At 41.5% G+C, this 144,179-nt stretch overlaps 1 protein-coding gene across 12 annotated transcripts; it reads right to left on the minus strand.

Annotated features, from left to right (window-relative positions):
- Positions 1-53,718: 53,718 nt before the first annotated feature.
- On the minus strand, positions 53,719-107,412 carry ephb3b (eph receptor B3b). Of its 12 annotated transcripts, none has more exons than XM_086115097.1 (16): positions 106,710-107,412; positions 79,973-80,037; positions 75,407-76,079; positions 72,548-72,703; positions 71,313-71,648; positions 68,644-68,768; positions 67,880-68,042; positions 67,561-67,669; positions 66,087-66,139; positions 65,502-65,636; positions 62,904-63,151; positions 62,362-62,577; positions 61,243-61,392; positions 60,769-60,968; positions 57,498-57,653; positions 53,719-55,259 (listed from the first exon to the last, which is right to left on the minus strand). In XM_086115097.1, exons 1-16 carry the CDS (start codon positions 106,771-106,773, stop codon positions 55,151-55,153), a joined length of 2,958 nt encoding a protein of 985 aa, XP_085971223.1. In that variant the 5' UTR covers positions 106,774-107,412; the 3' UTR covers positions 53,719-55,150. The 12 variants fall into 12 exon arrangements, with proteins under 12 accessions (XP_085971223.1, XP_085971212.1, XP_085971220.1 ...); XM_086115086.1 differs by having other exon boundaries at positions 61,243-61,428; positions 65,397-65,636; XM_086115094.1 differs by having other exon boundaries at positions 65,502-65,624; positions 68,632-68,768.
- Positions 107,413-144,179: the final 36,767 nt, after the last annotated feature.

Genomic DNA, 144,179 nt, shown 5'->3' on the forward strand with positions numbered 1-144,179 from the left:
GCGTGCGCATGTGAAGAACTTGACGGGCCCAGCCATTATCATGAGCTCAACACCATCAAACACCTTTGGGATAAACCAGAAAAAGCTCGGGAGCCAGGGTCCCCACCAGGTCCTGTAGCAGTGACCTCTGACCTCACAAATGTTCTTCAGGAAGAATAGATGAAAACACCCAACAGCCGCACTCCAAAATCTCACATCATAAAATGTCAACTCCTTTCATTCCCTGTAGATGTATTGGTAGAAAGAAAAATATGGACGGCCAGACTTTGAGGAAGAGGGTGATGCATTTTGTATCATTCTCTTCTTCATAGTCTTAAAGTTAAATAATAGCAAGCGTTTACTTTCTGAAACCAATATGACCATATGAATTACCAAATATTGTACAGTTAGACCAGAGAAATTCCGCAATGACTAGTCAACTTCATTGCAACACATGAACGTTTAAAGGAAGTGCTTTGGACTTTTTTCGTTATTAGTAAACCTTTAGTGTGTGAGGGTTCATGGAAGGGAAGGAGAGAGGATAAGAAAATGATGCAGTGAGTTGGGGAAATAATTTAACTTTGGCTGTCTCTGTGTGTCAGGGGGAAGGTGAGGATTCAGGGGCCACCTCAGGACCTCTTCTAGAGTGTAGGTGGAAGGGGGGAAGCTTAAGGTTAGAGGGTAAGATAAGATAACACTGACAACGGAGGGTGGGGTCATTTAATTGTGTTTATCTGGAAGTTTGGGGCTGTTGTGAGAGAATGTGTGTGTGTGTGTGTGTGTGTGTTCTCCTCCACTACCGCCTTGGTGATCCGTCTCCCTTGTGTCAAACCAAGTTGAGATGACTCCCAGGCCATGTTGACCCACAGAGTTGCTTCCCCACAGCATGTGCAAAAATAGACACACACACACACACACACACACACACGCGCACACACACACACACACACACACACACACAGGACGTTTAGTGGCGTTTGTTTGCATCCTGTCTCCTTCTTCTTCAATACCCCATGTCAGAAGGAAAGACGGACGAGATTCACCCCCTAACTAAACTCCGAATCACCCCTTTGTGCATTTTTAACTCCACAGATCCAGCAATTTCCTCCCACCCATCAATTCATTGTGGCACTATGAGATTGCTGATGGCAATGACAGACTAAAAAGCAGTCCCTGGTCCAGCTAACAGCATAAACAGCCATCTTATGGACAGAATGGTTGATTACCACTTCAATCATCCCCGTCATGTGGATGGTCACATGTGGACAGCTCGTCTCATCGTTAACCCCTGAAAGTAACCATTTTCCAGACTGGGGGTGGCCAGGTAGTATGGACTCCTCTAATTCAGCTCATACATTACCAGCAAGCTGTTAGGAGGTCACTGCCTTGAGGCAACGATGAATGATAACAGTGCTTATTGCCTCAGTTAAGTGTTTCTGTCATATCACGTATCTAGTATTGTTTTTGAGATTGTTGCTTTTAGGTGGCTGACTTCCCGAAAGCAACTGTGACATTTCATAAGTCTAACTGAATTCAAATGCCACAACAAAAATGGAGACAGAGGGCTATATATAAGTATAGACTACTAGACAAATAGCAAATTGCACTAAATGACATAAGTTTGGAAAACATCACGAGGTGCTGAAAATAGTTTCTTGAAAGTCTGCGCAAAGCAAGCCAACAAAGGCAAGACCGTGCAGGCAAACATGCTGTACCTTGGGCATTCACATAGTCCAGCAATGATGTGTCTGAGACAGGGAGGAGATGAGCAATTAGCTTATAGTTGGAAATAAAACCGCTGATTGATGGCAATCACGCATACCAGTAATGTATGAGACGGCATGATTTAAAGAACTTTAGGCAACGTCTCAAAACTTGTTCTCAATGTACATCTTCTTGGTCAGCTACTGTACTTCCATCCATCCATCCATTTTCTGAAACGCTTTATCCTCATAACAGTTGCGGGCGTGCTGGAGCCTATCCCAGCTGTCCTCTGGCAGTTGGCAGGGTACACCCTGAACTGCTTGCCAGCCAATCGCAGGGCACACATAGACAAACAAACATCCACGCTCACAATCACACCTAGGGACAATTTAGATGTTCCATTAACCTGCCATATATGATTTCAGAACTGTGACGCCGAGGTGCGGACCAGTCCACCACCGCGCCACCGCTATATTTACCTAAATATAATAAAATATTTATTCCCCAAAAAATAATGAAGTACCACAATAATGCACTGATTGTTTAGGTAATATATATATATATATATATATATATATATATATATATATCCATCCATTTTCCGAACCGCTTAATCCTCACTAGGGTCGCGGGGGGTGCCGGAGCCTATCCCAGCCATCTTCGGGCAGTAGGCGGGGGACACCCTGAATCAGTTGCCAGCCAATCGCAGGGCACACAGAGACGAACAACCATCCACGCCCACACTCACACCTAGGGACAATTTAGAGCGCCCAATCAGCCTGCCATACATGTTTTTGGAATGTGGGAAGAAACCGGAGCACCCGGAGAAAACCCACGCAGGCCCGGGGATAACATGCAAACTCCACACAGGGAGGCCGGAGCTGGAATCGAACCCGGTACCTCTGCACTGTGAAGCCGACGTGCTCACCACTGGACTACCGGGCCGCCCTATATATATATATATATATATATATATATATATATATATATATATATATAGGGCGGCCCGGTATATATATATATATATATATATATATATATATCTCCATCCATCCATTTTCCGAACCGCTTGATCCTCACTAGGGTCGCGGGGGGTGCTGGAGCCTATCCCAGCTGTCTTCGGGCAGTAGGCGGGGGACACCCTGAATCGGTTGCCAGCCAATCGCAGGGCACACAGAGACAAACAACCATCCACGCACACATTCACACCTAGGGACAATTCAGAGCGTTCAATCAGCCTGCCATGCATGTTTTTGGAATGTGGGAGGAAACCGGAGTACCCGGAGAAAACCCACGCAGGCCCGGGGAGAACATGCAAACTCCACACAGGGAGGCCGGAGCTGGAATTGAACCCGGTACCTCTGCACTGTGAAGTCGACGTGCTAACCACTGGACTACCGGGCCGCCCTATATATATATATATATATATATATATATATATATAGGTAATATTTAGTTTTCTATGCACATACACCATACTGTCTATTTCACACTTATTATTATGAACCCAGATCTACGGATCACCCAAATTCTATGACCAGACAGAAAGAGAATTTGAATCTTTATTGTCATTCCATCTGGAAGGGAAAATGTAGATGCCATAGCCTTCGAATTTATGTGATTGCTTCTCCCTCCGAAAGGCCCAGTAAAAGTGTGATTACCACGCAGGAGGTTAAATTAATTATTTCACTTTGTGTTTGAATTCACCCATGTAATGTGAAGCTTAAGTTGATATGATTCACTGAGTTCCATACAGGCGTAAAGTGATGACTCGGCAAGTTCGGAGCAACCACCTGAGCTATGTTGGCAGTCTTTTAGAGGAAGGGAACTTAACTGGAAGTTGCAGAGCTGTTCTAACTTGTCAGGGGTTCCGGGCAGACACAGGGAGAAGAGACCTACCCGCTTTCACTCAGTTGGTGTGAGAATTATGATTATTTTAGGCGAAGACTTAAAGGCTTTCATTTGCAGTAAGAAAATACAGCTGAGGAAAGCTTAGTCAATCACATTTGATCTCTTTTTATGCATTTCAATGCTCGAGTGCAGTGGCCCCCAACCTTGTTTGTGTCACGGACAAGTACATCATGATCAAGGACCGGCAACCTTTTTTTCATCACATTTAAATTGTGCGTTTGAAAGCACTGGTACTGACAACCAAGATAATTATATAGTAATTCAACATTTTATTCGCATTCATTCCTTTCAAACAGTGTTATCCTAATGCACAACAAATGTAGAACAAAATAACACAGTGAACTCCTAAGACATGCAACAATTAGGAATAATAAATACCCCGTATAATGTAAACATATCATTTCTTTAAGTTACGATCCTACCTACGGGGTTAGCATCATTGCAACTTGTAAATGGGACACGATTGATTGCTGTTTTCATCTGGTGGCTGCTGGCGAGTTATTAGCGACTAAACTGCTAATGTTTGCGTGGGTAGGCTTTGCAAACTTTGCTCGTATTTATTCAGGCTTCGCACTTAATCACTTGAGTGCAGTTGTTCAAATGATTCAACAGGCTTCTTGTATTGTCTTGTTTTTGATGACAAACCACGCACAACATATTCTCTTGTCAAAATAGCTTCATCTTCGCAAGTCATGGCTGCCCATCAGCTGCGCGTTTCGATGTACGTTTTGGTCAATTTGCTACTGTCACTTTCTGTTTCCTGCTTCTTCTTTCATTCATTGGCGGATTCTGTTTATTTCAAATTTCCAACCAAGGTTAAATTTCCCACGGCACGTCTGATGGAGTAAATTTGCTCACAGCTCAAAGGTTTGTATCTGTGCGGCTCGGTTCCAAAGGGGCCGAGGCTCAGTACCGGTCCGCAGACCGATGGTTGAGGACTGATGTTTGAGTGTGCTCGGAAAAAAATCAAGGTGTGACCCCACAGATGAAACACTGTTCACATGAAGTCTTGAATACTGCATTCTCTGTTTTATAGTTATACTATTAAGCACACAATTAGTTCAAAGTTCTTTAATGAGATTAGGGGGGTGTTGGTGAAGAAAATCAATGGCAAAATGGGATGGTATCTGCAGAGTAAATTTAAGTAAGGAGAGTCAGCCCTCATGGGAATAACTCTCAGCATTGGAATAACAGAGTCTGGACAGTGTTTTTTAACTTGTTCCAAGATGCAGACAGCAGCAACATGCTCTCTGCTTCTCAGTGGAGTGTGGCTGCAGGATGAATTTCTCATTTAAAAAAAAACAACAACAAAAAAAACACTCCATGAACTGATTTCAGCTATAGTTTATTCCGGTTGGCAGTGATCAGAAAAGTACTACATGCTAGTTAATTTGTACTAAATTATTGTATTAAATCTGGGTGTTTTTGTTGTATTGGATACGGGCTAGTCACTATGTAAGTCACGTTGACGTTTTGTTTGTGGACCAGTGAACAGAAATGTCACAAAATAAATTCCAATGCATTTAAATGAAACTCAAATGCGAGGCCACTTTAATTATCTTCTTTGAACTTGATTCAACACTTATGCAAGCTCTTTCTTGAAGCTAAAGGACAAGAGGTTCAGTGCCTTAACCTAGTTTGGTTTGTCATGACTTGCATTGCTTCCCCTCCATGTATTCTGTTTCACTTTTTTGTTTTGCTTCTTCTGCCTTTCTTTATTCAAAAGCAAATTGCTCAGCATGTTTCTTTGAAAATGACCCTCTCCATTGGTCAAGATTATCCACAATAAGCCCGTGAGATCCAACAGAAAGAGGCCTCAACAGTATTTCCATCACCAGACGGTATGTCGTCATCTCACTCATGCACTTGAAAAACAGCAATGGACACTTTGTGATGTGTGCTTTGAAGTGTCACAACCATAGCTATCTTAAATAACACAAGTTGGAGCCTGGATTTGAAGAGAGAATTGAAGCGACGTGCAGAGTGGCCAACATCTTGAAGTAAGGTCCTGTCTCTCAATTTTCTTCATTTCTGTTGAGACTTTCAACATGAGCACACTTTGAGAGTCATGTTTGTCAAAGTTCTCATTCATGGATTATTGTGGTTTATATACAGTATTAGGGGTGTCAATTTAACATGTTAATAATGAGTTTACTTCAAGTCCCTTTAACGCAACATTTTTTTTTTGAACTGCCAATTAATGCTTATTTGGAAAGCCCTGTACTTGGGGATGCGGACGTTGTATCGGTCTGTCGTGGTAAAGAAGGAGCTGAGCCAAAGGGCGAAGCTCTCAATTTACCGGTCGATCTACGTTCCAACCCTCATCTATGGTCACGAGCTATGGGTCGTGACCGAAAGAATGAGATCCCGGATACAAGCGGCCGAAATGAGTTTTCTCCGCAGGGTGTCCGGGCTCTCCCTTAGAGATAATGTGAGAAGCTCAGTCATCCGGGAGAGGCTCAGAGTCAAGCCACTTCTCCTCTACATCGAGAGGAGCCAGATGAGGTGGCTTGGGCATCTGATTCGGATGCCTCCTGAATGCCTCCCTGGCGAGGTGTTCCAGGCACGTCCCACCGGGAGGAGACCCCGAGGAAGACCCAGGACACGCTGGAGAGACTATGTCACCCAGCTGGCCTGGTAACGCCTCGGGATCCCCCGGGGAGAGCTGGAAGAAGTAGCTAGGGAGAGGGAAGTCTGGGATTCCCTGCTAAAGCTATTGCCCCCGCGACCCGGCCCCGGATAAGCGGTAGAAGATGGATGGATGTACTTGGGGAATTCTGACGCAGCAGACACATCCATGTAAGAATGAATAAAAGTGGGTGCAACAGTAAATTTTGTCATTCATCATTCACCAGGAGCCGGGCCACCCGTCCGTCATCATGAATGTATCATTATTTCAGGCCGACCCGCCATAGTTATTTTGACTGTGCTTCTGCCATCGCTAAGTTACAGTTCATCACCACTATTTTAATATGGTGCTTGTGCAAAGAGCTTTACAAAGCCTGACATTCACTTTTTTGCAAAATTAATTGTTGAGCTGTGAAGCACAGTGGGAGTAGTCACCACTGTTCAATACACTGGTGGCAGCCTGCTACTGTTTCAACTCTTCAAATGCCCCAAAAAATATACTTTTAAGTTTAAAATGAGTTACTTTAACCAGGAACCTGCTCCGCATCGTAACCAAGGGCAATCTAAGTCTGTTAAAATTAACTCTTCCACACGGATGGGCATCAGTGGCATCCTAAAGCTGAGGAGACATTCCCTCATGGACAAATGACTTTCATTTTTTGCCACCCATGATGGAGTGTGTGTGTGTGTGTGCGCGTGTGTGACAGAGAGAGAGAGAGAGAGAGAGAGAGAGAGAGAGAGAGAGAGAGAGAGAGAGAGAGAGAGAGAGAGAGAGAGAGAGAGAGAGAGAGAGAGAGACTAACGAGAGAGGTTTCATATCATACCCTGCCAAGATGGGCTTCGCTGACCATACTGATGACCACTTTATTTAAAGCTCATTAGTTGGCTTACTACTCACATTCACGCACACCCACTCACGTGTTAACAGCTTGATGAACCCGCTTGCCACCACACGACAATTGTGCACTCCTCCACATTGCTATGGCATACACATTGAGTTGACAGGCTCACCGGACTGACAATATCCACCTCTGCCAATGAGAATGCACATCAATCCGATGTTTCGGTCGGAGCGGACACGAACTGAGCGTTTCTGGTGGCAAGTTTCCATACACGTCACGGTTGTGTGCCAGGCGGCATGGATGGAGGGTTTAAAAGAAAATTTTGGCTACTTCGCTCTCAGCATACCCCAGGATAAGCTGGACAAAGTTGCTGCCCCCACGATACGACCTTGGATAAGGGGAAGACAATGATGACGATGATGAAAATAAATGAACGTATGCAATGTTTAATTATTCATGTAAACTGTCTGAGCTTCCGAGTTCCATATACAGTAAATATTCTCTAGTACGGACTCGTGTTTGCGCTGTCCAATTTGTCCTGATAACAGAAATTCCTCATTTGGGAAATGAGCATGGTACATGTCCTTTATGAACCTGCAAGTATGTTGACAAAATGCATGTGTAACAACACAATCAATAAAATACAAAAATATACTGTCCAAAAACTGTTTATATAACAAAAACTGCAATACAGGTGTATCCCAAAAAAATCACAACAGTAAAATACATACAGTATTTTAATGTTTATTTTTTTGTCTTGGGAAAAAAAATTGTATTTTGGATTGTTTTGTTGGATGCATTCTTTGGTTTATGACAATGTTTGCCTGCGTGTCATACAGTTTTCTTGCTAGTTGCAAGTAACTGTCCCGTTGATCACTGATGTCTGGTCATTCTTGTGCATACTGAAGGATTTTTGTTGCCATTTGCATTGCTTCCTTGCTGGATGGTGGCTTGTCATCAGGAGTTGAATCGATGCCTTGTTTTTTTTTTAAGTTTCGTTAATTTGCGTCTTTCCGACTCCAAGTGTCTGCTGGATCTTTTTAACTTTGTGTCCAGCCTCGCTCAAACGGATGCATTTCACTCGCCCCGCTCCAGTCGTTAACAGTTCTTCTACGTTTCGATGCGATGATCTAGACGACGTAAGTGAATAAAGTTAAAATCTTTCGCAATTACAGTAAAACGCACGCCAATAAAAAGTCGCTTACACGTCTTCGTTTCGAATCTGATGAATGAAAACGGCGAAGCGAACACGTTTCTTCGGTCGTGTCGAGTGGGTGCTGCTTTTAAGATAGTGCCGCGTTCTCCAGGACGTAAGTGAATAAAGTTAAAATCATTCACAATTACAGTAAAACGCACTGCAATAAAAACTCACTTACCAGTCGTCGTTTAGAATCTGATGATCGAAAAACGCGAAGTGAAAACTTGTTTCAGCGTCAGTCTTTTTCGTCGCATCGGGTGGGCGTTACGTGTATTTAAGCTCCCGCGGCATTACACCTCCATCCGGGTTACGGGTAGTGGAATTTCCGATTACGCAACTTCCGGTAACACGTAATATCGTAGTCAAAATGTTAATGCATAGGTTTTTATTCCGGGTCAAGGATATTCCTTTCCATAGAATTCCGGGGATGGGAATATTTACTGTATATATTTTTAAATGTGTCAAGAAAAACACTGTTTTGGTGGGTATGACAATTAAAGACGGTCAGCCTTATTCCATTGTTGAGGATGAAAGATTTTTATACTTTATTAAAATCCTTGGTCCAAATTATATTGTTTCACCAAGAAAAGCTGTGAGGGCGATAGTAGAGGCAAGGTTCAGCATGACAAGGGAAAAGGCTTAAGAGGAAAGTCGAGCTGTGTTCAGGAGTAAGCCTTCCTGCCGATATGTAGACATCGATAAATATGGATGCCTATCTTGCTCGAACATATGTCACTATGTCAAACCAAACATGCATCTGGCTACGGTGCTTTTAAGCATCCAATATTTCCCACAAATATATTCATCAGTTAACATTGCAGAAACAACCACCAATTTAATGGCGAAGTGGGAGTTAACTGAGGAGGTTACATGCATGGTCACAAATGGGGCTCATCATACAGTGGCAAGAATTAACCAGCTCAAAATTTGACATGTTACTGCTTTGCGCACATGCTGATTCTGGTGATTAAGAAGTCCATTGTACAAGCATCAGACTTGAAAATGATGCGCACCGCGGCTTGTAAAATTGTAGGCCACTTAAAGTCCAGCACCAGAGCACGAGAAAAAATGTGTGCCACACAAGCTAATATGAGAAAACCTCAGATGAAGCTCATCCAGTAGATGAATGCACAGTGGGACAGTACATTTGCCATGTTCCAATGACTCTACCTGCAGAGACAACCACCTGGGGGGGGGGTTCACTCAGTGTGGAGATCAAGGAACTCTATGACAAAGAATCCAACATCAACGAGTGCCTTTAGATCTTGAGGCTTTTTAACAAAGCAACAACAAAGCTATCTGAGGAGAAAAAAGTTTCGCGCTCCATAGCAATGCCTATGGCAAAAATGCTTTAACATTTTATCACCAGTCAGTTCCGAGCCTCGGATCGCAGTATTACTCGCAAAAACACCCCTGTCAGTGGTAACAATACTGGATCCACGGTTCAAAACTGTTTGATTTTGCTGCCAAGCAAAATGCTCAAATTGAAGTGGAAAAGCAAGAGATGGTGTTCGCATCCTAAGTGATGCCACAACACAAGTCGTCTCTCCACCCGTTGAATATTCCGTGGCAAGGCAAGATGGCGATGATGATGATCACTAAATATAGCCTCTGGACTCCACTTTATCACCATGTGGATATTGCAAATTATGTTGGCAGTGCCACTGCAAGTGCAACAGTGGGAATCAGGAAGTACATATCTGCAGATATACTGTGTATTGCTGACTGGCCGGGAAACAAGTTGGCAGTATTCACTCCCACAGTGGCACAAAATCCCCTTTCTACTGGCACCCGTCTATGAAAATACCAAAAGAAAGAAAACTCCACCCATCTGCACAGTTAGACAGCACGTTGCGCTGGATGCAAAAAAACATCAAAATATGTCACTCCGAGGGGCCTCAGTCTCTGCTATTAATGGCCTTCCTCAAAGTAACTTGAATCACTTTGAGTCCAGAGAAAGCCATGGCTTTGCTCAACCACTTTATTGTAACTCCTCATTCACCTTTTATTTCGCTACTAATGATCATACTTGAAATGCACACAAACACATAAAACGATGCTGCACAGCACCAATCGCTGATGCAACTGCAGGGTTTATAATTAATAAATAAATAAATACATATTTTTTTAAAAAGCATGATTAAAACCCTCATAGTCCACCGTTTACAAAGAATGCAATATTTATTTGAAGTGTCATAGCTATCCATACATGCATGTATGGATAGCACAGATCCCGCTGAACATTTTGAGTGTTTGAAAAAAAAAAAAGAATGTTTGTATAACACAACATACATCATTTACAAAATTGTAAAACGCGTAGGTTCGGTATCAGCTTTTTTCGAAGGGCATAAGGGTAATTGTCACGCAAACAAGTAGCCAAATGGTTGTTTTAATCAGTTTTGAGTCAATAAAAAACTCCTGTCAATGGCTTCTGAAACGTGCACTTTGGTCCAATCGATTTCGCAAAGTCCATCCTTCCATTTTCTAATCCGCTTATCCTCACGAGGGTCATGGGCGTGCTGGAGCCTATCCCTGCTGTCTTCGGGTAGTAGGCGGGGGGACACTCTGAATTGGTTGCCAGCCAATCGCAGGGCACACAGAGACGAACAACCATTCACGGCCATCCACAATTTAGAGTGTTCAATCAGCCTGCCATGCATGTTGTTGGAATGTGGTAGGAAACCGGAGTACCCTGAGAAAACCCACGCAGGCACAGGGAGAACATGCAAACGCCACACAGGAAGGCCGGAGCCAGAATTGAACCCTGCACATGTGTACTGTGAGGCGGACATGCTCAAACTGAAAGTGTACAACACGAAAAAATGTCATTACATTTCGATTTTAATCTGACCCGAATTCTTTTTATGTATTTATTTTTGCTAGCAAGTGGACAGTCTGTTTCTCAACTTTCTGTCAGAACTCACTTGTGCCCCCCCCCCCCCCCCCCCTGGTACTCCCTGCTTGTCATGAAATGAGCATCGCTTCAATTTGTGCCATCCTCTCGTCAAGGAATAGTGTTGGAGAACGACTAGAAGGCATTGTGTGACTGCAGGACAATTGCAAGAAAAACATTACTCGGACTTATAGAACCATGGAGTTTAATTGACTGGCAAATGGAGATAATAAAGTGCAGTACTTGCTGAAATTACCTGAGAAGTGTGACCTTACTCATTTTCCCATCTCCACTTAGTTGCATATTTCATCAAATATCCATTATTGTCCAAGGTCTTAAACTCACTGAAGGATTGGACATTAGCTGGTTGCACGCTTTACTGAAGCTGTAGCAAATATCCCAACTGGGGTTGATGTGAGAATCGATGCTCCCTCCTCACACTCTATATTCATCCCCACAAAGGCTGAAACTCATTGATCACTGTGCTCACCCTCATCCCTGCATCAGTCTCTCTGAGCAAGAGGACAAAAATATGTATTTTCCCCGCAAATGGATCAGAGCTATTACTCTGCATGTTGACAACCAATCAATTCTGCAAGTGATTTCTGCGCCGCTTGAAGGAGGCGCTCGATAAAAAGAGCCAAACAAATCTTACATAGGATTTGGCCACCAAAGTGGTCCTTGAGTTAGAATACCTCCATTTACTGCATCTTTGCACCACTGTACCCGCAGAAAATGTGAAAATGTCACATCAACATATGATACAAATGAGAGTGCATTACAATATAGTTTAATGATGCCCACTCAGTGAAAGTATGAAACCTCCCACAAAGCTACAGTATGCGGTAAAACCCCAGAAAGTCTACTTTTTATTCGCCATTCTCCTTGAACTGACTGTTTTTCAAAGAAATAACCATCTGGCTCCCCAAAAGCCCTCAAACTCATCATTTGATGTCCCACTTTTATTTTTTAAGACTGTGAAGCTGCAAGTTAATGAACTATAGCTTCTCTGATCTTCTCGCGTTTACAGTCTTGCCTCACATTGTCCCTTATGGCTCTGACCATATCCGCAGAACCCTTTCTCACATTACCAGCATGCCTTAATGGTCTGCAACATGTCAAGAAGGCCTATCCGTCTCCTCGCCCACTCATCTGACAGCCTTGACAGTGTCTCCCCCTTCCTGCTCCGGAATGTGATCGATAGCTCCTCAGTCCCCCACACTACTGTCTACAGGTGAATATCATTAGCAGATAACAAATGACCCATCAAACCAGGCAGTTCTCTCTTCTCTATATAAATGGTAAAACCAACATTTCAACACACGTAGAAACAATCATATAGGGATACAGTTAATAAGTTATTGCTGTGATGGTTTAACTCCTAAACAGCATCAAATAACCCACAAGTCTGCCTACACTTCACTGTTAGGAGCTCTGTCTGCTCAACACTAAATAAATGTAACATATCCTTTCAAGTTCAAGAATTTATGTACATTTTGCAACTTAATCGTTCACCGTAATGAGGACAGGAAACCAGAGGGACGTGGAGAAACCAGTATATGAGCAAACCTTATGTGCCGCCATAGAATGTCTTGGAACGGAAGCAATGTTTTTATGGAAGTAAACCTCAAATCATGCCTGGGTCATATACAGTTGGAATTTGTTGACAGAAGCAATTTATTTCCTACATTTGTATAAGAAGTGTGGTGAAACTTCTTAAGTTAAACGTTACTATGCATTTCTCAAATTATGACAGTCATTGTCCTCTCTCTCTCTCTGAGTACATGTAAATTGACTTTAGATCTTATAAAAACATAACACAATTCTCATACAAGTTGACTGTAGCTAGTTTTAGTTTTCTCCCACATTTACAGACGAAAACCAGGATGGCCCTTCATGTTTAGAATCAAGGACTGACTGACAAAGGTAGCGCAACACCTTCACCTGATTTATACATCCATCCATTTTCTGTAGAAAATACTTGACTTTCTCGCGGTGATAGAAACCCAAGTGACAGTACTGGATATCTTCCAATTCTGTAAATGTCAAGTGTCAGACTGTAATTGACCGGTAACATATATGAGACTGCCACCTTAGCAATAAGCAATTGAACCCTGATGTGTGGAATGTTAGTTTTTATCTTTCTTTCATGCAGGGTTCTGTCACAGCCTTAAAACAACAAGGAAACAGTAGCCTACCTGACTTTTCTTTTTGCATTAACTTTAAGTCGACCAAGTTTCAAAAAAAAAAACTGCTCAATTTAAATGATGCTTATTATTTTTGCAAGGTAAAATACTAATATTAATGTTATTTATCACGAAGACGGTGATTTTTGTTTGATTAATGACCAGTCTTACCTGAAAAAGACAATCACGGCCTATCTGAAAATAATGTTAGGTAACGTACTTAGGCTTAAGCGCGACATGATATCAAGTTTTTGCGTGCGAGAGTCATGCACATTTTTCAAAGTGAAACTGCAGTAATTAAGTCAACCATGACGGTAAGTAGTTTTGAAAAACACACCGTGACCATAAATATAAAACATCCTGAAGAATATTTGGTCAATGTGTTTTTTTTGTGCAGCATGGGGTCCTATTTTTCATGCCGCGCAGCAAACTGGGTCTTAGCCCACCTTTCAGTACCATTCTAAACAGAAGAACCCCTGTCATTTTATACGAGCTTCCCGCAACCTACCCAAAATGGATCAGCGGCTTACTTTTTGGTCCCGACCCGCCAGGTGTGAATCGCAGCTTTAGAGTTTGTAAGTCACAATACCTGATTCATATCTAGTCAGCGAGGGCAATTTATTTATTTTTTGGTCAAGAAAAATGAGACTGACATGTTCACTTCTGCTACCACTGCTGTATCTGAGGCTTTAACTATCAAGCAAAATAATATTTTGACTGGCTCAAAGCAGAGGCTTAAATTCCATTCCAAGAAGATATTATCAACCAAAAAGGAGACAGAAAGAAAGTCAACTCAACCTTGAGAGTGGATCCTATCACACTGTTGTGTTTTCTAAATCCAGTTGTGAGCGAGTTAAGGCAAACACCTGAGAACCAGCACCCTTTTTCAGAAAGCGCACGTAGGTCTTTTGCTAGATTTGGGGGGGGGGGGGGGGGTTCAGCGATAACAACCTATTTATCTCTATGAAAGGCAAAGACAGACAGCCAGCCGCCTTACCACCCGTGGGCATATACATACTTGTTTGGCCTCTCAAATGTAGAAACAGATTGTCAAAGGGGTACGATCCCATAAATCAACTATTAGCAAGCAGACTGGTTTTGAAGAAACAGGTGTGCAACGTCCTTTGTAAATCACATCCACCCATCCATTTTCAATACTACTTATCCTGTTCAAGGTCACGGGGTGCTGAACCCCGCTGGCTGACTTCGGGTGATTTGCGTCACGACAACCTGATTTGATCACCATTTCATCGCAGGGCACATACAGACGTGAGAAATGAAACTGCGTTGCCTGCACCAGTCAGACAAATGTCCTACACTGGGGATAGGCGACTCCGGTCCTCGAGAGCTGCTTTCCTGATTGTTTTAGTGTGTCTGTTTAAGTGTCGGTTGACCACTGGTGGATTGGTTAGTGCAGTGGTTAGCGCATTGACCTCACAGTGCAGAGGTACTGAGTTTGCATGTTCTCCTCGTGCCTGTGTGGGTTTTCTCCGGGTACTCCGGTTTCCTCCCACATTCCCATGTGAGTGTGAGCGTAGATGTTTGTTTGTCTCTGTGTGCCCTGCGTTTGGCTGGCAACCGGTTCAAGGTGTCTCCCGCCTACTGCCCGAAGATAGCTGGGATAGGCTCCAGCACACCCTGCGATCCTTGTAAGGATTAAGTGGATCAGAAAATGGGTGGATGGATGGTTTCCCACCTCCAACACACCTGATTCAAATGGTCAGCTCATCAGCTAGCTCTGTAGAAACCTGATAGCAATCCTGGTCATTTGAATCAGGTGTTTTGGACGAGAGAAACCGAGTTACCTACTCCTGCACTCCATCATCACTGACTCCCTTGAAAATTGACTCTGTATTTGTGAAACACGAATATTCCAATAGACATTAAAACAAATCTATCATGCAGAATACAAGAAAAAATAACATGATTTTTATAACCATATAACTGTCAAGTGATTTCAGTGAGACTAAATACAGTACCTGTTTGGAATATTGCAGTCTGCCTTCCTACTTCATTATATGGAAAGAGAATAACCCCGACTCTTCCAAATGATGCATAATGCATAAGCATATTTCTCTAGGGTGGTAGACAGTTTGTTTCTGTGCTCTGAGTCTAAAACCCCAATCTGCATCGCAGTAGTTTCTCCTTTCATCTTGAATAATTGACCCTTGTTTGGATCCAGACACATCACACTAGCCCATCCCCGTCTGTTTAATTTAAAACGCAAATCGACACCTCAGAATGAACACAGTATGGCTTTGACTCCCTAACATATCGGACGGCGATGAGTTCAGCGCTATCTGGTGTTATCTCTAGCTGTGGGACACTCCCCGGGCCTTCTGATTCCAGCTATGAGGGTGATACATCAGACAGGCAGGGAGGAAAGGGAGGAATAATGATGTGAGGTTATAGGCTGGAGCAATGTTGGAGCTATCTGTCCGGTTCAGGCCCCGAACCGCTCTGTTTGACTTGGCCAGCTGACGAGAACATCACTATCATAAAGAATTTTTCAACGTGAAATACGGCTGGCTTTTTTTACTACCATTCTCGCTCTTTATGACAAACTGCCATTTGATCTTGCAGAAAACATACTGTTTTGCAGCAATATTGCCAATGGAATGGAATGAATACCATAAACCAGAAGAAAAGATACAGTATGAGTTACAGTTTACCTTTTCTGTAGCAAGCTGTTGTAAAATTAGTTTGTGACGCATATCTGCAAAATATTGTGTCTTTATTGTCTTTTTTTTGTCATAGGGAAAAACATTTATTTAAATAAGTTCTTTAGTGTTAGTAATGCACTTTCCGTTTACTGTTCCGATACTGTTCTCCTATTGGATGGGGATGCGCATTTAAGGTTGCATCTGATTGGTCAAAGTTAGCAATGTAATTGCACATAAATTTAGGGCACATCTTTTGCATTCTTCACTGCATGTGCCTATATTACAATGACAATATTTTTTTCAACATATCCTGCTATGTATGAGTAGAAAATAAAACATCCATCCATTATCCATCCATCCATTTTTCCATCCGCTTGGGGGTGTGCTGGAGCCTATCCCAGCTGTCTTCGGGCAGTAATAATAATAATAATAATACATTTTATTTATAAGCGCCTTTCAAGACACCCAAGGACACTTTACAATAACAAAAAACACAAAACAATACGGGTTGAGCAGCGGCAGCCAAAACGCGCCAGCGTTCACTCAACCCGGAAGTCAGAAAGGACAGTAGGCGGGGGACACCCTGAACCGGTTGCCAGCCAAATGCAGGGCACCATCCATTATCCAAGCGGCTTAAATAAAAAGACCCTAGTGTCACAAACTGACAAAGAAAAAAAATAAGTCACTTCAGTCTTGAGTTTTCTTCCTCATAATTGTTTTCGTCTCCATCCTGTGTTCCCAACACAAACAATTAAGGAACTCGGTCAACTTTGTACTCTTTGAACTCTCTACTCATGCAGCTTTTTGGGTGTTTTTTTTTCTGTGTTGATATGAGCTCTCCGACCAGCACATATATTAGACAGAAACCTTTCCCTGCAAGCTTAACACATTGTTACCTTTATCGTGTATTGTCACTGTCACTGTCAAATCCGAACTGTTAGTCAGGGGCAGACTGACCAGTCAACATCACACACCTCTCGGTCCAGTGACTTCAACCAGTGGTGAAACACAGATGAACGAGCGACATGTCATTCCATCCCCTTTCAGCAGCAAAACGCTGGCATTTACAATTGCAACTGAGTGGACCTGCTCTGCATACTTGTCCTGACTGCCGCTGCTTACCTTCTCTTTCGGATTCTCCCCGCCCCACCAGTGTCCACGTCACACACACCGATAACGGCGCACTCCCCTTCTCTGAAAAAAAAAAAACCTTCAGTAAAAATAAACACATGGCATTTGGTCCCATGAGAACCAATTAAAGACAGACATTTTCATGAATTAAAAACCCTCCCGGATCCCCGGACAGGATAAAAAAGGGGACATGTCTGGGCAAAAGAGGACGTTTGGTCGCACACACACACACACACACACACACACACACACACACACACACACACACACACACACACACACACACACACACACACACACACACACACAAATATTCATTGCTATCTTTTAGCAAAAGGTGAACAGCACGTCAACGGCTTTATTTACTGTTTTGTGTGTCATGGAGGTTACAAAAGTGAGTTGGATCTAATCCATGACCCCAATGATAGCACACTCCAGGCCACATGAACATCTCCACATATCATTCGTTTGTGTCAGGGCAAGAAGCCTATTGATTCTGAATGCAAACCTTGATTGAGGGATTTGGGGGTCCTGTCACCAGAAATCATTCCCTCATTTCAATGATAGGTGTGCATCAATATATGACTTTTTGTAGTAGCATACAATTGGAGCATGGCTGTGTTATTATGATATGTGCTGTATGCAGTGATGGGATTAACACCGTAAAACTAAAAAAAAACTACATTAATGTATACATACTGAAAACAGTAACTGTTTATTTAATTCAGTCTAGATATGTGAAGAACTACATCAACAAAACATTGCATACAATATTGGTACACACACATTAATAAGCCTCTGACAAATATGCCCAATTCAACATGACTGAAAAGGCAATCATGAGCAGGACATGTCACTTTGCGGCCTGCCTTTGCAAAGTGGACGGATGGTGGGAATTTATTGCGGAGTAAACAAAGAGGTTCGTGAATATTTGCTAAGACTGCAAATTCGAACCACCGCTGTGGTTCGCCAAAGACAAGGGAAGGTTTCCCCGTTTGGCTAAGTTGTGTGGCTGTTAATGCGCCACGTAAGTAGAACATATAATCGTAATGTTGCGCTGAAAGACTGTGACCTCATGAAATAATTAAACCAAAAAAACCCCAAAAAACTTTCCATGTCTGACAGTCGCCAAAGTTCATGAACACGTTTCAACCCTAACCTCTTCTTTCTTCTTATGTTTCCGAAGTAATTGTTATACATACACATCCCACATGTGGGGATTATTTATTTATTTTTTGGTCTGTGACATTATGTGCTGCGGTGCCTGGTGATTACATGCTACATTTTTTTGGTCATTGTGTCACTTTTCATGTGGTACCTTATCAGGCTGAATTCTGGATGTCTGGGGACAGCGAGCAACGTCAGTTTTTAAATGTGTCCATAACATCTAATAATACTTGCTTTGTTTGTAATATCCGTCAAACGTTTCTTCTGCCATCATGGTTCATACCAGGATTAGAACTGTGAAGATGGCAACAATCACAAGGCATCAAGATACAAACCCAATCCACCAGGATGAATTCCACTGGTTTAACCATGAGAAAAGACTCATTACCAATAATTTAATACACTATTTCAGAGGAGATACCTCCATCCAACTGTGTGTATAAACAGAGCCTGGTTGTGCCTGTATGTCTTAACAGCAGAGAATGAGAGATAACTGCTGCAGTCGTCTGAATGTGTGGAATTGGTTTGCAAAAGGGCAATTAAATTGAGAATGCTTACACAGGAAATATGCTTGGCATAAAGCAACAGACGAACACATTTTAAAACATTTTCATTTTTTTTAACAGCATATTTTACACCTACTCATTTCAAAGTACATGAAGAAGTGGCTTCTGGGAGATTTCCTCCTGATCTTAAATATCCATAAACATCTCAGTTAGACTCGTTTTTCCTCATGGAACATTTATGTCCGTATTAAATTTGTGGGAAGCAAACTTGACGTTGATCTAAATGTGTCAGTGAAAGATAAAATCCCCTGGTTTTTCACACTCACTGCGAGTATAATTTCTGGAGGTATTCCCACAGCCCCGAAGTGCATTACCACTGTTTTCAAACAGCTCAACTTGCTGTAATTATGCCCCCCGTAAGCACTGGGGAAATTAAAGTAAAGCTTCATTCTCCATCACCACTGTATAGCATATAGTTTCAAAAGACCAGGTGATTTTCTAGATGCAATGGGCTAATTGATGTCGAACAAAATCCATTTCAAATGGTTGCTCGGCCGTGTATTCGTTCAGATTGCAATTTTACCCAGGTGAAACTACCGGTAAGCGCAAAATGTATCGGTTTCATGAGCCGCATTTGAGCAACTGTACAACTTGTGTATGCAAAATCGTTCATATTTTGAGAAGTCTTTAGGTAAATACTAAGTACCAAAAACAACTTACACAAGAAACTGCTGTGGATCACCTGTGTGAAAAGAATAATTGACTCATCATTTACTTTCTTGAACAAAAAAAACCCCAACAACAACAACACAAAAGCCAATGCAAAAACTCTGAGGGAAATTAGGTGACTAATTTCCATGACATTTTAGGTCAACTATTGAAATTTTACATTAAAGTGTAGTCACGATTCTCACCTTGCTTGCAACACTAACTTTTGTGTTTTGTTGCGTTTCCCTGAAATTGTTTTTGTATCATCTCTTGGAAAGAATGTGAATTTGATGCTTCTGCTTAACCCAGGTACATTTGATGGCATTGTCCTTTTTGGGTCTTTTTTTTAAATTGATGAATTATTTTCTTGATTTGCTAATTGTGATTAGCTGATACTAAGTGCACTCCTTCCCAAATTGAGGAGCTTGGCAAATTTGGCAAATGCCAGAAACCTCAAAAAAAACATTACCATTGTAAACTCCCAGTTCAGAAGAGGCACTCTTGTCAGTCTTGTTCCCATTGTTCTCATAAAGAGGAAAAGTGACAACAACAGAACAGGAGAAGACGAGGGCAGTAAGAACGAGACAGTGAGTATTTTACGTCGTCTCTTGTACCGCCTTGAGCGATACCTCTCCCTTGAGAGGTTCCCACTGACAACTTGACATCGAAAGAGGCTGAACATGGCGGGGTGGGTGGGTGGTGGGGGAGTAAGAAAGGTAATCACCTGCTACAGGCATGAGAGGTATGGAGATGAGCGTGGACTACTCCCATATCACTCAGTCACTCGAGAATGAAATGACTAACACCAGCTGCATACAGAGTGACCCTCGTAAGAGAATGCATCAATGATCATACGCATTCTCATCTATGACGATCAAAAGCATAGTCACATCAACACTAAAGGGACATTAACCTCAATCTTAATAACTATTAAGCAATTCATAGATTCATTTATCAATTAATGGTTCATGCCACCTGGACTCATCATACCAAGACGACTAAGCTTATTCTGTTTAGGGAAGGCTGTTTTTTGTTGTTTTTTTTTTTTTAAATCTGAGCATTACTTTTCTTTCGTGCACAAAGCAAGCTGCATGTGACTTCCAAAACCTCGGGAAGGATCCAGTGATGTTGATGTACAGACTGAGGTCGGGAAATGTACAGTACTCGGAATGCAAAAAAAATCCATAATGTAAATAGAAACAGGGTAAGACTGCACAAGACAATGCATTTTTATTCATCTATTTTTTTGAATACATCACGAGCAATTTGAAAATAGACTGCGGCTGCCTGACTGATGTATTTTTTTCAAGGGGGAGTCCTTCAAAGGTTGCGATCCTGTGATTGTGAGTGAGTGACATGACAAAAGCACATCTGTCTGTCACAACGACAGACTATTCCTGTCCATCAAAGTGTTTAGATTGTTCTGTGGCTCAAAGGCATAGCACTGCAGTTACTTCAACATCACTTCAACATCTTATCTACAGTATATTATACTAATTACAAGCACATCTTGACTCAGTTTGGTTGTAAACTGTGAGACCATTTTACGAAACATCGGTTGCTTCAAGTTTGACTGACAATGTAAGATATTGCCCATTCTCCCTGTCATACAATAGCACCGTGGAACTGTTCTCTTCATACTAGTGTGTCTTTTCTTTTCTTGCAACCCTGCAACACAGTATGGCGGGAGCGTTGGTGAAGCCGTATTGGGTCCTGAACATTGCTATACAACAAACAAGCACTTGCTATCAACTCAAATGTGTCAAAACTTCCACTCGACAAATGCAACTTTAATAACAACACACAAAGCAATGTGGGCTTGAAACAAATCAGAGAACTAATTGAACACACCATGCAGGAGAAAAAGAAAAACAAAGTGAAATAGTCTTATAAAATTGATAATTGGTGTGGACCATCAACGAGATGCGAATCACCAATGTGACTTCCTCGTAGCTCTGCCTGATGCTACGGCGGGAAGCAGGTGCCATACTGTGCACTGTTGCGCCACGAACCAGTGATAAGTGAAATCCGTGAAGTAGTGAACATTATTTTTTTACAGTTATTATACAATACTTAACTATATATACAATGAAATCAAAGACCAAAATCTGTTTTCAGCCCCAATTACAAAAAAAACAACAACAAATGTTTTCAACAAATAACTATAATAGTTTTTGGAAATACTGTACTGTCGGTGCCGCCGACGTGTGGCGCCGCTGATGCGTTCTGATTTCAAGGGTTAAAAGCATTAAAAAACACTGCACTAAAAAAATCCGTGAAACAGCGAAGCCGCGGAAAGTGAACCGCATTAGAGCGAGGGATCAGTGTGTGTGTGTATATATATATATATATATATCTACAGTATATATATTTAAAAATCAATGGAGCCAAAATAACTGCTGTACAAGGAGCAATAAATGTGAATTGTTTCTTACAGTGGCCCTTATATTACTCAATGTATTGAAAGACACAAGGGCATGCAAGAGTACCCACCTAACTGGAAACTAGTGCAGACAAATAACTAAGAGATCCCCAAAGTCCTGCCAGATGAGGAGAATGAGTCGGCTAGGAGAGGATTAAGAGCTGAAGAGGGAAGTCAGCAACAAACTGCCAAGCAAGTATTTGACAGCGTTCTGAGCATCCGCCGGGCTTGCACAAAACCTGTGTGTGTGTGTGCGTGAGAGAGAGAGAGAGAGAGAGAGAAAGAGAGCATTCTGGAGGTGCTCATCACAAAATACACTTTGGCTAATCTGCTTCCAGCCTTCTCCATTGCACTCATTTATGGTATCTGGCTTTTGGGGTCACACTGATTCAGGAAAGTGACAGCTCGATGGAAATCGATCACTATGCTGGCTCTTGCAAAATAGAATCACTGTCAAGCAATGAGGCCTGTCAGTGACAGATGTTTGAAAGCACTGATCACAACCAATAACCTGATGAATAGAGTATAGGTTCACTTTCATTTGACACCGAGTGCACAGTTTTATTTATGTTGCATATTTTTGTTGATGTGAATTTCTTTGTTTTTGTTTTTCATTGTGACTTATCACACATTAAAAAAAGTGCTCATGTACTGCCACCCCGAGTTGAATCACACCAGTTTTGTAAGCCTCACTACGGTTGCTGCATGTTAAACTTGTATTGTTTAAATGGGTTACAAAGGTTGGCACACTCATGCAAACACACACGCGTGTGTACATATAACCGCAATTTGTTAAACTATGCTGTTGGCCATAAGCGTCTCTAACTACAGTGTGCAATACCATCCAATTTTGTCGCTTTTTGTGCCACTTTGGCAGGAAAAATGTGAACAATTAACAGTGCAATTCCCAATGGCTAGATTTATTACGCTTGTGTTGTTGCAGGGTACTTTTCCATATTTCAGATTAAGATTCTTGTTTAATAAAAAACACTCAGGGAAAGAATGGTTTATGATTAAAATATGGTTGGGAACTCAACTAACTTTAAGCTGTTCAATACACTGTGGCATCAAAGTAAGATGCAGGCTAGTTGTAGAAATGGGCCTAGTTAATAACTGCCGTATGTTACAGTTATGATTGGTAGCCACTGACGGAACAAAGGCGCTCAGTTCTTAAATGGGGGAGGAGTGATTTATGTTGGATGCCCAGGTGCATCCGTACTCGCTTTGCCCCAAAAAATCTGGAAAACTGAAATGGTGAAAAACAATTTAACGCGACGTAACACGGCAAGTGAGTTCTACATAGTTCTGAGTCTTTACATGTGTTTTAAGCAGTCATCTTCAGATGTGTATAATGTATGAGAAACACATCTTTGAATTAACTTTAAAGGGTCTCGAACAAATTATCTTGACATGGGTTCCAAATGAATAGCATGAAGGTAGGGTGCAGTCTTATGCCCGAGGTCGGCTGGGATAGGTTCCAGCAACTCCCTCCGACGGTGTTGAAAATGGATGGATGGATAGCCATTTGATATAATTACTTGTAATTAGAGCTGTCAGTTTAGTGTGTTTTTATTACCATTAATTTCAATGAATTTTAACGGGGTTAAATTTTTTCTCGCGAGATTAACGCGGCACACGTCACAGCGGATGTTACGTTGCTCTATAAATAAACCAAAAACAAAACAACAAGTGCGCTGCATAGGTCCACACACATTTGTTTTGCCAGCCACGGCAGCGCGAGACACCGAAAACGGATACTTAAAGAGTTTATGAATGGAAAGTTTACTTTTAAAAAGTTGCCAGATTGCTCCACTGACAAGACCAAAGTTACCTGGATCATACAGGATGTATGCCACTGACGCGATTGTTACTTGTGTGGAAGGTTACAGTGTTCCGTGTCCATATAAATAGAGCGGGTGGAGCTTCTCTGTGTTCGTCTGACAGTGACGGTGCGCTGAGGCGGTGACATGACAACGAAAGTTCAGCGGTGCAGTGGTAGCGACTTAGCGAAAATAAAATGTCTCCAGTGTTGTCATCGAACCAAGTGTAGTCATCCGAAATGATGTCTACACAAAACCGTAGAGAGACTTCCGCGCAAGAAGGACCAACAGAATCAACATAGCCTGACTGTTGTGTTCAAAGCAAACTTGAGAAAAACGAAGTATGTAACCATGGCTTAAATCCACTATAGGCTGAGTACTAGTTTACCTTAGATGTGCACTTTATAATGTTATATTGCTCTGTTTTGATTCCATAAAAAGAGCTGTTAAAGCAGCTGTTGTGTGACAAAATATTTTTTCACTGTTGTTGATGGACAGTAATATTGTGTGAGAGATTATGTGTGAATAACTGCTCCAAGTGAAAAATGTTCATGTAAAATTGAAAATCGAAATTGTTACTTCAGTAAATGTTTGCATTTTGCACATAGAAAACTCATTCATGATTCCATGTTGATGAGAGCTTTAAAATGGGGAAAAAAGGACAAAAAAATATAAAAGGAAATTCAGAAACGATTAAAATGCGTGAGTAATCACGATTAATTTTTAGTGAATTTGAGTTAATTATGACAGTTGCATTTTTAATTAGATTAAATATTTTAATCGTTTGACAGCTCTACTTGTAATATGTTTTTTTTTTTTGTTTTTTTTTTACTGATCCCGAAATCCATCTCAATTCATCAGAGTCTGTCCGGTGAGCCACATACATTCTTTTATCAACGGCCCACTTCAAAGTTTAATCTGTTCCAAGTGAGAAGAGTAGATTTGCTCACCATTGATTCTCCATGCCACAGTTTGCACATCAATGATTATTTAATGATATGCTCTTTGGTCATGTTCAGGATTGCAGTGGTCTGATATTTCACCCATTTTACTCTATCTATCTCATTCATTTTGGCCCAGAAATAACATTTGCATGACTTCAGAGTGAAAGACAGTGTATTGGCAAACACGAGAAACAAGAATTACCTCTTCTACATAGAGACCTAATCCAGGATCTATGTTTAGCCTGCCAGGTATCACCACTGACCTTCAATTAAATGAAAGTTTCAGAAACAAACGAGTCATCGCACATGTGTAGGTGTTTGTTTGTACCTCCAAAGTATTAAAGGCAACATCACTTGTACTAGTTTGTAAATCAAAGGTTTTGTGACATTTTGCACCTTAACAAGGTTGTGCCAGTGGGGAAATTATTATTAGGGAAATCCTATTTTTGCACTGCCATTCAAAACAATTCGGCCAATAATAATTCTGTCAAGACTGTGTGTTTGTTGTGGTGGAATACGGGCGAAAAAGCAGCCCAACCCCGCCCCCCCCCCAAAACAATCAAAAGTCCCCCCCAAAAAAGCAAAAATAAATCTCTGTTCACACTGTAGGGTATGATACCCAATTCAGATTTTCAAAAAGAATCTTTTTCTGTCGTCGTTCACAAGGGAAAACAAAAAATATGACTTCTAACGTAAATGGAATGCATCTGTGAAAGTACACGCATGCACACAAAGCAGATACATGTCAAAAAGTCTGACTTGACCTGAGACGTGAACATAGCCCAAGTGAACAAATACTCACCACCACTTACAACCCATGTGACGCATGGCAATGATCAGAGACTTAACTTACATGGAAACTAGGCACAAAATACAAACAGACTGATGAGAAAATGGGTCACACTTGGATAAGACGCGAGTGGAGGGAGAGGGTCCAATAGGCTCTTTCATCAATTTCATTTATATTGAAACATGTACCATTACAGTGAAACGATTCAATTCGTCCCGGGATATGGATTAAAGGCTGTATCGCAAAGCCCTTGATGAGAGGCTGCATCATGGTCTCGTCAAACCTAGCAGATACCTTCAAATCTTCTCTGGGACCTCCAAGCTTTATCTGCACTCCACAACAGTACAGTGTTGCCCCTTACGCCATGTCGCTTGAGAGATACCTCCACCCAAGCGATGTTGAGAAACTTCTCTTGTTAAAGGAGCTTTAGCTTCGAAAAGATAAAGTTATGGCTGCCCATCAGCTGACTTCATCTTAAAATCTTAGTCTGTTTATTTCTTAAACTTGAATGCCAAAAAAGATAATGAAAAGCCGTATTTGGATTGGTTGCTGTCACACACATTTCCTGATCTGATCAGGTAAATACGCTCACAGCTGGTCACCATAAGATCACAATTTTCAATCATATAATAACCAAGCCCCATTTCAATTGCCCCTTTCAAGGTAATAGCAAGGATTTGAGGATTGTGGGGAGCTGATGTACATGATTAATAAATAAATAAATAAATTAAAAAGTGGGTGCTCTTGACTTTCTCTCTGAACGGCCCGGTAGCAGGTGGCCTACGGATCAGTTCCGGGCCGCAGATCGGCTATTGGGGACCACTGAGATAGAGGATCTTTCAGCAACTCAGGGATGTCTGTGAAACAGCTTCCCTTCAAACTTGACACATTCAAGTGTCCTCATCAGGCTCATGTTTCCCCACAGCCGGAAAAACCTGCTGTTACCTCTGGGTCAGGCCTTCGAGGAGATTACATTTCTGTGTCATGCATTTGCTTGTTCACACCTGCCTTCTCTGACTGTGTCTCTTTGGGTCATTCCACTCTCATGTCCGTCTGCTTGTGAAAGAGTTTCTGTCTTCATATACCTTCACCTCATTTCTGCTCTCCTGCGCATCCTTCACTTTTTTTCTGTACTTCTCGCTCTGCCCTGCCTTGTCATTGTTACCATGGTTACCGGCAACGTCTCAAGCTTTAGGGTGTTAATGGGACTGATGTAAAACACGGCACCCTGTGATATGTGTTCCATTCATCTCCCATCCCTCTTGTTCACCTCTTAACTCCTTATCTTTTTTTTAAGGCTTCATTTAAATGCTGATGGAGGAAAGTCATTTGAGCCATTGCCAGACTCACTCTATTTGTCCATCGATTGTTTTCCATCAAGTAAAGAAACACAGGCATTTGGCAGACCTAATTCAAAGATAGCCTTCCCTTATGTTGGCAAGAATTTTTAAATAAAGGCATGTGGTTTTCGTTACCTTCCGTCAGTTGTTCAGAAAGTTGTGCAAAGTAGTACAAAGCTTGAAGCTGTGATTTTCTTTTTCAGCCTGTGACTATTATGATGAAAGATGCATCTGAAAATGTTTTGCCCTTAAAAGGGCAACATTCTGCTCGTTCGATTGATCAAAGAGTATTTAGCACTGTTATTTGCATGACAATGATGCATCCGACATCCGTTACACGTACACTGATTCAGATCAATGCATGTATATCCACAACATTACAATTAAGGTCAATATGAAGGATTGTTATTATGTTGAGATCACATTGGGGAGGACTTTTGCCAACCTTGACTCTGATCCACTGTGTTCCACTTTTTAGATAACAGGATGATGAGAATAATAGCACGGTGCATTTCTTAGATACTTGCAGTGATTCCTCAGCGGGTTAAATGATAAGCACCTCCCAATTCAGCAAGGGGCAGGAGACTGACACAAAAAGTTGCAGCAGTTAAAAGTGATTATTGAGATCGTCACTGGCAAGATTAGTTCTAGGGCTAATTCACAGCCCATATTCCTTGATACATTCAAAAGATTTGAGAAGTTTCCTCTCTCAGTGTATGTAGTTTGAGTATGCATATTTCATATCCCCGTAGGTTCATTTTAACTGTACTTGTGACTTGACGTGACAGAGACTCAAGAGGACACTCAAGAGGTGAAATAAATGTCTGAGTGTGCCTTGTTTTTTTTTTTAAAAAGCAATTTGTATTGCGCATCTGGTTAAACTCCTGTGATTGGACGTAAAACATGAAGGTTCACATACTGCATCTGATGCTCTCTTTGGACAAATGCTCTGCAACCGACGATTGCCCTTTGCCACTTAAGTCATCGACAATATTTATGGAGTCCAAGTATACAACAGAGGAGATCCAGAGGAACTCAGACAGGGGCTCATAAAATGTATTGGAGACAGACGAATAACATAGCGGCAACAAGAAAGAAGGGAAAGATATCTTGGTCTGTGATAAAGATCAAAGACTGATAGCCAGAGAGTGAGGAAAGAAAAAAAAGGAGCAGAAAAACACACTGACGGTGTTTGTGTCTGTGAAGCCACAGGAGTGAATCCTGAGAATAGAAAGGGCAGTGATCAAAAGCGGCATGACGTGAAAGCGAAGGTGATTCAAGGAGAAACGGGGAAGTGTGTCCAAGCTACAAGACTGTGCACGTAGCATCTTTAACAGTTGGTGTACAGTATTATCTTTACAGGAGGGATTTTCTTTCTTGTCCCTTCCTGCTATGGGTAGATGGATGTATACACATTCCCAAGTCTACCTTTCATTAGAGCTTCACATCTGCCATGCACAGGGAGCTCCACTCCTGTAAAAGCAGTAACACAGTGCCCGACAGCTTTGGTAACCTGACCAAAGACAAAGATAGCTATAAAAAAAATTATCTATAAATAAATAAATAATCCGACTGATGTTCCAGATGCTGTTGCTCTTTCCTGTACGACCCAATTTAGAGAGTTTCCCTCACTAATGAGCAAGTACACGTCGAGGCCAAAACAAGAAAACAGCAGGAAGGTTTAAATGCACACAAGAAGCAAAGGAGGTGATTTGCATAATGCTCCGATGATTACCCGTCTCCCAGCCTGCCTCCACGTTGACATACTGGTCTTGTGGGTAAGTTGAGAAGTAAGGAATAAAAGAAAGAACCCCCCCCCCTTTTTTTTTCAAAACACCCCCCAACAATGTTTGGATTTCCTGTGTTACAAGCAAAGGATAATGAGATAATAATCTGCAAATTCGACATCAGCGGCAAAGATCAGGGAGATCCCATTTCCCCTGTCTGCTTTCTGTTTTACCATCTTCTTATTATTCAAGGCCATGTCACAAGGTCAGAGCGTTCCCTGCATTTTTCTGCCACTATCAATAAAACCGTTAATATGAATACTTTAATGTGGAAGACATTTGAGGAGAAGAGTACAACCTCTAAGGTGAAACTCATTGCTTGGTGGGATGCTTGTCTAACTTACATTTGTTCAGATTTAGAATGAACTTGTATGTACCGTATTTCCCGCACTATAAGGCGCTTTGGAGTATAAGGAGAATATTCAATGAATGGCCTATTTTAAAACTGTTTTCATATATCGGGTGCACCACATTATAAAGCGCATAGAATAGAAGCCACAATAGTGGCTGCAGTTGCGTTGTACATTCACTAGATGGAACTGCGCTAAAGGGAATATACAGTACAATACAGCTTTATTTATATAGAGCTTTCACAACTGCTGCCGCTGTAACAAAGCGCTTGACAGAACATTTTAAATACTACATCCAAGAAATCAGAATAGTGATCCATGTATAAGGTTCATCGGATTATAAAGAGCACTGTCGGCTTTAGAGAAAGTTGCATTCTTTTAGGTGTGTCTTATAGTGTGGAAAATATGGTCATGAAAATGACAAACTGCTGCCAAAATAACCCCATTCACTAATTATGTGAAACATACTTTTCTCATTGACAACTGCCACCCTTACCAAATGCCTTGATTGTTATAAATGTTCCTTACAGTGTCACACAACGTATCCAATATGTTACAACTGTTTTTATTTTATTGTATTCTTATTTTCAATTGTATTTTGGTTTCTTTGTACATAGCATAGCAAGACAGGTAGGGGAAAGTATTACAAAGGTAATACATCGTTTACAGTAGCTTAATATCATTCCAGCACACAGTGAGTAGAGTGTGATCATATCATTGTAGCCCAAAAGCGAAAATTGTGCTTGCAGGCCATTCATTCTGGTAAAGAGCAATCTTTTTTTTTAATGATATTTTCATTAAAAAACGCATTAAAAGATTCAGTGAGTTTACAGCCAACTTACCTCATCTGGTAGACAACCCTTGATAGATAACAGCGAAGGATGAAGTCTGTTGCTCTTGACAGCTCAAAAGCATTGTGCGACCTCCAAAATGAACAGACACATTTTTAAAGTCTTACCTTGCAGACGGAGCTTTCTTAGATTTTGAAGAACCCTTTGGAAAACCACCCTTTTTACTGCAGTTGTTGTTCTTACTGTATGTTGTTGTCACACCTGTACTTTACTTTTCTGGTCTGAATCAGTTGATTGGTATTTAAACTTTGTCCAATTAGGCACTCTTTAGTTTATTGTTACACAGTACAAAAACACATCAAAACAAGCCTTGGATCACCACTCATGTTATTGGCTAAAATGACATCAACAGAAAACAGCTGTAATAAACACACCATGGAGAATAGAGATTGTCTGACCAATCCAACAGGCAGCAATTGACTAGAACAGTGAATTGTTCTTTAAGTGGATGTTGCCCGAGCACTTATCCTTCACACGGTGAAAAGAAATGCTCCAAAGATCTGTTTGGTAACTTTAGACTTTTTGTCTGTTTTCATGCAAAGGAACAGGAAATGTCACTCGTGCCGATTTGTCCATCTGCCAACTGGATTGAACTAAAGGGTGCTCAGGTGAATCTCTGAAAATGTATTATTAGTGCTGGTCCAAAACCTAATTCATGATATTTGTGTTGTGTTCTTTTCCCCCTTGCATGCTACACTACCCCAATTACAAGCAGTTGCCTTGAGTGTGTTACATTGTACAGTGCTTTTACCCCAAGAAACATGTTTTGTAATCGAAGTTTGAAAGAACGGATGAGATTCAAGGCTGCAGGTTGTCCACTGCCGCCAAGGCTTTCCTCTCCAGAAAATGTTTTCTACAGCCATCAGGTAAAACCTCTCTAAATGATGATGATGTGCATGATATAAACATTCACATTTAAATGACGGCATCTATGAACAATGCTAAATCACCCAAAGGACCAGTGAAATGCAGCATTTGGGCCATGTTGGTTGCATCAAACATACACTACTTCTGGTTTTGTCTTTAATGGTGTCATTGTAATAGTGCATCGACAGATACGCACAGATTTCTTTCATGTGCAAATAGACAACACAAAATATTGATGTTTTCATAATTAACGGGATTCATCGTTATGCATGTGAATGCAAATCTATTTCACAATAAAAATAACGTTGGTGATTTGTCAGAACAGGTCTCTTCCCAGTCGTTGGAAAGAAAATATTCACAAGTACTCTGTGTTAGATATGGGCGTTTGCACCATTATCCCTGCCATTCAGTTGGTCTCAATTGCCTGCTCTCACGGTATTCGCTGTGTCTGTCTCGCTCTGTCAACATCTCAGCTTGTGAGGTCTCCGGTTACGATGCCTAGGCGCTATTTCAACTTGGCTGTGCGCCACACTTCCAGCCAAGTGTGCTTTTTTTTCTTTTCTTTTTTTTCTTTTTTTTTTACAGCAGACATTTTGGCTATTCGTGGGCATAAAACACACAGGTGTAAATAATAATACTAATGATGGGCCCCAAGTCCATTAAGCGGCGCTGCAAAGCGTGTCAATCATTGAACACACGCACGAGCAATGCCTGAAAACTGGCCACCTGTATGGAGTCGAGCCACCATTACAGTACATCGTTCCAGATGTACTGTAGGTTTCTTCATTTGACATGCCAAAATGTCTACAGTCAGATGGTGCAGGAGTTGACCACCTGCAATCCACCCAGTTTATATTACTTTAATAGAGTCTATTGGCACAAGCAGTGGGTGAGCAGTTGCAATACAGCTCGGAATATTGAGTGGATCATGGAGGCCAAATCATTTTTCACAAATGACCAGTTATGACAAAATTGCCCAAAACATATTTAACATACCGTAACCTACATGCTGTCAACAACTGAGATATCTTGTGAGTGCTTATAGTCGTACAATTATTTCATGTAATGATCAATAATCAACAGCATCAACCAAACAGTTCGAAACTGGAAGCTCAATGAAACCGTAACTTCAGAAAAGCCTACCGGTAATTCCATTTCGTACCATAGCCGTCATATTACACAAAGCAGGATTGCGGTATTTCCATAATCATTCATAAACTGTAGGCAGGCTTTGCTCTGTCCCTTTTGATTCAATAAATAAAAATATGTGTGCTGCTTTTACTGAATATTATTAGCAACATCTCAAGACGAAGTTATGTCACACACAAACATACATAAAACAGAAAACCACCCCGAAAGAAACGTGTGCAATAGTGATCTTATGTCAAAAGTTTGCAAAAAATATAACAAAAGCGGACAGACTCAGTGCTGCACGGATAAAAGTGGTACAGTAAAACTGATCCAGCAGAGGCTTGCGAAACAATGGCAAAAGGTGATGGTGGTCATACTATTCAATAGTTCCAAAGGTGTATAAGGAGTTATTGGACCATCGAGTGATTTTAATATGCACAGGGAAGGAGAAGGAAAAGATGCTATCCAGGGTTGTTGATCGTGGTAAAATGGAGTTAATGTTGCACTCTGACTTCATGTCTTTCCCAGCAAACTGAACAGGTCCCACTATGACCATTGAGTGTAAAACCATGTGATGTCCTGGATATTGTGTAGGATGAAGCATCTAGTTTAAACTGAACCTAAAGGCGTAAAATCATTTATGCTTTTTTATACACATTCATCCTTTACCACAAACGTGCTTTAGCTCTCTGTCTCGCTGCTATGAAAGCTCTATTAACTGCACTGCTGTGTCCAAGTTAGAGTAAATCCAATGCAAGCTACATGACTGTCAGATACTGTATGTAAACCACTACACTACCAATGCCTTGCTTAGTTTCATTCATCCGCCCATTTTCTATTCCGCTTGCCCTCATTAGGGTCACGGGTGAGCGAGCCGGTGTTAGGCGTCAAGATGGGTACACTTGGATTACATTTGCAACATAGGAAAATGTATATTTTTCTATTTATAGCAAAATAGTTTGTATTATTTGCACATTTTAATCGGCCAGACCTTCTTTTGAAACGTGTTCTCTGTACTGTCTGAAATGCTTTTTCTTTAGAATGTAGTTCAACTCCATCTGCAGACATTTGGAAAATAACATTGTGAAGCCTTAAATCACTGTGCATACAACAAATAAAGGAAGTCTGTCAGATTTTATTGAAAGTGAACACATGTATGAGCTGCATTCCATTGTGTAAACTTGCAATGTGCACACACACCAGAGAATTTGGCTGTTTGATTGATTACCCAGTTGCCTTTCAGCACCTTTACACTACCACATCTATCGCTTGCTACTCTGCTCGCCGCCCACGGTTTACACATGTGCACACAAGCCATTCTTGAGGGTGACAGAGGCCCAGCTAGCGGCATATTAGCCACTTGTGGGCAAGCTAAGCGCTCTGTCAATACCCAGAGGATCTATTATGTTTCCACCTAATCTTCACAATCTCCCGTAGATACGTCACCATCACTCTCAGATGGAATTCCTGAAGCCCTGCTGTGAGAAGATAAGTACAGCAAAATCTTTACAAATGTTCCACTTTGTGCATAGATTCATCAAGTGTCACTGCATATTCCATTCCAAACACGGTGAGGAGCCTTGCCTTTTCAAAACGTATTCATTTGTTTTTACAGGATTCTGCTTCTTTGACTGGACATCACGTATAACCCCAACCCTAGCCCTAAATTAAATTTGTGTTAAATCAGGCAGGCCCGAGATTTGGCAGTCAAAACAGGCTTGCACAAGCAAATTGCTCCAAAAATATCAGTGTGCAATTAAGTTTATTCACACACACACACACTACTTTCCCAATTGACAGACGGGTATATTGTACATATAAAATATAAAGAAATAAACTTACCATCTGGTAGGGTACTTCCCCTCCCCTTTATGTAGTTGTCAATGAATCATTTATTAGATTTAATGACAAAGGCATTTCTCAGAGCGTCACATTTGCCAGACCGTCAATAAGATGGAGAAAAAATAATAATAATCATGATTTTGAGATGTAGATTACTACGGTAGTATGCTGTCATGCGAGATACACGTGGATAGCTTTCCTCCAGGCAAACTTTTTAAAGATATGATTTAATGTTGTTGCAGCTGTAATAACCCATTCAGAAGACGTCGCTGTTTCCACGAAGGCCTCTAATTGTGGTTGTTCAGCAGTTTCCTGTTCGTAACTCAGTCGAAGGTCAAAAGTGTGCCCTTGACCCCTTACCTTGTCTTTTGCTTAAGGATGTGGGCTGGAGAGGGTGTGGAGGTAGTGTAACAATAAATAATACATTTGACTGAATATGAAGCTTGTTTAGTCATGCCTCCAAAACTGAATCAGATCTGTTGGGCAAGGACAGAAGTATAATAACTCAATTGGCTTCTTCTGAAGGACATCAAAACACATTCCTTTGGTTTAAACATCTGTTAAAGTGACTGGTCAGAGGCGGAGTGGGGAGTCTGTTTTTATTGGAACAAGGACCTTTCTGTGGAAGTGGATCTGAGCTGCATCTCCACCCCGAATGCAGTTTCTCATACCCAAACGTTAGCACTGTAATAGCGCAGCTGCACTTCAAATAGCACTCAAAAGGTGGTGGTGGGGAACAACAAGCAATTAGCATTTTGAAAGTACCACTCCGACTGTTGGAGTGCTAATAAACAATTCTATGATCCATTAATCTCGCTCTCGTTTGCACACGGCCGCCATCACAAAGTGCCGCTTGAATCTCTGTGGCGCCATCCGAAGTTCTAATGAGACAATGGTATTAATCAGGCAAAAGCAGGTGTGAATTCCCCAGAAGAGAATCTGTTAAGTAATAGCCAATTAGGTGACAGCATGAAATATTTTATTACCTCTCAGTGCCATGGATAGGCATATCTATAAAATGTGTTGTGCATGCAGAGGGCAAAACAAGAAGAAATGGCTGCTGCATATATTTTAGAACATTTGAAGACCCCGCTAAGCTTCCTAAATAATTTAATTCAGAAGCATCATGTCCTTCATCCAGTAATGATCTTACTCAATGCCCAACAGTAGGGCCTTTTTCATTTGTCATAAAATATAGATTTTATCCACAGAATACCTTTTATGTGACAAATCCACATAGTTTTATAATGCATTAGGGTTTATGATTCCAGTGACAGATATTGGATGTCCCAGATCGTTAATTAATAGAAAACCAAACACCAGACCCATAGTCATAATACCAGTAAATGCAAGTGGGTTTTTTTTTGTTTTTTTTAAGATGCAACAGATGACTTTCAGCTCAAAAATTCAGAAAGGCACAAATCAAACATCAATGAGTTCTGACTGCACAAATGCTCGTCTGAATTAAAAATCACAGGCGATGTTGGAGAAACATTTTTTCCTTCATACTCCAACTGGAGGAATGGTCAGGTGTCTATTGCATTTGCTCGTATAGGAATGTAAATCTTAGATCAGGCATGTCCAGCTCCGGTCCTGGAGGGCCACTGTCCTGCCTGTTTTCCATCTCTCCGGGCTGCAACACACCTGATTCAGATGATCAGCTCATCAGCCAGCTCTGAGGCAGCATTAGAACGATCCTGATTATTTGAATCAGGTGTGTTGCTCCTGGGAAAGCTGGAAAACAGGCCCTTGAGGACCGACTTTGGACACCCCTATCTTAGATCATCACCAATTCCCTTATATCTTACCTAACACCGCATCTCCTGGTAAATGGCATAGTCAGGGGTGTAGTGGGCGTGGTACGTGGGGGTACGCCGTCCACCCACTATTCCCGACGCCACATTCAATTTTTATTTCGGTTTTAGTCCTAATGAGAGTTATGCTTAATAACGTTGGCCTGTGATTATTTTGGAGAAGTAAAACATTAAATTTAACGTTAGTTCAATTGGTGTTGTAGCCTATGATTGATGTTCTGTATGTATATATAGAACATCCCAGAATCGCGTACACCCACTTAAAAAATCCCCACTACACCACTGGGCATAGTCACAATTAGACCACTTAAGCAGAGGTGACCACTGAGGTGCCAGAGAAGATAACATGGTGACATGACACGAGTACAAGCAACATAATGAAACACAAACACCTTGGTGCATTGTCGCTAAATCTTACACTTTACATACTCAGCCAGCTTTGACCTTTATGATGTAACCCACGGTCAAATGGCAGATGGTAAGATGGAGCAAAGATGACTTTATGGTGATTATTGAAGCGGATGAAAATCTGCAGTTGAATGGTGATCACACCTTTTTTGAAACAGTAATATCTGTAGCCTACTGTCCAGAATTGTTTAAGTTAGTTTGAAAAGAATTGTTACATGAAACATGTTTATGCACTTTTCTGCGAAAAGTAAATTTAAATTACATTGGTACTAGGCATGGGTCAGTTTTGTATTATGATACAGAATATGATAACCGTGAGCTGAAAATATGTTAAGGCCATAATCAAATATACACATTAGTTTGTATTTGTCAAAGAGTGCTGGGTGGTGTTTTCGTAAATGGCATATTGGTTCTCGACCAAGCTGCAGTACCCTTACTGACTGCTTGCACCAACAGTGGGAGTGAGAAGGGTCATGTCACTTTGCACTCAAAACAAAACAAAACAAAACCAAAAGTGATCTTTTGATGAAGGGTCCTAACGGAGTCCTAACCTTGACATTTTAAATTCACAGTCTACAGTACCTTGAAACAGTTTTATGCGTATTTGGTACAACCCAGGATGTTTTTTTTCTTAGGAAACAAAATTGTGTCTACTCAAAGCAAAGTCTGATTGTTTTTGTGGGAACAACTGACATTAAGGTCATTATTACCATTAAAAATGTCCACTTTTTAAAAAATATTAAATAACAATATTACATTTTGGTTAAATATATTTAGGAAAAATGTTACAAGCTTCCAAGGATAAAATCTCACATTTAACATTTAGAAGCATATAGCTTATTTATATTAAGATGGTGACTGTCCTTCCAAGTTTTTAAAATAAGTGGTCATGAAGTCCTTTGAACACCTTGTTTTGTTTTCTTGAAAAAGAAATAACATGAAATATTGCAAATGAAATATGTAACAATTCACATTATTTTTAACCTTTTCAGTTTGGCCCTACATCTTTTTTATATGTTCATGAGCAAGTGTCTGAAAACAGATGACAAAAATGGTACCATTAAACATGAGTCTTTATAAAATTTCTTGACACGGTAATAGTACAACTCCAATGGATTCATTTCCATCCTCTACCATGACATTCATATTAGAAAGCCATTGACACAGAGAGCTGTTACACGTCATGTAAAATTGGCTGTTATGGAAAATGTATTGCTAGTTCACGCTTGATGTTGAAAATCCATTCAAAAATTGTTTTACACCAATATCTTAAAACTATGTTTGTGGTGTACTGAATAATTCATCAAGCTAGCATGCTAGCTACTTGACCATATTAATGTACAGTTTGGTTCCTCATCATATACCCCATGCAAAATCAAAACAGCATTAGTTTCCCCATGTGAATGGAATACATTGCCCTCTTTGTTCTCTTCCCTCCCCTCTCCTAGCACAGAGAACTGCAAAAATACATGAATTAGATCCCAGGGTTGGCCATGTGTCTCCTCCAACTGGCGTTCAGTGATATGCAAAATTCCTGATCTTCTCAACAAAAAGAGCAAACAAAGAACACGTCAGACTGTGTGTCCCTGAATCGGGACTAGTTATGCTGGGGGGGCGGGGGGTTATTGGTGTCATGGGGAGGTGATGCAAAATCGGTGTGTGTTGGCTGGCAACTCTACGAGGGCTGCACACAAAGTACAAATGTTTCTAAGCGTGGGTACTTATGTATGTCTGGATGTTTCGATACGCTGTATTCAATTCCATCAGATGTCACCCTGCCACAACATGTCACACAAGCACCCCCCCCCCACCCCCATAAATTTCACAAAGCTTAAGCATGGATGGGGAGGAGGGCGTCTGGTGTTACTGTGGTGCCCTAAGCCAGTTAATGATCGCAGGCACCAGAAGCCCCACAGATGGCTAATCTAACTATTGTCTTCCTTTCCTTGTCCCTCCAAGCAAACTCCATCCCATCACCCCCCTATGTAGCATGCTACTTTTTACCCCTATTCCGACCAATGCTAATCTTGTTTAGCAACATTCTAAGATCTCTGAACGGCTTATCCCCATCCCTCCATTCAAACACCCCCACTCCCTACCCCCTAAATCCAGCTCCTTTTTTTTTTTTCTCCAAATGATAGAACAACATGGCTGTTGGTGAAGGCAGTTATCTTCAGTGGTGTCAAATGAGAGATTGGCCCTGATGGCGTGGGTGGAAGGGCACCATCGGGAGGACCAAGGAATGTTCAGAGTTTCTTTCAAGGCAAGTTCATGCCCTTGCCTAATTAGCAATTATACTTCATAGTTTTTGCATTCACTAATATGTGTGGGATGATAGATGTGGTGCTGACATGCTCAGACTCCTGATGCCGCCCTCCCACTGGCCGGGTCAGCCTTGCTCTCTTCTCATATCATCTGTCACTCTGCATCCACCATGTCAAATCGAGCTACTGTCTTACTCGCTGATACTGCAAGAATGTCTTCCCTTTTTGTCTGGAGGAAGGTGTCTGTGTTTGACAGGTGCATTGTGGCATGTCAGTGTACAATGCACTTTTTTATTGTATTTTTTATAAAATATGTTTTTCGTCTTTGCGGTCAATATTTCAGAAATGTTTTCAGAGATTTGTGTAATGGAAAAACTTTGATTTTCTTTTTCTTTCTGGTATATTTTGTGTGGTTTGAGAGTGTGAGCCTGTTTGCTCATTGATGACTTTGTTCTGGGAAAATGCGGTCCCAAAAATGTGGGAACTATCCTATTTGGAACCTCTACCATTCCTCCAACCTCAAAGTGTTCCAATTGAATGTAAACCTCACTAAGCACATGGTGGGGCATTAGAAAACCATTCTAGTTGATTTTGCTAATAACACATACATGTGGAAAAGCTTTCCTCATTTTTATTGAACACTTTAAAATTTAGTTCAAGCAGGGATCATGATACCAATTTCCATGTAGAGGGGATGGTGAAAACTGCTAATTTAGTGTATCTTAATCAATGAATAAAGATATATATATATATATATATATATATATCATGCAATAATATCCATCTATTTTCGACACATTGTCAACACAGGGTCATGGTTGAGCTGCAGCCTTCTGCCGATGACTTTGGGCGAGAGTTCATTTACACCCTGAACGGGTCGTCAGCAAATCAAAGGACACATCAACCATTCACATTTATACCTCTGGTCAATTTTGTGCATTCAATCAGCCTAACATCTATGTTTTTGAAATGTGGGAGGCAGATGATGAATGAGGGAAACCTTTTCTGCTGTGATTCCAGGGATACATCAATTTAGCCAAGTTGTGTGAGTCTTATTTCCAACTTTTAATGGTGCTCTACTGCACTGTCCCCAATCATTTTAACTTCCCACTTTTATGAAACACAGAATGACTTCAATCCCCTATCTCTTTTTCCTTGTTTCACTTCATAATTGTTCGCCTTGTTGAGGAATTACTTTTTTTGATCCGCTAAACCAACTTTACAGTTCGAGCTTATTGCATCACCAGTTCCAACTATCCACTCATTTTCAACACCACTCATCCTGTTACAGGGTCGTGGCATGCAAGAGATTATTCCATCTGATTTCTGGTGAAAGGTGGGATTACACCTTGAGCTGTTTGCCAGTCAATCGCAGGGCATGTATACTGTACATTAGAGAGAGACAGCCTATCAGACCCACCCTCACATTGTCACTTAGTGAGAAATGAACTCACGCTGCATGCAGCAAAGTCAGGCAAAGGTACCGCTACGCACCTGTCACCAGTTCCTTCAGCATGTTTTTCGTGGGAACAGACTATCTTTTTAAAATGCCACTCATCTCAGACTTCAACACTGAAAATGTGGGTGGAGCCTATAAACATCACATCAATGCTCACATGCAAAATCGAGACTGCTACATGGAACATTGTATAGATAGCCTCAGGCTGGCCGTGTGTGTTGAGTGTTCACAATGCCTTCACTGCTCATCTTTTTACTTTTGTTACCATGCATATCAAAGCATTTTCAGTTCCTTTTCTCAGTTTGCTAATAGGACACGTTGCCATTTATACAAATTTGAATAAGTGGATAAGTAGCACAAAGGCCCCCACAGAATAGGGAATGACTTGAAACGCTTTCATCGGCTACTGAAAAGGACATTGTTACTGTCCGACCTCCCCACTGATTTCCACTGGCGCGGGTGGGGGTGGGGAGGATTACAGGAGACGAAAGAATCCACTTAACATTTTGTTTTGTATTTCTATCTTTTCTTCTCCTATTTGCTTGATGTCGGATGTATGAAAAGGAGGAATTATTGGCAAATGGGATTTGTGCCTGTGTGTTGCACCCAGGTATTGGCACGCCTTGACATCAAAGACTGGAGCAGCGCTTTGAAGTTTAGCGTGACGAGCAACACCTGTGCCGTTCTCTACCCCCCCCCCCCTCCAAAAAAACGTTTGTCACACTTAACACTTGACACCTGTGCCTCATCCAAGCTTGCAATCTGGGATTTGTGTTTGTCACAATATTCCTCTATCCATTTTCTATACAGTTTATCCGGTTCAGGGTCACAGAGGGCTGGAGCCTCTCCCAGCTGACTTTCGGCAAAAGGTGGATTACATCCTCAAATGGTCAACGGACAATCACAAGGCACATGGAGAGAGACAAGTATTCAAACACACACTATTGCAAAGTGGCAACTGGATCCACGCTGCCTGCAAATATGTCAGGCGAGTAGACCAATATACCATCAGCAACTCGGTCACAAAATGTCTAAGTATGGAACCGAAACTGCACAACATTTGCACATGATTCTTAATTAGCTCATGTAGATTTGGTGATCTATCAACATTGTTTAAATAGGATCAGATATCTCAACCTGTGCGTTGCCGACCTATATGCCTCAATAATGAGGTTTCTTAAGCCGTGTCAGAAAGGTTTAATGTAATTTTAGTTCCTGTGTCAATCAGAATCTGAATCAGAACACACAAGGGATTTGTCTCCGGTCGTATAGGCAACACTCGTATTGCAATAGCTACGATAAACAAAAACATGACATATAAGAGACTTTCCGTAACGTGAGGGTACCATTGTGCAGTAGTACCAGGATCACTATCAGGCTTCTCAGAGCTTGCTGATGAGCCGATCATTTGAACCAGGTGTGTCGGAAAAGAGATACATATAAAACTGGATAGGGGCTCTTGAGGATGGGACTTGGGCACAAACAACCCAAATAATTTGTGGTGCTTCCATCTACCGCCTATCATTTATTTGTAATTTTAGGACGAAGACAGACTATTTACATTTAAAGTCAAGCTGCTATTACCTGAAACCTCCAAGAGAGCATGGTGGGCAGCAGCATCAAAAGCTCAAACCTGGAATGCGTTTCCCAGGCTAAATGGGAAAGCCCCAATACAAAGAGAAGGTCTGTTCTCCCATTGATGAGCCAGCACAAATGGCCAGCCTCCGCTCTGAATCATTCTCCCAGGAAATGTCCTTCACCACTGGCTTTTTTTTTAAATTCTGTAAATCTCCTTCTTCCCAGACTCCACGCACTGTAAATGGCATGCTGGGTCAGAGTAATTGAAATCATTAAACGTGTTTTATTCCACTTTGGGGCAAAGTAAGCTTCAATTGCAATGAGGCGAGTATGGATTATGCTTCAATGTTTGTGCAAAGCGAGTGACAAAAAAACTGAGTTCCATGCTGGACTTAGTTTCAAAGATGGAATTGATCATTATCCGCTCATAGGAAAACCATTGATTTATCACTTAAATATACTCTTATACTGAACCCAGACACCTTGAAAGACACATTGATAACCCAAGTACATACTGTATGTGCTGCCTACATTTTGCTTTCTTTGCAATACTGTTGCTGATTTTGTGTACGCCTATTTGTTTGTATTGACATGATGTGGGAAATGAAACTGAGCTGTCATTTGTAGCTATTTAAAGGTTAAGTGTGAAATAAACTTGGCCAATCATCTTTTGAGCAATACTTAAGGCTAAAACTATTTCAAGCATACTTTGTTAGTTTTTTTTTTGGGGGGTGGGGGGGTTGTTGTTTTTTAATGCGACCCACCCAGATTCATAGTTAGACCTACAGCAACGCATTTAACAACGAAAATGCTGTTGTTCTGCAATTTACAGAATGCTGAGTCGCCACGCAGCAATTGTAATGCATTGTTGATTGACCTGTTAACTCAAAGGTCTCAAACTCAGGTCCTGGAGGGCCGCTGTCCTGCATGTTTTCCAAGTCTCCCTGTTGCAACACACCTGATTCAAATGAAAAGGTTCAATGTCAGGCTTCCGCAGAGCTTGCTGATGATCTGATCATTTGAATCAGGTGTGTTGCAACAGGAAGACTTGGAAAACATGCAGGACAGCAGCCCTACAGGACCTGAGTTTGAGATCCCTTAAGTGTTCTATATGCACTGTTCACATTCAGGCAAACAGATGTTTGAGTGGCAAATAATAAAGAATAGGATACATAAAAAATTGGAACGATACAGTTTCATTCTCACAAAGCATTGTCGATGAGCATTCTTTGTTACAAGCACTAAGAAGGCCTCTCTTTTCTCAACCGGATTTGCAAAAAAGGTAGCTGTCATAATAACTCTGGCTGTTTATGAAATCATTCGATTCAAAGTATTACACATGTGTAGATGGATGTAATCCTGTATGGAAACATTAAAACTATACGAGTGCACGGATGGAATCCTCTGTAATGGTTTGCAGCTAACAATGCTGCCGATATAATGTGCAGAGTTGCCGACAACGGAACAGAACTACCTTAGCAATGACAATGTAGGACACAACGCTGTCAGTGCTAGTGGAAATACATGGACCAAGTCGATAATCCGATCGTGCGTAATTTACTGCACGGCACAACCTCAAATTGCAAACAATAATGCTAGTCTAATAGCAGCCGATGTAGCCAACTGTTCTCCCAATCCCGATCGGTATCATCTCCACTTCATGTCTGGCCGTTCGGGCACAATAATTTCTCGCATCCTGAGCATCTGGCTCGTACATGTATGGTCCAACATACATCTTGCCAACAACCTCCTCTTCCTCCAAGTCTTCAAACACATCCCCAAAGATAAGCTTGAAACATCGCTTTCCGAATTGATTTCTGACTGGCTTTTTACACTTTCGCCACTATTGTCTTAAAGTGACGTCACGCTTCCATATTTGACACTCATCAGGATCTCATTTCGGGAAAATTATTTCTTTGTCAAATGTTTGAGAAAAAAAATCATGCTTTAATTGATGTATTTTGTTTGATTACGCGTGCCATAAAAATATTTCGTTTGACATTTTTTTTTAAAATTACTTCAGACTTGACTTAATTATACCGATCTTATCAAAAATAATCATTTTATATAATCACATCTCACACATAGACCAGAATATTGGTACACATACTTTGATTTTTAGCCACCCCACTTAACTGCACTGGACAATCATTATGTGTTCTTCTCATTTACTGTACATGCATTATGTTATTGAATAATGAGACAATGGCACTGCAACTTTCCTGACTTTGTATCTTATTTATGAATAAACTGTCATCCATAACACCTGAATTTCATGAACAACACCTGGTAATTTGAACGTTGATGTTGAGTCTTGTTTGTAAAACCATGACTTGCTCATTCTGTGATATTGAACTTGTTTATTAGCTGTGAATTCATAAATGATTGGCCTGATAAACACAAGTCATCAATCCTGATCACTGTAACAAAACAAATAGATCCGATATTTGAATAAAAAGATCACTTCAATGGTTTTGCAGAGAGGCCCTGGGTATTGTTTGATTCCCGGTAAGAGGCAGAAGGACATGGTCCCATGCACCGCCAGTAAATTGCCCCAGAACAGGCTCCATATAAACACGCTCCCCCTTTAGCACAGGATGACAATTCCAGGCAATTATTAAATACCTCAACTCTACCAGATTGTTTAGCATGTTAAACTGAGGTGAACACATACTTGCTGACGCATTGACTGAAAGCAAACATATGATGGATCATTTCCAGGGAACATTGTCCTCGCGATTGTTGAATGGTGTTGTGTTCTACAGTTTGTGACAAGATAATGTAAGTGCATGCTCGGCACTTTAAACAAAGCAGATGATTCCTCTTATGCATTCATTGAGGGAGGGTGATGGATTGCGTACTGACATGCATGCACTGGAATATTGCTCATAAATTGCTGGTCGCTGATTTGTTGTCTTTCTGTAAATCTAGACGACGCTATTCAAAATGACACCAATGACTCATAAATGTTAGTGATTCCTGATACAATGGAATAATAAAACAAACTGTCCCCTGATATCATTTTACTTTGATTAAATTCTTCAGATTGATGTTAGATGGTCTTGATGCCAAATTCTTTGTCAGCAATACTCTCACCCCAACAACTTTGGAATCTCACACAAATTGAGCTGAGCTTACACTCAAGTCTCTGGTGAACATAAATCATATTTAAATATGCTCAAAGAGACATTTAATCTTTTACAAGGTTAAATGTTTTATGTGTCTAATAGACAAATCCTATTAGATTGAAATTATTTTCTTACAAAGAAATCTGAGTACCCTTTCTTGCTAATGGCAATTATCTGACTAAGCTCTCTCCAAGAGGTGTGTGAACCCATTTTACAGCTTGATTGAAAGCTATTCATCACAGTCAAAATTCTCCTCGCTTTGTTGCCACATCTCAGCCACTGTGGGGAAAAGCGTTAAAGTCTATTTTGAATGTAACTTTTGTGTTTGCGGGATACGATTTCCCTACCACAAATGATTTTATAATCCTTTTTTGCATTATTTGTTAGTTTGTTTTGTTTTTTTACACTTTATCGGGCACAAATGGGTAGCAAGAGAACACAGTGGTGATTTGCAGAGATGGACGCGTCAGTAAATTTTGCCGGTCCGTCATTCACCAGCAGCTGGGCCACCCGTCTGTCATCGTCATTATTTCAAGCCGAACAAAGCTGTCATTGTCAGTCCATCGCTGCGTCATCGTTATTTCAACCACACTTCTGTCATCGCTAAATTACAGTTTCTCACTGCTACTTTAGGACCTTAAGTAAATTTTGTCGGTCCGCCAGGCAGTCAGTGTCACTCCGTCAGTTTTTCGAAGTTCACCGTCATCCGTCAGTCACCAGCAAGCCAGGAGTCCATCAGAGATGGACTGACGGACCTTCCGTCAGTAATGACGGAATGCCCACCTCTAGTGATTTGATCTTGGATACTTTTCCTGGGTCATCATGCATAACAGAGTAGTTCACAGTAGTTGAGGAACCGAGGTTGACCATTTGAAACCTCCTTTCAATACCAGAATAGGTTGAAGTTCAAATGGTTGGAACATGGAGGCCCTTGAGCAAGGTAGTCCTGGGCCAACCGCTTGTTGCATGTCCATTACAATGTGTTGTTTGTTATGATACATCACTGATGACTGATCAGTGTTTTCCGGCTCTAAACTGTTTCCTGCAAAACTGGAAAATGTAAATGAAATGTGGCTTTACAGCTTTGACAATGAAATCTGCGCTGCGCTGCTGACTGTCTTTGACACCAAAAGTCGCGCAGTTGAGTGTGCGGCAAATACATTATGATTTCAAAGAAATGTTCATTATTGGTTATGATAACAAACGCGGATAAGCATGTTGTTTATTTTCCCCTTAATAACACGTACTCTTGATTTATTCAGGCATGTGCAGGCATGGGATGAGCAGAGACACTTTGTCTGGAGGAACTCGATCAAGGGCATATAAATGACCCAACCAGAACCTATCTTGCTGAACATGACTTCTCTTTGACCCTCAGAGCAGAGATGGGAAGTTGATGGAGATAGATTAAGAAATTGTGATTGGATGAAGGAGGGGGCATAGTGCCCCAAGCATGAAACAACAAAAGATGAGTCTTGGAAGAAATTAGCACTTCTTCAAGTGATCATTTGTGACTTTTTCATGTATGAGCTATACCAAAGGGATATCATCATCATCACAACTTGTCTTCACTACCATCAAATCGAGCCAATTCCCTTCTACGCTTCTCAGTCCTTAAGCGATATCATCACGTGCACAAGCTTGCCCTTTTCTTTTTTTTTTGCACATCTTATGTTAAGGGATGCGGCTAACGTGCACATTTGTGTGTGTGCATCTAAGTGTGTGAGACATCCATGTTCCCTGTCGATCAGGTCTGAAGATAATCACCAGCCCACCGAGAGGATGTATGTATGTCCTGGGGAAAGAAAAGCACCCTTGCCAGTAAATACTACCACATGATGCTGGTACACATAGTGGCAAGGTAAGAGTGATAGAATTGAGCTGTTGACCACAGGGTCGCCAGTTCAAACCAATTTAGAAGGTCTAAACAGGAAGGTATGTCAGATAACTCTCTGTAAACTTGCTATCGCAATAATATTCATCTGCCCTTGAGGGATGAGATATGCCCCCTTAAATGGGATATAGTTACCACAATAGGGCACAGCATGGATTAAACGTGTGTATTGAATAATTTTGATCAAATTATGGGCAAACATTATTTACGGTAAAAGTTGAGTTTTGTGCAAATTTTAAATGAACTGAAGAATGTAACAAAGATGAGCAAGTCCTGAATAATGCTAACTGCTTTTAAACACTTCTCCCACCTTTTTGCCCCCCCCATTTTCAAAGGTTTGCCATTTTTATGGCATAGTGTCGAGTTGGGCAGGCACTACAGAAAGCAGACAAACATGAAAAGTTGACTTTCTTATGTTTAAATTGTCTGAATTACATGACCTCAAAATGTAATCTTCAATTACACCAGGTTGATCAGTCGAACGTGTCTCGTTTAAATATATGACTAAAAATAATCGTTAAATGTGCAATCAAGTGTTCATCTTGTATCAACGACATCATCATCGTTGATGTTACTGTCAAGAGTGAATAATAAAACCTATGTCCAAATTTATGGTGCATATCCTTTGTTCTGCACTTCCCATGTGTTTAATATGATGGCTCTAACGATCTCGAATGTAATGAGAGGTAAATGTTGGCCCTAACTATCGAAAGCCTTTATTGTTCTTTATTGGACACCATTAACATCCTGATAGTGCACTCTGCTAATTTAGGCTTGATGCAAATCTTTGCTAATGTGCGCTATGTGAGCTCTGTGTGTTTAGGCTCGTCTCTCTGTAGTGATTAAATAGAAAACTGACTGGCGAAACATGAGGCCAACAACTATCATTAAAGTGCGAACGTCTAATTAGATTATTCAAATCTGTTCCTCATTTCAACAGAATGATGGCCTCTCTTTATACCAGCTGTCCTACTGCTTTTACTTCACAACTGCACTCATCCTTCCTGGAAAAAGAGGATTTTACCCAAGATGCATCACGATATGGCCTGTGTATGACCCCATGCACGATGATGCCAGTGTCTGGCTGCGGGCGGAGTCACAATTTTATCCAATCAGAAGCAAATGCTGTGACTAAATGCCTAGGAGTGGTCCAGCGTCTGACCCCAATGTTCTGATTGGACTGAGTGCATGAGAGCCAATGTAGACAGTTTATGGGGGGGGGGGGGGGGGGCAACACTTGAGGAATCGAACAATGCCCTATTTTTCGCAAATACCTACAGAAAGAGTTCATTTTCTCTCTGTGTTTGCCTCATCATCATTTTCACCTCTGCTTTTGTTTCATGACAGCTCCAGGCGACTACTGTTTGCAGATCAACGACAGAGCTGAGAAGTGAGCTTGCAACTATAATGACCTGACTCCTGGTTTCAAAAAAAAAAACACCATTCTTGCCTCAGAACTCACACAGCTGTGAACCCCAGAAGAATGTTCACACATTAGCCAGTGCCCCCCATGGACACACCTTTGTTTGGCTGCCACTTGACATTAGGCTACTTTTCTTTGTCCTTATTAGAGGTCTTTAGGAAGGTCAAGGGGTAAAACTAGACACCTGACAAAAGACATGCATGGCCAGTTTATGTGTGAACATCAGTTTGACTGCTCAACTTTTTTTTTTTTTGTGGCTAGTCACTCACCGATTTTTTTAAAATCATTGATTAAATCTACATGTTCTATCTATCTATCTATCTATCTATCTATCTATCTTTCCACTTTTCCATCTAAAAATCCACCCATCCATCCATTATAGAGGTTACTAATTGTAAAGTCCTCGTGAAACTGTCTTTTCAAAGCCACTCTCTTTTTGCTTGGGGCGTTCAAACTGTTTCAACCATGCTGGACTGTTTAACACACCACAAATCAAGGACAGCAGGGAGGACGAGGTATGATTGCTTTCCCACCCAGGACGTAATCACAGTGGAGCTGCCACATCTCTGATTAAGACTGATAAATATCGACGAGCAGTTAATGAGATGTCAAGCAGGAACAAGGCCCTTACTTTCATGCCTACCGATGACACCAGTGGAGAGGAAAACTGACCTTGAGATGGCAATGTCCCAAGTGTCTTTTCGAAGTGCGAGCAGCTCAGGCGATTCTTTTTTATTTATTTATTTATCATTTGAGATACATGATTCAAATCAAATGTTCAGTCTTTATATCTTTCTCCCAATTTTCTTTTTTCAATTACTGCACAAAATATTTAACACTCACATATGCACTCACAAAAATAAAAAATTCTCAAACACAGGGACGATCAGTACAGTACTTATAATTATGGTCATTTTTTTCCCCTCAGAATTGTTTTCAACATGTATACTATATTTGGTTACTTTTCAGTAAGAATCCATTTTTCTTTTTTCCTTTTTTGATTGGCTGTAAGAAAACACATGCCTCAATGTGAGATGCAACAAATCGTCAAGACGTAGTCAAATTTGGTTGCACCTTGCCTAATAACTGCCTACACGGTCATATTAACTCGTGGTCATTATTTGGACCTCTCACATATTGAATGCGTCACCTTCATACACTCCGGAAGAAACAGATTAATCTGTCCACCTGGATAACATATTCCTATTGTACTCAGACACATTGCACAGTAATCATGTAATTATGCATTCAATCTTTTGAAAATAGAATAAAGCATTAGTTCAGCAAGTAAAACGCCTGCTAATTGTCCTTTGTCAATGAGTTTTCCTGTTAGGCCATGTGATTTATTAGTCACGCTTGGTATTCCGTTTACGCCCCGTTTACTGTAAATTAAGACCTAATCTTAATAATGGGCCCCAAGGATGTCTTATCTCTTCACAGCAGCATTTCAATGTGCTTGTTGAACGGCCCTGTTGTACCTGGAGGCGATCGTACCTCTTCGATGTCACACATTCTCACCACCTGTCAAGCTTTGACCGTGAACTTCAGGTCACCTGCTTGGTATGTGCTTGAGACCGTGTTGACTGTTGTCCCCCTGGCTTGGCAGACATAATCAGCCATCTCACAGACAGAACATGCAGCTGCACCCAAACAATCAACAATAGAAGGCTTATGTGGGCCAGCAAAGGCCTGCTGCCCTTTTGGAAGGTGGAAGGTATACGTGTACATATTACATGGTTTCGCAAGATGTTTGTCTTACAATTTCCTCTTCCAATATGAAGTATTTGTCATTTATTCATGAATGCTAAATTTACATATTTTTAAAGCACCTCACATTTATTTTTCAATTGTTGGCCTTTGTAAAATAATATTTGCAGGAGAGATGGTGAGAGTACAAAACACTATTTAAGTACATGGGCAGAAAGGTGTTGTGACTGATGGTGATTTTTTTTTTTTTGGGGGGGGGGGGTTTCTTCCCCACAAATATTCAACATCTGTAATTTTGTTTCCATTCAAATGTTTAATAAGAAATCCAAATGCTTTCAACTCCAAAATGGAACCATTTTAAATCAAATTAGTGGGTAGCGCCAGTCATTTGAATATGCTGTTTGGAGCGACATTTAAGACCAAGAAAGCCAGATAGATGTATTTTTAGGGATTCAGTGTTAATAAATGCATTAAATATCGTTGTGATGTTTTCACATTGCAATATTGTATGCATGTGCTTGTGGGCAAGTGTGTGTGTGTGTGTGCTAGTCAATGATTTATTGCATTGTTCAAGTTTGAAAGGATATTGGCATGAGTTATCAGGCGAAGAGGCATTTGTTGAGCATTGTTTTTTTCATGGTAATAAATGTGTTTATATTTTCATTTTTGCAATGCTGGAGTGCTTTAATAACAGATGAAACAAAGATATGCACTCTGAGTAAATCGGTGGTGGGACTTCCTGCCAATTAGCAAATTGTGCAGTTGGAGCGGTAATTGGGTTTTCCAGTCGACTGGAGTCTGTGCACAGCTCAGCCGAGAGAGGTCCGACGCTTAAAACCTTTCTGTTTGTCCAGCAATTACATGGGGTCCCTGTGTCACCATACAGACGCGACCAATTAGCTGTGCCCAACTCAAATGAAAGCGATGGATTACTGCAAAAGTGCAAAGAGGGGAAGAAAAAGTAGCTTGTTGTGTGAAGCTTGTAAGGGGGAGGATGAGGCATCGTAAGTTGAGAGATGATTAGGAGTGTGTATTGTTGCGCATATCTGCTGTGTGTCTGTGTTTCGCATTGATCGTCATCCTGACCGACATGCGCACGGATATTTATGCTAATACTGTCCCGCTGACCAAGTGAGGATTCAAAATGAATCTTTATTGACATCCCAATCGTTTTACTCTGCTTTACAGTATATGACATTTTTTGATGAAACAAGTCTGCGCACAATCAATAATTTCCATCTTGGAGTGCCGTGACACGTTGTCAATAGATGAAGGAATGTTTATAGTGCGCCAGTTCTTTATGCAATACGTTTACTGCAAAGTGACATAGTAGAAAGAAGTGTACTTCCCTAACAGTTCAATGTGCATGATATGGTCTGTCTTTCAGGATACAACGTTGCAGTTGCAGAAATACCTGTAATGCTTTGAGAAAAGCCGTGGTGACTTGAAACAAGTCAAATTCCTTTAAAGTAGAACAATTCACCACAGTGACAGTGTGAAACGGAAACTGTCTCAAATATAGTTTTCTTTCTGCCAAATGCAACACAAAAGTATCAATGTTTCAGCTTTACGTCGTACATCAAGGGGTAGAATGTGTTGCAGTTATCCAGACACCGAGGCCACAGATGCAACACTTTATATTTTCTGTAATTGGACAGGGAAAGGAAGAAGACAGGAGCCTGGGGACAAGGCGAGTGTTGGATGAGGAAGAATCTATGATCTGAGCATCTTTCTCCTATTAGCTGAGAAACAAAGCCGTTGGCTTGGTGCCCTCAGAGACTAAACTCATATTAATTGGTGGGTAGGAAATACAATACAAGGAAAGCCTGTGTTGCACCTTATTGGCACACTGTGGATTTCAAACTTTTTTGAATATATTGCAGCGGCCTGAAAAAAGAGTAACTTTGGATTTTTCCTAGTTCATCCATCCATCCATCCGTCTTTTCTTGTTTATTTACCAAGAATCAATACCCACTCACAAGGTGCCTGTAGCCTTATTGAAAAAAAATGCTGTATATATGTTCTTTTATGCACCATTTAACTGCAAAGGTCGTCAGGCAAATTGAGAGAACAATTCAGTCCAAATGTGCGTCTAAAGGGAATCTCTGTTAAGTCAAATGAAAAACTGCTGTTATGCGACTAATTCAAAGCATACTTGTTTTACAAGCATAGTCAGGAGAGCGGCTCATGTTTCTTAAGATAATTTCATTACAAACCAGTAGTTTAAAAAATATTTCTCCAAGAATTTGTTGTCTGTAACATCTAAGTCACCGCATTACCTTTCAAAGAATTTTATGTCCAATGCTCTTATAATATGTGCTATTTGACTCACTCTCACCGCTAATGCTATTAACATTGGCGTGAATTAGTCGTTGTTTATCAATGGGGCTCATTTGCACAGAGGTGGGCAATTTTTCTCGCAAATATCTGCATATTACCTCATTTATATATAGCCACAGCGCATCGAGACACATTTTGCCTGGTATCTCGGTTCGTGGCGCATTTCACCGTCTGCTTTGTGGATGAGTTCCGTTTGCTCTGTTTTTACCGGTTAGCACCACGCAGAAGCCACGCAATCCTTTAACTCATTCCCTCCCAAAGATGTTTTTAAACGTCTTTTCAGACTTCGTCTAGAATTGTCTGGTACTGAATGAGTTAATAATTCCGTCCTGAGTGTGAAAACTAACAACTGAAGCCAAGACAACAAAGTGGAACGTGGAAAGGTTTGAGCCGCTTTAGCAGTTGGCCTTTGTCTTAAATGATATGCAAGACAAAAAGGGCACTGCTGTAGTAGTGAGAATCCAAACAGAGGCTATGTTAAAAATGTTGAATTATTTTCAGATACTTTCTTAAATTACATACAGGCATAACAGCCCGGCCTTTTTTTCAGCAGCCTGGATGGTGATCAAAAAATCAAGTTATTTTTTGTTGTGTGAATGTAAAAATTTTGCATGCACCACCCATGGGAACTAACGACTCCAAATGGTCTGTGGTAGAAGTGGAGGCAATTTAATGTTCATGCAAACTCCAAAGCACTGTTTTTCTTTTAGTGGGCACGTCTGCTGCTGTGTATATATACACATGTTTTCGCCTTCCGTAATTATTGCCCACTTTGTCTTGTCAGGTTGTACATACAGTAAAGTCGTCATGTTTCCACCACAGCACAGTTCAGCTGGCGACAGCACGATTTAGAATTTTAAATCCACATTTTTCCTTTGCCGTACTCTAGCAGCAGGATGTGTCGACTGTCATTCCAGTGCAACAAAGAGGCGCACACAAAAAGTAAAACTAAGAATAAATACTAGATGGAGGCTATCCAGCATTTTGTGTTCTTTCGTCTTGGTATGTGGCTGTTTGAAAACAAAAGGTGCATTTTGGGATCTTATTTCAAATCCCGCTGTCACTTGAGAAGGACAGAACTCTTGTCACCCAATCGGTGGATTGCATTTGTTTAGCCTCCTTCGGGTACATTCCCACTGCCGTGAGTATGATGGTTCCAAATAGTGGTACGGTACATTGGATTTATATTTGCAAGGTTGAACATGAGTGAATGGCTACAATTGCCAACTGACAATCTTGTGGTGTAACATCGTCCGAAAAAGAGAATAGGATCCGAAGCGTACTGGTGTGGCAGTCTGTGGAAAAAGATGAGGCATTGTAAAATAGGAACGGGATGGTTATTTTGCATCGTTTTTCCTACGGCCTTTAACAACAATCTATACGGTATGCATGGCCACGAACAACACAGTATCGCATCAATACACACCTACCGTCAAATTCATAAATGCATTCACCCTCCAAAGCTAAAGAACACATTGTCTGGAAGTTGACAAAGCCGACTCCCTGAATGGTCTGTATGAGATTGATGCAATTATTGAGGACGATGAAGCCTTCAGGTTTTCAGTAGTGTTCATACCAGGGCTGTGGATGTGCAGAAGGCTGAGCCGAGACAGGATGATTGCCGGCCAGACAGGAAATGAAGAGAGATAATGATAGGTCAGCCTGCCATATGCCTGTGTTCACTGTGTCCCAGCAAAGTCAGACTGGTTAGAAGCATTAATGGACCGGACAAACAAGACCGATGGCTTTGTCGCCTGACATCTCTTGATTCTTTGATGCAGGTCGTTTTGTGAGGAAGTTTATTAAAGCTTCTAACGTGGAGAAGAAGTTGAATTTTCTCGAACTAAGGATGAACATGAGGTTGCACTTTTAATTTATTTCCTTTGGCGAAAGCACACTTAGTCAAATGTCTTTCTCTTCATCCCTATGCCTTCAACTCATTTCACATCGCCAAAGAATCTGTTATTCTATACTGACTTATCCTACCGTTCTTACAAAATATGAACCATACTGGCTGTTTGGAAAGACAACAAAAATCCAATATGCAATGTACTGTATATGTCATTTATTTTGTTTAATCATCATCAATTCATCAGCTGAATCCTCTTCGCTTTTCCATCTGATTGTTTCAAATGCACTTTCCCAAATGGTCTTGTGACCCATCTGGTAAGTGGCGCTAGGGAAGTGTGGGAGAGGGGATGGGGCACAAATAAATACATAGGAAAGGATTTGAACAAATTAAAACAATAATTTTGATTATTTCTGCATCCAGGTACTAGTAAGTAGAAAATTGTCCACGACGGGTTGCTCTGCATACCTTATATGCATATATATATATACTTCTCCAAAGTTGACCTTGTGATTCTATTAATAAAAAAAAAGGATGTTTTTAACAGTTGTCCACAGAATATAGCATATTGTTCCAGATATAATTGCTCCTCGTCATGGTTCAGTTCATGCGTTAATTCTCCACAGTGGCAAATAGCGGAAGCTGTATTGTACAGTATACTTGTGTGCAACGTGACACACCTGCACATCCAAGCACACTTAATTACACATTCGCCCACACACACACACACACACACACACACACTAAAAAGGCCGAGTGGTCTGTTGTGTTGCCACAGTCCTTGTGTCCCCGTCTCACAGAAAGAGTCCACTTGGGGTATTTCAGTTTGACCAGCCATTTTGAAACCACAAATCTCCCTCAAATGTAAGAAAGTCAAAATGAAAGGAAAAAGTTTGATGTGGACAAAAACAAGAAACAGTTGATGACCAAGTGATCCTGATCTTGTCAAAACCCTGCTTCAGGTCAACAAAGGGTACAACTGTCCTTCAACAAGCATTTAACGGACCGCCACAATTAACCTGATAATTGACTTGAGTCCATCATAGTACCTCACCCTTCTTCAGCAAGTGCCCTTTTAGATAACACACCTTCAATATGAAGATGGAGAACAACACATACGCAGTGGAACAACTTCCGGGAAATAATTGTCCTCTGTCTCCTTTTAGTTTTTGTCTTCCAGCATGCTCATTCATTGCTATTGGTTATGTCCGTCAAAGTTGGGGTTGCGGGGCAGAAGGAAGGGGGCGCTCACATCAGGATCACTGTGACATTTCAGTTAGCAAAGCCAAGCTAAAACACACGATCATGCAAAGTAAACCTAAACCAGAGCTGTTGAGGCTCAAATGGGACGGGTACACTGACCCCTCTCTTTCAGAACACACACAAATTGTGATTGAATAGAAAAAAAAAGTACACGATGAATAACATAAAACAGGAAGTGGAAGTGGTGAAAAACAAAAAGTAAACAAGTTTGAGGCACTGCAAAAGTCAGTTTTGTAGTGTCTAATTGGCAGAGATGGGTCAGGCAGCTTGGAATTTTCCAATGGCTCGATCTGGCACGGTTCCTCTCCCTTTGCTCCTCAAACTGGTCGTCTTGCGACTGCACCGCCGTGGGTGTGTCTTTTCTCACACCTGGACAGGAAGTGTCTGGTTCATCTGTAATCTCATGTCCTGAATGCTACCCAGTATCTTCTTCTGGTGGCCAGCCAATGTAACGCCTATCCGCAGCAAGTCCCTAAATAGAGCAAAAGAGGAAGAAGGGAAAGTGAGTGCAGGCAGTTGGGTCATAATAAAATAAAATCAGGCAAAGGTCACATTTCAAACATTGAACTGTAAATCTAATTTCAACCATGAGTGTAAACAAGCCGGATGATCCACACTCTTGGTCATCAACCATAAAATGCCTCCTTCAGTTTAAGTCAACAAAACGGGGGCTACGGGATCATGCTGCTGTTGCTCGGCAGGTGAGCAAAAAGGCGCAAGTTAAACTGCCAGAGAATAATAGCTAATGATTAAATCACCAGTGTAGCTACTGTTAGGCAGCTGAACTGTAGAGCTGATATGACCGAAAGCTTCTGTTTCTAAGAAGTACAAGTACCATCCGGGAGATTTTTTGTTTCCGAAAAGTATTAAAGGGTAGGGAAAATGACCGATTCATGAGACTAGAATGAGAATCATCACGGGCAATAATAAAAAAATAAAAAATAAACCACCATGGATTATAATCGGGGATCTTCAAATATAAGCACAGTTCCATAATATTGTTTTCTGTGATGCACAATATTTCTGTAGAAGCCCATTCATTCACATATAGACATCAAAGAGGACTTGAGCCGCCTGCCCTTTTTCTTGCTGGAAAAAAAGTACTATAAAGAAAAAAAATAATGAATTATTAACCTTTTCTCTCTCTCTCTTATAAATTTACATTACTGCTTTGGCACAGCTTTCTTGTCAAAGGATGGTTATGTTTGGGGTGTAACAATATGGTTTTTGACCGATATGATTCGACACAAACTGATATATGAGACATGCACACAGCGACCATATCAGTATTTCACCTGTCCAAACCCTTAGTTAGTTACATGATGTAGGGATATTGTGAAAAAATTCAAATCACTTATATTTTACTGGATCAAAATAGAACATATCATTCAGTAAAGATTTGCGACATGTATAAAACCAGCACACAGGTCATCTTAAGCATAATTCATTTAACTAAAATTTTGTCCACACATAACTAATGCAAAACATGTCATTGAATAAAATCCTAGTCACCTGACCTGAAACGCATGAAAAAGCCTCATTTAAGGGGCTCATAAAGTACATCCATTTTTGGACTTCATGAATGCAACAGTCACATTGCTGCACTGTTCATGTCACCATCAATGACAATTCAAATCTACATCAAGTGAAAACCACTTTACCGCTTGATGGAGGCGTGGCTTTGGAGACCTTTTTTTTGTTTGTTTGTTTGTTTGATGTAACATATCGATGTTTCCACGCAGGTAAATATTCTCATTTAAGGCCTGAGAGAGTGCATCATCTTCATTACTGAAGAGGGTCTAATTCAATTCCTCTGAGGCAACGATTAGTTTACTTTTGGGGCTCTGCCACAGTGTGTGTCCTCTCCATTCAATCACACACAAATTGTGGATAATCTAATATTATACCCGGATACCTCACCATGTGCTTGACTGTGGGACTTTTGGCTTGCTCTATGTGAGCTCAACCCAGAGACCCAAAGATATGAACACATATTCTCACCACTTGTTCATCCTTTCCAAAACTTACTGAGGGCGTATCACTCCAATTACACACAAATACAGGAAGGCTTTTGTTTTTTCCTAGTTTGTCATTCCCATCAGCATAGCGACAGTGGATGAAATGAAAATAAATGGGTGCCATTAGAGGAATTACTGGCCATTTGGGGCAACAGAGAGCCACAGAACACCACACCTGTCAGCCTGACCAAATTGAAACAAATTACCCCCACCTCTCGTGCCTATTACGCTGCTAATGAGGAGGACTTATTTATCATTACAATCCTAATTAATTTACTTGATCATCACCAGCCTCCGATTTTCGCGAATTTTATTACATAATTTCCTCTTTGTAAACAGCAGCAGGAGGCAGGTGAATTTTCAAGGTCAACAATTAGTTGATGGGGGGGCAAAAACAGACAACATGAGTCTGGGTTAAATGACAGTGTAGTTTTGAAAGGGGAGCACAGCAAAGCGATTCCCACCACTTTTTTTTTTTTTTTTTTTTGTGAGAAATGCTATATTTCCACCACCTGCTTTTGTGCTAAACTTACGCCATGACTGCTTCTTCACTATCATCACCACTTCATCATGTTTAATTTAGCCATGAGGCTTTTTTTCAATTCTGCCAAGGGCAAGCCACATTCCCTACATTTTGCTCTCAACCTCAGATCAATCACTTTAGGCCTGATTATCTGAAGTGATCCACTCACTCTGCTGTCATCTGGGCAACCAGGTCAAAGGAAGCAAATCCGGCATTGATGAAATTGTCATGGTAGCGGCTCATCTTGATGGCGTCCAGCCAGTCTCCCACAGTGGTGAAAGTTGTATAGTCTGGCACGCAGCGGTCAAGCAAGGGTTGGGATACCCTGCGTGGCGGAATTCAGGTAAGGAGGAGAGAGAAAGAGAGAGAGGGTTAAGGTGGTTACTCTATCGCCTCTATCGGCCAACCTAACACAATAAAATGCCTCCTTGCTGAGCGCCACCTCACCACCTCTCCTCCTCTCTCCTCTCCTCTCCGCCACATGTCATGAGTTGTGCATGTGTGTGGGGGGGATGGCTAGCTTGGGTGTCACTTTAATGAGTGGAGAGACTGGCTGGAGGTTTGGTTGGTGGATGCTGGCGCTGCAGCTACAATGAAAAAAATGTTGTGGAATTTATTCAATTTTAATTTGTCAAGTGGGTCCATGACAGTTTGCACCGTGGTCGACTGGTTAGCACGTCTGCCTCACTGCGTAGGGGTGCAGGGTTCAATTCCGGCTTCAGCCTTACTGTGTGGAGTTTGCATGTTCTCCCCGTGCCTACGTGGGTTTTCTCCGGGTACTCCTGTTTCCTCCCACATTTCAAAAACATGCTTGGCAGGTTAATGGGCCACTCTAAATTGTCCTTAGTTGTGTGTGTGAACGTGAATCATTGTTTATCTATGTGTACGCTGTGATTGGCTGACAACCAGTTCAGGGTGCACCCTGTCTACTGCCTGAAGACATCTGGGATAGGCTCCAGCGTGCCCATGACCCACGTGAGGATAAGTGGATAAGAAAATGGATGGATGGATGGATGACATCAAATCGTCTGGATCCAGATACATTTTTAAGTAGAGTACCGGTACACATCTAAATCTAGATGATTCTATTGTCTGCAGCCACTTGACAAAACACAATTGGGTAAATTCAACACACCAGGTTTTTCAGTGTAGTGACAGGAGGTGTCTGCTTACAAATGTACTCTTAGATATGTAATGAAGATAGCAAGTTGAGAAAAGAGTCACACAGTAGATATGGCACTCAGCCTTTGCAACTATAAAATCGGAATATTGGCATGACAAATGTTCCCCCCTTCGTATACCGAAGAGTGACCTGGGAAAGGTTTGACAACAGGCAGTGTAAAAGATGCTTTCAGGTCTTTGGTCTGAAATGCTATTATTTGGGGGTCAGGCGGGGGGGAGGGGCGGCAGGCAACATTGAAATGATTAAAGGCTGCTTGAGTATGGAAAACCCTTTAAATCCCCAAAGAAGATGTATGAATGAAAATGGAAAACAATATTTGCAATAACAGCTTCCAATCACCAGTAAAAACGTTTTTCAGGCTTTTGGAGAGTGCGAGTGAAAATCGATGGTCATTCATGAGATGGGGGGGGGGGCACTGCAAAAACCTGGAAATATGTGGATGGTAGATCATCTCTTCTTGCGGCTGTGGGAATCTATTTACTGTATGAAATAACCATTTCAGGGGTTGTATTTAGCCAATAAACTGAGTTAACAATGAGTTGTTTTTTTTGTTTTTGCTTTTGCTTCTCAAACAAAGATTAGCAATTCACAGGACAGTATGAATTTAATGAATATTTGTGAGTGACTATATCGTGTAAATTATTGTTTATGCATAACCTTTCACCCATACATTATTCCACTACGACACAAAGGAGGCCCCCTTTTTAAAGAAAACTCCCAAGCCCCTTTGCTGATGAGTGCTCCAGATAGATGGCCCACCTTGGAAGTTTAATAAAAGTGTAACAACTCAGAGAAAAGTGGAGCGGATGAAGAAAAGGTGGGAGAGAAGAGTTAGAGGGAGGTGTGTTGAGGGAAAGAGTTTGCAAGGAGAAAGAACTGGGAGCACCCAAAGAGAAAGAGTGCTCCTGTCTGCCCTCCTCTCTGCTCTGTTGATTCCTGTCATCCTTTTTGATGGCATTAGATTCATTAACAATTAAAAGAGGAATGAAGAACGGTGGGGAAAAAAAAGAGAGCAGCAAAGAACTGTAGCTAATAACTGTGATACAGAGGCTCCATTGAGTGGTGTAGATTGAGTGATTTTTAATAAGAGCCATGCTTCGGTGCCCAAGGCCTCAGGCTGTTGTTAAAGCCAGACCAGGGCTCTTCTTTAATGGGGCATTGTTGGTGCTCCTTCTCTCAAGTTAGCTTCAAAAAGATCCAGTATGTTGCTGGCCACATGTAATCAACCAGTTGGAGCACAGTAGGGATGCTGGGTAATGTCCGACTCCCGCCAATGCTGATGACATGGCAACAACTAAAATGTCTGGAACTGTGACAGTTTCTCCAAACTTTAGTCTTTTTTTTTTCAAAACTCCAAAGCAGTGGCTGTTTGGAATTTCTATTTGGAAATCTTAAGAGAGAAGAAATAGAAAGAAAATACACAAATGGCCAAATGCAATGTGAGCTGTAAGGCTAGCATAAACAATACTGTTGCTCATTACTCTGACACCCTATGGTGCAGTCCGTACTGATGTCAAACATGACGGTTCCACATGACACAAAGAACTTTTTGCCAAACTATGTTAGATAGCCCCCGGCTAGCCTTCAATGCCAAACAGGACGATAGTCTCCATTTTGCAGATTTGTCAGCAGGAGGCCACCTCTCTGCTGGCCCGTTTTAAATCTTGTTAGTGGCTAATTAAAAGGCGCTCCCATCTTCTTTTTGCATCGCCTTAATCGAGCTAATTAACCGCAAGCTTAATCTTCTAAGAACGGCACTACAGTGGCCAACCGAGACCCTAGTTTCCCCCATGAGCACAACCCAGGATTGTCTGCAGACCCCCCTCAGGACAAAAAGACCCTGATGCAGGGACAGATAGGTAGGTCACCCCCACCCCAATCTCAGTCACTCAAACTCTGCCATCATATATCCTTCAAACTCTTTCCAAGAAACAGCGTGGATAACGGCAGTGCAACTGACGGTACAAAGTACATACAGCATTAATGAGCTCCTCATTTGCAAAAGTATTTCTTGAAGTGCCGAATTTAGATACAAATATTGGCCCTCATACGAGAGAATGGTGACCCTTTCAGTGTTTGCACAACAAAATGCATGATTGCGGTAACTCTGGGTTATGCGTAAGTCATACATAATATCTTAAATAGTTGAATGACTGAAGCCATAATTTCAGCTCAGGCTGAACCAGTAGACATTAAAAGATTTTTTAGGGACCAATCCATTCATTCCTGTTATCTCTCAACCAGTCCTCCTACTTACCCAGTAGACTGTGTGCTGTTGGTGACCACCTTGAGGCTGGCGGCATTGCGGATGAGTTTATCCAAGGTGGCGACAATCTGGGTGAATTTTGGCCGTAGGTTGCGCTCTTTCACCCAGCAGTCTAACATGAGCTGATGTAGCGCTGTGGGGCAGTCCATCGGCGGGGGCAGTCGATAGTCCTGCTCCACTGCATTTATCACCTGTGGAATGATCAAGAAAGAAACAACAGTGACCTCCACTTGCCAGATACTTTATCAAGGGAAGGGAAAGCGAGAAAAAAAGGCTTCTAGTTGAATAGGTGGAATGGTAGTGGTGGGTAGGTTGACATAGAAAAAAATGTTGAGAATGCACAGAAAGTCAGAAAAGCCAGAACAGTATGAAAACAGGCTATTTGTAGTCTGCAATGCAATATATTGAAATGTAAACCTTTGACAGTCTTAAACATACAGTATGCATGTCACTTTATGAGCTTACATCTTGATTGCTCATGTCCCAATACGGCCGCTCTCCATATGACATCACTTCCCACATGACAATTCCGTAGCTCCACACATCGCTCGCTGAGGTGAACTTCCTGTAGGCAATTGCCTCCGGTGCTGTCCATCGAATTGGGATCTTCCCTCCCTGTGGATATGCGAATGAGTAGGTGAGCATGAAATACTGGAGGGATGGAGCACAAACACAGAGTCACACACATACAAGAGGAAAAGAGAGTGTGAGATAAATGCAATCCGGGGAAACATTTATTCACAAACACATGGGTGCAAGGCGTACAACACACCAGGTTAGTAGCATGGCTCCAAAACAATGACACACAGGAACATACAGTATGAAGTTTGGATCACAATGGTATGTACAGTATGTATGGCAAATCATGTGTACTTTTTAGCTGAATATGCGACTGTTTTTATTGCTCTCTTTTGTTGTTTTTCACTCAATACAAACAACAAATTAATTTATCTCTTTATTATGTATTTATTTATTTGGCTAAATCAGGTAATTGAGAACCGATTCACATTTACAATGCCAACCAGGAGGCAATTTCGATTTCAGTGTCTTGCCAAGGGAAATTTCGATAGCAGACAGGTGTAGCCATTGATACTTCAGCCACCAAACAACCCGCTCTACCAAATGAGCCGGCCACAGCCACCCCTCCACGAAAGTAGTTGCTGTCATGTTATCGGTGACTCTTGGTGTTAGAAACAGACAAAAACGAGGGAGAAATTTTGCCAAATGCTCCATTTTTTTGTCCAAAAATATAGCATTCTCAGTAATTGTAGAGGGCATTGTAAAAATGCCAGGTTAAAATAAAAAGCAATGTCATACAGACTACACATTACTGAACTATGAATCTTTACCCTGAGACTCCCGTGAGAACATATTGCAGCCTATTTTATCACATGATTCTTCTGTCCAAATTAAGATCAAAGACCTTCCCCTGTGTCCCTTGGTAGAACATATATTGGCGGTGTCAAGTGGCTGCTCCCGTTTTATAGATTGCTTTTGTGAGTTGGGCTCAGAAGTATAATTTATTGATGAATGCATGCTTTATTTTAGTCAACACAGAAACATACACCTATTGTTAAAGCTTACCAGTGAGCTTGTGTAGGTCGGGTCTGTAGGGTCGTCCTCAAGGAAACGAGACAGGCCGAAGTCGGACACCTTGCACACCAGGTTACTGTTGACCAGGATGTTACGGGCAGCCAAGTCTCTGTGCACGTAATTCATATCTGACAGGTACTTCATGCCTGCTGCGATGCCACGTAGCATGCCAACGAGCTGAATCACTGTAAACTGCCCGTCATTGAGCTGACGATGCGAAAGAGAAAACATGAGAGATGAACTGAATTGTAGAAAAAGGTCAGCGTTTTCTTTTTGTATCATTCCTCTATCAGTTATGTGTACTTAATTTTTGATATCTCTCATCGTTCACTTTACTGCATCTTTCATACTTCATACTCTCCAATTTCTCTTTTTAAGTGTCACCATTTACATTTACATAGACACAGGATTTTAAAAATTGCAGATTTGGGTGCAAACATTTGCAGAGCAGGGTCTAAGCATTACGCAAACTGAAAAATAAATCTCATAAATCTGAGAAAAAAAAATACAGACTACTTGAATTTTGTCCTCACCCTAAGGAACGAATCCAGTGCTCCATTTTCCATGAACTCGGTCACAATCATCACGGGTCGACTCTTGGTGACCACCCCTTCCAAGCGGATGATATTGGGGTGGTCAAACTGGCCCATGATGGATGCCTCTGAGAGGAAGTCTCTCCTCTGTCGGTCAGTGTAGCCCACTTTGAGAGTCTTGATGGCGACAATGATCTCACGGCGGCCGGGTAGCTTGAGGCGACCACGGCATACTTCACCAAACTCTCCTGTGAGAGCCCAGGTGGTGACAGCCCAAAAGAAACGGCAAAGAAGGAGAGGAACGATGGAAAGAGAGAGAGAGACAAAGGGTGGGGAGAGATGTACGATGGAAAAGTGGAGGAGAGTGGGGGAGAAGAGGGTAGAGGGAACAATCAAATGGTTAGAACCAAGGAGCCAGGGAAGGGCAGCAGGTGTGGGACAGGGGGAACTGCATGAGAAAGCCAGGACTCTAGGCCATAGTCAAAGGACGGTGATGATGGAGGAGCATATAGTGATTATATGCCAATAAACTAAAGCATTTGATGCAAAATGTGAGATGATGCAGCAACATAAATAATGGCATGTGATGCGGATAGGAGTGGATCGGGGAGTGATTAGGAAGGGTGGCATTTACAAGGGGGAGTGGAGCTAAGCTTTGGAAAGGTCGGAGAAGTAGGCGCAGGAGGAAGAGATAGGTGGAGACAGAAGTTTGGGGCTTCTGGGGCCAGTGGATGGTTTACATTTCGATTCTACACCAAGCGTGATGGCCACAGTAATGCGTGTCAACAGCAGTCAAAAGGTAACACAGTGAAGGAAGTTGTGGGCAAGGGAGGCGGGAATGTAAGGATGGAGGAGGGGAATAAAGGAGAGCAGGAGGACATGGAAGACGGGGTTGTCACTGCGAATGCTGGGAAGCAACGGCTTTCAAGTAGTAGCCTCAGCAGCAGGAGAATTGCCGTGGTAGTAGTAGCAGTCGTAAAAGTAGTAGTAGAAGCAGTAGTAGGAACTCCCTTCTCTGCCATCACATCGCCCTCTATTTTGGCTTAGATACAACAATAAGAAAAATCAAGCTCGCTTGGTACAATCCTGCAGTATTCTGAGCAGAGATATGACTATAAAATGTATCAAATATGTTGAAAAAGTTGACCATTTAAACAACAACAACATAAAATGGAAGGGAAGGCTTTTCAAGGAGGGAACTAACCAGAAAAAGTATTATGTGCAAGGATTGTGTGTCAAAGTCAAAACTAGCTTGGCCGAATTTATTCTCAAATTACTTCAGTGGCATCCAACCAATTTTGGCAATGGGGTCACTATCGTATCTTCCCTTTTCAAAATTATCTTTTACTCCAGAGGAATCTGGGGGTAATGTAAGACAATGCTACTCTGTAACTAAACAAGTCCTGGTAATTGTATTAGAGCCCACATATGCCCCAGGAGATCCTTCGCAGAGAGCTGGACAGTATTTTACAAACTAGAAGGATCTAATTTGACTACTGTTGGTTTTTAACTTTTTACCCCTCAATTTAAAGGCTTTTAAAAGGAAACCCAAAACTGAAAGCAGTGTGAGACAAAAGTCCCATTTTGCCTAACGTCTGGTTTCCTTAGAGTCAAGAATTGAAATGGGTTGCCATGCAATGCTCCTTTAGAAAAACAAATAATAGTCTTGTCCTTGCACAGCTACTCTCTGGTTTCCTGGATTGGTTTCACAAAGATATGATTTTAAACGAGATAATAGATCAAATGCGTTTCAAAATTGAGGGTTCCACAAAACTCAACGACTATTTTAGTTGAATTCAAACTAAACTGAATGAAAGCAGTAAGCAAAATGTCTACACTTTCCATAATAGTTCGAAAATAACTGTGGGGTCCCTTAGACTGTATAGTACATGATCGTCAATCTTTCATGTCCTGTTTACAGCTGACAATAAAAAGTTATATACTTCTGAAACAAGACAACCAGGTAGAGGTGTCAAAGTGCAATGGGAACCCCCCCCCCCCTCAAAAAAACCCAACCAAAAATAGAATAACGAGTGTTGCGTGCAGTCAGTAATACATGGTTTGTTTGGACATGTTTCATGTAATTGAAACAAATCACTGCGATTGCCTGGCAACCAGTTCAGTGTGTACCCCGCCTACTGCCCGAAGACAGCTGGGATAGGCTCCAGCACGCCCTTGCGAGTCTTGTGAGGATAAGCGGACCAGAAAATAGATGGATGAAACAAATCAAATTTACAATTTGATAAACTGTTTTGCGCGTGTAAATGAAAGCACTTTGTGAAACCAGTCCAACGAGTGGGCTCAGCTTTCCCCAGTTAAACAATCATTGAACACAAAAGGTGTGAACACACCCCCCCCAAAAAAAAAAAAAAAAAACAGGGAATCGGAGTGCCTCTAAAAATCACATCTAATAAAATAATCCGATTTACTAAGAGACTAGAGAGGAACTTGTAGGAGGTGGCAAGTCAGACGGGGAAGGTGGTAAGGGCATACCGATGAATTGAGTGAAAGTACCGCTTGGTGTGAAGTCCTCTAACGGTATGGCCTGGAGGTGACTAGCAGTCTTCCCCCTGTAGCTCAGGAGCTTTGGTGGGTTACCTGCGCCGATGACCTCCTCGATCTTCACACAGGAGACATCAATCTCTTTGGCAAACTCCCTCACGGCTTCGTTTGGGTCCTCATAGGTGAACGGGTCAATGTAGACCTTCATTCCCGGAGTGACTATAGGGGATTCAGTGGCAAGAACAGGAGAGTGAATCTATGTTGCAAAGTTGAGTTCGATAGCTGTACATGTTGACACCCAGCACCACTGGTCAATTTAGCTAGGTACCATTCTTCGCAAAGCTATTCGGGCTTAAGTTTCCAACACAGAGTGTGTAGGCAGGATGGCGCTATCAGCAGCTCAAGTGACTAATCCCTGTCTACCAATTGTCGCATTGCAGTGTCCCGTGTTCCACCCTTTAGGTACCATGGTTAGTATCACGGAACAGGCTACCATATATTGGCATGATATGAAACAGTTATTTTGGCAACTTTAGTACAGAACTGAGCTGAGCTGTGGATGTGGTTGCAATGCTTTAGTGGTGCTCTTAAAACATCAAATAATATATTTTTTATAGGTTACAGATGTTTTTTTTTAGTTGATGGTACAAAAAGGAAAAGTATGCCAGCAAAGATACTTACTGTATTGCTGTAGTTTCTCTGTGTACTCTGACTCTGAACCATTCCTTTGTTTTCTGTTTTAAAAAAATAAATAAAAACAGCAATTAATTAACCATGTGGGCAACAAAACGGTAAAAACATGGTGACGGTATCTGGAACAGCATAATCACACAACTGCTTTGTGAATAGAAAACGGTTGATGTAGATTGCATCAGTGCTGGTTTGTGTCACAACGTTGTCAGAAACAGCAAGTAAAACTTCAGTTATTGGACCGTCAACATGAGCAGCACAGAGATACCGACTCAAACTGTTTGCCTTCCTTTCACATTCATCAAACTATTTAATTCGCTTCGCCGTAGGTACTCAGATTCTTGATCTCTTGCTGTGTTTTTAATACACTCCACAGTTTTATTTTTCACCCTGCCCCTTTCCCTCCTGTTTGCTAATATTTTCCATTTTACACCATCTGTACTCAAGGAGGTTGGATAGTGGCTACAAATACGATGGCGTAACGAGGGAGCAGGTTTTTTTTAAATTACATCTTTGTGTGCTTCCTTTGTTGTGTAACCGGTAACCAGTGCAATAATACCGGCTGGTGATTTGCATCTTATTTCAAATTCTAATTTGGTTCCCGAATATTCCGAAGCCCAGCGTTTTTGTGTTATTATTTTCTCTGTGTTCTTTTATAGCCGTCAAAGCAGTAGTTAAGCCGAGACCCTGCGAGAGACACAATGAAACGGTGTGAAAATAGAGGAGAGTGGAGAGGCAGCAGTGGGAGCAGAGGGGGAGCCAGGGAGATTATTATTCAGTGTAGCATGACCAATGCCCACGCTTGTCAGCCACTGCCTGAGCAGGCTTGAGAAGGGAACTGAGTGGGCGCCTGTCGGTGGTTGGTGCCAACCTTTCACACGTATATTTGTGCACTTGTGGCACTGTGCTTGACAAATAAGTTGTGGTGGGACAAACAAATACGTTGAAACCCAAGTGATGTTCCACTTTGTGAAAGGTGTGAAGAGGCATTTATCCTCCAAATACTATAAAGGGACCCTGCAGATGCGGGCCCAACTGCACAACTGGTGCTGAGATTGGGGCTCAAGCCTACGAGGTCGAACATTCCGTGTCCAATGTGGAAAGTTCTCATCAAAATTGTTGACTATTCAAAGACTCACAAGACTGCCTGGGATTCAGTGGCCTCCAAGGTGGCACACAACAAGCAATCGACTGAGACTGTCCTGGGGTGGACCGGAGGACATGTAAACAAAGTTGACATTTGAAGCTATCTCGGTTCATTCAAGTTGAACTGAAAATATCCTCTGCAAAATGTCCCACTCTTTGAGCATGTCGTGAAGGACTAAGTTATTTGAAAAAGTGACTTTCTGCTGTAATGCTGCTCAAAAAAATGTGATTCATCCACTCCAATACCATGTCCTACTAGCTTGGTTGACATATACTGTACAGTCATCTTTTTTTCATTGAATATGAATAATATTTATACCTCAGGCAGACAATGGCGATGACCACAACGGCAATGATAAAGACAAATACTGCAGTGGCTGATCCTACGATGAGGGGTAGTTGCTCCTGCCACAGTTTCGGTGGGTCACCTTGAGGGTCAAGGAGAAAGAAAAGTTGTAATCCCAACTGGGTGAAGTTTATGAATGTTTAGAATAATACAGTTTGCGTCTCGCACCAATACATGTTTTTAATGCAGAATGATTATCATATGCATATCCATATACTGTCGATTTCATGGAGGTTTTGCTGCTAAAACCCATATGCCCCAGAATATCAAAATGGGTATGAGAGTGACATACTTTGCAGGTTGGTACTGAAGTCAGCTGCGTTGCTATAACGGCCATAACCAGCCACTGTTCGTGCACGGACCTGCACCACATAAGGCGTACCAGCCTTGAGACCTTCGATGCGGGCATTGCTGCGTTGGGCCGTCATGGTATGAGCAATAGCTTCACCCTGATCCTGCAGAGAGACATAGCCAATGATGAAAGTGAAAAATACAAGATCCCTGGGTTGTCTCATTAATCCTTATCCCAGCGACTGTTCCTAGCACGGCTGACCAATTTCACTTTGTTAACTGGTGAAAAGGGAATGAAAAAGTAAGAAGCAGAAATAGTGAGACACGTTCAAGTTGCCTTGCTAATCCATTTGGGAAGGGGGGCAAGACAACAAACGGCAGATATACACTGAATGCCTTTGTTTACTCCCTAAGGCACTTCCAGTCACAGTTCTGTGCACCCCTGAAAAATAATTTCTAATGGAAGGATGGGGAGAAAACTAGGGGTGATATGGAAGGCAAAGAGGGAGAAGAAGAATCAGGCGTGTACAGAAATCCAGTGTAGAATGACGATATAGTAAATACTCAGGCATGGAGAGAATGAAAGAGGGGAATAATTCGGGGAGGATTACGCAAACACATTTTGGAAATGGTGACTTGCTTTGCTGCAACCATGTGTTTATCAGCGGTGGCATTGTTTTCCTCATTTACAAATGCACAGATGACACGGTGACCATGAGTGTCAGTGAAATTGGATTGAATTAGAGGACTTACATTTGTGCTTACCTTCTCATGGTACTTAATCTCATAATCCAAAATGATTCCGTTGGGTTTTTCTGGAGGGAGCCAGGATAGGCTCATGGTACTCGCTGTGGCTGCCATCAGGTGAACCGTGGGTACTGCAGACGGGGCTACAAAAGACACAATGGAGGAGACAAAACACATATTTTTAGATTTCTTTTTTTTCCCCATCAATCATAGGCTATTGCTTCCTCACAGAAGCAGAGTTTTGAATTTTGTGAAACCAGTCACCACCATTATTGATGAAACTTGCAAAATCTAAATGTGGACAATTCATGGACCATGATCTGAGCATAAGGATATACTCACTATACATTGTCACATATTATCAGTAAATTAATACAGCACAGAGGTATACCACCCAGCTGAGATTTCAGGCTTTATTTGCCTTTTTGAGTGAAGTGATCTCTGTAACAGTCTCCCTTCCCACTCTTCTTCAGGCTCAGGCCTGATCTGTCCATCTGACTCACTCTCTCCTACATTTAGACCTTTGTTTCATAACATGCTGTCTGCCAATGAGCTTCCCCCCTTTTCCACACTTACAACTTTCCTTTGACATTTTGCAGTCTGTCAGTCTTAATTTTTGATCACTATTACAGCATTATCTCAGCCTTTTCCTCACCAACCCAAACCCTGCAGGCACCCCATTCTTGTTAAAACATGGGATGCAAACCCAGTTTTTTGTTCTTTGATCCCCCACCACTTGCATTTTTTTCTACTCCAAATCCAGCTTGTGTCTGGGGCCAGGAATCCTTCTGTTCCTCCTCTGCCCTCTTTTGCCCCCCCCCCCACCCAAAGCCTTTTTTCTGTCTTTCTGTCTCCCTCCCATGCAAGCCCACCCTATCCCAGACCTCCACAACGCCTCTTTCTTTCTGAAAAAAACAATGAGTCCACGGTAGATCCCTTGCTTACTCCTGCTGTGGGATTAGGCTCTGTCCTGCAGGAGCAGATGTAGAAGTAACCATGGAGGTGGCCTCTGCGGCTTATCACCACCCTTGTATTTATTTTGGTTCTTAAAGTTGAATGCACATGCGGGGAAAGGTCTTGGGTCTACACCGGTAATAATCTAATCACAGATGATGCACTCTTGCCCCTCTTTTCCTCTCCTCCTGCTCTGATCTGACCTAGGCTACCATGAATAGACATTTGGGTTCTGTCCTTTGTCGTGCAGCAACTCTCGATGAAACATTGAGAGCCTATCATAAGAGGCTATGAAACCCTCGGGTCCACGAACCAAAAAGAGAAGGCATTCCTATGGCATCTTTTAGAAGAACGGAGGCTCAAGGGTAAAGGACAAGCCCACAGAGAGAAAATGATGAGGGGGATGGGTCATTAAATAATCCTTTAGTTTGTTTGAGTTTACAGAAAGAGCAAATTTAATAAAGCAACCAAATATATCCAAAACTGAGCTTTTAAGAGGCCAGAGAAAATGTGAACAAAATCCATCTCTACATACTTTCACCTTCAAGTATACCAAGCCAGATTGCTCTATTTAATACTATTTCTACTGCTACTACGACGACGACTACTACTACTACTAATAATAATAAATATCTGATAACATTTGATTTTCAATATGACTATGTTTAAATGCATTTTATATTTCTGCAATCTTGTCTGCAAACACAAACAAAACAAAAGCATACTGATTACATTGACCTAGTTACTGGTTTTGCTGTAGGCTGATGGAACAGTGGGTTAGGAACAGTTGGTTGCTAGAATATTGAAGGTTCAATGTGTTGAATACACTCTACTTGCTACTTGGAGTTGTGGTCGAACAAAGCAAGCTGTGGGTGGGTGAACAATGTCTTTTTCCGAAGAATACTTTAAAAGAGATCAGATCCAGTTCAGTTATGTACAGTAATAGATCTACCTATGCAATATAACAATATACAGTAATCCCTCATTTATTGCGCTTAATAGAGACCAAAACCACCCCGATAAATGAAAATCCGCGAAGTAGCGTCCAATTAACATAAACAGGTAAAAAAACGTTCTTTTTTTTAAAGTCCGCAAACGGTCCGTGAGAAGCTGCAAAACAACAGCAAGTCACATAGAGCAACATATACAGTACTGTACTCTATGTATATGTAACAAAAAAAAAAAAATTATGTTTGAAAAAATCCGCGATGCACTAAACCTGCGATAAACGAACCGCAAAGTAGCGAGGGATCACTGTACTTTGTATTTCATACTGTGGTATAGGTATTAAAATAACATGGATTTAACATACGATATACTGTACCCCTTTTTTAATGTGGTAATTTTTAGAATTTCTACTTTGGGTAACATTTCGTGATACGCTCACCCCGAACGGATTAAAGCCACCACAGACTACGTAGTAACACACTCGTTCAGTGGCAGCCACAAGCCAAACAACTTAATTTGTGTTGTGAAAACTCAACTGCTGGAATAATGTATTTGTAATTTTACGGATTAAATGGTGGATATACTTGAATGTTACTTGAAACACATTGTTGGATTCATTGTAATTCTTTCCAATTGAAAAATGGTTAGACACCCAGATATGTTTAAATTAGTTGTCCACCTGGTATTTGTTATATGTTTTGTTTTTATTCATCTTTTGTGATTCCTATATCTAGATGGAAAATGTTGAACATCATGTGGCGTCAGAACTGCGCAGTTACACTTACCGGCTTGATTAGTGGTGATATTCACAGCAGAGAACTGAGGTGTGTAAGGGCTTTTGTTGGAAACGCCATTGACTGCCTGAATCTCAAAGCTGTACTGAGTATGGGCTTGTAGATTGCGCACCGCCACTCGACGCTGGGTCAAACCCAGGTGGCGCGGGGAGATATCCACGTTGTCATCACAGCGGGAACACATTCCACGTTCAGGCAGGCACTTCTTACAGATGATGTTGTAGAAGGTGTCATCGCGGCCGCCCCGATCCCGTGGCTCACTCCATTCCAGGACAAGTGAGGTTTCATTCACAATGGAGATGACATTACGTGGGGCGGAGGGAACAGCTGCAACAGACATCACAGTGTGAGGAAAATAGGTTGGGAAGGAGTCCGAATTAAATCCCCATACAAAAGAGATGTATCCAAATGTGCGTTTTTGACAAGGCAATCATGTGCGAGACAATAAAAGTTCAGACTGCTTCATTGCACTTTTATTTAAAACCTATTCAATCCTATTTTCGATCAACAACTTGTCCGCTTTTGCGGTGACGTTGTTTTCATATGTTAATTGGAACAACATTTTCTACCTCTTAATGAGTCTGTTCCACCAGTTCAGTTGAAAAATAAAATTTGAATTGCATGCCGACTTCCACTCCCTACTTGTGTGTGTGTGTGTGTGCATGCACACGCGCAATTTAGGATGGAGGGTAAGTGAGAGAATCTATTGGCAATTCTTATCCAATTACCAGAACCTTTTCTCTCATTGCACTGGGGAACACTCATCCCCATACACCATGCCACTAACCACCCCACACCGGCAACAGACAGGAAATGTAGATTCTTCTCAGGTCTCCAGCGAATGCATCAGTTCCTATGTGTACATGTTTGCGTTTAATAAAAGCACGGTTAGCCTATAAAAAACACTGACGATAGACAGACTTCTCTTTGAAGGCAGTTGGGCCCGGATGATAACATTTCAGATAAGAGTGGGAAAACAAGCAGAAGTGTTTGCCTTCTGTGTGCCCCGGTGGGAACAAACTCCTGTTCCGAGTGGTGATAACGCTTACTGATGGCCCAAAATCCATGAGGGAAGTTGAGGCTTTATGACCGTGACTTTAAAATTAATTGAGCTGTCAGGCCAACTCTGACCTCCGGATCACCTTTGTCAAGCCCGTTTTCATGGGACGTGGAGAAAAGGACAGATGGATATACTGTATATGAAAGCAAAAGTAATCATCGCTTACTTGTGCACGGAGAGTCTGGTGTGTCTGTGTCTGAGCGGTGGTAACCGTTTCGACAGGAGCAAACGCTTGCCGCTCCGGCACTGGCACGGCTGTTTGCCGGACAAGGCAAGCAGAAGCCTTCCCCTTGCTTGTACTTGAAGGTGCCAGGGCTGCAAGCTAATGTGGAAAGGAAGGAAGATGGAAAACAAAAGTGTGACTAATCCTGATTCAATGACTCTGAAAAAGAATTTGAATATTGCAGGATTATGTACAATCATATTTGGTCAAACATATGTCATAATTTCCAAATTGGAAATATGTATCTTCCTTGAATAAAAACGTTTTGAAAGGATTAACAACACAATTCAATTCCACAACTATGCTTTTGCAATCATGTGGCCTACATTTGAAACACTGTCTGAGATTGCATGACTCGCCTCTTACCTACAGTAATTGGTTCATCTTGAATTTGTTTAACATGCATTGGTGTGAATTCAAGGCTCACCAACTCACATATTATGAGGAATTATGTGCGAAAGGAGATGTTTCAAATTAAGTCAACCAAATTTAGCACATGGCTCTTTGAACCACAATATGAGCACTAATTTGATGTGTGCATAAAAAATGTATAATAATAATAATAAGTGTTATTATTATTTTATTTATTTATTGATGATTAATTGTTGCTACATTCAATCATAGATGTATCTTATGTAGTTGCTTAAAGCTAACTTTAAAACAAGTTATACTGTAGATTACAGACATGCAGGTAAACTGGAAGTGGGACTAAAAGGCTCTGTATCTCTGAGGAAATGTGATGATCAAGTCATGTTAATGTCATTAAGATATGTAATATAGCAAGAAATGAATGCAGCTCATTGTTGTTCGGGACTGTCATGGATCCAGCTGCATAAAATTGTCTCTCACCATGGCCTCTGAGTTTGATTTATTTTGGTTTAGGCTTCCTGTTAAAAGGTTGGAGGTCATAGCAGCGGACCACTTATTGCTCCTGCTGCCGCGTTCCTTTTCTCCAAAACTCAATATTAGCACATGGCCGGCAGTTGGCTAAGTCGTGTACATTAGTCCTGAGTGTGTTTGTTCTTCAACCATTAATCAAAGTTATCCACACCACTGGCTAAAAGGAAGTAGCGCTGGATAAACACATAAATATGACCTTGACATATAGCAGGCAGCTTCTTGCATGGCTACCAGTTGGCTGAGCCCATGCAGGTTCATTTTAGTTCACCCCAATATCGGGAAAATAATTTCCCAACTCAAGGCAGTTAGAAGTTTAGGATTTTACACGCTAGCCAAATCAAAGAGGTTGAGGAAGCGTCCCCATTAAATTAAGCTTTCTCCCCGTGTTTTAAAGTGCTGATCAATCACTTCTTGCGAGTAAAGAGGTCATACTCTGCCTTTTATCCATTTTCCCCTAAGGAACCAACTGAAGAATGAGAGAGAAAGAGATGGGGGTAGAAAAAAATAAGGGAGGGAGAAGGAGAAGATGTGGAGGCAGTGGGAATGTTAATCCCGCAAGTGTTCCCCCCCTTCCTCCTCACTCTCCTGTGTCTTATCCTCTCATGCAGAACATAGAGTTTAAGAAGCTGATTAAAATGAATGGTGAAATTGGAAAGCGTGGCGCAAAGAAAAAAGAAATGGCAAAGCAAATGAGTGGAAGGGAAAGGAGAGGCTCATCGATTAATAGCAATGCACACGTCCTTACTGTAAGTCGGATGGTGTATTAATGAAAGAAATGGCCTTTAGATTAGAATGAAATGAGGTTTGTGGGAGGGGGGGCGGTGTTAGTGGAGAGTGCGCGGGAGAAAAATTGGGGAGCTAAAGGGGATACTGTCCTTTAGATGAGAAACACAGGAGGGGAAAATATCATAGAAAGGGGAGAGTATTACAGAGTAAAATAAAACCTTCAACCCCAGCAACACATTTTAAATGTATAGCAGGTCTAAAAAAACTGTGCAGTATTGTTTGAATGTAAAAAATTTGAATGTATTGGATTTTATTCGAATGTACAAGTGTCCCTAATGTGCGATGAGTGATTGTTCAATGTGGAGCAAGAAAAGCGCTTATGTGCAAAAAGGAGTCTTGTGAACCCTAACAGCAAGGTGGCTGTGGTGAAAATGCGCCAAGTGTGCATACACAGGCAAGTCTCCATCACCTCTGCTCATCAATAACTTTGCCAGCACCCCCCTTATCTCATCCTGCTGTCTTTATTTGTCCTACACGACCTGAGCCTAATTTTACGCCCCCATACCTCTCAACACACACTTTCCATTTATCCTTCCCTATCCCGCTGTCACCTGCACTCCATTTCAGACGAGACCTTGCTTGGCAAAATTCACCTTGCACTCAACCTCTGTGAACTCGCTGTGTTCTCCATCAGCCTTGAAACTATCATCAGGGACCTCCCTGCTTTCATAAATAGGCAGCCTCTCCTGCATTTCCATTTATTTAGCAACCGGGTGCCTTGGTTAAACCAAGGTCAGAAGGGCAAACACTTGCTGACAGTGTCATCTAAAGCGAATTGTTCTCTCTTGCAGACATTGGATTAATGTTGCAACATTCATATACGGTTCTTTGTGACCAAGATTCAAACTAGATTGAGAGATAGATCGATAGATCGATCGATCGATAGATGGATAAAAAACATTAGTCCTTGAGTCAGAAATCAGCCAGTACTTTGATGTTGGAAACATCTGCTGCTGAATAGGCTTTTCTAGAAGAGCTTTCATGTCAAACAGTGTTCCTCGTTAAACACACTTAAATTGAGTCATGTTTAGTAATTATGTTACGTTTAAACCCAGTTTTAAACTGGAATAGCAGTATGAAAATCTGTATTGCTACACGTCAGATGTAAATATTCACCTTGGCATTGCGTGTCCTTCATGGCTGGTTCAAAACCAGCCGAGCAGGTGCAGGCACCCACAGGAACCATCCATTCCCCATCTCCATTGCAGTACAATTTGAGTGGCACAGACACTTCCAAGGCGTTGGGGACACAAGTTCCAGGTGCAATCACCAAAGACGTTGCTTCGGCTCCAGTTGCCGTCTCTGGAAAGACTGCAAAGTTTGCAATGGTGGTGGAGCACTTCTTATAAAAAACCCTCACGGAGATGAGTGACATGCAAGCCCCAAGGTCCTGGAAGGCCAAGTAGAACCCGGCTTTGGACAAGGGCCCAAAACTTCTGACTTTAGTGTTAACCAGTCCGGAATCAAGCTTGGAAAAGCTTGTGTCTGGGGCAATCGTGTCCACTTTCACATATGGGTTTTCCATCCAGAACGGACTGGTTGCTGTGGCTGAGTCCGAGTCAGACTCATAGTAGAAGAGGTTGAAGGTCTCTTTGCAGGAGCCTGGGATGTTTGGGATGCTGTTGCAATCACGGACTGTGAATTTCATCTCCACATATACACGCAGCACATCCTTCCTTGGAATAAAGTCACTGCGTAGCCAGTTATTCTGGTTGAGTTCTCTTACATTACATACTTGGTACGTCCGGATGGGATTCATGGCATCATCATAGCCACTCACCTCTTCCCACTGGAAAGAAAGAAATGCAAACAAGATTATTGTTACTGCATTGTCAAGGGCAAATGGAAAGGGGGTTAATACTGTACTTCTAACACTGGAGTTCACCAACACGCTACAATTCTTAAAGTCTTACTTTTGCCTATTAAAACATAACATTAGCAGAGATGGGAAATTTTGTCCAGCGTTTGTCATTCGTCAGCAGTCCGCCAGTTATCAGTCCGTCATGACTTCTGCCGGTCGTTCTTTATTTCAGACTGGCCCAATCCGTCCCTTGTCAGTCCTTCACACCGTCGTCGTGATTTTAGCCGCGCTTCCATCATTGCTAAATTGTAACTTATTTTAGAAACCTCATGAAAAATTTTTTGACCTAAAATAGCGCTGATGAACGCACATTGCCATTACAGAAGCACAGTTAAAATAACGATCATGCCATGAAGGACTGGCAAATGACGGATGAATTGCCCACCTGCGGCCTGACACTTTCTTAACCCACAGTCACCACTACACGCTGAGTACAAAGAGTTGCCTGATTGGAGGGAACATACACATGTCTTCATAGCCAATTACACTTCAAATAAAATGCAGTTATTTTGACGTCCTCTGATAGGATCGAGAGAGTGCGCTGCTTAACGTTCATGCCTCTTGTTTGTTTCATTTTTCTACATCTCTCAAGTGCTACAGCAGTACCCAAGGGGTGAATTACTAAGGACAAAACTGAATTCAAAATTCCTAAACTTTGATTACCAGCTTCATTAAATGAGTGAGCGCAAACCGGGCTGTAAAAAGCTTTAGTGTGAGACTGTAATCGAATGCAATTTTCAGTCGCGAATGAGGACACCACAATTAAATGGTCTCACTTCAAACGGCAATTCCTGTGACTGTAGTGTGTCTGTGTGGGTGTATGTGCTGGGTGACCTGCTCTGCTTTCCACACAACAGCGTGTGTTCATTTGGTAAGCTTAGCCGGCATTTATTTGCATTGCACGCTGAAACCACAAAGGCAACTTCAAATGTTTTGTGTTAATGTTACGATTTAGTCGTTAATCCTGACAGATGAAGAATATGACTCTCATTATACCTATTCTGATACATCAGATTCAACCCTTTGACCTTTTGCTTCCGCAATGATTTTATTTATTTATTCTTTATTGTGCAAGCCTAGAGAGGTTCACATCGGAACATTTACAACTAAGACACCGCCACTCACTAAATGTTTCCTTTTAAGTGCTGAGCATGTTAAGGCTAAAATAGGAGGGGGACAGGGCGATTCGTCTATGATACGAGAAACTCAGTGGGAAAGGGACTCGGCGGGCATAGCTCGGCCCAGGGATTAAAACTATGGTCGGCCAAGAAGCAAGAACTGCAGAAGATTGAAGCCATAATCACCTGCCAGGTCAATCGGATGGCTACAAGCAGGAAGTGGCAATGGAGATTTAGTTTAGTGTCACATATCACTCTTTCACTAACAGCAAAGTTGTTTTGGGGTACAATTTTGGTTGGTGATCACAGAGTTGAGTCAAAATACGTGACGTTGTTCCATCTGGTACACCGACAATCGGTTTCCGTAATTACACCCGCATGAATCATGAAATGAAATACTTCTTCCCAATTCATTTTATTTTTTTACATTCTACAAGCCATTTTCCTATCTTGTCTAAAGTGTACCACATCTGGAGGGAGCAGGAACCCCCACACTTGTGCAAAATGACAATCACTAGCCATTTATTATGAAAAGAAACACTAAGCACAAGCAGTCATTGGCTACATTGGATAAATCTGCAGAATTTGATTAAATTCAATCAGTGGTGTCATGGCAATTCCGCCTTTACAAAGATCTTCTGATTCAACTTCCAGAAGAATTTGGGTTACGTAGCCACCGTAGGAACAAAACTCCATCATAAACAAAGGATCCCTTGAGTATACACGTCTGATTTTATTGGATGTGTAATGCCAAAAGTGAGCAGAGGGAATTTGGTGTAGCCTTTTTGTTGTTGTTTTGTGCAACGCTATAAAACAAGATAGAGACGTCGTGACTCAAACAAGCCAGGAGGGCCTCTTGGGATAGGGTACCGAAGTCTGTGAGTGAGTCTATTTTGAGGCTTTTTTTCAAGTTCCGGATTAAATGTTTCTCTGTCTTTCTTCCTGGTCTCAGTATTTCAGCATGTCATCTCAGCCACTGTACTAGTGCCTCTAAACACACGTCTATGGTTGTGTTAAGCAGGTAAACATTTCCTAGGCTCTAGTAATGGTGATTTTGAAAATCTGGAGGCTCTCTAGAGACTCTCCGTCATTTAAAAAGGAGCATCTGTTGCTCCGGGAGGTGTTTTTGAATTTGTATGCTACATGTCATTGGTCCTTTGCTGCCATGTTGAAGCATTGATGGGTTGGGGGGGTGTCTGAGAACGGGAGAAGAAGATGGACGGCTAAGAGGAGGAAAAGACTATGGTGGGGGTTCGACCATTTGATTGTGGCAGCGAAAGGAATCTTGCTCCATTAAGGGTCGGTCACTTATTGTAAAAGAAAAAAAGGCTGTAAAAGAAGGGTGGATGACTTGGAACAGCTGGGGTGGAAGTTCACTGTCTGTGTGTTGGGATGTACACAAAATATACAAAAGAATCGGGGCCCCACCTTTCAGAGCATAAGGGCCACAGTGAGAGAGTGACACAAAGGCGTTGGGTGGAGTGCTGGTAGGCTTTGAAGTATGGTTGAGGAAAGGTCAAGACTCTTTCGTGGCCTCCTCATTAACCCATTGTGGAAACCACATGGGAAAACAAAATCAAACTGTCACTGGTACTTTGTGTGTGGCAGATTTCAATGAATGCTATGGGTCAACGCCAAGAGACAGTTTAAACTTGACAGAGTAACGGATTCTCACATTTTAAGTATATTCAGGCATGTTCATCCTAATACCTTTTGCACGCATATCTGTTTGAAATTAGTCATAAAATATGACAGACATGCTCATGACCAGAAAAGTACAATACGGGTAGACTATATGCCAGAAAAGGACTATGTAGGACTCTGTATTTCAATGTCTGTGCTGAAATAACTTAGATTACTGTGTCCATGGTGTCTCATCTATCGCTTTATTGTCTTATCAATTAAATGTAGAATCGTAATGCAGTCCTTGACCAGCAACTGGTGAGCCAAACTGTTGAGCGAACGGCTTCACAGAGCATGCATCAGACAGATGAAAGTACTCTGTGGATCTTGTGTTTCTTATCTTCGAGTTTCATTTCTGGGTTGCTCTTGTCTTTTTCTTGGTTTCATCAGAACAATCATCCAAAAATGTCACCACACTCTTTTGTCTCCACAATTCACTGCTAGCAACACGCCGCTTAGCTTCTTCTTTTACCTTCAGCCGTTGGTGTTTATGTTTCTGCGCATTGAAGATGCATTTGAAGTGCACATCACTTGACCTCATTATTACATAGAAAGCAGAGGGGCATGAACCGAACAATTACAGTCGAAAAAAACTGTTCAGACAGTTGTCCCAAGCCATCTTGTCCCTAGTTATACAACTTAGCTGTACTTAAATGTTCACAAAAGCCCCAAACCAGTGTTCGCATCGGTAGCTAAGCCGTGATGTTAGATTACCTGTCAGTGGGTTTTGTAATGATGAATGACATTTGACGTATTCGTTGTTGTGTATTCATTTCATGAGGTGCAAACCGTGCATTTTTGCCATCCTGTATTTGCCAACGTCATTGACAAAAGAATGATTAAAGTAATAAGTAGGTTCTATTGCTCTTGGTGTTAGTTTGCCAGTTCACACTAACAAGTGAGGCTTACTGGGTTGCCAGGTTGGCGTGTATGAAGCAAAACCCCTCTTCTGCGTATCTTTCTTTCTTTCCTTCCTGAAAAGGTAACCCCCCACCCCTTCCATCTCTGCAAAAAACTCACCCCAGTCTCAGGGTGAGAGGTCCAGGCTAATTCTGTCGTGGCCCACTTGGTGTCCATCAGTGTCTCTAGAAACGAAAGCAGAATATCCAGGTCAGAGAAAGCACAACAATGACGGTTGAGATGAATAGAAATTTCACTTCATTTACAACCATCGTCATAAAACTGGAAGAGATTTGCCGTGTTAAAATCCGCTGGAGATAACACGAATGAATGATTGAAAGTGCCGATTTGGAAAAGTATTGCGTGTTAGACAAAGCAATGTATGTGTTTGCGAGCTTGAGCGGATGATCTCCACACAGAGATCTCAGTGGTAGATCAGTGAAGTGATGTGGACCATGTTATTGCACCGTCTTGTTTAACTAATGAGCCTTAATTAGACATGTGCTTGTACACACACACACAAAAAAGGGGGGCGGGGGATAGAATTATGGGTAGCACCAAAAAGAAAAAGGTTCTGCTTCCCACAAGGCACTGTCAAACAAGCACTTACAGTAACAGGTTGTAAAACTTGAAATGATATATAAGCCGACAAAAGGCTTGAATAAAGGGTGATAAAAGCCGGGCGACACAAAGGAACAGCTCTAGACTGTAACACAGGTCAAACCGCTTCAATTGGTCTCACGTTCTGACAAAACTACATACTTGCAAATAAACACTACGCTCCTCAAGCACAATGTGGTGGGCAACACACACTGCTTCAAATCCTCTTTACTACTCTCAACCTCCTTTTCCTCGTCTCACACTTTTCTCACCGCTTTTTCTTCTTGCATGCTGCCGGCGTTGTGCTAGCAGGGAAAGAGGAAAATAAATGTGGAGTCTTTTATTACCTGGAGCTCAAGGTACGGGACAAAGTCACCCTGATTAGTTCTACCACTGTGCCGTGCTACAAGATAGCATAAAGTGATGAAATGGCCGTGCTGGTTTTGCGGCTTGTGCTAATTTCGGTCATTGACAGAAGTATAAAACACCTTATTTCATATTCATGACATTTTTTGGACACTGTGTGGGTTTACCCCAAAGGTGTTTGATAGGGTTAATGCCATCACTCTATGCATGCCAGCAAAGGTCTTTACTCAGCAGGATTACGCAAACACTACTTAGACGATTTCTATGAATGGGTGGCGCCAAGGCCAAGTAAGCACCTATTAAATGCAAATCAGGATAATATCAAAGATTGATTAAGATGTATGTTTCAAGCATTGAATGCATATAGTGTATTTTCCTATGGAAAAAAAACAGTTTGTGCAGCAGAATGAGAAGGCATGTTCTGTCTGCTGTCAAATATACTTTCCAATTACTTCTTGGCCTGCTGTGGCCTTGAAGAGCAAGGAAAGTGACTCACATAATTCAAGTCAAAGCAATGAATTACGAGTGTGGATTTACATGTGCGTGCAGCTGAGAATTCCTTGTGAATTACAGCCCCTCTGTGTTTTGCGTTAACGTTTCGGACATGGATGTGTGGCAGTTACACTGCTGAGCACAAGAGTTAACAAAGTGTATGACAAAGTGGAACATCAAATCTGATTGTGAATGAAGTTTGAGCTTGGCCCCCCTCAGGCCTAATGGAACTGTGAAGCCACTGACAACTGTCACTGTGGGAGTGGCTCTGGGGGCTGAAGTGAATAGAATATCCACGCAGCTGTACAAAGTCAAAGCCTGCTTGCTTTGTCAACCATTCTGTGCTTCTATGCTGATGCTGAAAATTCTTTAGAAAAAACAAATTACAAAAGCCGTTCACTTTTGTTGATGTTCTCTCTTTGAACAACCGCACCATTTGTCCCAAACAAGGGCAAACTTGCGAATTCATCCCACAAAGTGTGTCAATGGATATTAGCTGCAGAATTTCCCTTGACTCATCGTATGACAATGGCTGATTTGAGGCCTGTTACTGATATGTATACAGGTCGTAAGTAAGCTAAGTGGTGGAAATGATGCACCTCCGCTGACTGCTGTGTTTTATTACTATTATGAATGAGCCATGTGTACGATGCGCCAGGCTTATCATAATAGCTGACCTGGCTGAGAATGACACACACACACACACACACACACACACACACACACACACACACACACACACACACACACACACACACACACCAGCACACACAGACACGAAAAGGAAGAAACAATGAGGGAGGAAGAATGAGTGGTGGGGAAATGAAAGGGAGATGCAAAGCACGCACCTGTGCAGTTTGACTGTGGTTTGGATCATTCAGGAATATGCAGCATCAAACACACGCACACACACGCACACACACACACACACACACACACACACCATCCCCTCTTTCCCGATGCATCTGCATTGTTGAAGCTCACCGGGCCTGAGCTTGCTCGCATCCAGGATCGTGCGTGTGCGTGTGTGTGTGTGTGTTTGAGGCAGAACCCTGTATTGTGAGAAAAGAGAAGCGCCAGTTTTGAGTCAATGGAGGAAAGCAAAAACCCTCGATGACGACTCTCTAACCTGGCCACTCCCAACCAGTCAATGTGTATATTATCTTTCTGTGTTTGCTCGAATAATAAATCAGACTAAAGAACCTCATGTGTATATCATGAGCAATATTCATGACTACATCAAAACCACACCAACTGTGAGAGAAGAGTTCTAAAACCATGCTATCAGTGTACCTCTCGTAGGTGAGTTATAGAACCAGTAGGACAGGTTAAGGGGGAAAAGAGCCTAATGTCAATATGAGACCATCCCCTGTCCACTGAACACACTTCGCTTTATTTTTTTCGCTTCCTTATATTAACATCAATTCACTAGTCCATTTCAGCCAATTCTGGGATGTGTGAACTGAGACATGGAGTAAGCTAAGTGGACATGGAAAAGCAAACACAGTAAATGAGGTGAATGAACATGCAACATGTTGGCTGTAAAACACACACGCACACACACGCACACAGGGCATCCTAAACTTCTTCACCTGTTGTTTACGTTCTTCGTGGAGGTGTGTTTGTGTGATAAATCTATCTGCGTACAAGAGAATGTTTTTCAAGCTCCGACTGCTCACAGAGCCTTTTCAATTAGCGCGTGTATGTTTCAGCAATCTGGGGAATGCTTTAGTAAATCATTATTTATGACTGAGGTCAAATGCACCTGGGATTAGCATAACAAACATGGCAGTGGCATTTGGGTTCACTGCATGGACCGATTGTGGGAGGGTTAAAATGTAAAGAATACAAATGGGAACAATCATAAAGTCATGTACACATACATGCATGCACACATGCACGCACGCACACACACACACACACACACACAAAGGTAAGGTACATGCAAAGCACCCCTTCACCCTCTCTTTAATCGTGTAATGACAGGGCAGGGCTAATAACAGGGAAGGGCACTCAAGCATTCATCCCTATGGCCGCATCTAAACATTTGTTCACAGATAAAAACTCAACACACAGCACTCAGAGTTACAAAGCCCTCCAAAATATTTGTTTGTTCAAACAAGACACTAAATTAGTAAAGAATAGAAAGACAATCACTCAGGGAGACAATTCTCATGGTCTCAGAAGAGGACAGGCGAGGGGTTTCGTCTCTGCCTCGGATTAAAGTTGCAGGTACAACAAATTAGTCAAGTCACGTAGGCATCAATGGAACACTCCACTCTCAAAATTTGAATATTATTGCCCATCCGTTTGTTGTCCTCCATGAACTAGGAAGTTGCATGTGAACTAACAAACAGGTTGATGAACACAAAGATAATCCTCTGAAATGTTTGGACTCGGTGGAGGCTTGTGCTCTACCAGGTGCATTTCTGGAAAGAAATAATCCTTGGAAGCCAAGATACTACATGAATGTTGCTCATTGGCTTGTTTTTTTCTGAGGTGCACAAGAATGTGGCTCATCCTCATTTCATATGAGTAAAACATGAAGATTGCAAGAAAAAAAAAAGTCACATTAAGGGCCTTTAAAACGCGTAATGACTCCCTGAAATCCTTCCCTTCGGGGCTCCTTCTCCATAGCTTAATTATCTTCCCCTGACCTTTTTTTTTTCTCCAGATTGCTTTTGTTACGTTGCTCAGCACTCAAACACGACGAGCACATGGTAACCTGGCATGGGGTGGCCACTCCATTAAAATAGTGCGGCGCCTGGTTGCCAAACACTTGAGCCTCTGTTTAGCCACAGAAACAGTGAAATGTGTCAACATGGAGTGTGAGGACCCCTCGCTCAACTTATTAGCGCTATTAGCTTGATTGCTTTGTGCGCTATCTTTGTTGGTTCGCCTTTTGTCATCCAGAGAGGAGTTGAGGCACAGAAAGAGGAAGAGGAGGGGCAAAAAGAGAGCAGGAGAAGAGGTGCTATTCAAATTAAAATTGTTCAAGCAGTCTTTTTGCTTTTGTATGGGGCCAGAAAGCCGTGATTAGGAGAAGTCCACCCCCTGGACCCCCCCCCCCTTTTTTTGGGTGGAAGTGGGGGGCAAAACCTCCCCTTTAGCACACCACACATACACGCACGCGCGCGTGCACACACACGTATGGACGGTAATTGGTTGCTGTGACATAGATGGTCCAAGGAGGTGATTCCTCAGTGGAATTCCTGAACAGACTTGCCTCCCATTGCAAATGCCCCCCCCCCCCACCCCCTCCATCTGTCTACAGACACACGTACACACCCACTCACACACATTCTTCACCCCGCTCGCACTCGGTGTCAGTCATGCCACAATGGCTGTCACGCAAGACGTTTGCGGTGTGTTTGTGCTAACAGGGTTACACTCCTGAAGCCAAGGAAATAAGCTGTCCGCTTAACTCGCTGTCTCTGTCTTCCTCGTGCATCAGAGCTCTCAGTGGAGAAGTCTGATGAACTGTCTTTGCCCTTTGCATTCGTCACAAGGCTCTTGCCCTCAATGATTTCCTCCCTCGTCATCTCATCGCTGCCCGCGTTGCAACAACATCCCTCTCATTTTGAATTCAAATGTTACAGTCAATAGAGGTAATTGGCGACATGCCTCACATTGCAAATTGCATGAATATGTGTGTTTGCGTTATTTCAACCACTCATGATATTGCCTTTTTCAAAGGCTAATGGTGTGTAGCCTAGTTCCTGCATCGCTGATGGGAATGGGCCTCTTTGTCTTTACCTCCTCCCCCATCTTTCATCTCGTTCCCCTAAGTCCGCGAGTCGCCCTCCCCATCTCCTTCTCTCACTAACTCCCCTAATTACAAAGCAAAGAGGATCTGACGAACAGGTAGCCCCGGGGCTAGCTGTCTGTAAACCAGGTGTGCCTCTCCATGTATATGTGAGTACATGTGCGTCAAGATGTGCCATGTGCAAGACTGTGTGCTTAGGTTAACTCATTAGAAGCTGTCCTTGGACAGCGTGGATGTATTCGTATGAACTGAACTAGCCGAAATTGGAGCCCCACTGCTTTTATACTGCGTCAACAACAATAGTCACTTTTCCAATTCCCATTTGGGAGTGTTTTATTATTGCGAAAGTGCAAATGAAATATTGTTCGAGTCGACGAATGTATTTGATTGCTTTGAACGTTGCTGGTCAGAACTGTGCATAACATTTAAGATCTGATAAGGTAACGTAAAAGGTTTCGTTTTCCCTTCTGAACATTCCAAATTTATCTTCCTGTCTAAGCGTATCTCTCCATTGAACATGCTCGCTGTTATCTTCATGCGTGTGTCGTTCTCACAAGACTGCTCACTCGTGACTTATTAACAGATTTTCATGTGCTGCCAGACGATATTTTAAATGATTCTGCCTCATAGGGTGACACAGAGCTTTGAAGCTTCACTGAAAAAACGGCAACAGAATGAGTCATCCCCACTGTGTTGATTCAGGAGACCTTGTCTGGTGTTGTCGTCTTGTTACGTAAAAGTCGGATTTCTCACAGGACGCTAATCACAGTCTCACATGTTTATTGCTGACATCATCCATAAGCACAACTCTTGTCAGTACAAACCTGTACCAGTATGATATACTGTGTTTTGTTTCTCTGAATCAAAGGTTACACAAGGGAGTTCACATCATACGCCTTACTGATTTGTACAAGTTAAGGGCATCAGGTCTCTATTTAACCACATGCAGGATATCGGCACAGGGCCAGATTTCACAGCGGGCATGGGATGTTTACATGACATTGCATGGAAGCACTGCCAAAAATGAAGCAGTCTTTACCCTTGAAGTAATTTCTCCACTCCTGTTTTTTTTTAATGTTTTCGACTTAGCACTTCATTTCATCTCCAAGTTCCAGTTCAGCACAGAGATGACAGTAAATACTGTTTCAGTCAAGAATTGGATTGCTGTGACCAAACACCGGGCGACTCGACAATAGTGTTTGCCTCGACATGAGATGCCTTGATGCCATCATCTGATTTTCTGGTGAGTGACTCAGTCGTCTGCGACTGAAAAATGCAAACAAGCGGGCAGGGACCACGTTCGCCTTCGCCCTGCGGATCTGCATATGGAAATAGCAATCTCCTTGTCGAATTCTGCGGGCGTTCGCATGCGTGCATTTGTATTAGTCAGCATGAGGAAGCGAGTGAGACTGAGTAATCTAGACTGTGTGTGTTTGCGTGTGTGTGCTGGTTTGGAAATCTACAGCTGTTGATTTCATTCCTTTTTAACTCAGCCTCCCTAGGGAGGCTGTATTACCTGGTATAAGACTCAGATTTAAACCCCAAAGTGGAGTACCGGTAAGTGCAACCTCAGCAAGCTCTGATTGATTTATGAGACCGTCACGGAGATGAGAGGCAAACACACTGCACGCACAGGCAGAGCACATCTCAAACTTCTATAAAAAGACTTGAAACAAACCAAAATAACAAGCAGGCAACACTCATCCAAACTCTCAGCTTTATCATTACCGACATTCAACCATTCCTATTTATAAGACTTACTGTATCTGTGTATGTCTTTGAGAGACACACAAAAAATGTAAATACAAATAAATCACCTGCTTCCTCTGCCTTGAAGTGTACTGTTACAACGTGGAAACTTTTTTTTTGGATTGATTCCTGTGCTAAAAGTTACAAAATAACTGAATTGTCCTGTGCTCGTTCATACAACTTGACATCCTAATCATTGTCCCTGTCGTCCACTGATTGGCACATACAGTTGAGAGTTGACATTTCCAGTGCACTAATCAAACAGTTGATTTTGGAATTGTAGGAGAAAGAAAGAAAGACAAAAATAAAGAAAGGTCAAGTACTGCGTAGAAACCGTCATGGAAGGTGAAGGGGCATGTAAAGGCAACAAAGGAGACAAGACAAGACAAGAAGAGAAAAGTGGTGTTCGGCTCTCTTATATTCCCTAAAGCATCAGCTCTGTTTTCATTGCCACAGTGTTTTTGGCATACTGACATACAAAGAGCTTCAGAGCGATGCCGTGTGTTTGTGCTCAGACGTGTGTTCCCTCAGGTGTCTGTGTCTCACATGCAGCCTGATGGTGCCTGTTTTTCCTCATTGTAATACTGCAGCCCAGGGACCCATCATCTTCGCTTCGCTCCCACCCTCCCTGTGGTCGCGTCTATGACATGCACTTTTTTATTTATTTTTAATTTTTTGCTCTCCATTCCTGTGCCAAGCTCAGTATCCATAATCAAAGAATTCCCATATATCCAGCAACAAAATGGGCAATGAACTACAAGCAACTTGTCCTTGCATGAAATTTCATATAAACAGTTTGCTGCAGTTTTTGTGGATCCAGTCACTAGAATGGAGGCAAATAAATTAGTGTGTGTCTCTCTGTGGTTATAAACATTCTCCAACACGCACATATACAGTATAAACACTTGCATACTTTTTAAAAAAGGGGGGTTGGGCTGTTGTGCAGCCTGTTCAAGAAGATGCTGTGTGTGACTGGTTGCCTCACAGCTCCAATAGCCGGTTTCAGAAAAAGTGTGTCAGCAGTGTCCCAAGCAACAAAGGGAACCCTATGGCATCAGAACTGGAGCTCATATGGTTCACTTGCATAATACTAGTGCACACACACCATACACAGCGCGGTATTTATGTAAACAGTATAAACACCATCACGCGTCTAAACAGAGACAGAGAACCATACATGTTTTTTTTCTCTCTTTCTCTGTCTCCCTCTTTCTCTCTCTCCACACACACACACACAAACACACACACACAAATCCTGTTTATTCATCAGGCTGAACTCTAGAAAGAGCTCGAGTAAGGCTCCTGAGTGAGAGGCATAGCTTTTTGAAGCTATGGCTTCATCGGGCTTCATCTCTTTGTCCCAATCGTTACTCGGTGTCTTGCTTTTTCTTGGAGTCACCTTCATGCAATTTTTCCTCTGACCGTCATCTGCCAGGGTATCACATCACTTTCCAGTTCACTTCCAGAACATCAAGTAACGATCATGTTAAATCTAATTAAGGATTTCCACTTCCTGTTACACCCGGAACAGCTGCCTGTAAGTCTGCAATAAGGGGCAAAACCCCACTGCGGTTTGCGTGTTCCACATACCAGTGGCTTCCAATTACTTTAACACAGTTTGAAAAACACTGCGGTGATGCAAACCAAAAGTCTTTGAGCTTTTCTTGTTTCTTTTCTGCTTCTCACTGGGTGTGTATAGACAGGATAAACAAAGAACAGAATTACAATTGGACCAATTTGTGTAGACTTGACATGCAAAAACAAGATCTCTCCTGACTAATTATGGGGTGATGCATTGAGATGCTGTACGGTAATTATTGATTCCATTATTAATGTCTCATTAATTTCTGACGTATACCCTTGTTACCTGCAAGGAACGAAACTTAAGAAATTAAAATGAGTGGGAAAAAAATGTAGGTGGGGAATTTAATCAGATGAGTAATTATAATCCACCTTCAGCCATACAGACCAAACTAATGGAGAAAACAGAGGCTAAGGAGATGTGGAAATCTTGTGCTTCTCACATCAGCTTGTTAAAAAAAAAAAAGGCAGATGTCTTGTTACAGCTTACCTGCGTGCCCAGTCATTAGGCAGTCAGGTGAAAAACCGCGAGAACAAAGGGGAGGTTGGGACAGTTGAAGTGCGGAATGTAACCTGGCGGGTCAGGCCTCTGAGGGCGTGCGTGACTGACAAGCAGTGTCACACAAAACCCTTTTCTATGAAAGGCACGCAAATTCACATCCGCCAAGATCGTATAAAAGTTCCGAGATTTTTTTCGATATACTCCCACATACAGAGAAGGAAGGGTGAGTCACTATTGGGACACCCCAATGTCAAATGCCACAGATGCAAACAACTGCATGCAGATGCACCTTTACAGCAGCTATTTATAGGAAACAATGGGCAGGTAATCTGCATTTGTGCTTTATTTTTTCCCCTCCCCCCACTCCCAAAAAAATCCTTTCTTCTTTCAAATTGTGACTATGCTTCTGTTTCCAAGCTTCGGAGTAAAATGAACAACAAAACCTTGGCAGCAGCATTAAAGCACTCTTATAAAATGGATAAAGCCTTCTTTCATTCAGCTTGCGTTTGTTAATTGCACTTTAGCAATGGTTTCTGGTTCATTATGACAAAGAAATAGCAACTAAAAAGGGGTTAATGTATTACATTCCGGGATTGGATTCCCTTTTTTGAAGTAGGTAGTGGCAAATAAATGTCCTTTGTTTGGCATAAATTACTTTAACTTGTTATGCTTTTGTTGAGATTCCATTTGGTTTTGTTAATTCATGTGCCCTTTTTGTCTCCACCTGTTCTCGTTGTCCGTCCCTTGTGTTTAACCAATCAGCTCCCTCGACCCTTTGTGTCTTGTGCAGGTGTTTCTCGTTGTCTCGTCACTTTGCTTGTATTTAGTTCCCTCTGTTGTGTCAGTCATTGTTGCATCATTGTGAGTGTCTGCGTGCTCCTGTCATGTTTTGTTTTCTGTCATAGGTTTTTGTTATTTTGGTTCCTTGTGGGTTTCAGGACTCTGTTCCACTATTTGAGTTGGTTTCTCCAGTGTACCTTGCTAGTATTTTTTATTTTTTTTGTTAATACATTTTGTTCAGCCCACCCTGCTCCTTCCTGCCTCCCTGCTTTTTGGAGTCCTCCAACTGCCATCATACAAAACATGACATAACTAAGTGACATATGGCTGAGATTATCATTATTTATGACCCATTTGTTTTTCCATCCATCATAACTTTAAATGTTTGAGCAAATTGCTCAAGTTGCTGACATGCTATGTGGGCCCCCCCCCCCCCCTCCCTCCGACTTTGCACTCTCCTTCTCCTGCAAGATCTTATTGGACCCTGATTCTTAATCACCAGCAAGTTAATTAATCTCACACTTGGCTGCTGAAATAACTTGACTTTTTAGACCTCTACTGTGTGAATGGAAATCACCTCTTGAGCAGCCAAAACAGCCACTAATGAGAGAGAGAGAGCAGTAATACAAAACATAAAGCATGGTCACGCTGCTAATATCTGTTTGGCATTTCATATATATTTAATGAATATTCTCGGAATGTAATTCAAAACTCGGTAAAGCTGTTCAGTTCTCAAAAGAGACTGTAGGTGTTATGTCTTAGGATTTTAACAGACAATTACCGGTAACTGAATCACTGCTCTGCTGATTGACATGAAAGTCGACTCAGTCTAAGTTTATGCTATGTTCCCTGCAGTCACGGCAGCCTCATTTACCTTGTAATATAGCGCGGCATGGAATTTTAGCAACCTTTTTTTTTCTTCTCCAAATTCAAGTCTATCAGGATATCTGTTTCTTTGGATGAAACGTGGACACTGAGAACATGTTTGTGACCCCAGCAGTATAGTTGGCATCGGTATGAGCAAGCACATACTGCTGCTCGATGGGTGTTTGGTGATTTCAGTTTTCGGTCAACAATTCATTTACTAATCCATTGCTTGTACCAAAATATGCGTAAGAGCCTGTTATTCCCATACACACACTGCACAGTGCATTCACACTTTTTCTCTCGCTTGCTCTCTCACTGCAGACACGCACACACACATTCTACCTTAAGCTTTACATAGAGCTATGTCACGGCGGGCATTGTGGGTAAATTAAACACATGGCTTCGGTTTAGAAAATTTTAGGTGGCGATTAGCGATTTGGGATGCTGGGAAGTACATATTCCCATCCCACATACAGACTGCCTCTGAGTTCTGATACGGCCTATTATGTACTGTCAGGTTTAGTTGTGTTCACCTTGTTGTACTAAGGGCCGATGAGGTTTTTCACCTGCGCTCTGACTGCCATGGCTAATTTTTTGACAGCTTAAAAACGTCGGCAGGCATTTACAGCCTGTCTCGTTTGCACTTCCAGCCCCCCCGCGTCGACTCACAAACGTTCCGGTTTGTCACCGGCGGCCACCAAGACCTGAGTGTAAACGTAGCCTTTAGATGCCTGTTAAAACATGAGCAGCAGGACAAAGCAGCCACACAAAATCTTGGGAGTTTCCTCACATATTGTGTTTCCTGAACATGAACTTTTGTCCTCCGGTAGGCGATGACGAACCTGTAAATGTACCTGTACAATCAAGCAAGTTGACAGTGGATCTCTCCCCGACATCAATCTCTATTTTGAATGAGTGATTTGCAATAAGGTACATTTCTCCTCAACCCCCATTTATTATTGTTGGCATTTTGTTTCTTCATCTTTTCTATTATATCAGTTAGAGTCATACTCGTATACTTCGAGGTTATACGCCCTGTCGGTCCATGTATTCTTCACCTGGTGATACAATTGTGGATAGTATGAAGAGAATGTACATATATGTATTGATATGTATCTGCATTTTTTTTAATGATCGATGGATTGATTGTGTGCAGAAAAGTGTATATATACAGTATATAGTGGTTGCAGACGCTTCACGGATGTCCAAGACATATTTTCTTGCAGCGACAATAAAGTTTATTCTGATGCTGACTAACTTGATGCAACAAACAACTGGAAATTGCACTGACCCAGTTACATCATTTCATGTTTCATGGAGGTTCAAGAAATGTTAATATGCCAATACCTCTCCGTGAAATTACAGTGGATGAAAAGAACATTGTGGAGAACAGTGCAACATGTAGCATCCTGAGTTTGACCGCATTATCTGGTCAGTCTGGCAGTCAGGGAGTGAAGTGGTCCCAAGGCCTATTAGATATTAATGTATTTAAGCCATGGAGAAACCACTGGATAGATAGCCTAGGCACATGTTCTGGGCAATTAAAAGCAATTGACGGATGGACAGACATCCAATTCTTCTGGGGTCCATATGGCAAGAGGGCTTTCAGAGGCTCACTTCAATTACATAAAGACCTCTGTGCATTGGCATGAGACACAAAAGGCCCAGCGACAGAAGTGAATGCAATGAATCACACATCACCACACAAGTACATTGAATTTGTATATTTGTGGGTACCAAAACAGACTGGCTTTACACACACCACATCTAGAGGCCAGGCGATCTATCTTTCTCAGCCACAAGCACAAACCAACTCACAATGTCATCATCCTAGCAAGATGGATGTCGAAATAATCACATCATGATTATAGAAACTCTTGCATCACTGACCCATGCACAAGGACCCTCTCAATGTATGGCGACTCGATTAGACTCAAACCAGCCAAGCGGCCAGGAGTTTGTCTATTTTATGGCGCTTTCATCTGGAGGTGTCCTGTTGTCCTCAAAGCTTCCATGAGGTAGCATAGATCTCAGAAGAAAAAGCCGGTTGTACATTATTGTCAAAACACGAGGGACATTAGCGAGTAAACAGGATGTGAGGTATGTTTCACGTGTTGAATGAAATATCTCAAACCGTGAAACGTCAATGTCCTTCACTTCCTGTTTCCCCACGGGACGTTTGGAATGATAAAAGTTATGAACCTTTGAGTTGAATTTCTTCCATCTTTGAACCAGTTTTACACTTGGCACGGCAGCTGAAAAATAGCGTTTATGCACATTTATACTGTTTTTTCTTGTGTTGATTGATGTGCACTGTCCCAATGAAAAAAAAAGTTCACTGAAGAAACAACACATTGTTTCATTTGGTCATCGTTGGACCGTATCTCACCATCCTTTTTGGGCCAAGATTAGAGCACTATGTGGGCTACGTTGCAGGCTAATGTATTCTTCACCTTGCAATGACGTGTTACTACAGCTGGCAACTTGGAAGGAGGGGGATGTCACCCATCACCCACTCACCTCATTTATCTCGACATGCACACGAGGCCAACAGGCATTGACTGATCGATTTATGGAGCACACAATGCACGTTTGTGTGTATGGACGAGTCATTCACAGACGTTTTCCTGAATACTTTTTTTTTTTTCATAGACCTAAAAGGTCATTCAGTGGACTAACAAACTTCAGTCACAGTTATACAATTATACTGGATATACTACAGTGCTGCCACTCCCTCCCATTTTCCCATGTTTGAGTCAATAACCTGTTCAAGGAATTTATTTATGTATTCATAAATGGGGATTTTGCATTTTTGTTTGATGTTTTACTCACATGTTTAACAGGATCCTCTGGGAAATATTCTTAATTAAACGGTCTACAGATGATATGATGGCAGGCAAGTTCAAATTATTGCACAAAAGGAAATATTTTAAGAGAAAATTATTAACATCACCGAGATGTTTACCTGCACACGTAGAGTAAGTTAAAAAATAACAATGTCCCTGTTTATGCCTAAACTGGCCCATTAGTGCAAGAGTTCAGCGGGGCAATCCTAAGAAAACAACTTTTTTTCCCTGTTTCTCAAACGAAAGAGGAAAAAAAATAAGAGTTTCTATCCATCAGTTCTCTTCCATGTGTAAAGCACATCTCATATGACACAGCACAATCCTGATCTCTTGGGGGTTTCGATAAATTCGGTGGCATCTGCAAGGCTCCAACTCCTGGGTGTGGCTCAGCATTGACCTGATTAGTCAGTGGTCCTGACACTGAACCAATCAAACTGGGGAGGTTAAAAATGTCTCCCCAGGGATGCTGGTCAGTCAATTTGATTTGGGATTATTAAAAATAGGATTCGCCTTTTTTTGCGACACCAAGGCCAAAACGGATTGGACCGACTGACCTCGGACGTTGACATCAGCACTGAAAGCAAGGATGTGGCTATTTCGGTAGGATGTTTGTATTGGTAGATTCAAAGTTGCATTCATTATTGGAATTGAGTTATGCATATGTTTGCGGCCATGTTTTGTTTAACCCTTTGAGTGGGCAAAGGTAGTGGGCATGTAGAATAGGCACCTACATCAGAATCTTCCTAAAGATTCTGGAATTGAGAAGTCACTTAATGTACTCCAACTGCAACTAGAAATCAGCATATCGTAGTACTTCTTCAGCGTTCTTGCTGCTCTGGGAAAGTGTTAATATTTCACAAACACCAAGTCTGCCATCCTGTACCTGCAGGTTTTCATCCAATTTTAATGACTCTCGAGTCTAATATGAGCAGCTCTATTCTTAGTTTAATGAATAAGTGAAGAATTGTTTTGATAGATTTTTATGTTGAAAGTGTTTCCTTATGTGCACTTAGTATTTCGGGAACATAATGCCAGAAAGTGTTTTATGTAACATCAAGGTTGCGTCTTTGCATAGAAAAAAAAAGGGGGTCAACAGCAATTGCTGAGACGGACGGTATGGATTGTCTGAAAAAAAGCACCATTAGTAATGGACTAATTAGGGGCAGACCAAAAGATTTCCATTGCTGGCCGAAGCAGAGATTCATAAATAAGTAAATGCAAGGGCAGTGTGGCCGCTTAATTAGCAAAGTGTGTGTGTGTGTGTGTGTGGGGAGGGGGGGGGGGGGGGGGTTGAATCTCAAGAGGGTCTGACCCAATGTTTGCCGGGATGGAATATCGGCAGCGATCCTGTCTATCTTCGTGGCATTGATTGATGGTAAGCCAAATTGAATCGCTAATCATCACCTCCCTCTTAGTACCGGGCCCCCAGGGACTGAGAGAGGCCAAAAGTGGCAATGGAGGCAATGCTGTTGTATCCCCTTCTTGACACCGGACGCTTTAACATTATAATTCCCCACAACTCTCCCCAAACCACACTCCAACCACCCCCCGCCCCCCACTTGACCCCCAGACCCTCCCTTCTTCTGGCTAGGGGTTATCCGTCTCCTGTGAGTGTGTGTTCCCGTTCACACTTACAACTTTTGTTCTGTTTGTTTTCACACTTTACCTCTTAGGCATTTAAAAACTAGAGACATTATATCACTCACTCTTTGACACCCTGTGACAATGCATCCCGCTGTGGTGCATTCTTTTTGCATTACAACTCACTTAGTCAAACTTTGCATGGTTCATGTCGACAGACGTCAAACGTGTCTAACGGTGGGGGAGTTAAGAGCAGCAAGTTGAGAAAAACAACACATTGGAACTGAGCGCATTTAAGGTGATTGGAGTTGTGTGTACGCCAGCAGTTGTGATGCCTTCAGGAAACGCAATGGAATTGTGGAGAATGAATTTTTCTTTTAGCTCATAGCGACGGTCTCTCCTCGCTCATTCTACCGAACGAGAAGTTCCCTTATCAGGAGTAGGCACATGTATACAGAGAACAGTAAACACTGTATCATCTGTCTAAGTTGCCTGCTTGGATTTTTATATCAAACAGGCATGAGATAACAGGGAAAGGACAAAATACTGTAATTAGGGCCCACTGTTCTAATGATAAAATGAGACAGATATGACGAGTGGTTGCAGCAAAAGAGTGGTGAGGGGGGAAAAAATGGAGAATGACATTTCAAGAGGAATGCTTGAGGCAAGATTGGGACTAAGAGAAGACAAATAAAATGACTGAAAGGTGAAGCAAATAAAAGGAAGCTCTTTTTCCGGATATGCTATTACTGGTGGCCATCTTTAGGCTTGTCCTCTCTGCGCACGTCAACCAAAGGTCAACACCACCTCTCGATTAATCGTAATCACATATTAAACAAAACAATGTTTTTCACCTTTTGCTGAACACGCTTTTGATATTAGGAAACCAGAGCAGTTTGCATATTGAATAGAAGCTGCAGTACTGTTACGCTTGCAATCGCTGCTCAAATGAGACTCATGTTTACTCTCATTCTCGCAACCTTTTGTTCGACTTTAATTATTTTCCTCCTCAAACACTCACCCAGAGATCACGTTTTGAAACTGTCAAACAACGTGGCCATTGGTTAGCACTCACTTCCGCTGTCAGAGTCTTATAAAAAAGAAAAATCAGACAGACGCTCCCAGACGGCACTTAAGACAGCCAGAACTTTCATCCGGGGCTGATGTGAGCGTATATTATAGAAGGAGGTAGACGCTGGCAGTTAATGAGTCAGACAGCTATAACTGTGCAGCGTTGCATCCCTGCCAAGGTACGATAAGAGAAACCCCTCATTACATCTTCATCTTCAAGTCAGTAGAATGAAATAGATGAAGACGTTGTTTATGAAAGTTTTGTTTACTAATACTTTTTTTTCTGGAAAAATAAAATCATGGCATACAGTATTGGACTCTGTGTTTAGTGAATATGTACATGAATTGTACTTTTCTAACTGAGCGACTGAGATAAAATAAGGCTTATCGATAGCCCAAATTTTTGAGACGCACCTGCACAAAACATAAAATCCTTGCAAGATGTGTCACTTCCAACAAAAATTCCATTCCTATTTTTATTCAAGCAGAAAGTAAAAATGCAATGACATTTTTTTTATATATTTGAAGGTCAAGTCAGAAGTATGCCTTGCTGTGAACCTTTGTCTCCAATGTTCCTTCTGCTCTCTCTTGCCTCCAAGTAAGGTCAACATTTGAAAACGCAATTTTTACTGAGGTAAAAATGCAAGGTCAGATAACATGAACAAACTTCCCTTCAGAAGGAGGCAAGTTCCCTTCTTCAGTCTCGTCAATTCCAACCAGGCACAGCTACCCGACATCCAAATGCCATAATTCAGGAGGAGTACAGCAGATAAGAAACTCTGAGTCTTTGAACTGTCTGTATATTTCAAACCCTTACTTCACTCTCGATCTCTGAGCTCCCCCGCTGCTCTGTTGAGACTGTGAGAAATGGGCTGATCGATGGGGTCTGACAGCAGTGAAACGAATGGTACCAGCTCATTGATTCATTAGTGGTCGAATGGGTGGATGTGGACGCAGAGTGTGACCCTAAGAAGCAGGTGGGTGTCAATTTGGACAGTGATTGGTGCATGTGCATTGAGTGAAGGTAATATGCACATGTAGATGGCCATCTTATTAAGCAACTGCCACTTCTTGTGCGTGTTGATGCGTGTGTGTGTGTGTGTGTGTGTGAGGGAGAAATTATAGGTTAGAAGGGATTTCGGTGGGGTGTGAGAGGAGAAAGGGAAGCTGTTTGTGGCCTGACTTGGCACAAAGACAGGGGTCAGACTGTATTGTGCAGGACTTTTATCTGCTGCACTGCAATTAGGCTTCACAGCACTCATTGTTGAAACCCTGTTAAAATTAGTGCTAACAACCCCCATGTCACAAGCACTGAAATAAACAAGTAAAATATGTTTCAGTAACATACAATTTGAGTAAATGGAAAGTCAACGTGAAGTTATGTGTAGCCGATGACATAAAAATAACATCCATTCATCCATTATCCGAGGCGCTTTATTCTCACGAGGGTCATGGGCGTGCTCGAGCTCACAACAGCTGAGGTACACCCTGAATCGTTTGCCAGCCAATCGCAGGGCATAGACAAACAATCATTCACTCTCATAATCATACCTAGGGGCAATTTAGAGTGCTCCATTCATCTACCATGCATGTTTTTGGAATGTGGGAGGAAACCAAAGTACCTGGAGAAAACCCACACAGGCAGGGGGAAAACCGACAAACACCACACAGGAAGGCCGAGGATTGTAATCGAAGCCTAGACCTCTGTGAGGCAGACGTGCTACCCAGTCAACCATCGTGCCGGCCATAAAAATAACAATAATAATCAATATAAGCATTTACAATGGTCAAGCGCCCATGTGTGGTTTTCAGCATGAATATTTTGCTTTGCTTTCCAACATCAAAAAACATGCACTTAAAATGTCTTCTTTCGCTAGAATATTATGATCATATAATACAACATATGTTGTCAAGTTGTACTAGCCAAATTGAGTGCAATAATTAAAATGTTCACTCTCAATGACCGTGTAATACACTCAAAAATACAACAGTGAGGTAATATTTTATATCAACCTTTTTTTTCCATTATTTTTTTGTAACTCTAAATTTAGCATAAAATCTAGGCATAAATCTAAGACATTTAAAAATGATGTTTATGTCCAAATAACGTTTGTCACACCTTCCGTTTAACAACCCTCCTGCTGTTACCAAATGGATTGGTGTCATGACTGTCAGAGTCATTAAACATCCAAACGAAAAAAAAAATAAGTTGACACTTCCACATTTGCTCAATTGCCCTATAAAATGAGTGTGATATAAGTGAGCATGTTGGCTTTTTGGTCTTTTTATTGTCTCTTTCGTGTTGCACTCGCTTAAACATTTAAGTCAACGTGTCAGGGAAACTCGGGTCTAACTTGAAGTGAGGTTAAATAAATGCTGCCGCAGCTGGCGGTGTCTGCAGTAGGCGGCTCCATGGGACCGTGGGGATTATGTAAATATCACGACAAAAGGTCACGTGTGATTGGTACGGCTTCAACTGAAATGTGCTGGAGTGAGCTAGTAAACACATTGCACGACTGAAAACATGAGACCGCTTTTTTTTTTTTTGTCCTCCAAAGTGCAATTTAAAAATATGTTATAGAAGGTGAGATCATATTGTGTCTGTGAGCCTTTTTCAAGTACAGGCGATGGATTTTTTTGACAGCAGGCACGAGAAGGGAAAAAAAAATGTAATGGGAACCAGTGAGGTAAATGCATTGATTAACATGAGTAATGATTTCCTCACCATAGCATAAAATGCACACTTGTGCCTTCCTAACTGCATTGTGGTTAATTATTGGATATTGAATGCTTACAATTTAACACTGACATCACATTTTTCCAAGAAGTTGTTCTTACCATTATGCTTATAACACAGTTTTTAAAGAACAAACAAAAGGTATTTTGCATGTCTTGAATCGTCTTCAAAAATTCTCAACCCCCCTGACTTGTATCTTCATATCGCAATCCTTGTACCTCCAAAATCAAAATGTTAATCCTTTTTCTTTGTTGTTGTTCTAAGGTTTAACCTATAAAACCTTACGCCATATGGATTTTACCATGCATTCTAATATCTAGCTATTACATTTGAAAAATTCCACCTTTCCACATAAACCATAATTCATAAATCTTTCAAAATTATTTGAAATTATTACTACCTTACACATTTTATTCTTGCATTATACACACATTATATTATCATTAGTTCAGCACGTGGTCGACTGGCTGGTTCCACCTCACAGTGCAGAGGTGCCGGCTCCAACCTTCCTGTGTGGAATTTGCAAGGTCTCCCCGTGCCTGCATGGGTTTCTCCCAGGTACTCCAGTTTCCTTCCACATTCCAAATAACATGCACGGTACGTTAATTCACTCTAAATTGTCCCCTGGGGTGTGTGAATGGTTGTTTGTCTATGTGTGCCCTGCGATTGGCTGGGAACCAGTACAGGGTTATACCCCGCCTACTGCAGCTGGGATGGGCTCCAGCACGCCCGCGACCCTTGAGAGGATAAGCTGATTAGAAAATGGATGGATTGATTTTATCTTATCTTAAAAAAGTAAAAATGTATTGATCAAAGTAATATGAAAAAATAACCCCCACACGTGTGGTCTCACCAACTGTATGGATTCAGGAATAAAATTTGTAATAACCAAATTGTGAGCGACCAGCCCAACACCAGCAGTGTATTGAGCAAGGCCTGCTAAACTGAAACCAGCTAAAGTGGCTTTCTCTCTGCCTGAAAGCACTCCGTAACAAGGCTCCGGCCGCTCTCCTGACAGTTGTAACTGTCAAGGTTTAAAAGAGTTGCAATAAATCAAAGGCCTTTTTTCCCCTGCATCATCGTTTAAATTTGTTTGAGAAGTCCGAGGGTGGCAATGAAACTGTGGAAATGAGCCCGGAGCTGAATTTCCTCCTGTCTAACTCTACCCCGCCAACCTCCTGCATTGCTTCAACTATCCGTGAAGTTAGAAGAAACATAATGGACATCACATGTGTATTAAGTTCCTGGTCCAATTCCTAGTATGGTAAGTGCAAGAACACAAAGACGACATTGTGTGCAAAGACACATTGCCGTTTCATCTATTGTGTTTTCATAATTTTAGTTGTTGCTTCTAGTGTCAAGTTTATTTATTTATTTTTTAATGGATAGCAATAACTCATCTGTACATTTCTGATCTAGCATTTGCAGCACCCACTTTCGAATTGGTGGGGTGGCTAGACGCACATAGACAGTTTTCTCTATTGTCGAACAACAGGTGACAAACGATTTGTATTCCCTGCTGACAAACACTGAGTTCGATTCTTCTTTTTTGTCGAAGTTATTGCTGAGTTAAACGATGCCATGCAACTATGATGTCACTTTATTTCCATACCGCCGCTAACACATTCATTGTGGAAACCGAGCATCAGTATTAGTTTAGCATTCCAAACAATCCCATGACAAATTGACCTTAAAACTAAAACTGTAGGTGACAACATCACGTTGGGATGATAAAGAGTCTCTCGTGTCTGACAATCTGTGTTGCTGGAGTGCCTTGTATGTATATGGGATACATACATCATCAGCTACAGCTGTAGGAAGTCGCACACTCTGCCTATTTAAATATACACATCCTCTTTCACTGTATTTTTATTCACGACTGGAATATGATAGCCCCGGGCGCTTGACAAGTATGTTTAAAAAAGAAACTAACCCGGTCTTGGAGACTTAGCCTCCCCCCCCCCCCCCCCTCTCGCAGCGGTCCGAACAGGGACCCCCTCACGACCTCTGGTCGAGGGTCACAGTAGTGTGTATTGAGTGGGTGAAACACACAGCATGTAAAAACCCTTGACTGAATTGTATCTTTTTTTGACACATGGTCATGAAGAATGCATTATGTGAACACGTGGTGCCGGCGCCTCTGATAAAACATCAACTTCACGTAATAATACGTCAAAGGTGTCATCAGCATTTGGATAGCCACTCATATTGTACAGCCAAAAAGGGGGATGCCCCTCTGTCAGTGAGATAGGGCAAGTGAAACAATCATGAACACAGACTCACCAATCAACTTTCATATTCTGCTTCCTGACCTCATGCGAAAACATTTTTTAAACTAGTTTACACCGTAACTACCTAAGGTGCTCTCGCTAACACGACCAAACTATTAAGATGCCCCCTCCCACACACACACTGTGCCACCCAGCTTGCTCGTGCACACTCTTTTTCACCCGCTTGAATTGCGTATGTGTGTCTGCCCCGTTCTGCTCTGCTGACTCGAGACAGCAGCAGTGGTGGGCAGGCTCAGACACATTTGGCCTCCCTAGCTTGGACTCCGCAGTGGGTGTCAAAGACGTGCCATCCCGCAAGGCCCCTGGGCTCGATGCGGTGCCAGCACGAGATGAGCCAACATACACACACAGCATAGGGTGTTTTGATAAAAAGCATCCACAGAAGACTTCTCCTGTCAATAACCTCAAGAATACGTTTTGGTCTCTATTTTGACTATACTGCGGTCTGGTGACATGAACACACATAATCAAGCAAGTCAGGCGGTGGGTTTTTTTGTTTTGTTTTTTAAAATACCTTAAACAAAGATTAGGATTGCATTCATTAGACAGTAGCAGATAAATGTCTGAGCTAACTTTTTGATTTTTTTTGGGGGGGGGGGGCGTAGAGAGTTCAAATCTGTCTGCAGTCGTGACACAATTTCAATTGCTGTCAACCATCACTGTGGAGTTAGACCCACACTCAAGATGATATAAAAATTCGTTATAGTTGTTTCTTGCTCTCGCTCTAATAGATGACTGGACAAATCACAATGGACTTCCCATTCTGCGCAATGCTTAAAAGTTACAATTCTGTTCTATTACAAGTGAAAAAATATCATTTTTCCATTTTTACATTACGTAGTGTATCGATATTATGCTAAAAAATACGAATATATAATCCTATTTTCTTGAATGTTTACAATTAATTTTTATTCAAAGTCGTTTGATTCTGGTGATTGTCTGGTGATCAATCCAGGGTGTATCTTGCCTCTGACTCAAATTCAGCTGTGATCCGCTCTGGTTTACTCGTCACTCTAATGACGAAAAGCACAATTAAAAATGGATGGATTGATAGATATTTTTATGACTCAAATATAACGTTCATCTTATCATGCCTCAGAAATGAGCTTTATGTCCATTTACAACCAAGTACAAAAAGCTGAAACCTTTTTTTAAACTCATTCTTTAGTTATATTTGGACATTTACTGCTGTTCTGCGCAGTCACTAGCATTTATATTTCCAAATTGATGTCGAAACAAAACCACTTTACATGAGGTGGTCAGAGTTAAGACAGGGTTTTAATAATATACTTACTTATCTATCCTCCAGCATGGTGTGTGAAGGCACCAGCTGGCCAAAGATGACCGTTGCCTGCCTCCATGCGAAATTCCAGCTCGGTAAATCTTTCCACGCCACCATTTGAGCCATGAAGTAGAGCTCTGTGCACATGAGCACTACTGCAGACCCGGATAGCATAAAGCATGTCAACTGTGCTGTTTTCTGGTTCAATTTTGCCCAACATCGCCATACCACAACCACACGATACCCTCCATACCATCGTCTCACCCTGACACACACTTTGCTGTCTGACCCACGCCCTCTCCCCGAGCGTCTTATGCCCATCTAAATCAAAATCATTATACATCTGTTCAATAGAGCTGCTGTCAGACAAATGAGCGACAAATCGGATGGAGAACCTGAATATTAAGGGCCCACAATCTCACAGTTAAGCTTAATATTGCTCCCCTTCATTGATTGGTATTTAAGCGGATCACAGAAAGAAATACAGGTAAACAATAGAATAATAAAAACAGTAATTGGCCAAAATTGAGCACAAGTCCTCCTCTGAGGCTAGACAATCCCAATTTAGATCATCATCAAATTGTTCTCCTCACAGATATCTGAATTTTATCAAATCAAGATGCGCTAAACCCAATTAATGATTAAAGAAGTTCATAATTGTTAGTAAAAGTGGGATAAAAATGTTGGGCACACCTTTATCCCGATCATTAGTATAATCACAAAGTTTAGGTTACGATCTGGATGGGCTCTTTCTTGGCCCATGCCTCACAATTTTACAGGGTCTGAAATTAGAGGTGAAATTAGTTGAGGCATTTTTTTTCTTTTCTTTTTTTTGCGCAATGCTATTAAACCAACTGCAATGCAAATATTAAACTCCATGGCAAACACGTATCCTAATATGTAGCCACAACTTATTAAAAAAATAAATAAAAACCAAATCAAATATTATTATTGTTTTGTACGAAAACAAGAAAACAAAATAATAAGTAACATAAAGCCTATACTGTATTTTTCTTTCAGAGCAGCAGAACAATGAAGCCAAATCGTCCCTCCAATTGATTCAGGACCAGTGATAAATAGCCTTATGAATTGGTAATTCTTCCTTGCTAGACCACTGCAAGAAAGTCTCGCTGCCTGCATCTAATTCTGCATTTTTGAAAGGCTGAGCAGAATCGATCCACTCGATCGATGCGGAGCACATCAATTGACACTTTGTGGAAGCCTCCATGTGACAATTACACCCATGCCAACGTTTATATACTCTTTCATAAGACGAGATAGATAAATGTTGGGGTTTTTGTTTGTTTGTTGTTGTATTTTTATTTTATTTTTGCAAATTTGCGCTTTTTTGTTCTTGCGTCGCCTCACAAAGAATCCTTAAAATTTAAATAGATATCTCCAATGCACATTTTGTTTCGTAATTTGCCTTCCGTTGTTATGGAGAGGCGCAATGAAATTTACTTTGCATCGCTCTTAACATAAGAAAAACAATCCAGTGAGCTGCCATATATTGTTTTGTTTTGTTTTGTTTTCCCCCCTTGACTTCGTTCATGCTCGCGCCGCATCATTCAAACTCAACTGGTTGCAAATATGATTTAGAAACACCGCTCACGCTTGGCGCAAGCCGTGATTATTGTAATAACATAAAAATGATGACGCTGACAAGGACCCCCACTGTCATATACGCAGACTCACACACAGTGTAAATCATTCGCCAAGCGTAAACGGGCCCAGGAAGCTCCCGCGGAGGTGTGATCTCACCCACGTCATACAAAAGTGCGTATCAGCGCTCCCCTTTTGTACGCAATCACTCCATGTTGGGCCATAAATACAGCTTTGGTGTTACAACGGACTACTGAACTCTTCTTTGTCTTATTTATTTATCGAGGAAATGTAAGTTCAAAAAATAAAGTAATCATAATAAATGCCGCTATCTAGTCAAAGAAAGGCTTCCCGGTAGGAAAGATATTGCATGTCTCATCTGGACCGATATGATCAAATCAATGCACGTACAATAAACATGAAAATGAATATAACTGTTACTGTAAATTAGAGGGACTTGAAACATTGAATGGCTTCTTAAGCCCGCAAATGCGAGGGTCAACGCACATATGAGACACGTAAAACCATCTGGATTCACTTTAAACTGGCCTATAAAATAAGCTTATTTACTTACAGAGTATTTTTGAATTATATTAGTTACATTAAAACCCTCTGATTTGAACATTAAACACTTGTTATTCTGACCGCCAATTTTAGAAATAGCAACCATCGCCTTGAAAAACAATAATAATGCTAAACATTTTCTCGTTGAATGCGACTTACAATAACTGTTATAAGACGGGCCTCATTAAACTCAATTCGTAAATATTTTGTATTTGCATAAAACGTCAAACCCACTTCTCTTTTGGGGGCACGCGCCACTTAAAAATAGCCACCCCGAACCAGCCAGAACCTGTTAGTCGATGTAAATTATTGTTTTTCTGCCTGTGTATGGGGAAGCCCACAAGACAACTTATAACTGAAAACCTTAAATGGAAGTCGGCCTGAGAGGAATGAGCACGAAAGAGAGGGAGTGCGAAAGAAGAGAGATGAAACCATTAATTATTCCCCGGGCTGTGTGACCTCGGGACCCGGGGAGTCTCGCAGTGGGGCCGGCTGACCCCCCCCCCCCCCCTTGCATGGCTCAGTCTTTTTTTCCCCCCAAAGTACAACAAAACAGAATCAGAGTCTTCACCATAAATCAATGTGCTGGATTAAGCGCTTCTAGGTAAACCCAACGCCGGGTCGGTGGTACAGAATTTATGACATCACTTTTGTAGCGAAATCCATCCGTTTGCAAAGCAGAGACGCAACCCAGTCCATCGGTGCAATTGTAGGTCTTTTCGGCCTCATCCTGACTCCATCTGGAGCTAACTTGAGCCCATCAAGCCCCAAATCATCCATTGAAACCATGTGTTTTCAAGCACCGATGTCCAACTGGTGTCCGCTGTCCTTCAATGGATCACTCCCGCGATGGTCTATTGCAAATAATTATCAACTATTTCAAAGGTTCTGTATACCTCGTGTATTGTCTTAAATACTCTGATTTAAAAGAATCGTTAAACTTGTATTTGGGGGACGTTCTGATGAATTTATAGGTCAAGAACTTCGACAGCGCAACGTTCTTATCAGCAGACTTCAATAAAGGCAACGACGCGTTTCAGATAAGAGTTACACATTTCACTCTGAGAACTTCCGCACAAAAAAAGTGCAACCAGACTTTTTTTTTTCTTTACCACAGCTCAAAATGTAATTTTCTTTGTTTAAAATGCAATATGCTATAAGTGGCGGGATTGTTAATTAACTATTCTCGCAAGTATAGGCCACTACATAAATTGTAATGAATTGATTATGTCAATGAATTCTTATATTTATTTCCGGTAAAACAAACGGGGTAAACTATCGTGGGAAACACAAATTTAACCTTTTGCAAAAATAAAAAAAAAAGAAGAAAAAAAGACACAGATGGCACGGCACACAGTCGTGCAGGCAAATGCGCTCAAGCCAGTGGTCCAGCGTCCCACTTTTCACCGCACCACAATGCACTCTCAAATCCAGCATTCATCCCATTCATGATGCAGGCTTTAGTGCTCTCCGTGCCCTTTTAACTACTTTTTGTCGTTTCCAAAGAATAGAGACGAAAAAAAATGACGAATAGCTTACATAAATTTCCAAGTTTATAAAACATTGGCAAACTGTAATAAAAGTAATTTTATATCCAGGGGTGTTCTGTTATAATTCATGTTTATTTTAATTAAAACTAAATGGCAATAGGTGAAAGGAAATCTTTTTCAAACGAAAATAAATATACACGTTTGTATAATTCTTAAAGTTGGTGGTGTTTTTTTTTAAATGAGATGTTTTTTATTTTAAACGATGACCTACTTTGCGTGTGTTACGGTCTGCACGTGAAAAGGCCACACAACCCTAAAGGACACGCAGTTAACCTCAGAAGAAGTGTTTTTAAAGTGTGTACGGGGGGTGGGGGGGGCACCACCGGCAGCACGTCGGCTCCCCGGTGAGATACAGTGTGGCGCTAATTCCCTCTAAAAGAGCAAGAAAGCAGCAGCAGGCGACGGCTCATGTTTGAAAAATAAGGGGAAAAAAGGAGAATACACAACTTCCATTGTGGTGCTGAACAATTGCGCACTGCAAGTTGCACCTCCCACCCTCCGTAAAACAAATGTCTATTATGGGTCAGTGGTAGTGATTGGTTCTGACCCATTTGAAAACCAGTTGAAGCATACTGCATTGAACTTGAATTTAAGCGGTTCAGAAAATGGATGGATGGAGGAATTTCTTACCTTCAACTGCAGTGGCTACGGGCAGCAAGAAGCTGCACAAGAGCAGAATGTAATCCATTGTCATAACGCGCTCATGTAAACAGACCCACGAGAGGGACGGTGTACACACTCCACGCACAGTCCGCTCCTTCCAGTCCCAACCTTGTTATGCCCACGGAACCATTCAACAAAACACCAAAAGATGCGCGTTTATGGGAAGAAATTACACCATCGGGTGGTGAAAAATACAGCAGCCGTCCTCTTTCTCACTCTCTTGTTTTTTTTTAAAAATCTCCAGTGCGCCTTTAAATAGAAGCAGAGGAACCGGTACCAGAACTCCACTGGTGTCCTCCTTTTCCGCGCACTGAGCGGGTCAGCTGCGAGCAGGTAGTCCAGTCTGGGACCACACCATTGACGCAGTAGTTCCACAATCAGGATTTCCCTTCTGAACAGTCACTGAGAAGCCACCCCCAAAAAAATTCAACGCCCACTTTCTGCGAGGAATATCCTAAAAATCTATTTTCTGTTTGGTCACAACGGAGGAGAAAGACGCACTTGCGACACTACCGTAGTGCGTGTAGTCCACAAAAAGAATTCCAAAAAAGTGTGGGAGCCCGCCCCCGTCCAACAACAAGCGATACTCCAGGAACCGGGTTTTAAATGGTACAGTATTTATTCCCTGAGCGGATTGATCAGTGCTGGCTGCTGCTGTGGACCGTCTGCCTCGCTCTGTGCACTGGAATGAGGCGCACAGTGGTGGAGGAATAAGGAAGGGGGAGAGAGAGAAAGAGAGAGAGAGAGAGAGAGGAAAGAGAGAGAGAGGGCGAGGAAAGGGGAGGGGTCAGCCGGCATTGACAAATGTCAACCTCACCATCATGTTTATTGTTAAAATGAAATTAAAGTTGACTTCTCTTTAGATACCAACAACTGTTGTCTCTCAGCCGATCTGCGTGTGGATTTAGGAGAGCAACGATCCGTTTTCTCTTTTGACAAACCCAAAAAGGCTAAAATCCAACAAATTGCCATTTTAGGGAAGTACAACAACAGAGCAGTGTCAGGAAAAGGTTTTGGTGTTAAGGTTGTGTTGCGTAGTTGTACTCCTTTGTTTTGCAGTCTGCGGCTGCGTTTTCCTGACTGTATGAGATTCAAACAACACACGCGCTCCTGTCCACAGGCATGGACACACAGCGCCCCCTGCGGATCGCTTCTATGAGCGAGAGGGAGAAAAAGAGAAAGACGGCAGGAAAGGGAGAATTTCTGTTTATGAAAAAAAAATGTCATGATGAAAACACCGGGAAGGAAACGTCACTATCTGGGTAGATCTGAGTATAATAGTGACATCACAAAATCAAACATGATCCTCACTGAATAATCAATACAATGACAAAAGGTCAAAGTTAAACACATTTTCTTAACATTGTTTTCGGAGAATGCTCAGATTTTCTTCTGGTTTATTCCATACAACGTACATTCACCACTGCACTCGGATGAGTGCAGAGAGTGATTCAGCTCAATAGGCATAACAAAATCTTTTTTTTTCTTCTTCTTCGGCTCATAGAGCTGCAAAGTGTTTTTCCTTTACTGCTAAAGCTGACAGCAGGAGGTGAGAGGGTATCTGCCACAGCCTGAACTTTACAGCCGTTCTCCTCATTCCCTCATTCGCCGCTGCAGTTGTTTTGTCGTATCACGAAGTGCCTGGGGTTCCTTCTCAAAAGTGCGTTAAACCACATTCCAGGGCATGTATGTTCTATTTTCTTTTCACAGGCATTAAGAGATATGATCACGTTTCCAATGCTGAAATTAGCATTTACTTACCTTTCTTATACATTTGAGCGGATGAAATTGGCGAGAAAGCAAAAATGGAATGACGAAGGTATGTTCCCGCTTTTAGGGAATTTTTAATCGATACTGACTTAGTTTGAATGATCTCGCCTTCTTAGAGCTTGGCTGAACGGGCAATAATGAGCGACGGAATTGCACAGCCTGCCATCATTTCTAATTATGATTCATATTGTGTTCTCTGCTCTATGTGAATAAAAAAGTTAAGTTGAAAGTAGACCAATAACCTCTGCTCATAAGGATACGTCACTGTTAATTCAAGCAAACTACGGGATGCAGGCCACCTTTACTTTTTTAACTTTATTCTGTTTACATAAACCAGCATTGATGTCAATTCAAGGGAATTCATCGGCTGGAAGTATTTCAAGAAATGAATATAAAGAGTTCAGGCATTTGCAAGGAAAGTAGACCTGTGAAATGTTGCAGGGAGGCCAAACGAGTGTTCTGTTAGTGTAAAGTTGAAAGGCGATTGGATGTCGTTTCCTGGGAGGTGCAAGCAGACAGACGTAACCGTGTGGTCTGTTGTGTGTCTCTTGCACGGACGCCTTAACACGGACTGCTGAGAAATATTTTTAGGGGAAAACCAAAATGTATGTTTTATTTTCAATCTATATTCAAGAGTTACAATAAATAGATGGGCGACTAAAGTGGACTCCCAAGAAACTTGAGATTGTTTTCCCTCTGTATTGATGTCATTTCTTATCACCACTGTTGCTTCGCTAAGTAGAATTTCTAAAAATATACACGTATGGCCTGCCTTTATGTTCAAGTGCTACAACGACTACTCATAAATTAACAACAATCATCATAATAGTAATTTTTAAATATGTATAATAATGAATTGTTAATGATGTATGATTTTAAAAAATAAAACAAAAGCAAATATATTTAAAAGGATGTTATGATTGGACGGGGGCAGAAAAACAAAACAAAAAAAACCACTGGGTTCATAATGTGTCTTTTTGGTGACTTATTTCCTTTGATCAGTGGTCGCTTCAAAGCACGCCATCTAAAGACACCGAAGCCCGGTCTCGGCTGCCTGGTCGCTATTAGAGGCCAGGATTACAAGTGCCACCCCTGTCATTTCACCAAGCGTCTGATCGCACTGACTCGTAACAAAATAAGATAAGACAGCTTTCCCAAAATACAGCTTTAGATTTCAAGGCTTTATCTGAGATTTTGTTGTGTATTTGTTCCCGTGATATGACAGTAATACAGTAATATGTTTATTGACGTCAAACACAATTCCCGAGTGAAAAGGAAAATAATATTAAACCACATGACATGTCTGTATGTTCTAACACCGAGAATATGTGCATTATTAAATAGTTTATTTTTTTTCTGAGATTTACAATTCAACACTTGAATTGAATACAACATTATTGTCAAATTTGATGCACACAGTTGATGCAGGTTTATTTTCCTTTTAAGGAGTGTATCGTTCTTGGCCTGTTTCAGGATCTTCCTAATGTAAATTTCAATAGTAAACATTTCCGACATTTCCCATGGTTTAATGGTCGTAACACATCAAAAGTTGATTTTTACCGTGGGCACAAAGCAAATTATGACAGTGTATTACATTATCCAATGCCCTTTATCCTATCTTCTAACTGCAATAACAACAAATTCCTGAATAATGCATTAACCCCATAACAAATCAATTTTGGTCTGATATAAATAGCAATATATTCCATGGACACACGTGCACAGATTAGAGCTCACAAAGTGATCCAGGGAATGTCTGACGGCACCTGGCACATATTAGAAACACAGTTTGCAAAGTAGTCGACATTTCACTGCCATATGGAAATTTTTTTATGCTTACACCTACTGGGCCCTCAGCAGACACTCACAAAACTCAGCCGTTCGTCCTCCCCCTCATATTGTGCCAGGATATCAGTGTCTCTGTACGTTCTCTATTTCACACACACACACACACACACACACACACACACACACACACACACACACACACACACACACACACACACACACACACACACACACACACACACACACACAAACACACACATCATGGACCTTTTCGGACACGCAGCAAACTTTCAGTTCTTTTTCGCCATTGCAAATCCCATTTCTGGGCTGAAACACAAACACACACATTAACCCCACTTCTATAACATGTATAAAACTTTCTCTCACACACACACACACACACGCACACACACACACCATAGCTCTCATGTCTGGTTTCGGTCTAATAGCAGTGCTAATGTGATGTGAGTGTGAGCGGATCGCTTTACTCCCGCAATATTAAGGGAATGGTACTGCTGGTTGTGTTAGAGTGTCTTTTGACGTGTGTGTGTCTGTGCATGAGCACGCGTTGAGTGCTGCTGGTAGAAGTACTGGTGGCGTAGGAATGGGTAGTGGGTGGCTCTGGAGAATCTCAATATGTGCATGTGTCGGGGGTGGGAGGGCGGTTCACAGAAGTTTTGTAGCAGAATGGGGGTAGGGTCGTGGTTAGACTAATCCTTCAGGCCTTCACCACTGACCGAGCACTTAACACGGGATCACAAATGCAGTTCGAACTGAACCCCCCTGGGGACTGCCATCAAGCAGCCTCCTCTAAACACAGCACTGCAAACACACATGCAAACAAACACACTGAACACCGCATGCATTTTCGAGGTCTCACCTCTTGTTCCAGTGACCAAATTGTAAATCAGCACCTCTGTGCTAACTGCGCAATCTTCCTCTTCCTCTCCAACACCCCAACATCGACAGCAACCAGCTACCGTCTGACACTGTTGACTAAAACCATGTTTTCAGCAAGTGGTACAGTTCCATTTTGTTCACCGCAGTAAAATTTGGAACACACAAGATTAGAATATTTCACGCCATGTGGGGATAGTCAACATGAGAAACTGCATACATGCATACAGTATGGAATTTGTCACTTTACACAATGGCACCCAAAACAACTTGCAGATTCACTTCACTTCAATGAACAGGACACTTGCACGCCAACATGGACCCAGTCGTTGTTTATAGGCCTCCGCGCCTAACATATTTTCAGCTAGGCTGAGATAGGCTTTTGCAGATTAAAAAAATAAATACAATAAAATACCTCCCCTGTGTCTATATACCTTTGATGTTTTAGTGATAAGTAACTCAAATTAATATTTAAAAGCAGAAAAAAGCTGCTGTGATAAAATAAAATGAATTTTAAAAAATTGTGATTGGCTGGCCACCAGTTCAGGGTGTACCCCGCCTACTGACCGAAGACAGCTGGGATGGGCGCCAGTGCGCTCGCAACCCTCATGAAGATAAGCAGATTAGAAAATGGATGGATGGATGTTTATTTTTAGAGATCCATGCCTCAAGTGGATGAGCGCAAACATCTTGGTGGGTGGGCACGGGTGTGAATAAATGTACTAAATCATACCATACAGCCGCAAAACAAAAATCTCCTTGTACTTGACTCATGATTCTATAAACACTATGATCACATAAATAATGAACGTCTAAAATATTTTCAGAAAAAAAATGCTGCAATGAAACACTACCCGTCAAAAATTCAGATCTGAGTTAAGAAGAAAAAACAACAAAAAAAACTGTCAAGACGTATACAGCGATGCAATGCAGTTCACAGTATGTGACAGTGTCAGACTGTGGTGGATAGTGAGCACTTAAATAAGATGCATTCACTTTACATTGCAAGCAATTTTTTTTCTCATGCGTAGTGCAATCTATCATGTAATGTATGCCCAACTTTAACGGATTCTCGTCATAACCTAAAAGCACCTTCAACACAAATTCGTTTTCTTAACTGAATGTGACTATATGACTCATCGTCCAGGCGCAATGACACACTGACTGGCAGACACACACTCATAGTCCGTCATATATTGTATGCATAAGAAGAAGTCTGTGCACCAAGTAATTACCTATACTGGGGACCAGCAATGAAAGAATCAATCTTTCATCACTACCACAGGATTATGTTCGGAACATTGGAAGAAACAGGCATTTGTCTGCACGCTACTTGGATGGGAAATGGGAGTGTTGCGGATGAGGTGACAGACAAGTGATTACATTCGCTCCCAACTCAAATCACATGGAGTTATTTCCCCCGCTAAGAAGTGTTCAACTGTGATTTGAGTTTTTTTTCTTTTCCTATAGACGGTTCCGGAAAACTGAAAATCTGTTCTTTACTTTGTCCCCAAGCCATTTTTGATGCCATTAAAAATAATACGTTTATAGCAAAGACTTAACTGTGTATTGGGTGGGCTACAGTTAAGTTCAGAACAAGAAAAACAAGAAGGTGAACATTTGAAGTCCCCCTTTGTTAAAAACTTTCACTTTGCCAATGATGTATGTGCCGATGTTGGCACGATGAAATACAGCCTTAGAACCGATGGAGAGCAGAAAGTGCAAGTATAAAGCAGACCTGTGACATCCAAACTCATTTAGACGTCAAACATGGTCCAATATTCCGTTTAAACAAGTGTTATATGGAAAGTAGAGATCTTTGGTGAACGGGGGAAATCGTTAATTGGCAATAATATTTGAAACGGGACTTTCTTGGCTGTACTGTCGAATGTCAAACCGGGTGGGGACAAGTTCACGCCCAGTACATACTAGGCAGCACAATCTGCACAATACAACATTATGGAACACATTTGTAGGCCTTCAGTAAAACCGATGTCATTGTAAATACTAAGTCGAATTAAAGTGATCCACATCCAACAAGTGGTTCTGGCACAACACTTCCAACCGCAACAGTATATCACAAAAAGGGTGGCGATAGACACAAAGGAGTCTTTCTATAGTACAGCAAAGAATAATTCGGAATAAAAATGCACACACATTCTTTTATTGATTGCAACGCAACTATATTTGTGAAATAGCAATATTCATTCATTTTGTCACAATGCTGAAGTAGCTGATATCACCGTGGTGGAAATACAAGCCAAATCAGGTTTTTGATTTATCAGTGTATTTTTAGACTTACTTACTGCCCTTTCTTCGACAGTTAAGGTCAAATGACCCTTTTCTTCCACGATTCCTTACCTCCTTTGTTTCTTCAAAAAGTTATCAATTCAATTCATACAACAACAAAGCCGCCTTTTGCACAGCTGGCCGTGGATCAATTTGCACCTGCCAGCCATTTCCTTGTGATTGATTGAGGATTGGTCTGTGTCTGCCTCTTGTTCTGGTTGAGCTGGGATGGGGTCCAACTCTCTCTCCCCGTGGCGCCGAAAAAGGATAATCGGTATAGAAAATGGATGGACGGACGAAGTCCAGTGTGAAGGAAAGTGGTTCATGCAACATGCCTTAAGCCACCGCCCAGAATCTAAGTTGCAGGATGAATAATCACCGGCGCTGGTCCAATAACATAATGATTGATTGTCCCTCAGCCCCGCACTGTCTGAGATAACATTGCTCAAAGTGTTCAAACACAATGTCAACAGAATATCTCCTTCATGGGGCCCCTGTTCGCACCCGGCACCCAGAAATCGTATGTTGGCCTTTGACCATTCAGCATGTTCAGCTGCAAAAAACAACGCTCCCTGCAGTCCGCATCACCTCAAGGGCAGGGAACAGTGGCAAATGGTGGCACATGCTGTTTACTGTAGGTCAGCGAGGTTCTTTGTCAGAAAATAAATAAATAATACCCAAACACATTTACTGATGAAACGACCGTGGAGGAATTTACTCCAGTTTGAACAACATTCAACCACTGTATTGGTAATCTCCAGTCTCATATTTGAGGACGTGGAGGTCAAAGCTTTGGTGTCCCTTTCTTATGAGGATAAATTTGCAGCAACAAATGGTCTCTGTCCATATTCTCAGTCACGTTAAAATGAGTTCAAATACCCAGCCGCCACCAATTTTCCCAGAGATGTTGTTTTTTGTTTTTTCTGGTGGCAAACCCACTAACCTTAAAATCAAACGGTTTGAATTGAGCACTGGCTACCATTCAACATGGCTCCCATCTGCCCATTCACTTTCTGGTTGTAAGATGCCATAAACCAAATGATGTGTAATAGGAAACAGAGTAAATTTACCCCTAATTCAACCCATAATATATGTACAAGAATATGGAAATGTCTCGCATATCCCAGGATGAATGGCTTAACTACTGACGTGAAAGCCAAAACAAAAGCATCCAAATGAGATAGTTACATTACATGATTCAGCGAGTGAACACGGTGTGAGCGCACACATATTTGGCAAGATTTCATTTCAACGTGTGTGTGTGTGTGTCTGTGTGTTTTATATGTGCGTGCCAAGCCCTTATTACCTGTGCGAGTGTGTGCAGTGGTCTGTGTAGTGTAGCCTGTGTGCGTGCATGCAAAGTCTTTATTACCAAGAGTATGCACCAAAGAGCTTATTATTACCTTGGCATGGTGTCATGTGTGTGCGTTGTCTCTATTAGCTTCTTCTGTGATACCAGATGACTCTCTGTGATCACTAGCTTGCGTGTAGGCACGGAACATAGTGAAACCAGACCAGGATTGTTACACACATTAGGAAGAAGCAGCATTTACCCAGCCGTCTTTCATTAGTGAAGTCCATAAAATACAGAACTATTGAAATTCTGACCAACTCACTAAACTATGTAGTTTATTGCCCTGCATTGATGTTGATGTTTCTGTAACTTCACCATGTACTTTATTCCTGTCGCGTTGATGTGAATGTTTGTGTAGATGACTAGCTGTAATTACAATGTTGATGCAATAGAATAAAATTAACTGTTAATCCTAGTGTTAAATTTGCTTGTTAGCCAAAACGTTCATTGGTCCGTTTGGGCAGAGTTGCCTGTACATTTTTGGTTGATTCTGTCAGCAAAGTTCAGAAGTTCCTTCATCCATCCATCCATTATCTGAAACCGTTTAATCCTCACGAGGGTCGCGAGCGTGCCGGAGCCTATCCCAGCTGTCTTTGGGCAGTAGGCGGGGGACACCCTGAACTGGTTGCAAGGCAATCGGAGACCACACAGAGACGAACAACCAATCTGTGCTCACACTCACACCTAGGGATAATTTAGAGTGTTCCATTAACCTGCCACGGATGTTTTGGGAATGTGGGAGAAAACCAGTGTAGCTAGAGGAAAACCATTTACCATTCCTGTTAGTTGAAATTAATTCATGTCTAAGACACTTTATTTCTCGTTTATGTACAGTGTATATTGGAGTAATTCATGATGTTTTAATTTGATTCAATTTCATTAACAATACCCCATGAGATGCAACATCTCATTTTTGAGCAGTTCCTAACACAGATACAAAAAAATAATGATAACATGGCCGAAGCCTTTGCACCAAACACAGACATCTTTCGATGTTCCACTTCCACAGCACAAACGCCCCATCCGCCACATCATCAGCTCAAATGAAAAATAGTGATTTCCACATATACACAATACCCACGTTGCAATATATTACATTAGGAGCCATAGCAATGTTTCCTAGAGCAGTTAAACAAAACACAAAAACAATATCTAAAATATATGTTCATAGACGGGAAAATTAATTTGATTTAAAGATAAAAAAAAAATCAAAGGTATTGCTTTTTAAATCAGATTTTCTGAATGTTATGTTTGGGTCTCCTAGCAGAACAAAATCTATAATTTGAGTCTCTGTTTTAAGGGTCCATTATTTTGTCACTTGCGTGGTAAAAGATAAGAATGGATTCGTACATTACATACTAAACAATTACATCTTTGTAGTCATGAAAAGGTACAAGTAGTTTCATTGGCATATGATTATTATCCCTGTGGATTGTGTATCAATTTTACCTTGAAGAAAAGAAATAGACTCTGCCTACAACAAGATTCAAGACAGTGCAATGCACCAAGCAAACATATGTGATCTTTGGCAGGCCAGAGATGGAAATGTACAGCAATAAAAATACCCAGAAAACGTAATTCATTCACTTCTGGTCAGACATCTTGTTGTTTAGACTTTGCCTTTTTCCATTTCTAGAGAATGTCTGTAGTGTGAACATGTTCGGCAAAGTTTGCTTTACTTGTATATTGGCCAACAGCTACATTCAGTCTTGTCTTTCCGAATGATGAATACAGGCCAACCCCACCTAGAATGATGGAGGTTAATTCCCGCTTCCTCTTGTGGGAGGAATGTGTTTTTGTTTGTTTGTTTGTTTGTTTTTTTACCTTCTGATGTGGTCTTGACGTTGCCTTCAAGTGTTTTCAATTTTGCTGTACTATTGACTTCTGCAGAAATAAATGTATACGTGGAATGTGAAGGTAAGTGAAGGAAATTCAAAAAGATGCTATTGTATTAATATACTGTAGATTAAAAGACTTTTTTATAGGGCTGGATACAATTAAGTTCCCAGAATATACCAATTTCTAAGTGTAAAGTGCAGTGTATCTTGGAGGGTTCTGTATCATGCAAAATCAACCTTCTTGAGTTTTTAGCCATGTTAAAATGCTAATTCCTCACTAAAAACACCCCAAAGTGATGTTTTCCTCCTTTCACCCATCTCAGAGCATTCCTGCTCATTCTTGATCTCTGAGCACAAGCTCCAGACAATTCAAGAAAAGATTGTGGAGCCACTCTTGTACCGCCCCTGCAGACTAAACACATGCCCACAATCTCAAGCAGCTAGCGGAGCGCCAAACAAGCATAGAAAATTACATCACCATTGTTCCAAACATAATACATAATCATATAATTAACTGCGGAAATACCATGAAACTGACCCTTCGATCGTGACATCAGCCCAACAATAAAAAAGTGTAACACAATCGTGCACCATACAGTTTCAATATTAAATAGTTGTCCCAGCCTCTAGGGAGATAGAACAGGCAGTGTAGTTATTTTGCTGCAGGGCTCCGACATGTCTGTGCTTTCCAAATTATGATATCATCGGTGTTTGAAAAATCAAGTGTAACTTTTTTGAAACTCAACCAATGATAATGGAGTATTTTTCAAACATAACATAACAATTATGGCTTTATTGTATGGGTGTGAGTGACCACTACAAAGAGTATGAATGACCACAAGAAAGACATTCATGAGTGATTATATGAATCTGATTGTTTGATTTCCTCACAAGTGTCACGGGCATGCTGGAGCCTATCCTAGTTGTCTTCGGGCAGTAGGCGGGGCTCACCCTGAACTGGCTGCCAACCAATCGCACGGCACACATAGACAAATACCCATTCGCGCTCACAAACACACCTAGGCACAATTTAGAGTGTCCGATCAACCTGCCATGCATGGTTCTGGAATGTGGGAGGAAACCGGAGTACCCGGTGAAAACCCAAGCAGGCACGGGGAGAACATGCAAACTCCTCATAGGAAGGCCAGAAATGGAATTGAATCCTGCACCTCTGCACCGGCAGACATTCTAACCAATATACTACTGTGCCGCCCTACAAAATATCAGTGACAAGTAATTTGTTGTGATCCACTCAGAGGGAAAGACACATATCTATTCTAACAGTGTGGTGTGAGAATGGCATGGACATGAATTGATCAGGCATGGTACATTGTAATTGATAAGGTGGTAGGTAGCAGACCAAATGAAACTAGGATGCCATTCAGTCTTGCAGCCAAGCCCGAATAAGTCCAATGAAATGATCATCTACATCCCCATTTTCTGCATTTTGTCATTGGCATTCATATATTCCTGCATCCGCTTCTGTATCAAAATTTAATGGGCTCTTCCTTGGCTCATACCTCACCCCCTCCACTATGACTTGTCGAAGTCAGCAGAGTAGTTTTTGCAAATTCTTCAAAACAAACATGCAACAAATCAAACTTAACCTCTCTAGTATATAAAATAAAAATGTCTGTACCACCACTCTGAACAATGATTTCATTTATATGAGTTCGTATGTGTGTGATTTACCAACCAGCGAGATTTTTTTTTTTTTTTACTGACGAATGAAGCACTTGAAGTCTGTGTCAGCATCTGTGAGAACAATAGCGCTATTCACAAACAGAAGAGAACATCAAAAAGAGAAATAAAAGACTGAGGCCACATTGGAGTTTTTGAAAAGTTCTGTCAGACCACAACATTGTCAAAATCATCCCCATTTTAGACAGCTGTCTGAATATACTGTCATGTGAATAACGTATTTGCACGCCTGCACAGTTGGTGCCTGACCACCAATTGCTTATCCTACCAGACTTCTTCTCAAAACTCTGCATGTGTTCAGGTTGAGAATTTCAGTGCTGTGTTTCGGTGTGGTCGCAGTAAATGTACACATTGCTGGAAAAGCGTAATCAAGCTCATTATTTGTGCGCTTTACACAAGAACAGAAACGTAGCTCTTTTTGCTAGTTTGTTCTTGAATCAAAGTCGCCATAGTGAAAAGAGCAATATATGCATACATGTTATTTTAATTATCTTTAGTAGTACAAAACACTGGTGCTACGCAACTAAACAAACACCCCCATTTGCTAATTTTCTCTATTGTTGCATTATTTCATGTTTCCCGGCTGAAAGTAATTATTGGGTGTTTAGTGACTTTACCCAGTGTTGCCTACATCCCTGCGAACTGAGACACACACGCACGCACGCACGCGCACACACACACACACACACACACACACACACACACAGGTCTGTCACCCATGGCGACGTGAATGATCTCTGTATGGACGCTGCCGAGGTGCACAAGGAGGGCATCTGGTCTTTTTCCCCTCTCAGTTGCTGAAATGTAAACACCCCAGTTGCCTGTATTTGCCAAATGAGCACCTGGTATTTCAAAGTGGACTTTTTTTTTCATGTCGGGGTGGGGGCAAAACTGTTCAGCATTATGCAGACTTCCACACAAACAGGCTGTTGCACACTTGCCGTTTTTCACCACCAAACATATCACAAGGGGGTGGGGGGGGGGGGGCGCACGGGTGAGACAGGCCAGCAGGCCCACACATGCACATGTCGTACATTCACACACGCACTTGAACGCTTCGCCATTGAAACGTAGCCATTGGTATATTCACACTTTGCACATGCTCACGCGCACGCACACACAGCAAACACTTTGTCATTCTCTCACCTGGCCTTGTGTTTAGTCTATATGCAATGTAATGGTATATGGTAGGATTACTGTGATTCATCTGCACTCCATTACAGTGGGTATGTGTCAAGACTTTCAGTCCTTGTCCCAGTGGGCTGCTTGGGCTTTGCCATCAGAACATTGAGCTAGAGATGAGACAGATCCCAAACCTTCTGCCTGTGAGAAATAAAGGGTCAGACATTAAGTCATGGGTTATTGTTAAACTAAAAAGTGCAACTGCCTATTCATGTAAATTCATCACAAGGTGTTTATAATCGAATTTTGCTTCATTTAATTATTTTGAAGCATTTATTCTACGATGTGACTTAGAATATGAATCTTTTACCTGGAAGAAACTACTTTTAGAGATTTGAAGATTTACAATGTTATTTTTTTAATTGAATTTTTAAAAACACAATCGACGAAAGGAACATTGTGTCACTTTACGGTATCAATAGTGTCAAGCAGTTTATGAATTATAATTTGCAACTCAATACTACTGTCAAGAGTGGATTGAAGTGTAATATGAATTGATATCATGTCAAATTATTTTCATTTAATCACTTTTGTATTTGTGCATGTTTCCTGTGGACTATGATAGCCGTATAATTGTCAATAGTGTAATTTATTGTTTGTTTTATTTTCTTCCAAAACGACTCAGTAAGAGGAAGTGTTAAAATTCAGGAGGTCTCGGCTATAATAAGCACACTCATAAATGTAATCACCGTTGTCACAGAACTGCCGATAAGGAAATATCCCAGAGACAACATCACCAGTTGGCCCAGGGAAGGGAGCCTTTTACTCATCACTCTTAGGTCTCTCTTAAAATGGAAAATGTGCTCATGTTGCCGTCACGGTTGTGATTTGTGGTCTGTTGCTTTTGGGGCTGATTCACATTCGTGTGATAACAGTCTGTCATGCTACTGCATGCCTCATCTTAAATAGTGAGCGGAGAACACTGGCTGTCTGTCGCCAGCACACGCCGACACTTCCTGGCCCACACCATCTCAAACCTGACTGTGGCCTCATTGGTTGAAAGTCAAGGAGCTCCTTTGGATTCCAAAACACATTCCATGATACACAATCATCCAAATCCACAGTCTGAAGACGTAAGTAGGTTTTTTGGATATAGTAGTTTGTGCACGTGCATTTGTGGTTGACAGCGTAGATGAGTGACTCCAAAATGACTGACTATTTTGGCGTTTGAGTCTTTAGTTACCTTCACACAGTTTTTTTTAGATGGATAGTTTTTGGCTGTAAATCAATTTTGACTGCTCCATGGAAACTGCACAAAAACTCATGCCGGTTAGCTGGCTACCAAGATAGCAACAAAGCTGTGTTGATGTAGGCGTAAACGGGGCGACCGGAATATCTGAGTAGATCATTCGAAACAATGAACGTGTTTAAACACCTCTGTTGCAAAATGCCATATGACTTTGGAACCGTACACTTCCACACGCTGCTGTTGATAAGTTCTGCAAACTCACAAGACACTTCACTGGGAATGTTATGTTGTGATTTCCTGTGGCCAGAACAAGTGATAGTGTTTTAAAAGTCTGCGCGAACGGCAGAATGTTATCATGAAAATAAAAAATCTGGTACACTGCCGGTCGTTTGCTGCATCACAATTTGTGGGGACATCAAATGTGTCTGTCATGCACCTGATTTGTGTGACTGATTTGAGCTTGTTTTGTTGTATCTGTTAACAGATATGACTGCTTTATTTTTAAAGAGGTATGTTTTAATTAGAAGAAAAAAAATCACATTCTTTTTCTTTTTCGTATTGTTTTCTTGATTACGTGCAGCAGCAGTTTTTTTTAAAGTCACTAATGTCTTACGTTGTCCGTTATTAACCAGCGAGGCGTCTACTTACATATGAATGAACAAACACAAAAATATTTTGTGACCACATTTGCTGACTGTTCAACCTTTTAAAAGGCCTGTGGTCAACTGAATATATCTGTAGTTTATTATTTCGTCTAAAACACTTTCGACATTTAAATCTGAGCAACATTTCAAACATAACAGACTCCGTAAGGTTGCATGGGAGTCTCAGAGGCATGTTTGACTGCTATTAGAATACCTTGACTTCCTTTTTTTTTATCCTTCTTGCCCTTTCCTCATCTATTATTCTTTCAAACTTTTGGCAAATTTGGAACTCTGTGGTGTCCTCTGATGTGCTGGGGGCCAAGGTGCGCTCGATTAAAAAGAAAATTGCAAATTGAATTCACACTTGATGAAACAAACAGATTTGCATGAACCTATCCATCTGAGATGGGGGTGACCAGCTCCAGGCAAAGAACTGTCCTACCTCTGAACTGTGTAATATACTAAACTAATTACTGGGCTGTAATTGGAGAAATATGTCATCGAGTTTGAGGCGAGGTCATATAGAGTGGCGCGACCCTGGTTGAAAAAGGTCACGGTTCTTGCCAATAGCTAGGGATGAACTAGGTGAAGCATGCTCTATATCATATGTATTTTTATTGTACTGTATGATGTATTGATCCATTGCATAATCCAGGCTACATTGTGATTGTTTTACATTGCATGACTTCATTGTGGAGGCAGCTGTGTATCAGAATGTATTATCTTGTTGCTGTTACTAACAAATTATGTTTCATAACGTTGTGTCAACTTAAATGTCAAGTGAAATTCTGAAGCAATTAATGTGTTGGAGCTGTGGGACCAGTTTGTAAGACCTATCTATTCGTGGACAACATTTTGTAGTAGCGTGAAATCTCAGCTTTCGTACTTTTTGTGGACACACAAGAGACAACGCTCGGGTGTGTTTGGTGCTCTTTGCTGTTTGGTCATTGGTCTTTATAGCTGCTGATTGCCATAAGAGGTCAATGGGGAGGGTAGGAGGGCTCATGGGGCAAGTGTGGGCAGACAGCCTGACGCGTTTCCTCCGTCTTGTTGTGCTTTGAGCCGTTTACCAGATAGAGGTCTCATCCAAGCGGGAATTTCACACCCTACTGACAATGTGGCTTCTGTCAGCTGCCGCTCAGGGAGCCTTTAACATCCTTCCTTCCGTCTCTTTCCAGCCTCTTCTTGATTCATCACGGGACCTCTTTACTGTGTTGAAAGAAAAGTCAGGGGACCAGATGACTGGTCATGAGTCAGTGGATTTGTGCCAAGGGCTGAGTGTCGTTTATTGAGATGGTCTGTTGGTTTAGTTGAGAGAGGACATTGTTGTTTCACTTGATGTTGAAAACATAGCGTGGTCAAAGGTCAAGCAATCTGCTCATGTAAGGAAGATGATCACAGCTTGCAGTCTGAGGAGGATGGTAAAATTCAGGAAACATTTCTACCTTCCCTTGTTGCCACATCTTTAGGCCACCCATGAAGACTTGGCGGTCATTTTCGCTGGACCCTAATTCACATTTGGGCACTGTATGAAATACCGTTTCTACTTAGAGATGGACTGGAGACCAACTACCTAAGAAGAAAATAACGGTTGCTGTCCAACATTGCTTTCAGAATTATTTTCAAATATCATTTTAAGGCACAAAATTCAGTTCTCAGGTAGATGAACGGCAATAAGAATCTCAATTAAAAGATTAAAAAAATAGATGTCCTGTAAAATCACTTAATCTCATATAACTCATTTTCTGTTGCGGGCCTAAATGAAAGCTGGTTGTATCAATTTGTAAATCCAATGTAAAAGTAGTAAATAACCCTAAAACACAACTGCTGTTCAAAAGTAGGGTATGCGGATTCCCTTGACTAACATGATCATAAAACATCACAGACATGTGTTCCTTCCTGAAAAGGAAAGGCCACATCCTTTCCTGTAGTGAGACACGTGCTGCGAAGAAGGTGAGCGTTGCCTTCTCCTCCCAGTGTTCTCACGTCTCAGTCTAAATGGCAAAACAAACCAGATTAAAGGTACTTCATGCTTGTTTTTTTTTTTTAATCAGTGACTGTAAAACAGATAAGGTTGTTGTTTTTTCAGGCGGTGGGGGGGGGGGGGGGGGTTGTTGAAAAATATTATGCTTTCCTGGACAGGGCAGAAATAATTCGACATAAGAGGTGTGCGAGAAAAGTTCCAGCTGTCACAAAAGATACATTTCAAACCCAAACTGCACACATTTGAGTTGTTCCTGTTCAATGAAATCTCCCTTGAGTATATAACTGACTTCAGCTCTCTGCAGCCATAGCGATCCCCCCCCCCCCCCCCCCCCATGTTTAGCATAGCCTCTGTGTCAGGTCATCAAACAATGAGTAGAGTGAGTGATGACACCAATGAGACTTGCTATTTTCGAGTATGACCCTGAGACCAAATACCAGAGCCTTTAGTGTAAGAGTCCAATGTAGCCTCAGCTGAAGAAAGCAAATCAGTCAAAGTCATGCTGAACGCGTTCCTCAATATGAGGGTCATTGTCCATTGTGAGTTGTTGTCATAGGACCAGAAGATAAAACAGCACGTTAAAACAAATCCTCTTGTAATCGCTTCATTCAGTGTGTGAGAAGAGGAGAGACTTACGGCCGCTTCGACCAGACAACACACCTGCTCACAATGCCCTGAGCATCCTGCAGTTCCTGTCCAATAAGTTTTCAAGTTAATGGACTGTGTGCACGCAGCACTTCTACATTCAATGTCACAATGGACCGAAACGTTGGCGTAGTACACTGATGATATGATAGCTCTAACCCACTCAAACAAAAACAGGGACAGCTCCTTCCTTTAACGAATGGCGCCCTTGTGGGGTTGACGGCTGGATCACATCAATAGAAAGAAAAGGCACAGAACATACTTTGGTGCTATCTGAAACTACAAATTATCCCTACGAAAGTTAACCACCCACTGGCACCCTTGCTCAGCATAAGAGAAACTCAAAGTGGACTTAATCCACGAAGAACTTGATTATATGGGCACACAGTCATCATAGCTGAATGTACTTTCCTCTCGCCTCTTCTTCAATGTCATAATGAATACACTCAACCACACATACAAACAATGATAAAACAAAACAAACGGTTGCCAATTGATAGAAAGTCTCTGAAAACTGCATTGAATTGGAGCAGCCCCCGGCATTACCGGAAAGGTTATTACCATATGCGATTTTACCTGAAAGATGTCACTCCACTCCATTCATAGAGTCCATAATCCTAATAAATCCAAGCAGAGCAGAGGTGGATGGGCAGTAGGCAGATTTCAAACACTGTAATTTAATCAGTAGGGCAACACAAATATATATTATATAAAAGTATGACATGTTTATGATAATTGTCCTATTGCATTCATGTGCAATGAGAAATGAAGTCATGTCTGGAAAATACAATATTTGCCATCCATCCATTTTTTTGTATTGTTTGCCGTCGTCGGAGTAAACTGGAGCCGATCCCAGCCAGAATATTCTTCTTATTCTCTTTTTTTGGAAGTCATTGTTGAGAGTTAACTCGTCTCTTTTGCTCCCGTTTCTGGCAGAACTGCGCGAGTACCTTTCGACATGATTAAGAATGGAATTTTCGATGGAACTCATTTAGATGGAATTAAATTGGGGGAGGGAGGATGAGTTAATTATCTTAATAAGACTTGTGAGATGGGAAGTGTTTGGAAAAAAGGATGTTTTTTTTATTGGGTTATAGTCCCTTTGCATATCTCCACAACATGCCAGAGGTACCGTGGGGGAGGCAATCTAGCAAATTGAAAGGTACTCTCACAGAGCTGCGGGGGTACAGGTGTGGATTGAGGCTTTTGATGCGTCAAATGTGAAAAAAAACATTAATTCTCGGCTCCTCAAATTCAATCCCCTTTCTTTCACCCTTGATTAAAATTGTAATGGATGCGATGAAACTGTGAAGTGCAAAATCCGTTTACACCAGGTCAGTCAATCCAGATCCTGAAAATATCCATCTATCTATCTATCTATCCATCTATCTATCTATCTATCTATCTATCTATCTAAGTCTTGTTAGGCATCAGTTGTTGTGTTGTCGAGTGGTGGGTGAGAGGCAGTATGTTTGCTCACCCTCAAGATGCAAATTAGCAGTGTATGAATCGAAGAATTTTCCAGTTGTTTTCTTTTTTTTCATCTGGGCTCAAAGAGAAGTCATGTTATGTCAATGAGATGACTACAAATACCGATACGCTACTTGCGTGGCCAAGGCAGTTACATCTATCCCTCTGTCTATCTATGTAACTTAGACATGATGGAAAACAGTCCCATCGCCAAAGCTCATGTTTTTAATACAATTACTTTGATGACGATGTTTGAAAGATCCTGCATTGGTAAACCATCAATACATATTTTTTTCCGCCTCTGTGAAATTTGATGACATCAATCACTGACAAATGTGGCGAGTGTTGCCTGTAGTTACCTTACAAACAAGACAGAGAACCAGCAGCGAAAATCTAATCGCCTACATCAGCAGTACTTTAATGACCTCATCCCTTTCTTTCGGCTTATTTACCTCAGGCCATCTCTGTGAGTCTCTCCTCATCAGGTTCCAATAAGATAGATAGGTTTTCCTTGAAAAAAAGTAGTGGATACAATTCAATGCATGATCAAATTTACAATTTCCATTGCAAATATTCTGGGATCAATGTAAGCTTAGCTTTTTGGTGGGGGTGGGGGGGATATATAAACAATGGTTTATTTAATTTTAAAAAGTCGTGCTCTTAGGGTGTCTCCAAGGAAGCAAGTGCATGTTGTTGATCAAACTGAATTTGTTCTTACTGCAACGAGTAAGAGTGGGCCAAAGCTTGAAATAAATGGCTCGAGTCATCCCGCACTTATTGACAAAATACCTAACACACATTGGGTATTACGGCAGCAGGTCAATTGAGTGTTTGGAGAGGCTCTTCTCAAAATGCACCATTTCCGCTTTCAAGTCATTTACTTTCCCAACATTCCTTATCTCCCAGATCAGAATGTGCATGCACTTAATCACTGTAGGGCAGGCATGTCCAGCTCCGGTCCTGGAGGGCCACTGTCCTGCTTGATTTCCATCTCTCTGGGCTGCAACACACCTGATTCAGATGATCAGCTCATCAGCCAGCTCTGAAGCAGCATTAGAACAATCCTGATTATTTGAATCAGGTTTGTTGCTCCTGGGAGAGCTGGAAAACAGGCAGGACAGCGGCCCTTGAGGACCGACTTTGGACACCCCTGCTGTTGGGTGTCAAGATTTAACTGCAATGCAGTGGAGAGCTTCTTTAAATAATGAATGGTTTCAATATGTGATGTTTGACTAATGTGGCATTTCAGATGATCATTATATCACCATCTATTGACTGCTTTGGCACGACGGTGACAACCTGTGAATATGTTGTGTGGACCTAAGCCATTAGTTTGGACAGATAGTATTTTACTGACTCTCGAGTTGGGAAAAGATCAAGTCAAGCGTACTATGAGTTTTGTTAAAAATACCGAGCCATGTGTGAACATTATTATTATTGTCGAAGTCAAGATCAGCTTGGTGTTCTCTCGGTCAATCAATTGTATCGACTCGATCTTTCAGATGCAGACATAGAGGACTCAGTATTTATTAGCAAGAAAAGCCAAGCTCAAAACTTTGTTTGCTTCACCTATCCATTGAATGAGCTGTGTAATACGCAATTGGATATAATCGAATTCAAGTATTTTGTCTTATAAGTCAGCAAGTACTTTTGTTGTGGTTCATCCAGTCAACTATATGAGATTCCCACATCATATCATTGGTAGAGGGAGATTATAATGAGACTAGGGCATGCGGGTTTAGAACGTTGTAGTTTCTCATATTTCTGAATAACCATAGCCAACACAAGATTAAAAAAAAATCACATTGACTCTCTTCATGTTTATACTTTGCGGTGAGCTCAGATTTAGGCTGGATTTACACTGCATGGTTCGAGTAAAACGCTTCCTTTTAAGCGGTGGTATTCAGATATGCGCAAGGGGACATAAAGAGAAAATAAACCCCCCAAAAAAACACCAGGTTAATTAATGGGAATTTGCATAAAAATCCGATAAGGATCTGTTAATGCAACTTCACCATAAATGGACAGACCTCATCAGCATGAGCTTGACATCGCTAGAATATGCGATTATGTATGTACCGTACATACACAAACATCTGCCTGAACAACTCAAATAAACCCATTGAAAAACACCCATTGAAAATGCATTGCATGTGCATTACAGTTGTATCTATTATTAATGAAAGGAAATAATTGTAGAAGACAACCCGTGGAGGGATGTGGAGGTATACCGTCATTTCAAACACAAGGGGGGAAAAATGGATCTAGGCCATTTAAACGGTAACAACGGGGTGCTGTTTCAAAAGTAGGTCGTGTTGAAATAACAGCAACATTCAAGTTCAACTTTATTGTCAAATGTGCTGGGGAAGTCAACCCACAAATTGTCTATACATTTATTTGCTCGATGCAGTCTAAACACAGCATTCGGATTATTGCGTTTGTGGAGGTGGAATTTAGCAGCAAAAACCACCTGTTTATATTCAGCTCAGGGGGCCGCCATTTTGCCACTTGTGGTCATTTGAAAATGACATCGCAGTTGTTCAGGGCTCAGGTGGTGACCAATCATGGTTCCCGTGCTTAGACTAGTTGGGGTTGCATTGAACATTGTAGTTTCAAGAACATTTTTGGGTTGACTTGCCCTTGAAGTCACATTCAACATCAAGCAATGTTTAAAAACTGGTATGAATTTTAAAGTCACTTTTTTTTCCACATTTACTGCATTTGTCAACTTAAATGTTGAATAGTTCAATCCAAATATTACATTTTACACCTAAACGTCAAATCAAAGGGCGGCACGGTGGACTACTGGTTAGCACAGTGCAGAGGTACAGGAGTTGATTAGGACTCTGGCCTTCTTGTGTGGCATTTGCATGCTCTTCCCGTGTCTGTGTGGGTTTTTTTCAGGGTCCTCCGGTTTCCTCCCACATTCCAAAAACATGGTTGCAGGTTAGCTCCACACTCCAAGTTGTGCCTCGGTGTGACTGTGATTGCCTTCCAACCAGTTCAGGGTGTACCCCGCCCACTGCCCTAAAAAAGCTGGTTCAGGCCCCAGCACACCTGCGACCCTCGTGAAGAAAAGTGGATTAGAAAATGGATGGATAGGTGAATCTGGGTGCCAGACCGCAACTATGCAGTGGTCAATGGCAGTATTTTATCCTACATTTGTGATTGTCAGAAGTCAATATCATGGAGTGGTTTTATGTGTAATGTCCACCCATCCCCATGATGAAACCACTTCCATTAAGAATGGATATCACTCAACTGGAGAAACCCAGGTAGAGTAGATGAAGACACCAAATGAAATGCAAGCTACAGATTTAAATAAGTGGAGGCTCAGTGTGGCTTTGTCATTGACATGCAAACTATTTTCCATCCAGCGCTCTATTCCAAGGGATGAAAATTAACATCCATTTTGATTTCCAACGAATAAAACCAATGCTTTTTCAGCAGACGTGGCAGGATTGGAGCTGTACTTATTTACTATGCAGTCATTCATTATTCATGTTTATGTGCATGTGCCTCATGACTGCTTTATTCAGAGCCGGCTTTTGATTCTGGCGAGGGGAATTTTAATGTCTAACAGATTACATCCTTGAATTTTGGAGACTTTGTGGGAATCACTGCTGCTGTAAGTGTATCTGGAGAGACCAGACATTGAAAAGCAGCTACCACTAAAGGCTTCACAGTTCCGGATGAACAAGAGTTAAAAGGGAACTGAACTCCCCATGTTTTAAAACAAGAACACATTCTATGTCCCAGCACTAGCACCAGAACTTTGATTCATGTCGTATGGGATAAAAGTTCAACAGAGAAATTTATCACCATAAGGCCAGCTCTGTTTTGGGTAAAGTCATTTTTATCTGCAGACTTGAAATAAACTCAAAGCGCAATTAGCAGGTTACCCGCTAATATAGTCGTCTGATAGACTGTTACTTTCAACACTTGCAGAACGTGATTAAATCTGAAGCTTTCATATTCGGTCGTTAATTAGTTTCTCATGCAACTGACCAGACTGAAACCACAAGATTTAAAGCATTTTTTTTCCCTTCAGCGTGACCATCGAGAAACACCTTGGCCAATGCCCCTTTGAGAATGACTCGCACAGGATGTCCTCACACTTCCCCTGGGTCATCTGTCGCCTCAGTTTTAAGAGGGCCACACACTCTCTCTCTGTCTGGTTCACAGAGCAAAGGATGTCTGCTATTGTAAAACCTCCAACCCCTGACCATTTGTGCTTATTTGTCATTGCAAGACTTCACATTCCAGATACATTTGGTGGGTTTAAAACTTGTTTGAAAGTCTACAAGTGATCTTTTTTGCTCTCTAGGATGCTGCCATGTTTCTTGATACCATGAAGCTGACTTTGCGTAAAAAAAAATAATGCAGCCAACCATAAGTGGGGTTAGCATTATCACATTCAAGTCTTCTTTATGATTGATGAAAAAAACACAAATGTTTCAGTCATGTATTTCTTCATAGATGTTCTTTTATTACCCCCAGAAATCCTTCTGAAAATGTGTACACACTCACTTCAAAGTCATTCCATTCCTCAAGGCTACCAAGACTAAGAACAGTCCCATGAGTGCAGCTACAAGAGTACAGTGGTACCTCGACTTACGAACGTCTCTCCATATGAAATTTTCAAGTTATGAAACGCCTCAACAGGAAAATACTGCATCTTGTTATGAAATAAATTTCAAGATATGAAAGGTATGAATATAGTATGGGCTGCTACCTGCAGCGCAGAGTTTCCTGAACCCAACATACTAATAGCTGCTCTGCCATTGGCTATTAGCGAGCATCTTCGTGGCAACTCATTGGCTAAGAGGGACCTCTACCGGATGTGTCTATGTGTGGAGCTAGATAAATAGATATGTGTCCTCGTCATTCGCCCCCTCAGGCCATGAGGCGTTCAGATAGTTTTACGTAAATGTGAATCACCCAAAAAAAAGTGTTCACCAGTCGGGCGATTGCTCACTATGCTGATGTTTGCCTTGGACATTTTCAGATGATTGTGAAAAGCCGACAAAAGCAAACATTCTTGGATCAGTTCTTTTCAAAACGCCAGGCAAAAACCACTTCTGAGAGAGAACATGAACTAAAGAGGGCACTAAAAAGGATGAGGATGCAGTTAAAAGTTAAATGAAATGTGAAATTAACTTGCATAGTTGATCCGGAAGACATACTGACCCAATGATATGCATGGATCATCTGACAGGATACTTTGAAGGAATGTTCCCTATTCAATAAATACAATGAAAGTAATTAGACCAGAGGACTGTGCTCATGACCGATAGTATATTTGAACCTGTTGATTTGTAGAAAAGCGAGTGAGCTGGCAGTTCTTTATGCGTTGGCTAACAATGAGTCTCGCCGCTCAAAATTTTAAAACATTTTTCAAAATATAGCCCAGTGTCGCTTTGATTACAATGATTGCAGTTGCTGGGAGCACAGCTTTCAAGCAAACCCCAAGCCGCAAGCGCAGCAGCAGTTAATGGAATCATTGGAATATGATGTTTCACCTTCGAGAGGCGTCAGACCTTAGTACAGCCTCATGAGCGTGGAAGAGAAAAGATGCTTAAATCTCTGGGAGAATATGCACGCACTGCAAAATTTAAAAGTGAACACCCGATTTCAAGGTCGCTGCACCCAGTGTGCGTACATTTCACAAAGGTGCGTACTTAAAATTGATGGGAGAATCGACCCAGCCCAAAAAGTGTGCTGCAGCATGTCATTTCTAACATAAGCACACGGGAGAATATGCCCCCTGTGAGTAATATCCCGGATGCCCAATAAGGCGCTTGGAAGGAAGAGATGGATCCAGTGGCCCATTGGCAGCGGGAGTGGTGGACAGGTGGTGTGGACCCCCAACCCCCCTTTTTTTTTTTCCGTGGGAAATCACACCAACTGATCATCAGTGAGGCAAGGAGATTAGTGAGTGTGTGATTGGGTTAGGTGGACGGGGGAATAACGTATCCTCAGAGACAGGAAGTCAGGAGGTGACACAAAGGCAAGAGGTATGGGAGACAAGTGTGTGTGTGTGTGAGTGTGTGCGTGTTTGCTCAGCTGCAGTATTTGTTCAGCCAGAGGTGACAGTTACAACCCATGTGTCTGATCCCACTTTACTTAACCTCAATGCATTTTTCATAAACTAAGCTCATTATTACCTTTACATTATCATCTGCCCTTAGGACATCAGCAGTCAGTCCCCGCTCCACTTTTATGTAAAGTGAGATCAATGTTCTGACCACAGATGGAGTCTGAGATTCTCTTTTAACGACTCCTATCATAAGAATATATATGAAAAAAATGTGTGAATTATTTCTGTGTTATCCCATTGCAGTCTGAGTTTTTCCAAGAATGTTCCATAGAAAATGTTTCCGCCAAGTACAGATATAATTCGTTTCACTATGATGTGGCTCAGAATGGAAAATCCTAACCTGAGCAGTTCACTTCAGGGTAGGCAGGATCCTGAATGCTATGAAAATATTGTGAGAAACATTTGAATTGCCAATGAAGTCAACAAAGAAATGAGGACAGAAGCGATCAGAAAGATACTGTGTATGGATAGATTTGACGCTTCTTTCTGATGTCATGTCTTTTTTATTTTTTTTAACAGAAAATCAGAGGTTTTTTTTCTCCATTCATGCTGTTTTACTTAAGTGTTATGGTTCATGATTGTTGTTGGTTGTGAGGTATAGCCCCACATGTCCAGACTGGATACGATCATGTTCTCACAGACACATTTCAGTCAGGGATGTTATTGATCTTGACAATATTAGAAATCTGTGCTGTCATGCAAGATCACCAATTTCAATAACACGGCATACACTTCAAATGAACTTTCAATAGGTTTTGTAAATATGAACAGCGGACTGCCTTAAGAAGATCTTGTTTTTCGTATTAGCATATGAAGAACACATTTGCCAGTTCTTGGCAATGTGACGTTTGTATGTGGTATTGTCGTGGTGAATTAACCAAATCTCTTCTTCTCTGGTATTCATGGTTTGCATTTAATGCCATTGTTGTGTAAGAAAATGAAGAACTGCATCTAAAAGTTAAAAAAAAAAAAAACGGTCATGAAGAGTGCAAGATCACACTCGTATGATTAATTAATTTCCATGTGTACGTGAGGATTTGACCCCTATTGCACCTGGCCTACAAAAGTGTTTTACACCAGGATGTTCTCACAAGCAATAGTTGCTGAAAGTGTCCGATTTGACACCAATTTAATTTTCTCAGCTGTTGCTCAAACACTTTGGATTTCATCCAATGAAACGCCAAAACCAAATGTCACTGATAAAGGATATTCAGTTTGCTTGCACTCATCACGGAGGTGAGAAAAAAAAAAATCACAAGTCTCTGTACTCTCTATCTCTGCCCAATGCGAGTCTGGTGCGAAGCGCGGTCTAACTGTGCGCAAGGGCGGGTTGCATCAAGTGTTCGTATTGTTGCAGGTGCATGCAACTTGGCACAGTTAAACAGGAGCTCAAAATTTCTCTGCCTATACCGCAATCAAATTCACCAAACTCGTGTTACACTCCCTGTCGTAGACATGGTTCCCCAGCAGCAAGTGTTGTCTACTTTCAGCCACCATATTATCAGATACACCAGTGGCATGTCAAGGGAAACGCCCTCAATCTGCCACAACGGCCAACAGGGCGAACAGCTGCCTGCCAAATTCAAACATGCTAAATGAAGCTAGCTCCGACACTAAAATCAAGATAAGCCAGTTTTTATGCTCGAGCACACCTGCACTGTTGTCTATTGTCTGGTTGAGAGGGAAGATATTTCATCTGTGCTGTATGACAGCACATTTGACAATAAAGTTGTACTTCACCGTCGAGAAATATAAAGCCCGACAGACTCTATCTGGTAGAATGACGATAAGGTTCAAATGTGGACATCTGAAGTACATATTGAAAAAATCCTGGCATAAAACTGCCAAGTCCGGTTTTTGGAGCAGCACAGCAGCTTCCCCATAATCTTCCAACTGTATTAATCACACCATCCCTAACACATTGGCCTCTCTAGAAGTGGACTTGATCTTTTAACCTCTCCCCTGTGACCCTGACTGGTCACAAGGCGAGGTAAGCTGTGACCCTGTTTGTTAAAAAGGGCACAGCTGTGTTGGGGAGATCAGATTGAGCTACTGCGGATAACAATTCACACACTTAACATTTAAAACTGCTCGGCAAAGCACAACATGCTTCATTGCTTGATCCAATATGAGAGTGCGAGTTTTAGAACCCTTCAAAATGGAAATGTTGGAGAGAGAAATTCTGACCATAATGACCCCACTCTGCTTAGTGGGAACAATTTTGAAAATACATTGCAGTGGAGAAACTGCTGTTTGCTTGTATTGAAACCACCATTATTCTTTAAATGGGAAAAAAAGCCAGTTAGTGCATAATGTGTATGTGTGTGTGTGTGTGTGTGTGTGTATATATATATATATATATATATATATACACACACACACATTTTGCTAGCTAACCATAATAGGCCGTTGTATATTAAAAAAAATAATAAATCCACTGCCAGGCAGGTCACGAGCGACCGCCTCTCTTACTCAAGCAACAGTGAGATGTCCCGGGATCCATCCGTTGTTATATGGCCGTGATCGCGGTATCCAGACTTGGATATTTATTTGTTTATTCAAACAGAAGGGATGTAACCTGACCCTCATCACAAACAGGTTGCTGCCATCGCATGTGGCAGCTGATTATTTATTATGTGCTGCAGCATCGGTATTGTCTGACACAGAGCAGGCGAAACGGGAGTCGTCAGGTACGGATTGACGGACTGTCCATCAGTATTAACTCTGGAAAATTTGAGAATGATTCAGCTTTGTTCGAAATCGACCGAGAAAATGCTGCATTGAATTGGGGAAAAGGTGTGTGCCAAGATGGCTTTCAATGCTGCAACGTCACAGCTTCACTTCTTCCAGGCAAGCACGGTTGCGCTCATTAGCAGTCATGGTGTCTCGACAAATAGGAGACATTATAAGCTTGCTCTAATTCAACCAGTGTAACCAAAACCACATTTGCATGTAGTTTTTCTTGATATATATATATTTTTTCTTCTGATTACCACAGTTCACTTTAAACATTAGATAATGTTTGCTTGGACATTGGATTTCACCTGTGAAAACTGCATTTGGTGTTCATCAAACCTGAAAAGCAGAAAGCTAGTGCACAAACATTGGGCATAGCAAATACAACAATTTAGAATGTCCTGACACGGACCAAAACTACTGGTGTGCTGGGTCGGCCAAGAATATCGGTAGTGGTTGATGACAGAAACATTGTGAGAGCTATGAAGAAAAACTCAAAGGCAACAGTCACTGATGTCACTGCCAACCTCCATAGGGCAGGTATGAAAATATATATAAGAAGGCTTGAAGAGAAGTAACATAATGGCCATAGCGCAAAATCAAAACTACTCATCTGCAAAAAGAATCGGAAGGCCAGATTGGGTTTTCCAAAGTACAGATATGAGCCACAAAAGTGTTGGAAGAAAGTGTTTATGGAATGATGAGACCAATATTTACCTCTACCAAAGTGATGGAAAGGTCAAAGAAAGGATCTGCTTCTGATTCAAATGTGACTCATGGTGGAGGTCACGTCATAGCATGGCTGGTCTGGAATGGGCTCACTGGTCTTTGTTAATGATTGACCATCTAACTCTCAAAATTTTAACATTACTCTTATGTAATTAACTCCATCTAATTTCTTTTTATGTTTGCTGTGTGCTTAGTTCTCATAATACGGGCGAAATCTCACTGTATCCTGCCGGTGCCATCAAACTACTTTCTTTGTTGGTAAACTGGATTGAACTCAAGACCACAGAATAATTTATTTCCTTTGAGAAAGGAAATAAATTAGGACCTTTCTACAGGAAGCTGAACTGTCATCCACTCTCACCTGCATCCCATCATATGGGCAAGTCTATTTTTTAAATAGGACTTACGCTGTTTGTTTCAAGTTTGTCTTGGCAGAGCTTGAGAACAGCAGGAACTCAGAAATGTAGACGAGCCCCCGTGGCATAAGCTCAGCTCAGAGGGGCTGGTTTATTTCAGATGAATACATACGGTGTGATATTGGGGTCAGTGCCACCGGTTGTCTGTTTCATCGCGGCGTTCACAAAAACATGACACTTTTTGTTTCTTCGTGTATGTTTTCGAAGTTGTGTAATTAGCTCTGTCATCTCTGTTGGACAGCTACTGCAGCTGCACCAACAGAAATGTTGAGAGGAAAATTAGAGTAAAAGGAAAAAAAAAATCTTGGCTTGTAGATCCTAGTCGGAATAGTCTGCATTCTTCATTCAGAGGGTCTACAGATGAAAAACTTCAAGCAGCCCATGGGTTCGATTCTCTCAGAGTAGTCAATGGAAGGGGCCGGTGGGTGAACGGGATATTGCCACACAAATAATGTGCAGGGTAATGCAGCTTTGGTTGTAATCCCAGTCTGGTTTGAAGGGGCACAAGTATGTCACACATGCAGCTACACTTTTGTGGATGAGACATTACTTTCTGTGCACTATGTCTGTCCCACACAACCCCCGAGGTGGTCTAATGCATGCCGCATTCAGATGGCCACATCTTCTGCATTTTTTTCGGAATCATTACAAATTCTCATTGAGAAAGCTCAAATCCGAACTCCTAGAGGGGTATGGCTCTTTCCACAACAGAGCTGTGATGGAGTTCGGGTGACCCACGGAGGCTTACCACGCGGTTCTAAAGAACAAACAATAAGGGGGGTCAAACTTGCGACAATAAGGCTGGGGAGAATTGCCAGAGTTGTTGATCATCTTTCCATCTTCTCAATGGCTGTGCAGCAGGACAGGCCTCCTTATGCGTTAGTGGTGTACCTGTACCAGGCCCGTGATTGGTCATTTCATGCCAAATCACCCCCAAAAATCTGACAAATTTAAACAAGTGGATTTTGATTTTAATGAAATTTGCTGAACTTGTTGATAATGATGGCACATTGCTCAATACCAAATTTAGCTTGGTTCAACACTGGGAGATTTGGCATGGAATGACCCTGATACTACCTTGGAACATGGCAAAAAGCGCAATTTGACTTTAATCGGCCTCCATCTTGCATCAGTACGTTACATAATGGACAGCAAGTTGAGGAGAAAGACAGAAATAATATGGCAACGAATGGCTAATGTGTTAGGGCAGGGGTGGGAAATCCCAGTCCTGGAGGGCTGCTATCCTGCATGTTTTCCATCTGTCCCTGTTGCAACACACCTGATTATAATGATCAGATCATCAGCAAGCTCTGCGGAAGCCTGATATTGAACCTGTTCATTTGAATCAGGTGTGAGAGTTGGAGAACATGCAGGATCGCTGCCCTCCAGGACTGGGATTACGCACCCCTGTGCCAGGACCTAAGGTAGCATTTCTACTCAGTTTTTTGTTCGAAATGGCCCGCTGTCCAGAAATAAATGCAACGTAAATCACTTAACACTGATTCACATTCCAAGATTTGTGGTGGCCCGTACACATAATAAAAGGTTCATTATTTGGACTGACGGACACAGGGAAGGTTACAGTTCCATGATTTAGAGCAGGGGTAGAGAACTCCAGTTCCTCGAGAGCCATATCCTGTCTGTTTTAGGTCCTCCCCTTCTCCAACACACCTGATTCAATTGTTCAGGCCTCGACAGAGCTTGCTGATGATCTGATCATTTGAATCAGGTGTGTTGGAATAGGGAGGGACCTAAAACAGGCGAGATATGTCTCTCGAGGAACCGGAGTTGCCTACCCCTGATTTAGGGGGTGTGAATACTTGACTGACATCAAGTTTACAGCTCGAAATGACAAGAGACAGAGTTTGGGGATGGATGGATTAATGAATGGATAGAGATATAGGGCAAAACCGGGGACACTATGAGGATTGAATAAAGGACAAGCCAATTTGAGAGAATGAGAAGTGGCCTCAATGTCAATATTATCAAAAGTAGGAAGTAGCATTTTGATAAAAGGCAGAAACTGTGCCATTAATGGGTGAATGGTGTGACTTTGTCAAACTTAAATGGGAAGCAGAACATGAGATTGATTATCCTTGTAGAAATAGGCACATAAGACTCCAAATCATAATACCTGTCATTTAAACAATTAAAGGGAGTTTTTTTTTTTTTTTGGACGACCAGTGAAACTTTGTGTGCATCCTGAGGAATATAAGGACACAAAGCAGATGATAATGAGCCTATCAATGGTCCTTTGTCCACAAAGCAATTTCTTGTCCCCAGAGAAAACAGCCAAATCGCAATGTACTTTCACTAAAGTGAGAATAAACAAAATGCTTGGCATTTCGAGCCATTCTGCTACTGGATCTTGCGTTTACATGAGACATATCATTGTTGGCTTTGTGGGGATAGTGCAAGGTTTGGGTGGAGGGGGGGGGGGGGGGTCTATTGAGGTGGAGGGAGGAGGGGAAGAAAGGGGGGTCCCAGTCCCCTGGAGAGACCCCGGGCAGGCATTAATCTTCTCCCTTCGACAGCTCCCTGAAAGTTTCTCAAGAAGGGCCATTTCCTTGAGCTATTATAATGCTTCACTCAAGCACAACCCCGATGGAGTGTTTCGGGGGTGGAGGCTATCGTGAATGGATGGAAAAAGCAAAAGCGTGGTGTATGTTGGAACTAAGGAGGGATAATTTATCAGGTGTTTCCATACCTTTTGCAAGCTTAATTTGCCCAATTAACATGCTGGCATTTTCATTCCTGACATAACTTACTTGCGATATACTTTCTCAAGGCAAGTGAAGTTCGTGAAATCAAGGCAAAGCAAATGGGCTCTTAAAAATAATTTTAACCATTTAAAGAACCTTGGAAAGTGGGGAAAAAAAGTTAAAATTTGACACACCACAGAGAAGACAGAAGAAGCCTGCCAAATGTGAATGAAAAAAAATCAGCAAGCATATGAAATCAGGCCTCAAAATGAAAAAGTGAGACATTCCCTCAGCTGTCACACGCTGTGGGTGTGTCTGCTGAATAGGCTGGAAACATGCACCGCTCGATTCTTACCTGTCACTCAAATAGTACATTCTTACAGTATGTGCTCAAGTGTCTGTGTTCACATCCAGTTTGTCTGTGTGAGCGACAGTTTTAAATAATGTGTGCCGTTGTATTGAATAAACAGTTAACTTTCCCCAAAGTGTCATGGAGTGATGATGATTGGACGGCCACACCGCGTGTCCACCGGTCGGTGAGGCAGCAAGAGAGGTTGTGGCTAGGTAGAACGCATAACACTTTACGGAAGATGCATATTTTTTGAGCATATTTTATTGTTGTGGTAAAAATTGGCAAATTTATTATTACTAAATAATGCACAATTGTGCCGAATAGCCACTGATGAAATAACAGCACTCAGTACTTAAGAGTTGGGGAGGAATGAGGCATGCCAGGGTCCTAAGTGTGTTCACCACACCTACAAATATCTTGACTAGACATCAACTGTTTCTTCCATCCAGCCTCTTATTCTAAACAGTAGAGCAGCCCTGTGGTCCGCTCTCATCGTATGAGTTGTGACGTAGCGATGATTGCCATAACTGAGTACTTCTCATATGTACATGTGCTTCAGTTTCATTTGCTTTTGATGAAATGATAGCGGTCTATTTTAAAATAGATCGTTTTTTCAATGCTTGTTTTCAAAGTGCTGTTATCATATCAAGTAACGCGTACCACAACAAACAACAAAATCTGTGCTCTGCCCCCGCTGATGAAAGGTTAAAGGTGGGAAATAGTGGAAGTAACTCAGCAATGGTGCTTGAAGTTTCAAGTGGACTCGAAATGATAAAATCAACGGGGACACAGAGGGAAAAAAACATACAGTATCACAAACAAATTCCTTGTCTGGGAGCTGTTGTCAAGGAGATGCCCACTTGAAGGCACCTTCAGCCTCGGATTCCCGTGGCACAACAGTCAAGCAAAATGAAAATCAGCAAGATCTAAAAATGTATTAAACTGAACGTACTCAAATGGGGATGAAACTGTTTGCACTGAAATCCGGGTGGCTTCTGGTTAATTCCACGACCAGTATTCATGCATGTCATGACAAATTATGAAACACGCTATCGTACTCCAAATATAGTTTTTCGATATATTGCGTAAAATGTATACATTTTATATTCTTCACGCAAAATCTCAATGGAAGAATGCAGGGTTGCTGATTGTCATAACCACTGTGGACAAAAAGATCAAAGGGAATTAAGTTCATTCAAAAAAATGAAATGAGCTTTCAAGCCATCAAATCATTTAATGGACACTCGATAATGAACATTTTATTTTAGATTTTACTTGCTGTATTCATGATAAAGTGCTCTGAGGGGCAATGAGTGCATATTGAAAATGAAAATCTCAAAAAACTCACACGGCATCTGGCATCAGGATAACGTCGAAGAATTTATGCACTTCTGCAGGCATAATGTATAGGAGTTGCTTCATCATTTCCTTCTCTTGGGGGATTCCACACCATAACACATTTGAATCAATTAAAAAAAAAACTCTCACTCTAATACATCCTTAACCTTAAAGGGGTGCATGTTTACACACACACGTTTCTTATGATCCAGTCAGAGCTGGCAGCATACGGATGGAGAGCAGTCACTAACTGTCCTTCATGTCTTGGCAGACATTTTTGCCACACACATACAAAGCCACACCATTATTTAACGCCAGCTTTACCCCTGATTAAAATTCACCACAGATCATCCAGGGTCAAGGCCGTTGACTGGGCGGCTTGGAAATCAGACAACAAATTAATTTCTTGAGACATCCATCCCCTCCAAGTTCAAGGACAATAGCAGCCTCCTTTGGAAGATCAGCGAGGGTGATGGATTGGATAGGTAATGTACTGTACAATACCGCCCCGTTACATTTTGGTTCAGTCTGACAGAGTCGACATTTTTTGGGTGTTTCTATTGTTTTGTCGGTTTACCGGTCAAAGTTTTACATGGGGTGAAATTCATGAGGAGTGGGTGGAGCTAAACATCAAATTGGTGTTACCGCCTGCTAAGCCATGAACGCTCTTGTCTCTATCTGGGTTTTCGAAATTCCCCACAAGCTCCAGTATCCACACTTCTTTGAATATGCTGTTTCTTGGCCAAGTAATCAACATGAGTTTGTTGGTCATGGAATTTTGGCGATTGGGGCCAATAGCTGTGTCTACAGCTATTGACCTTTGCAGCGGTCCTGTTCTATGAAAAATGTGCAACAGAGAATGTTCTTCAGGTAAATTGATACAGAAATGGATCAGACATTTGGGCAAACACAGTATTCATAGGTGACCATTTTTTTAATTGAGTTACTTGTAGTCAGTGAGGTCGAAAATTAAGGATAACTAATACAACATGAGGTGCATAGCCTCAGATGGGACACTGATATTTTCACTACTAAGGTAGATGTTACAGGTGACAATTCACATGAATACAATTCAACCTTATGACAATGTTGATGTTGCTTTTCACAAAAACATATTGTTATAATTTATAATCACAAATAAAAAGGCCAAACCAACAGTAAATGTAAAGACTTTCCTTGAAGAGAACAGAAGATGGATAACCTACAAATGACGCGTGACCATCTGGAAAATGGATATTTAAGTATCTCTACTCATCCAGCATTCAACATGGGGAATTGTAAAAAAGAAAAGACAGGTTTCAGTGGGAAGATTATAGACATCCTTTCACTGTCACAGTGGCAGGGAAGAGACTCGTCCTCCATGGCCCTGGATTTCTCTGCTCACTAGTCATCAGCAGGTCACCACATGGAGTGACACCGAAAAGGTCAAGTCAATAGGATACGCCAGACATGATGAATCCACTGCTGGTTGCTGGAGGCAGAAGTAAAAAGTAACATAGGTTTTTAAGTTGGATCTATAAAAAATATGATTATATATATTTACAGTGCTATATGTAAGTAGTCCGCAAGCATGTTTGTTTCTGTGACCATTCAATTCGACTTTTCAAAGACCTGATCAGTTATATTAGATATATAGGATTTTTAAACTCACTGAAATGGCTGCCCTGGATTTATTTCCCTGCAACTAGATGGTTCCATCTGAAGGTGACGACAGTGGTACTGGAATTGTGTTCCATATTTCCAATCTTCTCCATAGTCTTGTCTTGGTGGATGTCACCGCAAAAAACCTCGCAAAGTCGTGGGTGGAAACGGTTCATTGGTCACCATCAGTTGCAACCTCGAGCAACCTTTGCAAGTCGAGGAGTGGATTCACAAGGCTTGTTAAAATAGGAATTACAGATCTTTCTAGTCTAGAGATTGGGAAGTAATGGTCAAAACTGGGTTGAAAGCATTGACTGGTGGTCACAGACCATCTCGGAGAATGAAGAACTTCAGTCTGTTCTATAATTCCTGCTGCTGTGTGAAGCATATTAAAAAAATGTCTGTCTCCCGAATGCCAATTTGGTTTTGAAAGCATTAATCTTATCTGACAACTTAACCTTGAAGTGCAAGACTGCGTTGGATGAGCAGGTTAAAAATGTCACACAAGTAAGCAAATTTCAAGGCCTGATCAGTGTAGCTGAAAGACTGCCAGTGGCTCATTTTTCTTTTATTTTTTTTTATATTTTTTTTTAGAAAAAATCTCTGCATGGACTCTCATAACTCCAAAAAACTCTATCACTTGAAAGCCATCGAAGATGTGTACAAAACAGTTGTGGCTGTATAGTGCTCCTCAAACAGGCCCGAATTTTAGGTACGGTATGTGCTTTGACATGGTTAAGAACTTGATCCGCATCTTGGAAAACATGGTTCAGCTCAGTTAACAGTTTTCAGTTCGCCAGTGTCTCCCTATTGATGACAATGTGTAGATTCACATTCAGAAGCAATCTCCTTGATTCGGGCAGCCAGACACGAAACCTGTCAAGTCTTTGCAGATGACTTGGTGTTGCTTGGCAACAATAGTGTAAATAATCACATGCACATCCTTTTGAAAAGTATGTCACACAAAAACAAGCAATATCGCCCTGTTGTCAACATCAGTAGATTCGTCCATCCGAATTGCATCGCTTGATTACCCCTTCATCCTCTGTAAATACTGCGCCTGAAAGTCCTCCTCTATTTCCGGGAATTTTGTTATGGTGCGAGACGAAAAAGGGACTTTTGCTGCCTTTTTTTTACCACAGCCTCCCCATAAAGTTCGCAATGTCCTTGGTAACTGGCAGAATCAATTATTCCTCAATACAAAGGGTCTTTTTAGCTTCATCACTCTGGTCTGCAACTAAGAATGATGTCTGCACTCAAGGTCATACATATATTTTGAAGTGGTGGCCCTCAAAAACTCCTTTATTTTCACTTTTAAAAACATTCCTGTCAAGAGCAGTTGTGTGGCAAGCGCGAAATTAACAACCAATATTTTTCTTTGCGGCCAGGTACCAAATGAAACGGGTACGTACGGATCCAAGGACCATTGTTTGGGAACCCTTGTTTTGTTCCAGCATGTGGTACCGTCTTGTATTTATTTTTTCTGTGGACATTCACTTGTTTGGCTTTCATACAAGGTCAGGCCTGTCTCCAAGCAACAATCACATCTTAAAAGCCAAGACAATCCACTACAGTGGATACAGGTCTGGAAGGCCCTGTGAAGCAAACTGTTTTTAGACATTTCGAACCTGTCAGCTCTACCTCAGAAACATGAGAGAAATGTACAGCCTGGCCAGACCACACTGTCTTGTCTGTCATACACTCTTAGACTTAGCTAAAACAGGGCTACAGGATACTGCCATTGGCACAAGTTGCTTGCTGACCATTTCAAAAAATGTGTAACAGGTTTATGCGGTTTATATGCTGAGGACACTCATGTTCCATATGTGTTGTAAAGAAGTAATCAAAAGAGTAGCAAAAGTAATTGGTATTTCATAACAAAATACAAAGTAAACATTTCCACGTGCATGTGTGTGTGGACATTTTCATGTTATTAGTTTTTTTTATAGACAATATACTTATTATAATGTGGAATTGCTGGTGGTGTAGTGATACATTCGCCTGACTGGTGTGCTGTCAGCGTGGGTTCGGTTCCTGCTCAGTGACGGTATGGATGTGGTGGTACATGATTGTTCATCTCTTGTGTTTCCAAATGCAAAATTAGCTAGTAGTTTGTGGTGGCAGAAGCCCAATCTCCAGTAGTGAAGTGAGGACCAGACTGTAGCTATTTAAAGTCCTGCGATGGACCAAGTATGCAGACTAAAACTGGATGTTGAATATGTTTCATTCAAGGGACCATCAAGGGGAATCTTCTTCTTCTTTACATTGTCAGAGTTGCACTTGTACATTGTTTGATTCTGGAGATAAAATGTGGATTTCATGTGAAAAGTCAACCTAGCTCGTGATAAATGCAACCCGAACCCTTTGTAACATGACTGGGATTCTTAGAACTTCAGGACGCATATACCATTTTGCTCAAAACGCCATGAGGATGCCACAAATCATCTGCACTATTCTTGTATCACTGACAACCAAACCACAATATTTGCCCAGCATCACCTAGAAACCGTTCTTTGGGATATTTCAAAAGCAGTCATATAGCACTATGTTGAAAAATACTTTACCTGGAATCCATCCATTTTCCACAGTACTTACAATTTGTCGGATCACAGTTTCGGACTTGGGCAAAAGGCCAGACACACCCGGGACAGATTCCCAATTTTAGGGAGAAA

This window comes from Hippocampus guttulatus, chromosome 7 (assembly GCF_054856545.1).
Source record: "Hippocampus guttulatus isolate MCC_2025c chromosome 7, RoL_Hgut_1.0, whole genome shotgun sequence".
NCBI classification, from domain to species: domain Eukaryota; kingdom Metazoa; phylum Chordata; class Actinopteri; order Syngnathiformes; family Syngnathidae; genus Hippocampus; species Hippocampus guttulatus.

Coding starts and splice junctions, on each gene's coding strand:
- ephb3b (XM_086115085.1), bottom strand. CDS start 106,773: ATGACAATGGATTACATTCTGCTCTTGTGCAGCTTCTTGCTGCCCGTA. Junction 72,704..75,406: donor GAAGGACACGCAATGCCAAG/GTGAATATTTAC, acceptor TTTCCACATTAG/CTTGCAGCCCTGGCACCTTC. Junction 66,140..67,560: donor ATCGCCATTGTCTGCCTGAG/GTATAAATATTA, acceptor TTTTTAAAACAG/AAAACAAAGGAATGGTTCAG.